The 124,362-nt window shown below is 40.1% G+C and overlaps 1 protein-coding gene across 2 annotated transcripts; it reads left to right on the forward strand.

The window, feature by feature from the left end:
- The first annotated feature begins 31,078 nt into the window (after window positions 1-31,078).
- Window positions 31,079-96,169, forward strand: DUSP22 (dual specificity phosphatase 22). Of its 2 annotated transcripts, XM_039222099.1 has the most exons (8): window positions 31,086-31,416; window positions 42,601-42,634; window positions 51,440-51,522; window positions 80,087-80,136; window positions 90,375-90,449; window positions 93,538-93,709; window positions 94,188-94,260; window positions 96,026-96,169. In XM_039222099.1, exons 1-8 carry the CDS (start codon window positions 31,396-31,398, stop codon window positions 96,070-96,072), a joined length of 555 nt encoding a protein of 184 aa, XP_039078030.1. In that variant the 5' UTR covers window positions 31,086-31,395; the 3' UTR covers window positions 96,073-96,169. The 2 variants fall into 2 exon arrangements, with proteins under 2 accessions (XP_039078029.1, XP_039078030.1); XM_039222098.1 differs by lacking the exon at window positions 96,026-96,169 and having other exon boundaries at window positions 31,079-31,416; window positions 94,188-95,323.
- The last annotated feature ends 28,193 nt before the right edge of the window (window positions 96,170-124,362 follow it).

Consider the following 124,362-nt stretch of genomic DNA (forward strand, 5'->3'; position numbering starts at 1 on the left):
CCATTTCTTCTAAGTTGTCTAGTTTGTTGGCATATAATTTTTCATAGTATTCCTTGATAATTGTTTGTATTTCTGAGAGGTTGGTTGTAATAAGTCCATTTTCATTCATAATTATGTCTATTTGGGTACTCTCTCTTTTCCTTTTGATAAGTCTGGCTAGAGGTTTGTCAATTTTGTGTATTTTTTCAAAAAACCAATTCTTGGGTTCATTGATCTGTTCAATTGTTTCTTTGGTCTCTATGCTGTTTATTTCTGATCTAATTTTTACATTTCTCTTCTTCTACTGGGTTTAGGGCGTTCTAGTTGCTCTTCCTCTAGTTCCTTTAAGTGAGCTGTTAGATTTTGGACTTGTGCTTTTCTAATCTCTTGATATAGGCCTGGAGAGCAATGTACTTTCCTCTTAGGACTGCCTTTGCCGCATCCCATAGATTTTAGGTTGTTGTGTTTTCATTTTCATTTGTTTCCATATATTTTTAAGTTTCATCTCTAATTGCCTGATTGGCCCATTCATTCTTTAGTAGGGTGTTCTTTAACCTCTATGTTTTTAGATTTTTTCCAGGCTTCTTCCTATGATTGATTTCAAGTTTCAAAGCATTATGATCTGACAGTGTGCATGGTATGATCTCAATTCTTTTATGTTTATTGAGGGCTGCTTTATATCCCAGTATGTGATCTATCTTGGAGAATGTGCCATGAGCACTTGAGATGAAAGTAAATTTCCTGGCCTCAGGATGTAAAGTTCTAAATATATCTGTCAGATCCATCTGATCCAATGTGTCTTTCAAGTGCATTATTTCTTTCGTGATTTTCTGTCTGGTTGACCTATCCATTGTTGTAAGCGGAGTATTAAAGTCCCCTGCTATTAGCACATTCTTATCTATAAGCTTGCTTCTGTTTGTGATTAATTGTTTTAGATATTTAGGTGCTCCCATATTCGGTGCATAGACATTTATGATAGTTAGTTCTTCCTGATGGATGAACCCTGTAATTATTATGTAATGCTCTTCTTCATCTCTTGTTATTGTCTTTAATTTAAAGTCCCGTTTGTCTGATATAAGTATAGCTACTCCGGCTTTCTCTTGATTTCCCGTAGCATGATATATATATCTCCATCCCCTTACTTTTAATCTGAAGGTATCTTCCAGTCTAAAATGAGTTTCTTGTAGACAGCACATAGATGGATTTTGGTTTATTTATCCATTCTGCTACCCTATGTCTTTTGATTGGAGCATTCGGCCCATTTACATTCAGTGTTATTATTGAAATATGTGGGTCTAGAGTCTTTGTATCTTTTGTAGGGTTCATGTTTGTGGTGGTGTCTCTGGTTTCTTTGTACCTTGCAACCTTTCCTTCAGAGCGTCCCCCTCAGGATTTCTTGTAGGGATTGGCTTAGTGGTGACAAATTCTTTCAGTTTCTGTTTATTTGGAAAGACTTTTTCTTTCCTTCTATTTTGAATGACAGGCTTGCTGGATAGAGGATTCTTGGCTGCATATTTTTTCTGGTCATCACATTGAAGATCTCCTGTCATTGCTTTCAGGCCTGCCAGGTTTCAGTAGATAGGTCTGTCACCACTATTATAGGTTTCTTTTTGTATGTTAGGACCCTTTTCTCCCTAGCTGCTTTCAAAATTCTCTCTTTGTCCTTGTATTTCGCCATTTTTACTATGATATGCCGTGCAGAAGATAGATTCAAGTTATGTCTGAGGGGAGTCCTCTGTATTTCAACGTTTACTTCCTTCCCCAGGTTGGCAAAGTTCTCTGCTATAATTTGTTCCAGGACTCCTTCAGCACCTTTCCCTCTCTCTTTCTCTGCTGGGATTCCTATGATACGGATATTGTTTCCTTTGACCGTATCGCTGAGCTCTCGAACTCTTCTTTTATGTTCCTGGATCAGTTTGTCTCGTTTTTAGTCAGCTTCTTGTTTTTCTATAATGGTGTCTTCTAAATCACTTATTCTCCTTTCTGCCTCTTCAATCCGTGCATTGGAGGCCTCTAATTTATTATGTATCTCATTTATCGCTTTTTTAAATTCTTCATGCCTATTTTTATTTTCCATTCTGTCTGTAGCCATAGTTTCTTTGATGTCCCCTATGCTTTTTTCAAGCCCAGCTATTAATTTTATGATTATTATTCTAAAATCTTGTTCAGTTATGCTGCTATGTCTGTTTTGAGCTGTTCATTAGCTGTCATTTCTTCTTGGAGTTTCTTTGGAGGAGAGCTCTTTCATTTCATCATTTTAGTTAGCTTTCCGGTTCTTGTTGGTTTTAAAGACTTGTTATGCTCTCTGTACCTATGAGCCCTGCTGTATCCAAGAAGACTCCCTGACTGTCCAGGGCCTATCTTTTCAGAGAGTGTTTTTTGAATGGTATATCTTGGTGTCTCTTGTTTGGACCTTGGTTATTTTATTTTCCTACTTGTAGTGATATTTGGGACTCTCCACCTTGTGTACTCTGGCTTGTTTCTTGAGGTAGCCCTGGAGAAGAAAACAGACAGACAAACACACAGGGAGCAGGAGTACACACGCACAGACTAATTCAACTAACATGCAAACCGAGAAGGAAAATGAAAAAGTAAGAGAAAAGACGGAGAAGGGAGGGCAAATAATATAAAGTATAAAATGCATAAAAGGGTCAAAAAGGAGAAAAGAAAAGGAAAAAAGAAGAAAACCAATGGACAAAGAACGATTTAAAGCATATAACAAGATTTCCCAGCTACAGTTAAATAGAAGTGTGTATGCAGTGCTGGATGAAAAACATAGAAAAAGAGAGAGAAGGCAGGGCGGGATGAGGCAAAATTGGAAATAGAATGAACAGGCAGAAGGGATAGGAAGCTTTTATCAAAGAGGTAAAGGGTGGAATATGGTTGGATAGGTGAGAGAAGGACGCTGGTGTCATCCAGAGAAACTATATATTCTAATTACTCCTGAGAGAAAGAGATGAAAATGTCGGCAGGTGTAGAATTTACATCTATAGAATGGACTAAATGTGATTGTTTAAGCAAGCTGGTGACCAGAGTTAATCAGGTCAGTGTTCTGGGGAAAAAAGAAAGAAAAGAAAAGAAAAGAAAAAAGAAAAAAATAAGGGAGGAGGGCAGTTCTCAAGCAGGTATGGCTGTGGTGTGATCCAATGCGTCAGGGGGGAGTTCTGCCTTGGCCGTTGTGGGGAGGAGAGTGGCAGTGCTCCAGTCCCTTCTTGAACCAAGCGCTGCACCTCGCTATTTTGGGCGTGTAAACTCCCCGTACTGGGGGCGCAGCCAAAATCGGTTGCGCTCTTCATCCCAGGCCAGTCCTAGTCTCCAAATCCCAGTCCGCGCGCCCAGCTGAAATTGCCTTAGACACAACTTCGCAAGCAATCCCTCAGGGCAATTCCAAGCCTCCTGCCTAGCTTTGGGGGTGGAGTCAGAATTGCTGCTTCCTTAGAAGCATGGGCTGACGAGCATGGGTGGGGCTTGCCTGCCGTGTGCTAGGAGCCTCCTGGAGTGAGGAAAACCAGGTCCCTCTGTGTCTCGTCACCCGAAACACGAACTCGCAGGAAATCTCCCAGTTTTTAGCTCTTTGCCTTCCCTCTAGAGTTCCAGCCAGCCAAAAGCCCGGATGCCCAGTGCCGACGTGCGGCTCTTCCAGGGGCCGAAGCCCGCCAGGAGGGCAATGGCGGCAGGCACGCAGCTACTCTAGAAGTCCAGCCAGCCAGGAGCAAGCACAAAGAAGCAGTCCACGAGCTCAGCCTCTCCGGGACGAGTTGGCGTGTGGGGACCTGGCGCGCAGGTATTTGGCGCACATGGTCTTTCTATGTCCCGAGCGGAGGTTTTTCTGTTTCGGACTCTCTTTCTTTCTCCTCTCACTCCCCGTAGAGGGGGATCGCCCCCATCCCTCTGAGTCTCCGATCCCTGCCCGATTTTATCTTCCCCAGTTCGCACTCTCGTTAGAAGTCTTTATCAGTGGATTCTGTGTCCTTTTTTTCCCAATCTCTCGGGTTTCATAAGGTCTCCTATGGCTTCGGATCTTTTCCGTGTGAGGTATGGGCACGAGTGCAAGTATGGAGGTCCCTACTTCTCTTGCCATCTTGCCCCGCCTCTCACAGGCAATTTCTACCAAAAGTTTAAAGAAAATTTGATACCTATTCTTCTCAAACTATTCCAAAAAATATAAAAGGAAGAAAGGCTTCCAAATTCATTGTATGAGGCCAGGATTATCCTCATATCAAAACCATATTTAAAACACACACACACACACACACACACACACACACAGAGAAGAGAACTACAGGCCAATATCTAATACAATGCAAAAACCCTCAACAAAATACTAGCAAGCTGAATCCAATAACACCTTTAAAAAATCATTCATGGGGGATCTGGGTGGCTCAGTTGATTAAGCATCTGACTTCAGCTCAGGTCATGATCTCACGGTTCATGAATTCAAGCCCCGAATTAAGCTCTGTGCTGACAGGTCAGAGCCTGGAGCCTGCTTTGAGTTCTGTGTCTTCCATTCTTTCTGCCCCTCCCCTGCTCGCACTCTATCTCTCGCTCTCAAAAATAAATGAACATTAAAATTTTTTTAAAAAATTATTCACCATTGTCAAGTGGGATTTCTTTATTCCTGGGATGCAAGGGTGTTTCAATATTCACAACACAGTCAACACAATACATCACACCAATAAGAGGATAAAAGCCACATGTTTATTTCAATAGATGCAGAAAAAGCACTTGGCAAAATACAACATCAATTCACAAAGAACTTGGTAAAAAAGATTGTGATTCTCATATTATTTCCAAGGTATTTGAGCAAGGAGAGAAGGTAATCCACCATTTTATCCTTGTGACAGGCTTAATTCTTTTGGGTTTTTTTCTTTTGTTATTAGGAGATGAATTATTTCCCCCTCATTTACGTTAAAAAACAAAAGCTAACAACCAATAACAACAACAACAATAAAAATACCCCTTAAACTTGCATTTAAACTTCATGAGAAAAACTATTTTAACAAAGTTAGCATTTTCCTAGTATTGCCTCATCTCAGGATTTGTGTTTTTCAAAGGCCATGGGCAATACATATCTTTGTAGAGACTTAGTAGCCTTTGCTGAATGTCTTTTTTTTCAACTATATCTCAACCACCTCTGCATTGTGAAATTTTATTTATCAAGCAGTATCCATTTCTAATCTATATTCAGTCTAGAGGATTTGATTGCACAGAAATGATCTAATTTTCTTAACTCAGAATGAATTATCTGAATTCATTCTAAATGCTCCTCACTATTGTATGATTAATAGGACACTAAAGGAAGTCTCTCCACGACCTGGACTCTGGCTTGTGTTTTTACAGTTAACTGTGTACAACCTTGGGATAATTTTAGAAGTCTCTTACATTCTCTTGAAAGCTGTTGTTCTTTTATCTTCATGAAAATAATGCATGATTACTGATGTCTAAGGTTTTGAATGAGCCTTTCAAATTAATTGTCTATCTTGCTCCTTTGGCATTCCAAATTCTATACTAAATTTTGCCTTATTTATTTACTTACAAACTTGTTATTTGGAACAATTTGAGACTTGAAGAAATAGCACAAAAGATCCCATATTTCCTAAACCAGGAGTCTGTACATGTTAATATTTTATTAGATTTATTTATGTTACTGGTTTTAACAAAGAGTGATCTCTAGGCCAATTACGGAACATGGGTTAATCAAGTGACAGGCAATTAGTTAACACTAAAATGTTAAGTGCTAACAAACAGCTTTGTTGCTATTCAAAACTCATTTCGATTTTTCTTTTCTTTTTAATGTCCATTTATTTATTTTGAGAGAGAGAGAGCGAGCGAGAGAGCGAGCGAGCTGTGGAGGGACAGAGAGAGGAGAGGGGATACCAAGCAGGCTTCACAGTGTCACCAATGTGTTCTAAAATTCTTGTGTGTAATTCCAGAGATACGTGAGATGTTTATATACATATAAGCAAATATGTATTATGTGTGGTCTTTACTCTCCATCTTTTTTTTTTTTTTTTTTTTTTACCGAAAGCATACTATACACATTTCTTCACTTTTATTTTCTCACCACCATGAGAGAAAGATGGTGGTGTTATCTAGAGAAACTATCTAGTCTGATTACTCCTGAGAGGCTTTGTTATACCGCCATTAACAGTTCCGCTGGTCCTGCTTCCCTGTTGTCGGGGGTTGAGTGGAGGGTGGGGGAAGTGCCGCAGCCTCAGATCCGCTGGGATCAAGCAGCAATACAACCTGAGTGTGTCTGGGGAACTTAGCAACTTCAGGTCCACAGGTCCGCGTTGCCTCACCCCGCTGCAACCGCCTTACCAGCCGCCGCCACTTCAGCAGGCAACTTTTCGCTCATGCAGCTGCTGCTTCACCCAGAGCCACTTCACCGGGTCGCAGCCACTGCCGCTTTAGTGGGCCGATGTCGCAGGCGCCACTGCCGCTTAACCTGAGCCGAGACCGCCTCCGCAGGCGTTGTTGCCGGTTCACCGGGCCGCCGCCATGGATGGTGCCGGGCGCACAGCAGTTCAGTTTTTCCTGGCGCCTTCTGGGACCAGGGCACCTAGTTTAAAGTCAGCACCCCAGCCAGAGCTAAAAAACACTGTCTTTCCAACCCGAGGTTTTTCTCTTCTCCAGGGACGGTTCTATGAGAAATCTCCGCTTTTCTTTCCTTTTCCCTGAACTTGCTGCGGCTCGCCACAACTCGCCGGTTTATCACTCACCACAGCTGCATGCAAGCCTCCCCTCCCTCCGTGTTTCTGGGTCATGTCCCACTTTTATCTTCCCCAGTTCACACTCACACACCTATGAGGTTTCCTTCCCAGTGTACTCTTGTCTCTTTCTCTTCCCAAACTCCGGTGGCTCAGTGTCCTACGACTTCTGCCTTCTCTGTTTGAGAGATCAGTGCAGGCAAAATGTACGGTGCTTCCTGCCTCTCCGCCATCTTGACTCGAGTCTCCATACCACATCTTCTTGATCCATTTATCCGTTGATGGACACTTAGGTTCTTTCCATGTTTTTGATATTGTTGAGAGTGCCGCTATGAACATTGGGGTACATGTGCTCCTATGCATCAACACTCCTGCGTCCCTTGGGTAAATTCCTAGCAGTGCTATTGCTGGGTCACAGGGGAGTTCTACTGTTAATTTTCTGAGGAACATCCATACTGTTTTCCCGAGGGGTTGCACCAGTTTACATTCCCACCAACAGTGTAGGAGGGTGCCCGTTTCTCCACATCCTCACCAGCATCTAGAGTCTCCTGATTGGTTCATTTTAGTCACTCTGACTGGTGTGAGGTGGTATCTCAGTGTGGTTTTGATTTGTATTTCCCTGATGAGGAGGGATGCTGAGCATTCTTTCATGTGTCGGTTGGCCATCTGGATGTCCTCTTTAGAGAAGTGTCTGTTCATGTCTTCTACCCATTGCTTCATTGGATTATTTGTTTTTCAGGTGTGAAGGTTGGTGAGTTCCTTATAGATTTTGGATGCTAGCCCTTTATCTGATATGTCATTTGCAACTATCTTTTCCCATTCCATCAATTGCCTATTTTATTGATTATTTCCGTTGATGTGCAGAAGTTTTTTATCTTGATGAGATCCCAATAGTTCATTTTTGCTCTTGATTTCCTTGCCTTTGGGGATGTGTCAAGTAAGAAATCGCTGCAGTTGAGGTCAAGGAGTTTGTTTCCTGCTTTCTCCTTTAGGGTTTTAACCATTTCCTGTCTCAAATTCAAGTCTTTATCCATTTTGAGTTTATTTTTGTGTATGGTGTGAGAAAATGATCTAGTTTCATTCTTCTGGATGTTGCTGTGCAGTTCTCCCAGCACCATCTGTTAAAGAGGCTGTCTTTTTTCCATTGGATACTCTTCCCTGCTTTGTCAAAGATTAGTTGGCAATAAAATTATGGGTCCAATTCTGAGTTCTCAATTATATTCCATTGGTCTATGTGTCTGTTTTTGTGCCAATACCATACTGTCTTGATGATGACAGCTTTGTAGTAGAGGCTAAAGTCCGGGATGGTGGTACCTCCCGTTTTGGTTTTCTTCTTCAATATTGCTTTGGCTATTGGGGGTCTTTTGTGGTTCCATACAATTTAGGATAGTTTGTTCTAGCTTTGAGAAGAATGCTGGTGCAATTATGATTGGGATTGCATTGAATGTGTAGATTGCTTTGGGTACTAATGACATTTTAACAATATTTATTCTTCTGATCCATGAGCATGGAATGTTTTTCCATTTCTGTGTGTCTTCCTCAATTTCCTTCATAAGTTTTCTATAGTTTTCATCATACAGATCTTTTACATCTTTGGTTAGGTTTATTTCTAGGTATTTTATGGTTTTTTTATGCAATTGTGAATGGGATCAGTTTCTTGATTTCTCTTTCTGTTCCTTCATTGTTGGTGTATAAAAATGCAACCAATTTCTCTACGTTGATTTTGTATGCTATTTCAGGAAATTAAAAAAAACACAAGTACAAAATCTAACAGCACACCTAAAGGAACTAGAGGGAGAGCAACAAGAGCACCCCAACCTAGTAGGAGAAGAGAAATAATAAAATTCGGGGCAGAAATAAACAATATAGAAACAAAAAGCAAAACAAAACAGTTGAATAGATCAATGAAACCAAGAGTTGACTTTTTGAAAAAATAAAATTGACAAACCTCTAGCCAGGCTTCTCAAAAAGAAAAGAGAGAGCACTCAAATAGACAAAATCATGAATGAAAACGGACTGATTACAACCAACCCCTCAGAAATACAAGCAGTTATCAGGGAATACTATGAAAACTTATATGCCAACAAACTAGACAACTTAGAAGAAATGGACAAATTCCTGAACACATACTCACTATCAAATTTCACATGGGAAGAGATAGAAAATCTGAACAGAACCATAACTAGTGAAGAAATGAAATCAGTTATCAAAAATCTCCCAACAAATAAGAGCCCTGGACCTGATGGCTTCCCTGGGGAATTCTACCAGACATTTAAAACAGAATTAATGCCCACTCTTCTCAAGCTATTCCAAAAAACAGAAATCGAAGGAAAACTTCTGGATTTATTTTATGAAGCCAGCATCACTTTGATTCCCAAGCCAGACAGAGATCCAGCAAAAAAAGAGAACTACAGGTCAATATCCTTGATGAATACGGATGCAAAAATCCTCAATAAGATACTTGCAAAATGAATTCAACAGCATATTAAAAGAATTATCTACCATGATCAAGTGGGATTCATTCCTGGGTTACAGGGCTGGTTCAATATTTACAAATCAATCAATGTGATACATCACATTAACAAAAGAAAAGATAAAAACCATATGATCCTGTCGATAGATGCAGAAAAAGTATTTGACATGATACAGCATCCCTACTTTATAAAGACCCTCGAGAAAGTGGGGATAGAAGGAACCTACTTTAACATCATAAAAGCCATCTATGAGAAGCCCTCAGCTAACATCAACCTCAATGGGGAAAAACTGAGAGCTTTCCCCCTGAGACCAGGAACATGACAGGGATGTCCACTCTCACCACTGTTGTTTAACATAGTGCTGGAAGTCTTAGCATCAGCCATCAGACAACAAAAGGAAATCAAAGGCATCAGAATTGGTAAAGAAGAAGTCAAACTTTCACTTTTTGCAGACGACATCATACTCTACATAAAAAACCCTAGAGACTCCAACAGAAGCCTACTAGAACTGATCCATGAATTTAGCAAAGTTGCAGGGTACAAAGTTGATGTCTTCTGACTTTGATAGCACGATAATGCTGACCTTAAAAGAATGAGTTAGGAAGTGTTCTCTCGCTGCTTTTTTTTTTTTTTTTTTTGAAGAGTTTATGAAAGATTTGCTGTTAATTCATTAAATGCTTGGGAGAACTCAACAGTGAAGCCATCTGGTCCTGGACATTTCTTTGTTAGAAGGGTTTTTATTACTGATTCAATCTCTTTACTTGTTATAGGTCTGTTTATATTTTATATTTATTTTTCTTTCAATTTATGTAATTTTTGTTTTCTTAAGAATTTGTCCATTTCATTAGGTTATTTAATTTGATGGTTATAATTATTCATAGTATTATAATCTTTTTATTTCTGTGAAATCTGTACATTATTGTGCCGTCTTTTTCCTTGTCAGTATAGCTAAAGTTTTGCAAATATTGATATCTTTTCAAAAAACTAACTTTTGGCTTATTGATTTTCTATTTTTCTTTCTTGATTTTACTAATCTCCACTCTAATTTTTATTATTTTCTTCCTTTAATTTTGCCTAAGGAAGTTTAGTTTTCTCTCTTTATAGATCCTTCAGGAGTAAAGTTAAGTTATTAAATATAAATTCTTCTTTTTAAATGTAGCCATTTACAACTACATGTTTCCCTTTTAATATTGTTCTTGGTACATCTCATGCGTTTTGGTATGTTGTATTTTTTTTTTATATACCTCAAAATATTTTGTAATTTTCTTTGTGATTCTTCTTTGACTCATTGCTCAAGAGCATTTTGTTTAATTTCCACATATTTGATTTTTCTCATTTTTTTCTTTCTTATTTTGTTTGTTTGCTTGCTTCTAGTTTATTCCTTTGAGTTGGAGATGGTACTCTGTATTATTTCAATTTTTAAAACTTATTAATAATTATTTTGTAGCCTAATGTATAGTCTGTCCTGGGAATATTCCATGTGCACTTGAGAAGAATGCAAATTCTAATGTTGGGTGGGGTGCTCTATATGTGTGTTAGATCTAGTTGGTTATAATGTTGTTTGAATTACCTATTCATATTCATAATCATATTCTTTCTCTATGTTCTATCCATTATTGAACATGGTATGTTGAAATTCAACTATTTTCATGGAACTAGTTCTCCCTTCAATTCTGTCCATGTTTCTTCATATATTTGGGCTTATTTTGTACATATATTTTTATAAATGTTAGGTCTTTATCATGAATTGACCCCTATGCTTTTGCCAACATAGTGCTAACAAACTATCATCTCTGCCAATGTGATTGAATTTTTCTTATTTGAATTTTTCTTATTATAAATCCAGCTGAGCATCCTTTTTACATGCTGAAAATGTCATTTTTTTCTTTTCTATAAACTCTTTGTTCATATCCTAAGCTCTTTTTTTCCTCCTCTTTTTGTATAATAACCAGGGATTCTTGACTCAAAGTTTGCTTTGAAAGCTCTTTTTTCATTTAAAAATTTTTAGTACTTTCTGGCTTTATATTAAAAAAAAACACACTTATTATTGAATAAGTTCTCTTAGGAATGCATACTGGTAAAAAATGTAAGACAAAAATCCATACTTATTTATATTTCTAGATGGCTCTCCAGTTATCCCAAACTGTATATTTACAAGTCTATCTATTCAACTAGCTTTGATGTGACCCAACTTTAATAATTTGATGTTCTGTCTGATCTGACAGAATTCCATTCACCACAGTATTACCAAATACAAGCTCTCCTGAGAATGTAGCTCTGTCTAATATTTTAGTACCAAGTTGTCCATAGAAGAAGAGACGTCTTGGGATCCCTATGGTAGATAATTTGCCACCAGTCATCATAATCTGCTGTGAGAATACCCCAAGACCAACCATTTATCTGCTTAGTGGTATCTCTGTATGTTGATTTCTCAGGCCTCTTATTGTGAAGCTCCACAGGAAAAAAAATATTTGTAAATCCTGTATTTGATAAAAGACTTGTAAGGAGGGGTCAAGATGGCAGAATAGCATGGAAGTTTTTTTACATCTCTCATTCCTGAAATGCAGGAGATCAACACTAATCCATCTTGCACACCTAGAAAACTGATCTGAGGATTAACACAACAATCTGCACAACCTGAACCACAGAACTCGGCAGGTACACAGTGTGGAGAGATGAACTAGGTGAAAGAGAAGCTACGGAAGGCAGGGAGCTGTTTTTGCTTGCAGAGAGAGGACAGAGATGGGGCAAAGTATGAGAAAAGCACTCCCTCATAAAGCGTCTGGAGAGAAAGTGGAAAAGTGGAAACAGCTATAGGGACTGAGCAAAAAAAGGGAGAAAGGAGAGGGTTTAAATTCCATTAAGACTCAATAGAGAGGGGGAGTGCAGAGTCTGAAACTCCACAGCTTGATAACTGATGGGGCTCTGGTAGGAAGGGCAAATCCCCAGGAGCATAGAGCAAGGTCCTAGGGGTCCAAGGGGTACACAGGGAGTGGTTGATCCCCTGCCGAGAGGACATTTGGTAGGGGCTGTGCCACCTCCTCACAGGTAAAGATCCCAGAGGACCCCAGAGAACAACTTCATTTGCTGGTGTTGGAACAAGGACATTAAGAGGGAAGGCTGACACTAGATGTGTGTTGTGATTTTCCATAAACCCTGAAATGCTGCTGCTACAAGATTGTGCAAACTTTTTCTGGGGTGAGCTACCACCCATCAGCAGTCTCTGGGCATTGGCAGCAGTATGGTCTCGTGAATAATCCTGGGGGCAAGCTGGCACTCAGACATTGCTCAGCAAAACCCTCCACCAGAGGATCTGAGTGGGTCAAAGCGGCAGTCCCTCAGAAGTGAAGGGTTAGAGGGAGGGGCCAACATGGTGGAGAAATAGGGGGATTAGAAGTTCCCTCGTCTCTTAAACAAAGCAGTGTTGAGGCCAAAGGACTTTGAACTCTAAGAATCTGAGAGGCAAAACAAAAACAAAACAAAAACAAAAACAACAAAAAACAAAAAACCTCAAACAAACAAACAAAAGCCCCAAAGGGGCCGAAGGTGTGTTTGACCAAATCATAGCTGAGAACTTCCCCAATTTGGGGAAGAAGAAGACATTGAAGTCAAGGGGGCACAAAGAACTCCCTTCAGACATAACTTGAATCGATCTTCGGCATGACATATAGAGAAACTGGCATAATATAAATATAAAGAGAAAATTCTGAAAGCAGGTAGGGATAAATAGACCTTAACATACAAAGGTAAGCAAATAAGGGTAGGAGCTGACCTATCTACTGAAAGCTGGCAGGCCAGAAAGGAATGGCAGGAAATTTTCAATGTGCTGAATAGGAAAAATATGCAGCCAAGAATCCTTTTATCCAGCAAGCCTGTCATTCAGAATAGAAGGAGAGATAAAGGTTTCCCAAACAAACAAAAAAATGAAGGAATTAATCACCACTAAACCAGCCTTACAAGAGATCCTACAGGGACTCTATGAGGGAAATGTTACAAGGAACACAAAGTACCAGAGACATCATTATAAGCATGAAACCTACAGATAACACAATGAATCTAAACCCATATTTTTCAATAATAACACTGAATGTAAATGGACTAAATGCTCCAATCAAAAGACATAGGGTAGCAGAATAGACCAAAAACAAAACAAAACAAAACAAAACCAAAACCAAGACCCATCTATTTGCTGTCTACAAGAGACTAATTTTAGACTTGAGGACACCTTCAGAATGAAAGTGAGGGAATAGAGAAATAACTATCATGCTCCTGGAAGTCAAAAGAAAGCTGGAGTAGTCATACATATATCAGACAAACTAAACTTTAAAGTAAAGATGATAACAAGAGATGAAGAAAGACATTCTATAACAATTACAGGATCTATCAGGAGGAGATAACAATTATAAGTGTCCATGCACCAAATTTGGAAGTACCTAAATATATAAAATGATTAATCGTAAACATAAGCAATCTTATTGATAAGAATGTGCTGATTGCAGGGGACTTTAACACTCTACTTACAGCAATGGATAGACTAAGTATACAGATAATGACTAAAGAAACAATAGCCTTGAAAGACACATTGGACCAGATGGACTTGATAGATATATTTAGAAGTCTACATTGCAAAGCAATGGAATTCACTTTCTTCTCAAGTGCACGTGGTACATTCTCCAAGATAGGTCACATACTGGGTTACAAAGCAGCCCTCAATAAATATAAAAGAACTGACAGGCGCCTGGGTGGCTCAGTCGGTTAAGCGTCTGGCTTCAACTCAGGTCAGATCTCATGGTTCATGGGTTCGAGCCCTGCATCAGGCTCTGTGCTGACAGCTCAGAGCCTGGAGCCTGTTTTGGATTCTGTGTGTGTGTGTTTCTCTCTCTGCCCCTCCCCTACTCATGCTCTGTCTCTCTCTGTCTCAAAAATAAATAAACTATAAAAAATTATTTTAAAAATAAATAAATATAAAAGAATTGAGATCATACCATGTACGCTTTCAGATCACAATGCTATGAAACTTGAAATCAACCACAGGAAAAAGTCTGGAAAATCCCCGAAAGCATGGAGGTTAAAGAACACCCTACTAAGGAATGAATGGGTCAACCAGGCAATTAGAGAAGAAATTTAAAAATATATGGAAACAAATGAAAATGAAAATACAACAATCTAAACCATTTGAGGTGCAGCAAAGGCAGTCCTAAGAGGAAAATACATTGTAATCCAGGCCTATTTCAGGACACAAGAAAAATCCCAAATACAAAATCTAAGAGCACACCGAAGGAACTAGAAGCAAAAGAGCAAAGCCACGCCAAACCTATCAAAAGAAGAGAAATAATAAAGTTCAGGGCAGAAATAAACAATATAGAATCCAAAAAAACCTCCAAAAAAACAAAAACCCCAACAACAACAGTTGAACAGATCAATGAAACCAAAATTTGTGGTTTTTTGAAAAATTAAACAAAACTGATACCCCCTCCCCAAGCCAGACATCTCAAAAAGAAAAGCGAGAGGACCCAAATAGATAAATCATGAATCAAAATGGATTTATCACAACCAATCCCTCAGAAATACAAGCAACTATCAGAGAATACTATGAAAAATTATATATCAACAAACTGGCCAATGTAGAAGAAATGGACAAATTCCTAAACACTCACACACTACCAAAACTCAAATGGGAAGAAATAGAAAATCTGAACAGACCCATAACTAATGAAGAAATTGAATCAGTTATCAAAACTCTCCCAACAAATAAGAGTCGTAGGCCAGATGGCTTGCCAGGGGAATTCTACCAGCCATTTGAAGCAGAATACTTATCAGTCTCAAGCTGTTTAAAAAAATAGAAATGGGGGCCGCCTGGGTGGCTCAGTCGGTTGAGCGTCCGATTTTGGCTCAGGTCATGATCTCATGGTTCGTGTGTTCGAGCACCACGTAGGGCTCTGTGCTGACAGCTAGCTCAGAGGCTGGAGCTTGCTTCAGATTCTGTGACTCCCTCTCTCTCTGACCCTCTCCTGATGAGGGTCTCTATCACTCTCTCAAAAATAAATAAAACATTAAAAATTAAAAAAAAAAAAGAAATAGAATGAAAAATTCTGGACTCATTCTATGAAGCCAGCATTACCTTGATTCCCAAAACAGACAGAAGCCCCCTCCCCCCAAAAAAGAACTACAGGCCAATATCCCTGATGAACATGGATGCAAAAATTCTCAACAAGATATTAGCAGATCAAATCCAACAGCATATAAAAAGAATTATCCACCATGATCAAATGGGACTCATTCCTGCACTGCAGGGATGGTTCAATATTTGGAAATATATCAATATGATACATAATATTAATAAAATAAAGGCTAAGAACCATATGATCCTGTCAGTAGATGCAGAAAAAGCATTTGACAAAATACAGCATCTTTCTAAATAAAAACAGTCAAGAAAGTCAGGATTGAAGGAACTTGCTTAAACATCATAAAGCCATTTATTAAAAGCCCATAGCTAATATCATCCTCAATGGGGGAAAAATTGAGAGCTTTCCCCTTGAGTTCAGGAACACGACAGGGATGTCCATTCTCACCACCGTTGTATAACAGTGCTGGAGGTCCTAGCATCAGCAATCAGATAACAAAAGGAAATAACAGGCATCAGAATTGGCAAAGATGAAGTTAAACTTTCACTTTTCATAGACGACATGATACTCTACGTGGCAAACCCGACAGACTCCAACAAAAGTCTGCTAGAACTGATACATGAATTCAGCAAAGTCGTAGGTACAAAATCCATGTATAGATATTGGTTTCATTTCTATACACCAATAATGAAGTAATAGAAAGAGAAATCAAGAAACTGATCCCACTCACAATTGCACCAAAAACCATAAAATACCTAGTAATAAACCTAACCAAGATGTAAAAGATCTGTATGATGAAAACTATAGAAAACTTATGAAGGAAATTGAAGAAGACACAAAGAAATGGAAAAACATTCCATGCTCATGGATCGGAAGAATAAATATTGTTAAAATGTTAATACTACCCAAATCAACCTACACATTCAATGCAATACCAATCAAAATTGTACCAGCATTCTTCTCAAAGCTAGAAAAACTATCCTATAATTTGTATGGAACACAAAAGACCCTGAATAGCCAAGTTAATATTGAATAATAAAACCAAAACAGGAGGCATCACGATCCCAGACTTTAGCCTCTATTACAAAGCTGTAATTATCGGGGCGCCTGGGTGGCTTAGTCGGTTAAGCGTCCAACTTTCGCTTAGGTCACGATCTCGCAGTTCGTGGGTTCGAGCCCCGAGTCGGGCTCTGTGCTGACTGCCAGCTCAGAGCCTGGAGCCTGTTTCAGTCTGTGACTCCCTCTCTCTCTGACCCTCCCCTGGTCACGCTGTCTCTCTCTCTCCTAGAAATAAACAAAACATTAAAAAAAAATTAAAAAAAAAACAAAGCTGTAGTTATCAAGACAGTATGGAATTGGCACAAAAACAGACACATAGACCAATGGAATAGAATAGAGAACTCAGAACTGCACCCACAAATGTATGGCCAACTAATATTTGACAAAGCAGGAAAGAGTATCCAATGGAAAAAAGACCAACTCTTTAACAAATGGTGCTGGGAGAACTGGACAGCAACATGCAGAAGAATGAAACTAGACCACTTTCTTACACCACACATAAAAATATACTCACAATGGATGAAGGACTTGAATGTGAGACAGGAAACCATCAAAACCCTAGAGGAGAAAGCAGGCAGCAATCTCTTTGGCCTCAGTTGCAACAATTTCTTACTCGACACATCTCCAAAGGTAAGGGAATCAAGAGCAAAAATGAACTATTGGGACCTCATCAAGATAAAAAGCTTTTGCACTGCAAAGGAAACAGTCAACAAAACTAACAGGCAAATGATGGAATGGGAATAAATAGTTGCAAGTGGCATATCGGATAAAGGGCTAGTATCCAAAATATGTAAGGAACTCACCAAACTCCACATCCAGAAAACAAATAATCCAGTGAAGAAATGGGCAGAAGACAAGAACAGACACTTCTCCAAAGAGGACATCCAGATGGTCAGCAGACACATGAAACGATGCTCAATGTCACTCATCATCAGCAAAATATAAATCAAAACCACACTATGATGTCACCTCACGCTGGTCAGACAGGCTAAAATGAACAAATCATGAGACTATAGATGCTGGCGAGGATGTGGAGAAACAGGCACCCTCTTACACTAGTGGAGGTAATGTAATCTAGTGCAGCCACTCTGGAAAACAGTATGGAGGTTCCTCAAAAATTAACAATATAACTCCCCTATGACCCAGCAATGGCACTGCTAGGAATTTATCCAAGAGATACAGGCGTGCTGATGCACAGGGCACATATACCCCGTTGTTCATAGCAGCACTTTAAACAATTGTCAAATCATGGAAAGAGCCTAAATGTCCATCAGCTGACAAATGGATCAAGAAGATAGGGTTTGTATTTACAATGGAATACTACATGGCAATGAGAAAGAATGAAATCTGGTCATTTGTAGCAATATGGATGGAACTGGAGGGTACTATGCTAAGTGAAACAAATGAGGCAGAGAAAGACAGATACCATATGTTTTCACTCATATGTGGAACAGAAGAAACTTAACAGAAGACCATGGGGGAGGGGAAGGGAAAAATAGTTAAAGAGAAGGAGGGAAACCATAAGAGACTCTTAAATACTGAGAACAAAAAGGGTTGGTGGGGGTGGGGGAGAGGGGAAAAGGGGTGATGAGCATGAAGGACAGCACTTGTTGGGATGAGCCCTGGGTGTTATATGGAAACCAACTTGACAATAAACTATAAAAGAAAAAATAAATTAAAAAGACCCATTCGTTGCAAGAACTCTCAAAATTCAGCCTTTCTCATTTTCCAAGCCCATGGCTTTGGGGAACCATTCTCCTTGTATATTCCCCTGTGTATTCCTATCTCTCTTTCTCTCATTCCCCTCCTCCCCCTTCTCTGCGACCATGTCTCCTTCCCCTCCATAGCACCTGTGATCCATTTCTCCCCTAAATGACATCTCCATACTTCTTACCATCTTCATTGTGGTCTCTTCTCTCCCTTTAGTTGTGGATTTTGTTCTGTTAGTCTTCAGATCTATTCACGTGCTATTTAGGATGATATGATTGTTTTTCAGTTATGTTCATGGGACAAGGTGAGACTAGGGTTCTTCTACTCCACTGCCATCTTCTTCACCCAACCCATTTCCATAACTTTTTATCATCCCCAAACAATAACTCCCCATATCTTCCTGCTCCCAGCTCTGTAACCTCTATTACACTATCTCTATGAATTTGTCTATTCCAAGTACCTCTTATAGGTGGAATCACACAGTATTTATACTTCTGTTCTGGTTTATTTTACTTATAATGTTTTTAAGGTTCGCCCATGTATGAAAATTGCCTTCCTTTTAAGGTTGAATAATATGCCATTGTATGTATATACTACAGTTTGTCTCTATATTCATCTTTGTTTTTGTAACTTTCTTCTAAGTGTTTATTTGAGAGAGAGAGAGAGAGAGGTTGCAAGCTGGGGAGGGGCAGAGAGAGAGGGAAACACCGATCTGAAGCAGGTTACAGGTTCTGAGCTGTCAGCACAGAGCCTGATGTGGGGCTCGAACTCATGAACTGTGAGATCATAACCTGAACTGAAGTTGGATGCTTAACTGACTGAGTCACTCAGGCATCCCAATTCTATTCATCTTTGATGTCATTTGGGTTGTTTCTATGTTTGGGCTGTGGATGTTTGTGAATAATGCTACAATAAACACTGGGGTACAAGCTTGAATGCATACTTTCAATTCTTCTGTATATATACTCAGACATATAGTATCTATCTCTGGAAATGGGATGACTCTTCAAGGGAGTTAATTCAGGAAGTAGAGTCAATCTGGTCAGGAGTTGAGTTGAATTTGGGTTTTGGTTATTTTCAGTACACCACTGGCTTCAAATGCCTCTGGTATTACATTGTGCTTAGGGTGGAATCTCAGGTACTAGAGAATTTTCTTCAATGTTTCTGCTCCATCCTTAGGTTTGGGCCTTCCCTGGGACCCCCACACCACAGACAGATTCTCCATGCTTGCCACTTCCCAGTTTCCTGAGTGTGAAATCTGGCTGTAGTCATTTTTTTTTTCAACTTCTTTGAGCCTAATTTTCTTATCCATAAAAAAAGAACACCATAAAAAAAGAACAAACCTTCCAGTATTGCTAGGAGGAACTAGAAATAGTAAATTTAAAAAAATCTGGTGGTGAAAACAATAACAACAGTAACATACATCTCTTACTATGGGCTGAGTAGTAATTGCTTTATTAATATTAACTCATTTATTATTCCAGACTTAGTTTGAGGCACCTCCATCAGGTCACCTTTCTTGATTTCTCAAGACTTAATTAAATGTCTTTGCTGATTATTTTCTATTTGTCCCTCGAGATCTTACCATTCTCTATCTTACAAGTGCCCTGGGAAACTGTACATATAGAACACATCCCTTGGGCACCTTTTCTGGCTTCCGTGAGGGTTTGGCTTTTATGTGAGATCAAAGAGCAGTTGGAGAACAAGGCCAGGATGCCTCTTCCCCATGGGCTTACTGATTGAGTTATGTTTCTAGTAATGGCTGTTTCCTTCTCTGTAAGTTTGCTAGGGCTGAAGTACCACAGAGTTGGCCAAAAACATCTTTCATTTCTTAAAACAACAGACAACTTATTGTCTCACAGTTCTGGAGGCTGAAAGTCCAAGACCAAGGTGTCAGCAGGTTTGGTTCTTTGTGAGGCCACTCTCCTGGCCTTGTAGATGCCACCTTCTCCCTGTGTCCTTATAAGGTCTTCTGTGTGTCTGTGTCCTAATATTCTCTTCTTATAAGGATACCACTCAGATGAGAGCCACCACAATGAGCTCATTTTACCTTGATTACCTTTGTAAAGATCGTCTCTCCAAGTATAGTCACATTCTAAGGTACTGGAGGGTTAGGGCATCAACATATACATTTTGGAGAACACAATCGAACTCATAACACTTCCCAACTACAGCTCCAGTCAAGTGGCCCACTGCCATGGCTCCAGCTTCTAGTAGGCTCAATCAATCTAGTCTTCCTCTCCCTGATGCAGGCTTAGGGATGACAACAGCTTCCACTGTACTGGTCTCCAGCTACCTCAGCCGTTTTCTTGGGTTCAGCAGTTATCTTGGGTTCAGTTAACCTTGACACACCTTTCACTAAGAAATTCTTCACTGCAGTTACTTGAATAACCTGACTAGATTCCATTTCCTGCTGATATACGATTGTGGTGCCTTCTCTGTGGATCTCCTTATCAACTTCCCTCTCCTGCTCCCAATACCTAACACATTATGTGCCAGTTGTCCAACTCCTTGTCCATGTGCATTATGGAACTGCAAGTTCCTTAGGGGTAAAATCCATGTATTTTCATTTTTGTATATGTAGGGCCTAGTCTGGTATCTGGTGTATACTAGGTGCTAAATGTTTGCTGTACAATTAGTCATTGACTAATGACTCACTTCCCCCCACTCCGACCATCACTCTCTTTCCAGCATTACATTTATAGAACCTTAATACATCATCTCTAGACTATGAAAACAAAACACCTTCCTAGTGGATCTCTGTTCCACCTTCAGAACTAATGACAGATTAATGACAGATTAATCACTAATAAGTGATTCTCAGAGAGATGTACCATTCACTCAAGGCATCCAACTCAACCTTAACCTACCTTCAGTTTCTCATTCTCCTACTATGTGCATAACCACCACCCACTTTTCAGCTGCCAGACTTTGTGTTATAGTTCACATGAAGCAGTTGTTACTCTTTCTTCAGCTGAGATCTCATTAAGCCTTTAAGGGGTGGATGTTCATAATATCCCTATATCATGGTATTGTAAAAATTGCATAAACAGCTTGGAGTAGGAGCAGGGTTTAAAGTCCTAAAGACTCTAAGTTGTGCCATGGGTAAATCTAGTTTCTATGTAGTGGGAAGTTTGAGGAATCCCAGAGGAGGGGACTGGGTAATGAGAGGGCAACCTGGAACAGCAAATAATTTCTGCTACTGCTTATCTGTGTGCGCCTAAGAAAATCATTTAATGTTTTGATACCTTAGTTGCCAAATGTCTTAGACTAGAATCTGATGATATTCAAAGTCTCTTTGAGTTCTACAATTCAATTTTCTTTAATATATACCAAATGTGATTTGTTGATTTAGCTCATTACCAACATCTAGCTCTTGAGGCCAGGTTTTCCTCACAAAGTATAGGAGAAAAGGTTTCCATTCAAAAGGCTGAATATTTCCCAAACCTATGTACCTGTATGTATGTATGTATGTATGTGTATAAAAATATGTATATTTACATAGACACTTATATAGATACACACACACATATATAATTAAGCTGCTTTTATTTATTTGCAAATTCTCTGAAGTTCAAAGTCTTCCCTTAAAGATGTTACCTGTAAGAATGTGATAAAGGACAAGGTGAGAAGGTAGTAACTGGTGAGATGTGGGAAGCCACTATAATCAGTTTGGCTTCTAAGCAAGAGCACATTCTGGCACTGCCCTTATTATGTTTAGACAGAAGGCATATGCATCACTTCCTATAATATCACCTTTTGGAAATGACACTTTATGAACCAAGAGTTTCAGGACGTGGAATTAAGACAGGCCAATCTTATATTACTGGCTGTAAATAACCAAGATCATTGTGCTTGAAATACACATGAATTCATGTATTTGTAAAGGACTTGCATACCAGAAATAAGAAAATACAAGAGCCAACTAAGGCAGTTCCATCAGTGCCTTTCTATAAGGTCCCAAAGCAAAAATTTTACAAACTCAAGTATACCACATTACATGGAAATTATTTATATATAAGACCTTTCCCATGGACTTAATAAATAAATGTGCATTAAGTGTGAGGCAGTTTTGGGGAATCTAGGTGGCTCAGTCAGTTAAGTGTCTGACTTTGGCTCAGGTCATGATCTCACTGCTTGTGAGTTCAAGCCCTGTGGTGGGCTCTCTGCCAACATCTCGGAGCCTGCAGCCTGCTTCTGATTCTGTGTCTCCCTCTCTTTCTGTCTCTTCCCTGATTGTTCTCTGTCTCTCTTTGTCTCAAAATTAAATAAACATTTAAAAAAATGTTTAAGTGTGGGGCAGTTTTGTTTATATTTCTGTATCCTCAGCTTCTGACATAATGCCTAGAATATAAGTTTTCAATAAATGTTGGTTGAATAAATAAATAAGCCACCTCAATTCTTGGAGATTGGGAATGTGAGTGAGGACATCCAAGATCATATCACCTGGAGAGCAGTAACTGGACTCAGCGACAGTAGACAGTGAGGGGACTTAAGCTATGCAAGAGGATTCATTAATGTATTTATGTACCAAAACCCTTCACTTTATGAAAATATAACCACTTTTAGAAGACTGTCCATTTCCTTTGAAATAATTACTCATTCTTTCAAGCATTGTGATATCTTCAATTTAATATCATAAGGAAAATCTATTAGGCTCTCATAGTTATTCTGAAATAGTTTGTAGGAATTATTTTGGGAAACATCAAAATGTATTTTTCTACAGGGAGAAATACTAACATTGGCTTTTCTTCAGCCAACATTTCCCTCTTAAAAGTATCAACTACCCATTACAAACCTTTAGGAGAGCCCAGTTCTTGCCTTTTGTGCAGCTTTCAGAGCTAAAATTAGTCTGGCCCTACCCAGTGATGGGATGCATCTGCTCCTTTTCAACATAAAACATATAGAACTATTTTTAAATAAAGAAGAAGATGCTTAAATGATAATTATGTTATTTATTCTTATTTAAAATTAATTCATATTTCCCCAAAATACACCATAGCTGTGGGATAATTGGATGTCCTGCATTTCCCAGGACTAAAGGGCTTCTGGAGACAAAAGACTTTCAGTCTTTTTTTTTTTTTTTTACACATAGTTTATTGTCAAATTAGTTTCCACATAACACCCAGTGCTCATCCCCACGAGTGCCCTCCTCCATGCCCATCCCTCCTCCCCCCCACATCCATCAGTCCTCAGTTTTTGTCAGCATTCAAGAGTCTCTCATGGTTTGCCTCTCTCCCTTTCCCCCACCATTTCCGCCCTTCTTCTCCCCCTTGGTCCTCTGTTAAGTTCCTCCTAATCCTCCTATACGTGCAAACATATGATATTTGTCCTTCTCTGCCTGACTTATTTCGCTCAGCATAACACCCTCAAGGTCCATCCATGTTGCTACACATGGCCAGATTTCATTGTTTCTCATTGCCGTGTAGTATTCCATGGTATAGATAAACCACATCTTCTTGATCCATTCATCTGTTGATGGACACGTAGGCTCTTTCCATGTTTTAGCTATTGTGGAGAGTGCTGCTATGAACATTGGGGTACATGGGCTCCTATGCCTCAGCATTTCTGTATCCCTTGGGTAAATTCCTAGCAGTGCTATTGCTGGGTCATAGGGGAGTTCTATTGTTAGTTTCCTGAGGAACCTCCACACTGTTTTCCAGAGGGGCTGTACCAGTTTACATTCCCACCAACAGTGCAGGAGGGTGCCCGTTTCTCCACATCCTCGCCAGCATCTAGAGTTCTCTGATTTGCTCATTTTAGCCACTCTGACTGGTGTGAGGTGGTATCTCAGTGTGGTTTTGATTTGTATTTCAAAAGACTTTCAGTCTTAAAACCAGCAAAATCCTGGGAAACTGGGACAAGTTGATCACCTCACATGACAGATGCTTTATACCTACTCAGAGAACTCAACTGTCCCCTCTTTTTATGTGATGACTAAATATATTAGAAATAAGAAATTCTGCAGATTTAAAAAGAACAGAAAGTGACTAATGCAAAAAAAAAAAACCCACCATATATTTCTTAAAGAAACATGTAAAGAGGGCTAAGGGATTATTATCTTAAATCCACAAAACCAGTACACTTAATAACTGGAAGCAAGCATAGTCTGTTTCAAAGTAGTTCTGCAACCACTTGATTAGACATTTTACCTCTGCAGCTCTAAGACAGACAGCTATGTAATTCTGGCAATTAGAATCAACACTTAGACTGATTCTGAAGTTCTAGACTTGCTATTACTCAACCAAAGAAAAACCCACAAACATACTTTTATCCAAAAAGAAGGTTCATACCATGGTTTGAATAAAATAACCACAACACAGAGAGCTTCCTACCCCATATGCTTGGTTGTTACAACTTGAACAAAAATAGTGAAATTTTAGAAGCAAAAGTTCATTTTAAATTGGTCATATCTTAAAAATCATTGCAGTGAGGATATACTGAAAATATCCACATATCACACTGTCTTATATATCAGTTATCTAGCTATCTTTCTACCCATTTACTATACTTGTCCACCTGTTGGGCTGTCCACAAAAACCTTACGAAGCAAGAAGAGGAACTGCCATTTAAAAGTCACAAAGTGGGGATAGATTTCATATCACCTTCGAGATAAACTATGCCTTTGGTAGGGAAAAAGCACCATCATGGATCTTTTTACAAGAGAGGTAAAATAAGTACTCCTTATATTTTGGAGCAGAATAGGAAAGAAACTGTCATTATAAAGCCAAATATAAATGTTTTCAGATTAAGACATTGTTCTAGTCTGTACAGTATGCAAGTTGTGTATCAGTGAAGAGGGGAAGCTTTGCCTTCAACTTTCTTGCCCTTTTTAGGGGTTACTGAGTGTATGAGAGGTCAAAGAGAAATATACCTTAACTTCCTCTGAACTGAATGTACCCATGCTACAACAGCTTGAACCTCTCTGCAGCTGTGGTTCTTGCACAGATCTGAAGCTGAAACCCTGAATAGAAAAGGCACACAGGTGAGACATCAATGGTAAAAAGTACAAGTCCACCAGCACTTGAAGGGTACTAGTCTTTGAATAACACGATGTGGCTCTAGGTGAGATCTTCTTGGCTGGGGGCTGGGGGTATTTTGGCTGGTGAAGAGGAAGGTATAGTCTCCTGCAGAACAAGTTTTCAGTGAGAAAATATCCTCGCTTTGGTGCAGATAAGAAAGAAGATCATCCTGGTCTGTAATCTAGCACAAGCAGCTCTTTATTTACAATGGTTTTCTCATAATTCATAGGGTTTTAATGACGAATGACTAATCAAAATAATAATAAATATTACCAAATGTATAATCCAACAGAATGTTAAATAATGACACCATTATGTCGTATGAAATGGACTTCCCCTCTCACAATTAGTGACATTTCTCTTGGGACATTCCATTCTCTGAGGAAACCCCCTCCTCTCTCCAGCCCCCTACCCAGACATTTTTAAGTATCTTCAGGTATTGTTCAATTTCTGTTTCACACAAAAGGGTAAAAAAACAAACAAAACAAGTCAATGCACAGCTCTTCACTAGAGAAAAACTCTTAAGTAATATTTAGCAGATGGATGTTATGTTTGCTGAAGAGAGCTGTTCTTGCCCAATCGTTCCTCAGAGTTGGGGCTTCCCTTGCCATCTTCCTTTATATCTTCACTTCTGGGCTGCCCCAGGCCCCTACAGGCACATGAAGAAGCAGAAGTGTGCCTTTAAGAGGGTGGCTGGCCATGCAGGTGTCATAAATGTAGACAGATGGGATCCTTTGACCAGGGACATTTAGGGACCATCCCACTTCCCACTAGATATAAGGTCTTGTGGTCACTTTGAATCATGTTTTATGAAGATTTAGAGGCCATGAACACAGTACTACATAGAAGGTAACTGGTCAGAGCACTTGGTATATCATGCCCAGGTGAGTTAGGGTAAGAAAACAAGGCCCAAGCTATATCTTATATCAGTACTGTCAGGCAAATTAAAAAGATGATTATTCTACTGAATCTAAAAAGACATTAGTGATTCAAATTTTAGTAGCTTTGGGCTTGTATCATCAACCATGAAAAAGCCTTTTATTTTAATCATTCAAAGTTTTTAAAAAAATGTTTATTTATTTTGAGAGAGAAAGAGGCAGGGCGTGGGGTGGGGGTGGGGAACAGAGAATTCCAAGTAGGCTCCATGCTGTCAGCACAGAGCTTGATGAAGGGCTTAATCTCATGAATCATGAGGTCATGACCTTAGCTGAAATCAAGAGTTGAGTGCTTAACTGACTGAGCCCTCAGGAGCCCCTAAACCATGGAAGATTTTAAAGAACCTGTTTGTTATCTCAGGTAGACCTTTCTTGGCAGATACAGGGAAGAACATAGGTCAAGGCAAATCATTCCATACAAGGAAAATAACCATAGCCAACCTGAAAGATGGGTGTTCAAAAACCAGGAATAGTTTCTTAACCAAAGCTCATGGTATCAAGAGCAAAACTGTAGAAAGTACTGGGCTCACCAGCTACAGCTATTGGCTGCAACTCAAGCGGCAGAGTACAAGAGTACAACAATGCTGAATGCATTGTATGCAAAGATTCCTCTCTCACACACATACTTTCTCTCTCTCTCTCTCTCACCAGTGTGTACTGCATTATTTCCAAAAACAAAGGACAATAGGACTTTGGTCATCCCTAGAGCAAAGAGCTATCCCACATGGAAACTATTCTAAAAAAGGAAAAACAGGTAGATGAGGTGTTGATAGAATATCTAGCATAGAAAAGAATGAATTATTCTTGAACCTCACATCTGGAAAAATGCAACAACCTCCCAGCTGTGTTTTCTCTCTTTAATTAAAAAACACCCGAAAGTTTCCCCACATACTAGGAACTATTATAGGTACTAGATACAAAGATCGATGACAACAAGTCCCTGCCCTCATGAAGCTTAGAATTTTAGAAGTTAGGTGTACTCACAATTCACATGCATCCACGTTATGACTTGTAGGCTGACAATAGTGTCACCTTCTACCTGATTTTTAGGAACCAGGGCTCTTATTTCCTCCTTTGCCTGATAGTACACTCTATAAACTCCTTGATAATCCCATTCCTCCAACACTAGTCTTACCTCTGCCGGCCCTCCCAGGAACTCTACATGTAGCAGAATTTATTGACTCCCAACTATGTTTGCTAGCATCTCTCCATTGGCCTCTTCCCAGATTCTCCAACCCCATCTCTGTGTCCTGCTTACCTACCTGCGTGCCCATTCCTCTAGCTGTTCTTCCCTGACCTCACCAAATGTCTGTGTTCTGAGGTCTGGGCACTCCAAACCTCATAAGGGGAAGAAGGACACCAAGTTCATAGTCATAATAGTACTTGGAGGGATGGAAATAGGTGGCCTTTTAAAGGTTGAAGTCATTTAGGAGCCTATCCCTATAGCCAGGCTTCTTGGCATGGCCCCAGTCAACTGGGTACCCTCTTTCTGGACAGTTTTGGAGAAACGAAGAAAATGTTTTCTGCTCTTGCTTAGTAATTCTAGATTCCATCTTTCTTCTTTCCCGAATTCATTAGCTTTCTTTTACTTTCAGTAATGCTTTGGTTATATTAGCTCTTCATTTCAACTTCTTGTTCTTAGTTTTTCTTATTTGACAGCATGGCTGAAGAATTCTGTGGAGGACTTATATTATCTAATAGTACAGATTTAACTTGTAATAAAGTGAGAGAGAGAGAGAGAGAGGAAGAGTGACAGAAAGAAAGAGATTTCATCTCTAAAAGATCTTACCCCTGTGGACCCATCATTCAGATAATGGCAGAGAGTGCCATTTGCTCTCCAAGGACTAGAGATATTTCTGATTGTCATGACTGAGGGAATGTTACTGACATATAGTAATAGAGACCATGGATATTCCTAAATACTCCATAATGCAAAGGATGGCCCCACAAGCAAAAAAACAACAACAACAACAACAACAACAACAACAAAAAAAAACAAAACAAAAAACCTAACCCCAAATATCAGCAGTGTTGAGGTTGAGAAAGTCTAGACCAAGAAGGCCAAGGAAGATTACATAATTCCTTTTCACTTGGGCAGAGTTTATTTCAATTCTCTGAAATTATCAGTAACACTCCTAATGATTTGGCTGACTCTAATGACTGAGCTTCTGCTTGTGGGCTTTTGCATATTACTACCTTAACATTGAGTTACTGCTTACTAAATACACCATTAACTGGTTATCCTTCACCACATGTGTACAGACTCAGCTTAATAGACTACTCTCTGTGAAAATGTGAAGGCTTTACTTATTTGGAGTCATTACCAAAATTTGTGGTTTGGGTTGTGTTGAGAGACAGGAAAATGGCAAGACGGAAAGTGGAAGTAAAAATCTTACACGGAATGAAATTCCTCTAGGCTTATGATGACTTAAAAATTTTTATGAGAGAGAATGTACATGAATAGTTTCTATTTTAGATGTGAAACTTGCCAGCTTAATCTAGGAGTCTTCTATCTTTCCTTCTTTCTATAATCTGGAGCTATGAACAATAAAAGAAGGAAGACAGGAAGGCACTTGGAAATGGGCAGATCACCTGTTCAGCATGAAAACTGAACCTGAAAATCTCTGAGGTGTTGCTATGAAAACGAAGAGAGAGAAAACCAGGATGTGTTGTCAAATTGGATAAGACTTTCCCTTTTCCATTTTAGCCCTAAACTTGCAAGATACGATAAACTGTTAATTATTGTGTGCTGATGAAGAAAAGTAGGGTTAGGTTCTGTGACAGGATGGAGAGTGCAGGGAGATAGTCTCTTGTGGAGGAAATTCCCCCTCCCAAACACACAAGAATACATTTTAAAGATCTGATTCTTCTTTTAAAGATCTGATGTTAATAGTCTCCTCTTTCTCATTTAACCAAAAATAAAAGCTTGAAATTTTGAAATGAGTTCTGGGCATGAGGATCTTGTGGGGCCACACTGATTGCAGGCCAGCGCACTCTTTTTGACTGTTAGGAGATAATCACTGCAGGTTCTGAGCCTCGGAGTGGTTTTAAGAAATGAATAAGAGAAAGAAATTTTCCAATTGGATTATAGTCGAATTGGGTATGGATCTGCCATTTATGGGAAAGTACCAGCTTATGAACTGGTTGTGTTCTTGAAAGTTCATCTGACTCCTGGAACAACAGCACCAGTAAAGTAAAGGGAAAAAGCAATAGTTCATTGATTGTTGTATAGTATATTCAAAAATTCACAGTCCAATGCTCTCATTTTAAGGAGAAATAAAATGGTTCAGAAAAGTTGATTATTTTACCCAAGATCATTCTGAGATTTAGGAACAAAGGTTGTTCTTGGGATTGCCCAGGCAGTCCGTTAACCATACTGTGTTACTGATGAGCAGGAAAGCAGTAAAAATAGTAATGGTGAAGAGCAGAGGGCTAGGAATGACTTCCAAGTGACTGGAAAGTGGAGGTGGTAGAGAAGGAAAACTCCAGAAGCAAGGGACAGGAAGGATGATAACTGATCTGGGTTCTATCCCACCTTTGGGAGCCAGTTTGGGTGTACGCTGAGTGGGGGCTTCCTACGTGTGAGGTTCTGGTCCCTGCTATTGCCCAGAAGATATGGAGTACAAGGAGAGAAATGACTTAGATGGAATCTGGGAAGTTCTTTTTAAAGTGTCAGCATCCCTCAGAATATAACTACTGTCTTCTCAGTCCCCTAGAATTCATTAATTTATTCATCAAATATCTACAGAATCCCTACTTTGTGCCAGGTATTGTCCTAGGCCACATGGCTATAGTAATGAATGGCACAGACAAGGGCCTTTTCATCTGGAGGCTGCTTTCTAGTGAGACAGATAAAACATAAGCAAACAAATACGATAATGTCCAATTATGTTAAGTGCTGTGAAGAAAATAATACAAGGTAATATGACTGTGACTTGAAGGATCTACTTTAGATTGGGTGGTCAGGAAAAGCCTCTTTGAGAAGGTGACATTTGGGCTGAGACCAAAGCCAGCTTTACAAAGAGCTAGGTCTGTGTAGGAGGCACAGTTCATATAGGATGCAAGGTCCAGCCTGGCAAGTTGAAGAGGCCCACAGAAGGCCAGTGTAGCTGTAACCTAGTGAGCAAGAAGAAGCAGATGAAATGAGGTCATCAGGGGTGAGGCCGGCCACACTAGATTGGTGCATAGATTGGTTCATTTAACAAACACTTAAGCACATATTGTGTGCAGAGCACTGCTGAAGATATACAAATAAAGCTGAGAAACCCCTAACTCAAGGATTCCATCCCCAGGAAACAAAATAAAGAGTTTAGTAGGGGTGGGTGATAGAGTTCTCAAAACAATTCTGCTACAGATTAGAAAGTGTTCTACTCCAGACAGAATCACGGTGCAGACATTACTACACTGTATCGCAAGGACAGGGGCTCTCCAGAGGCAATTATATCAACACAACCAGTCAGTTTACAATCTGAAGATGGGCACACACTAGACGTCCAAAATCATGGTAAGAAGTCTGAGGTCCCGCCATCTGCTCCCCCAGGGTAGGGAGGTTAAGTCATCCCAAAGATGAGTCACTGAGCCCACCTTTCCCCACCCGGTGAGCCTTCTCGGTCTTCGTGGGTGGGGCAAGGCCATAGGAATCCCCCAACCCGGGCCTAAATCTGTCGCACTCAGAAAACCCAGGCAGGGGAGCCGCGAAGACCAAGGTTAGCACCTGATTCACCGAGGGAGTCGAGGCAGGGTGGTGACTACTGGTAAAAGGCCCTCCGAGTCTCCCCAGGGGAAAAGATCTGCGGCAGTTTTGGTGACCCCATCCCAGGGGACCCGGCCCAGTGACGCGCTGCGGCCGGGTAGGGGCGGTGCTGCGAGACCACCAGACTCCGCCCCCGCCCGTCAGTTCATCTACCGGAACGCGCACGGCCGCGCCTCCCGAGGCTCGCACTGCGCGTGCGCCTTGGGTTTCGGCTCTGGCCGCGGAGGAACCGTGGGCCGCGAGGGGCGGGGCGAGCGGTTGCAGCTGCCGGGAGCCAGACTACAAGTCCCAGGGAGCCGACCAGGGAGGGGCCCTGGGGCGCACCAGGGAGGTGCACTGGCAAAGCAAGACCATTTCCCGGCAAGGGCGCCAGTTCCTCAACTCTGCTCGTCCGGAAGTCCGGGGCGGACGAGCAGAAAGCCCTAGCGTCCAGCCCGGCTCCCTGGAGCAAACCCAGTGGCCTGGACTTCCCTGATTATTATTGTTGTTGTTTATACAGCGAGCACGAAATTCTTCCCCAGGGCCTCCTCCCCCACCCTCCCTACCTGCTCCTCCCTCCTGTTGTAACATGTCTTTAGTGAGCCTGCGACCTCATTACCAAGGGTGCTAGAGTTCGCATTCAGCCACCATGGGGAATGGGATGAACAAGGTAACGTGTCTTTCTTTCATTTGTGCTGGTTTTGCTTACACTTTTCAGCCTTCCCCGAGGCTGGTGTTTGCTGGGCAAAGAGAGCCTTCGATGAGCGTCCCGCTCTCGCTCTTTGACCTTTCTGACCAGGTTGAGTTCCATAGCGAGTTTGACACTTGGTGCGCTTTCCTCTTGTGGCAGCGGGAGGGAGGGGCGGCGCGCCTGGCGTGGTGCTCGTGATGTTTTTGTTTTTGAGGTGCCCCCCATTTCCAGGCCTCCTACCGGCTTCTGAGTAAGAAATCCCCCGCACCTACCCTGCCGGCCAGTGTGCTCTGCGACTGAGAGCAAGTGGTGCCCGTTAAAAGCGTTGACATTTGTTCTGCGGAGACCTCAGCTGAGCTCAGAGGGGTTGTCTTTCATTTTCTCCCCTCCGCTCCACTCCCAAAGTCGGCTCTTGAAGCATCACCACCCACATTATTGTAAACTAGAGTAGATAGATGTCTTCTGTTATTTAATTTCCTGTTTCTCCCTTCTTCTTCTTCTTTTTCTTCTTCTTCTTCTTCTTCTTCTTCTTCTTCTTCTTCTTCTTCTTCTCTTTCCTTCTTTCCTTTTTTTTTTTTTTCCATGCGAACAAAGAAGTTGACAGAGACCTAAGTCCTGAGGTGTTACCGGGCAGGGGTGGGAGTTGTTGAGAAAACTGACTCAGATCTGATTTATCCTGGATTATATGGCTTCTGAAACAAGGGGAACCTGCTGGCTGGCTGCTTGTGCTGATTTTGCCTTACGGAAAATCCGTTTCAGTCTCTTCTTTTCGTCTTTGTTTTGGCCCCACCCTCTACTCTCCAGTTTCCCCAGAACCCTCTCCCCAGGTTGTGGGATAGTCTGTGTCTTTGCTGACAGTGGAACATAGCAGATTTTAGCCCTTGCAGTTGAGAGTTGCCTGGGGTTCATGTCACCCACAAGGTTAAGGATTTTGTGATCTGATACTGCTAATCTAAAGGAGAGACTTAAAAAACTTTTAAAAAGCCCTCACCAAGGAGAAGTACCTCTTCATAGGCCTTTAATGGTCTGCCTCCATTGTATTCCACAAACCCACATCTCCACACAGACTCAGCTTTCATATTTGGTGGATAACAGTGTCTTTCTTTTCTTTCCTTTTTTTTTTTTTTTTCTTTGTGCACTGGGGTCAGCAGTGGTTTGGTTCTTTCAGCTAGAGTGTGAAGAGGGATGGGGAGTGTTAGAAGTCAAGGTTGGGAAGAAAAGTTCAGTCAGAGGTAATCCTGTGTATGCAGTTTTTTCAACTGCCTATTTCATATTTATTGTGTTCTGCAGACACAGTTTATGGAAGAACTACTGTGTGATTTAGGCTTGCATATCTGAGGCTTTTTGGTAACCAGAACTGTATTCCTCGTGTGTATGTGTTTTTTCTTGGGGATAGAGGAGGGGGGTGGACAGTGATCAAGATTGGAAACAGACTATTTCTCTCTTGGATAAATATTTGCATTATGTCCCCATTAGCACTGAAATCCATCAGCACCATGAGCCTTCTGCTTGTTAAATAAAAACAACAATAAAGGTGCTTCCATAAATTTGTGGGCTCTTTTTGCCTTCCCACTAATTGTAGTCATACCTTAGCTTTCCTTTAATTCCTTATAGTTTTTTTCCACTTATGTTCTTCACTCTCCACCTTCTTCAACATTTAATTAGTAGTATGTTAATATTATAACTCAAAGAACATACTTAATACCCAAGGGTTCAAGATTAATTTAAGGCTGTTCAGCTAAAACAGTCATATTCATGATTTTTAACTTTCAAAGAAAGTAATACATTTCTTTTTGTTGTTATATTAACCATGTCGTGTTGTAAATAAAGCCACTATATCTAATGTGCTGTGCTGTGGTAGTTGTGAGGGCAGAGGGAGAGTATAATGGTAAATGACACAAAGGTTCTTCATAGACCCATTGGTATAGACCAGCGATTGAACCAACTGATGTATTTGTCTCCATTGCTACAAGCGAGTTTCCCATGAAATCCAGGGATAGCTTCATTTCCACTAGGCAGGATGCTTTTGGAGGACACAGAGCACTGAGGAAAGAAGAGACAATCAGCTTGGGCAGCTGGGTTATGAATAAAGTAAATCAACCTTGACAGACAGTGGGGGGTTAAGACATCAGAACCAGAGGGTCCTCACGTCCTGCCTATAATGGTAGTGCTTTCTTCATCCCAAATTTAGGTCAGTAATTCAGGTTGACCAAGATAAAAACATGCACATGGAGAAGCATTTAGAGTGGATTTCTCTGACACACTGCTCGGTTAGAGAGACGGGATTTTTGTTTTTAATGGGTTATAATAGAACTCTAAATTAATAAGACAGGATAGGAATTTCCATTATAGGTCCTCACCCAAAAGAGTAAGGGATTCAGACCCTTGATAGAGCTTTGTGTCAACTGGGAGTTTTCAGAGACTCCACAGAAACATGACATTTTCATGCAACAGGCTGTTTAGTTTAACCCTAATCCCACTAGAGATGTTTAGTAGATTGATCTTTAGCAGCATAGTGAGGCAGTCTGCATTGTGGCTATGAACCAGACATCTGGCTTTGAGTCCAGGCTCTGCCACTTACCAGTTGAGTGACTTTGGGCAGATGATTTATCCCTTGTGTAACTCATCTGTAAAACAGGGATGAAAACAACAGCACTTGACTTCATGGAGTTATGGTGAAGATCAGATGAGTTACTCTGTATGGTAAAGTCTCAAAATAGGGCCTGACACATCAGAAACTCATTAGTGATTACAGTTTTGGCCAATTCAGAGGATCTGTTTGGGTATTGTTTTAGTTGCCTGCCTTTCTCTCCTTTTTATGAATATCAAACATGAAGGAAGAGAAAAGGTGGCTTTTCCTATTTTGCAATTAACTTGGAGCTCTGGGGAGCTTTATCAGGTTATTTTTCAGAGTCTTTAGAATTCACTTAGGATAAACTGCCATCCTAGCACAAAAGAAAGACTTCCACTACCTTCACAATCAATGGAAACTAGGTTCCAAACCTATCATTAGGAATTTAGTCATGTTACTTAATATCTCTGAGGGTCCATTTCCCAATCTGCATAAAGAGAAAAGACAAACCTCCCAGGGTTATAGTCAGGCTTAGATTTTATATGCTATAGGCACATGATAGGAGGCTCAAAACTAATAGATCACAAATGCTATGTTCTCTTTATGTCCTCACATCTTTAACTGGCCAGAATACAGAAGCCTCATTCCCTTATATTGCCTGTGTAATATGCTGTGTCCACCTGAGACATGACATTTACCACACAAGAGACAGGAATGTATTGATGATAACATCTTCCATGAGGACATGGAATGTAAATAAAAACTGCTATACTTGAAGCAGTCAGAAGAAAATCTACATTGTTTAGTTCCTAAGTTTTCTTTTGCTCTGCTGTCAGCACAGAGCCCACTTGGATCCTCTGTCTCTCTGTCTCTCTCTGTCCCTCTCCCAGCTTGTATGCATGCACTCTCTCTCTCTCTCAAAATAAATAAATAATAAATATTAAAGAAAATAAAATGTGGCTAATTGCAAATGAGATGTGATTTAAGTTTAAAATACACACCAGACTTTAAAGAGTTAGTACCTAAATTGTAAACCATTTTATGAACAATTTTACATATTGGTTACAGAAATACATTTATGTGTTGGTTGTATATTATAAATATTCTAAATATATTTCAGTTAAATAAAGTATATTATTAAAATTGATTTCATCTGCTTCTTTTTACTTTTTATGTAGCTACTAGAAGATTTTAAATAATATATGTGGCTCACACTGTATTTCCATTGGGCCACCACTGTGGTAAAAGACAGAGGGGCAGAGGTATCACAAAGCCTGATATGGGGTATCTCTACCACTCTACTGCTTCATGGGTGTGATCTTGAACAAGTCACTTAATGTTTCTGAGCTTCAATTTCTTTACCTCCTTTGATTCATAGAGATGGTGGTTAGCTTATCTAGTCTCCTGATTTGCTTTAAAACAAATATGATGATACCTCCCCCAGTTACAACTGAAATTCTTGAGAGAAGCAAATGAGAATTCATTAGAAGACATTCCTGCAAACTGTAAAGTATAAATATGTACTGCTATCAGTATTCTTATATTTGTCCCATTAATAGTTATAATGATAACACTGATTTAGGAAAGCTCTGTTCTCCTAAAGATAAGGGAGTATAGTTGAGAATTTAGTTCAAGGGGAAAAGATCATAGACATGAATATGTCTCCCTAGGCATATGGCACGGTTCCTCAACTTCTACACTATTAACATTTGGACAGAGTCAATTTTTGTTGTGGGGGCTGTCTTATGCATTGCAGGAGGTTTAGCAACATTCCAGGCCTCTACCCGCTAGATGCCAGTTGTACCTTTCCCCAGTGTGACAATCAAAAATGTCTTCAGGTATTCCCAAGTGTCTCCTGGAGGGCAAAATCTCCCCCATTGAGAGCCACTGGCCTAGGCTTCTCCACTCAGAGGAGGTGTGTGTGATCTAGAACTAGATTGTTATCAAAAGGTATAATAGAGCCTTAAAAGTTAAGCTCTTTTTGTACAGTAAGGGTCTGGAAGGCTAGACACCCTTGTGCCATTAATGCTGCTGTTACCATGTGACAGCATCTGACTTGGCCACCTTCATAATTTGTTTATCTATCTATCCCCCTGCTTATAAAATTATATTATCGAACACCTGCTATTGTCAAGGCACTGTGCTAGAGTCTGTACTGGGAAGTGAATGTCAAAGACAAGAAGACCCTGCCACCCTGGCCCCAGGCAGCTTTACAGAGGACTACCTGTGTAGTGAATATAGCATGTACACAGCTGTACAGATAAAAACTATGCTGGTAATCTCTGTCTTTGGTCCTCTGTACTACCTTCTGGATATTTTTTCTTTTCAACGTTAAATTTTTATTTTGTATTGAAGGAAAGATGCTTAAGCCAATGTTCTAAGTGCATACAAGAGTATTCTCAGTTTCATCCTTTTGTAAATGCCAACTGGTTAAGTCCATGGCCAAATGGCATTAAGAAAGTCTGTGAAATTTAACCCTTCAGAGAATCCACCAAAGCTCTCCCACTTTGAAACCCAGAAAGTTCTTTCTGACTTAGGAAGAATTAAGATTCTCCTACCCCCCACCACCTTGTACTGCTGCCTGATCGGGAATTTTATCTCTTAAATCTGTTCAGGTGGTGTTCTTAGACTCCAATGGTATCCTGAAGCACTAAGAGAAATGTTTAAAAAATAAACTCAAAAATATGTACTGCCTTAGAAGTAATAAATATTGTTCATAAGTGCTTTTTTGTGGCTAAGGATTTGGTTTTATGTATTTCTGTATGGCTAGTGTTACTATAGTGTAGGCGTGAATGATATTGATCAAGAGGAGCCATTAACCATGGAGAATCTTTAGCATAGTCTCAAAGTATTTTCTGCAGGAGTCTGCTTTCATTTTATATTTGCAGTCTTTTATCAGAAAACAAGAATCTTTTTTGACTAGGGTAGTGCAGACAGCATTTTCCATTGCAGTTCATGCTGTGCTCCATCACCGTTTATTATCTCTTCATGTGCCAGACTCTGTCATAGGCTTTTGAGACAGAGGAGGGAACACAACAGAGACCTTCTTCAAGGTCAGTCAAAAAAGCAAGCAAATAATAAAACAATTTTAAGTACTGATAAATAAATTGAAGAAAATGACAGAGGGGTGTGATGGAGGGCGTCAGAGAGTTTAGTGGTCAGGAAAGACTTCCCTTAGGAGCTGTCATCTCATGGAAGACCTAAATGACAAGGAGCCACCCAGGTGAACAATGGGGGAAGACCATTCTCAGCAGAGGGAGAGAAAAATTATTTTCTAGGAGGCCCAAAGATGATTAGGACCAAACTGGTTCTTATTATTTTAGAGTCATAGAACATTCCCAAACTGTATATACACACTTCTTTCCTTGATCTCTGCTTTTCTTTCCTCCCAGTTGGTAATGATTTTCATGTCTCTGTGTTCTTGCTCCTGGCTTCAGCTCAGACTTCATGAATTAACTGACTAGTCAGCCACTTTGTCCCAGATGAACATTGTGCTCTTCCACGGTCTCCTCTACAAGCCATTTTTATGCTGGAAAATGATTGCATTTCATTGTTCTCTTTCTCTGTACTTAAGGATTACCAGCAACAATCATATCAGGGAAGTGGATGAGTCAAATGTTTTAAGTTTCAAGTTTGAATTATGAAGCTGACTGGAGTAAAATTTTAAATATTGATGGGGTTTTTATTCTTCTTGAAAACAAAAATGTAATTTCTCTCTCTGCCAATGGCCAGTTCTGCAGCCTTCCTTTATCTTGTTTTGTAATTCTATATGGAAGAAACTACAGAAATGGATTGAGCTATTCACTTTCTATTTCGAGCCCTTGAAACATTAGTTTACTCTCCTGGTCTTGAAAATGGAGTTAAAAGTTTACTGACTTATCTCTGTCACCTCTTTGCATATGTGGAATTTAAGAAACAAAACAGATGAACATGGAGGGGGATAGGAAGAGAGGCAGATCAGCAAACAGACTCTTAACTCTAGTGAACTAACTGAGGGTTGCTGGAGGGGAGGTGGGCAGGGGGATGGGTATTAAGGACAGCACTTATTGTGATGAGCACCAGGAGTTGTATGTAAGTGATGAATCACTAAATTCTATACCTGAAACTAGTATTACACTGTATGTTAACTGAAATTTAAGTAAAAACTTGAAAAATGGAATAAAAAGTTTAAATGCTTGCAAAAATGTGCATCTTAAATTATTTTTAGTAAGTTAGCTGTTTGATTTTAGTAACTTTAAGCCTTTGTCTGCCAGCTAAGCCTTGGCATCCCAAAGGCCTCCAACACTGGCCCCTATGCTACTGGTGTGGTCACCACAATCTCTGTGGAAACCTGTCCAGGACAGAAAGGTATAAAGTTTGATTTCTCAGGCTTTACTCACCATTGTTTTTCATCTCTCACCTTTTCTTGATTTGCCTTCTCCCACTCTATTCACGTTGTCTTTTTGTTCATTTATTCATGGAAGAAACATTTTCTTGAGTACCTACCAGTTAAGAGAGAATCGTTGAAGTTTAGAGAAAACATATTCACAAATATGATGCAGGCCACAGATAGAGGTCATCAACTAGATGTTCATGGGCTATATGCGTTTTATTTCTTCCTCACAATATTTAAGGTGTTGTTGTTGTTTTTTTTTAATGTAGTTGATAGCAGTTGAAAATTGGGCTTTTTTCCTTAAAGCCTGGATGCTGGAATTGGGGGTTCTGCTCTGCATCTTTGTGTGGTCACCTCTTCAGCTATGGGGAAGTTTGGGTAAAGAGCAGGCATGAGGCTGTGGCTGAAGGCATAGCAACCTCAGTCCTTGAAGGTCTCTTTTGATGAAGTGCCAGATTTAGATTTCATGGTGATAGCTACTTGGAACCCTGAGAAGGTTTTAATCTGAAGAGTTTCATACTCAACTTTGTGCCTTGGAGGGAGGTTGAGGATTCCTTTGGAGGGATAAGTCCAGAGGTAGGGAGATCTTTAGGTGGCTGTTACAATAAGTTAAAGGGGAGGCGCTAGGAAGCTGAAAAAATGTACTAACCAGAAGTTTCAAGAGTAGCAAATAAATTGGGGAGCTATTGAGGAGTAGAAGTAAATCTTAATGAGGTGCTAATAGAGTCCAGAGGAGGGAGGAATCTCCTGTCAGAGTGACCTCTAACTGATTGTGGGAGTGCCAATGGTGCTGCTATTTACAGGGTGGGTAGAACTTTGCTAGTCTGTGACTTGCCTAAAGGTCTGTGCAGCTCATTTGCATTTATGCATTTTGTCTGGATTGAAAGGCCTACATCAGGGGCTGTGATTGTAAGCAACAAAGACACATGTGGTTGCTTTGGGTATAATAGGTAGGATGGCCAGGAAGACCGGAGAACCAAATTGAGGCTACCCTACCAGAAGCAGATCCTAAAACTTGTCTGGGGAGAGCATTTCTGAGGCTACCCCAACATACTGCTGCTGCTATTGTTGGGCTCCAGATGCGGTACCAGCCTTGTTGCCCCTGTTGTAGGAGAGAATGCCCTGGATTATCTCTGGTTTCCAGTCTGGAGCAGCTGTGGAGACCTCTTGCACTTAGCTCACATTTCCATGTCATAGCAGCAAAGGCAAATACAAGCAGATATCTGGTATTTGCAGTTTCTGTAGTAAAAGCTAGGCTGTGCTTCCCACCACTCTAAAGTGTGGGTGGGGGGGGGTGGATTCCTCAAACATAAGAAAAGGCTTCCATGGCTAAGAAACCAATAAAATAAAATAATCGTCCATTACAGTGTTTATAGTTTTTTACTATAGCGAAAGGGAATGAGGGACCCGAAATAGGGACTATTTCTCTGTTTAAAGAGAATATTGAGAACAAAGAAATGTGATATTGCGGGGTAGGACCAGTAAGGCATAATAGGAAAATGGGGGTTACTTGACTTGGCTACATATTACTGAGAAATAGGGAAAATCCTTCAGGGGTAAGTTGGAACCATCCTGTGGAAGCCAAGTTGAAATTTTCAGTTTAAATTCAGTTTTGGCTTTCTTTTTCTAGAAAAGAAATGTTTTGCTACTAAACGTTATCTAGAAAATGACCCAGTGGGAATATGACATTTAAAAATTAATTTGATGGGACAGAGAAGTTAGTTCAATGGATACTGCTCTAGCCTATTTATGAACTGAGGCTCTGGTCTGGGGTGGGGTCTTTGGGCCAAGGAGCCAAGACTCTTCTGGGACTTTGTAAGTCACTGGGGAGAGAGAGGCACTAAGGAAGGGAAAGGGAGGTACTGTAGTGGGAATAGCCTCTAGGTTTTCACTCTTGGTGACTAGGAAAAGGTGACATCATCAAGAGACTTGAATTGATCATGTGGGCAGGAAGATAATGTTCAGTTTTAGATAGGCTTGCAGGGGGAGTGGAAACCAGACTGGAGCTGGCTTCAAAGGGACGGATTTAGGAATCATAACATGGGGGCACTTGGGTGACCCAGTCGGTTAAGCATCCGACTCTTGATTTTGGCTGGCTCAGGGCATGATCTTGCAGTTTGTGGTTTCAATCCCCACATTGGGTTCTGCGCTGACAGTGCAGAGCCAGCTTGGGATTCTTTCTTTGCCTCTCTCTTTCTCTCTGCACTCTTCTACTTGTGCTCTCTTTCTCAAAATAAATAAACTAAAAAAAAAAAAAAAAAAAGCAATCATAAAACCATGGCTCTTAGAGCAAGGAAGAGAGGTGATCTCATGTCCTTGCTTTATTTTATTTAAAAAATAATATGAAATGTATTAGTTTATTTTAGTAGAGAAAATAGTAGAAGTACAGAAAAAAAAGAAAAAGAAAAACTGGGCCATAAGCTTTTACCCAAATAACCCCTCTTGACTTGAAAAGAAAAAAAGTTGGGGCACTGGGTGGTTCAGTCAGTTAAGTGTCCAACTCTTGATTTCGGCTCAGGTCATGATCTCATGGTTCATGGGATGGAGACCCATACTTGGGATTCTCTATCTCCCCCTCTCTCTGATCCTCCTCTACACATGTGCACATGTGCTCTCATTCTCTCTAAAAATAAACAAAAAAAGAAAAGTAAATTGAAATTATTCTTTCATGCAGTTAGACCATCCAAACCATATAGAAAAGTGCAAACAGAAATACAAGTATCCCTATTTGGTAGCTATGTTCTGTGGTTCCTCAGCTTGGCAACTTCTCTACCCCAGCACAGAAGCTAACCCTAGACCTGTATTGTTGTGTTCCAGCAGGCTGCCTTGACAGTGCCACAGTACCTTCCCCCTGCAGTGACTTGCACAGATGCCATCAATTTTTAGCAAGGCAGCTGGTTGTCAGGAAAATGCTCAAAGAAGCCTATGCATGTGAAGAATGTTACTACATGCTGCTTTCAGCTTTCTTGATGGGAGTGGATAAAAATAGGGAGTGTGAAGCAAATGGGGCTGAGCAGGGTATGGGGTGGTAGTAGTACTGACAGGAGAGTGTCACCAGGGCACCAAGGGTCTGCAGTGGCCAGTATTCTGTATGCACTTGAAAATCATGTCAGCATCCAAAAGCAGTGTCTATATTTGGATTTCAGCCTCTTCATACAAAGTAATTCCAGACAAGAATTAGCTTTGTATTTTACAAAGTGGGGATTTGCATGTGAAAATCCCTGTCCCTGGTTCATATCTCAGATTTACTGAATTATTCTATATGGAGGCTGGGGCTAGGGCTTATTCATAAATCTGAATTTTTAACAGCTTCTGTTGATTCTGATGGATTGTCTTGTTTGAGAACCACTGCCTTAGGAGAAGTAGATATTTTGGAGCAAATGTAGGTTCTTATTAACGTGTACATTTGAACAGTTGATTCATACATTTAGTAATTCTTTGTTGAATAGAAACCATTGACCGAGCCCTGGGTCAGGAGCTGGATATACAGCAGCGAGTGAGAGGATGTTTGCTGTCCAAATAGCTTTTTAGCCTAGCAGAGGAGACAGACCTTCACCTAACACTACCCCTGTGACATCATCACTACAAGAGAAGTACTGAGGAAGGACTATGGGTGCTGAAACTGGGGCCTATGCCAGACTCTGGGCTCAGGACAGGCCTCCCCAGGGTATGAATCAGCGCTGAGACCTGAAGGATGAAGAGAGTAGGAGTATAGCTTCTAGATTTGGAAAGAGCATGCACCAAGACCTCAGCAAAGGGAGGTTTGCTGGAACTATGCAGGGGATGTTTACGGTGTTATGAGAAAAGGAAGAGTAGAGGGGGAAGGGTAGGGAGGAGTGGTAGAGGGCTGGGGGCCCTTGGGTTTGAGGCTGGACTCTCAGAATGCCAAGGAGAACTGAAGGGCTTAAGTGAGCAAAAACACATGGCTATCTGTGAGGATCTGTAGTGCGATTCTGGTCTTTAAAGTCCCATGAGCTGATGAGCACCAACATGTGGGCAGTCATAAGCTATTTGTGAATGCTTCCTAGTGACTGTGGGCAGGGCCAGAGCCCTGGAAACAAGGATACAGGGTCATTTGTGCTGTCCATCTAGGAAGGTGCCGGGAAGTGGATATGGCAGGCAACAGGCCTGGGCTGTGCTCCCATTGCTATGGTGAGGGCCCAGCCTCTGTGTACTTCAAGTCTGTAACACTCACATTTGATCTATGTCTCCCCGCTAGATCCTGCCTGGCCTATACATCGGCAACTTCAAAGGTGAGTTATCTTTTCTTATTGTGATAACATATGCATAATATAAAATGTGCCATTTATGCCATTAAAATTTTTTAAAATATTTTATTTATTTCTGAGAGAGAGAGAGAGACAGCATGAGCAGGGGAGGGTCGGAGAGAGAGGGAGATACAGAATCTGAAGCAGGCTCCAGGCTCTGAGCTAGCTGTCAGCACAGAGCCCAATGTGGAGCTCGAGCCCACAAACTGTGAGATCATGACCTGAGCCGAAGTCGGATGCTTCACCAACTGAACCACCCAGGTGCCCCATTTATACCATTTTTAAGTGTAGACTTCAGGTGGCATTAAATACATTCACATTGCTCTGCAACCAACCATCTCCAGAACTCTTTTCATCTTCCCAAACTGAAACTCTGCCCATTAAGCACTATTTTTCCTGCCCTCAACCCCTAGAAAACCATTCTACTTTCTGTCTATGTGAATTCGACTGCATTAGGTACCTCAGTGAGTGGAGTCTTGCATGCAGTGTTTGTCCTTTTCTGTCTGGCTTATTTCACTGATCATAATGTTGATTCATGTGGTAATATGTGTCAGAATTTTTTTCCTCTTTAAGGCTATATATATATATACACACACACACATACATATATGTGTGTGTGTGTGTATATGGTACATACATATGTGTGTGTGTATATATATGTATGTATGTATGTGTATATATATTGTTTTACTTTTCATCTGTTGATGGACATTTTGGGCTGTTTTCACCAAAGGTGAGTTTATTTCCTAAAAGATCAACTTGAGTCTTCTCAAGCATGATTGAGTCCAGGTGTCGACTCAGTTTATACAAAATGTGATCTGGACATAGCCACCACTTTTGTTCAGGGTCCTTGCTGGGCCCTCATACTTGTGCTCAACCCCTTAACCAATGACTGATAGAGTGGTATGGGGCCACATAGTTTCCAACTTACCTCTGATCTTCATTTTAATTCTGCATGCTTGCTGGAATATTATTATTATCAAAAGAATATGGCTAAAAGTCACATTTAGCAGCCATGTAACTTATCTATAATCTTTTATCATTTTTATTTTCTAGTTATTGTTAATAAATGTTCAGAAACCTGAGAAAAATAAGTGATAATTTTATCTCTGGTAGATTATTCCCTTCTTGTGTTGACTTTCTTCTTACACATATCTCTGCAGCTTGTTCAATATGTATTGATTCACTGTTAGCTACTGACTTTATTTTTAGTTCATCTGTCTCAAAATGGTCTTTAGTGGTAGAAGGGTGAACAGGCTATTGGCTTCCAGAGAGGGGCCTTGTTCCGCTTCCATGTGATGTTCTCAGTGTGTTTAAGTGAAAACACTGGTTCCTTAGCATTGGAGATACATATACTTAATAGGATGGAGTAGACCTAGGAACCTTGCAAAAACAAGCCTGCCTGTTGGAGAGAGCCAAACCTCCCCATAGGCATCCGAAGTTCCTCCCTCCTGGAACAAGCCAGAACACATTTCTGTCTGTTTTGAGGTTGTTGCTTAAGTGTGATTTCAAGTTCAAAATTGACTGTAAAAACAGTCTTTTTCCCCCCAATATATTTTAAATTACTTTCATGTCATAGGAAATTAACCATTAAGATAATTACTAAAAAATGCATAAAAGGACACCTACCTTTCATAGTCAGATGATGACTATGTCCACAACTCATTTAACTGTGAGATCTCATTACTGTATATCTATTTCCCTGTGAATCTGTATCAGGTTTTCTCTCCGCAAACAATTCTGCACTAGTAAAAAAAAAATGCTATAGCATGTTATATTTACTCATCAAAACTGTCAAAAAAGAGTTACCTTTGTAAAGTAAGTATTGGTAAAATAGTATATGAGAAACCAATAAAACACACATAGGAACAACCCAGAAAATTTTAAGTTCTGTACCCCTTGATTAATAAAAATGCCTCAGGAGAATCCACATTGAATGAGAAAATGCATAATGCTGATCTTTTCTTTCCTGCATAATGTTTATTATATTCTCTTCTCCCCCCAACCACCCCATTTGGCTCCTAGTGATGTTAAGTGGTCTCAAAGAAAATTGAGCAGAGGGAGCTCACAGCTGCTAATTGCTACTAGAACATTTTAAAAATAGTACTGGAGTTCCTAAATTAGTAAGCTTTGTAGTTCCGAAAAAGCAGCAAGGGCTTTGTGGTAGGTAGATGGTAGTACTGGAATACACTAAGGAGTAACTATTTTTTTGGGTTATTAGGGAGTTATCAGCTACTTTCATGAAGAGAGGGGAATGACTTTGTGTTTGAGAAGAGAGTGTAGGATAAATTCTTAGAAGTAGAATTGCTACGTGGAAGTGTTTACAAATTACAAATTGTAATGAATACCAACCAAATTCAGTACTTCTGCCAACAGTTTATGAGGTTTTTATCCTTATTCATAGTAGGTTACTTTCTTCTAGATGATCAAGGGTGCATAATTATAAGGAGCATTCAAAACTCTTTGTACTAAAATCTATACCTATTTTCTAAGTATTCAGTGACATGGGAATCCCTCACAGTTCCTGGATTCTTACTGTGGGTTTTACCAATTAGAGATGTCTACACCAGCCCATACCTCTCCTATTCAGATGGTTGATATTTTTTCATTGTCCTCAGTTATTCTGATATTAATATGTGGTCATTTTTTATTCACTCATTAATTCACCAAACATTTATTTCACACTTATAAGTGTAAGGCTTATCTTAAACAAAGGAATAATGATATAGTGAGGGACAAGAAGCTAAAAGGAAGTGTTCCTCTTCATATAGTTGTTTGTGAATTAACTCATTCATTTCATAAACATTTTGCAAGTGCCTGATGTGTGAGGCACTGTGCTGAGAATCTGATGTGAATATACATTTTGGTCCTCAGTGGTTCAGAGTCAGGAGGAGCAGGGACAGAACAGGGGAGAAGGTCCTACCAATGAGAGAAGCTGTGATGCATTCTGCCTTGGAATCTGGTTACCCCCCACCACACACAAGCCAGATGTTACCCTAAGACACGTTACAAAGCCTGGACACCAGGGGGGCTGTGATGAGGATGAACCAGACAGTGAAGTTGATACACTCCATTCAGTGTCTGGCACATAACTGGTCAGCAAGTGTCGGGCCCTCCTTGCCCTCTCTATCTGTGGAATAGAAACCACACACTTATTTCAGGCAGTTGTGGAAAGGAGATAGAACTCATACAGTACCCATGCCTTGTTAGGTGCACAGTAGGCATTGATCATCTTTAGCTACTAAGGTGGAAGACCAAGGTGGAAAGGATCATGACTGCCCCCTAGAAAGCAAATCCAGCTGGCATATGTGCTTTAGCATGATGTCTCATTTGTCATTTTCTTCGTTTTTTAAATTGCAAGTAACACAACCATCAATACAAAAATGTATAGTGAAAAATTAATGGAATTTTTTTTTTTTTACCTCTCTGAGAGATCTTCATTGTTTTACAACATGGACTGGCACTGTTACCCAGGCCTTGGTTTTAGTGGCTGTGGTCTCCTTAGTCCAATCATTGAATGGTCTCCTGTCCTGGCTCCTTCCTCCCCTCCCTCACTCCCCCTTCTCTTTTGCCTCTCTTTCCATCTTTCCTTCCTTCCTTCCTTCCTTCCTTCCTTCCTTCCTTCCTTCCTTCCTTCCTTCCTTCCTTCCTTCCTTCCCTCCTTCCTTCCTTCCTTCCAGTGTGATCCTTTATATGCTACTCAGCAACTTCCTCTTCCTCCCCCCCCTCCCCTCCTCCTCCTCCTTCTTCTTTTTTAACTTTGCAATGAATCACAAATGGTTTTCCAACACCTGGTTATTCTTCTTCCTAGAGAAAAACCCACAAACCCACCCAGCTTCTGGAGTCTGGTTTTTGATGAGGGTCTCTCATTTGAGGTGCTGTAGCTGAAAGCTGGCTCTGCCCAGAAACCAGGAGAAAAGTAGGAGTGGAAGCTTGAAGATTAGCTCCAGGCCAAGAGGGTAGGGTTATCTGCTGCCTCACTATTTGGTAGATCTCAAAGTGGATCTGAACTGACAGAGGACACCCTCCTTGTTTGAAGATGTCCACAGACTTCTAGAAATGTGGAGAAAAAGCTCACACCCTATGTGTGTGCTGGTGATGTACATAGAGACATGTTCGAGGTCTCAGAGCCTTTGTTCTGTGTCTGCCAGTGAGAATGGCCATGATTCCCAGTGGTGGTTCCCCAGTTGTTCAGATAAGGCTGACCTGGTGAACACTGATATTTAGTAATCTGCTATTAACTTAGCCTAAGAGAGTCAGATGGTGAGTGATGAGCAAGACCTGGAATTTAGATGTCTTTGAAATAAGCATGTATTTGGAAACATTCAGTGGTAATAGAGATTGAAGCCCATACTGCAACCTTGAAACTTAATCTGGTCCCAATGATAATAATAATAATGATGGCAATGATGACATTTACTGTATGTCAGCCAAACACTCTTCTAAGCATATCACTTAGTATTTCCAGAAGCCCTTTGAGGTGGTACTCTTATCATTTTCCCACTTTAAAGGTGACAAAAGTGAGGCATAGAGAAACTTGCCCAAGGTCAGCACCAATAAATGTTGCAACCCACATTTGGTAAAGAAGGGAACAGGTAGGAACTGCCCTATTTTGGCCCCCAGCCCAGATTGGAAATGTATCCACTTAAAGTTGAATGTTGAACTCACTAACAGCTAATTTATAACTCTAGAAGTTATTGTGACATATAATAATTTATAACTCTAAAATTCATTAAATTTCACAGTGGGAAGTAGAACTACAAAACAGATCAGAATCACTTACCCACTACTGAGCAGATTCTCAACTTGGAAGGCAAAAGTTGTTTGGGATATGGCTCAAAACATGGTTTGGGGATCAAGGTCAGAGCAGAGGGAATTGGGCCCTTTTAAAACAGAGACCTTTGTTCTCCTCTTCCCTCACTCATCCTGCATGGCCATGCCTTTGAGTCCACAAATCAGTGTAGCCTGTACTCTGAGTATTGCAAAGCTTTACCAAAGAAGTTCTTTCCTGACAAAAATCTGTTTTTCTAGAGTGTTATGATGATGATGTTATTTTCTAGTGCTTATTCCAATCTATAAATCAAAGGCAGTTAGAGACAAGTCTGCCTGACTTTGATGGACTAGCTTATTTCCCATGCCACTCTGACATTTTTCATATCTTAGGATTAGTTACCCCTGTTCATCTTCTGTATCAGTATAAGATCTGAGAGCACTAGTTTCCCTTTCTAAGGAAGCATGTGGCTACCACTTTGCCTTTTGAAGACATCATCTTCCAAGAATCCACTTGTTCCCTTAGCAAGGTCTTACCAGTGATAGATGTGGTCTTCTGCTGAGGAAATGTGCAACAGCAAAAGAGAAAGATCAGGTAGGTGTTTCTACTTCAGTGCTCCCACTATGTAAAAATGACATTTGCTTCTCTGAAGGCCATATGAAGCCTCAGGAGGTAGTAAACAGAGGCAGGTAGCAAGAGTGGGCAAGAGTCCAGGGGTTAGGGAAGATGTTGGCAGAGAGAGGAAAAGAACATAACTATTTTACCAATGAAGCATTGACTATTTGTTTTACTTATGAATTTAATTTATGTTGAATTTTGTGAATAGTGTTTTTTTTTAAGTTTTCCTGATTATAAAAGTAATGTAGGCTCATCAGTCAAACTAAAATAAAAATTTTAAAAATCCAAATGTGATAGAAATATGTTAAATAGAGTGAAAACTTCCCCAAAGATAACCATGGTCAGTGTATATTCTTCTATATTTTTTCCATGTGAATTCTAACTTGTAATCATCCTTGTTGGCATTATTAATAATGTTGCCTTTGTGATCACAAGTGGCTGTGAGTTGTTTTCTGGGTTAGAAATGGTATTAAAATACTATAGTGGGGAAGGGACATCATTGGCACCAAGTCGGATCTCACTCCCTGGAGGCCCTGCAGAGCTCCATATGTACATGGCACATAGTCTTCTGGGGTTCTTATTTAGATGCAGTTAGGTAGTGGGCCTGGGAGTCTGCATCTCCAGCAGGCTCTCAGGTGATGCTATGCTTCTGCTTGGCAGATTCTGGTTTGAGCAGCAAAGGACTAAGTTACACTCCTTCAATTTTGTGCCCAATGAGAGCTGGGGTATGAAGCTTCACATGCATATGAGGAGGCTGATAACCCCATGATCGTGCCTTACAGTTGTATTCACAGCTTGTTACCACAGTGCCTGTGGTTGTAAATAGTCATCCAGAACCATCAATAATTTGTAGTCCTAAAGAATAAGAAGTCTAATGTCATCATCCAAAAGTATTGATTAGGTGTTTTATACACTCTCCAATAGTTAGAGCTTGTGCTTATGGAATAAGGTAATCCCAGAGTGGTGTATCAGTACAGACAACACTATAATAAAACAGAAAGGAGCACAGAACAAAAGGAGCATTATTGTCTAAGAGTTGCTTCTCTTTTCTTTAGGGACCAACAATCTATTGTCTCATCTGTGGTGTCAAGTGGTTCTCTGTATTCAAAAAGGCATACTTTTATTACCAAACCACATTTTTTGTTTATTTTAATCTATGTTATAAAGGTATATTTATGAGGCAATGAAAATGCTTTAAAGTTAGACTGCAGAGGCACCTGGATAGCTCAGATGGTTAAGTGTCCGTCTCTTGGTTTGGGCTCAGGTCATGACCTCGCAGTTTATGAATTCCAGCCCTGCATCAGGTTCTGCATTGACAATGCTTGGGATTCTCTTTCTCCATCTTTGCCCCTCCCCCACTCTTGCTTTCTCTCTATCTCTCTCAAAATAAAGAAATAAACTTTAAAAAATCTAAAAAAAGTTAGATGGCAACGATGGTTCAAAAACTCTGAATATACTAAAAACCATTGAATCATATACTTTAAAAGGGTAAATTTATAGTATGTGAATTATCTCCACTTGATCTTAGCCAAAAGGCCGAGAAGCGATAGTATGTGAATTATCTCAAGGAAAGTTGTTTAAGAAAAAAAGGAAAGAGTATATTTAAACAAATCTTTAAAATCCAAATCCTGGGCAGAATCATAATCCAGAAGGTCCTTCCCTAAAGTGTCAGGAGCCTGCTTTGGAGCATTCTACCAGCTGCTATGCCTCTTCCCACCCAGTGTTGCCCCACCTTGTCTGGACTCTTCTGTGAGCACCCAAATCTCCAGGCTGATCTTGCTATACCACTGGGCTAAAACATACATACTAGTGGTGATTGGAAAAATTCCATGTTGGTGAGAATGTGGAAGCTGGCTGCCAGTGAGATCCTAAATGATTCTAGTTCCTATTTAATTCAAATTCACTGATGCCAAAACTTGTGATAGTTGGGGGCAAAGTGGGAGATGGTGATTGGAATTGAATCCCCATATATGTGGTGTATATGGCTGCTGTGCACGTCTGAATTTGAAACTGGAGATGGTTGGAATGATGAAAAGAATCTTAAAGCCAACATTTTAATATTACTTTTAAAGATTTTTTTCTGACTTTAAAGTGGTACGTATTTATGAAAGTGCAAAATATTTAGGAAAGTGTTGCAGTCTCTACATAATCATCAAAGCTTATTAAAACTGCAGATTCCTCAGTCTTGCCTTAAACTAAATTGGAGCCCCAAACAAGTCCCCCGCCAGATAGTTCATAGACATATTAGGTTATTCATACTAAGCTTTCAAAACCAGCTATGTTGAATATATCAAAAAAAAACTATAAAAAAGAAAAATATTAAAACATGTAATTCCATCTTTTCAAGATTATCATTATTAGAGCTAATTCCTTATAGCATTTTTCCATATATATGTTTGTCTTATAATGCTTTTATAAATTGAGCTCATATTCTACTTATTGTTTGGTACCTGCATTTACACTCTGCTTAACATTATATCCTAAGAATTTTCCTATATCATTAATATTTTCCAGAAACATAAACATTTGACTTTCAGTCTATTTTAACCTTCTATCATTTTACCCTATATCATTTAAAATTTGTCTCAGGTCAGGACATGGGCATAGGGGGAATTGTATCTTGCTGAACCCCTGTTTTGTAGATTAGCAGAACGGTTCCAACTCAAGGACTGAATTCAGTCTTTCTTCTACTTAAGTAGGAGCATTAGAAGAGAGTGTAATTTTGGTGTTTCCTTAGTTTTGTATGCACATAATTTAATAACCAACTGATAACTTGTGGAAAATTCTGTTTGGGATTTCCAGAAAATGTTCCATTTTTACTTTTGCCCTGAAGTGAATTGTTGATTCTAAAACACAGTCTTACCTGCATTTAAACCCATCCCTGCCTTTAACATAAGGGTAAAGTCATCCCTAGCAGGTTCCTATATGTTACATAGTGAGTGAGTCTTTTGTATTTTATTTTAACTTAGATTATTACTTATTAAGAGGTAATTTTTAATATTAATACATATTAAACAGCTTTATAGTTAATGTTTCATATAAGACTAACTTAAAGGTCTACAAGTTACCAAATGGCAACTATAAAATGATCTTAGTTTCACTTCCTTTAAACAGCAACAATCATGATTACAATGTTTATTAATCCAAATATATGTCAAGTTTTAGGTGACCATTTTGTATCAAAAAAATCTGCCAATCAGAAATAAATTTAGTTATCTGCAAAATACATTAAAGCAATAGTCCTAAATTTCCCTAGATCTAGATTATTGTAGATTGAGTATGACCAATTATGAAGTTTCAAGAAAGAAATATGCAGGTCATTTTGTATTTTTTCTGGCTAAACTTTAGGACTAAGTCATTTTCAGAGAAGCATAATGCTCGTGTTCTTTCTTCTATGACAGATGCCAGAGATGCAGAGCAACTGAGCAAGAACAAGGTGACACATATTCTGTCTGTCCACGATAGTGCCAGGCCTATGTTGGAGGTAAGGGAGAGCTACATGCATTTATCTTTATTTGTGTTTCCTGGGAGTGCATAGGACAATAGTGAAGACAACCACCTTCTTTCTGATCCAATGTGCCCCTATTCAAGTTGTGCACCTGTGGCTGTATTAATTTTGTTGCCAGGCCATACTGGTGTCCATGCGCTGTCTATGGCATGGCAGAAGAATGTATTCTTTTTCTGATTATACTCCTGCTACATTCATAGCTTGGCTTTCTTAGCTAAATACCAATGAATAAGCTGATGCTGCATTTACCTCTAGATGTTAAGGACATTTAAATATTTGCAATCTTTTAAAAAAAATTTTAATGTTTATTTTTGAGACAGAGAGCATGCGAGCGAGCAGGGGAAGGGCAGAGAGAGAGCGAGAGAGACAGAGTCTGAAGCAGGCTCCAGACTCTGAGCTGTCAGCACAGAGCCCAATGTGGGACTCGAACTCATGAACTGTGAGATTATGACCTGAGGTGAAGTCAGATGCTCAATTGACTGAGCCACCCAGGTGCCCCCATTTGCATTCTTTTCAATATTATCCTTAGTTTTAGAATCCAAAAGAATTCAGGCTGCTCATATCCTGATTTTTTTTCCATTTGAGCTCAATTATCCACCATGTACATTTAAGGACAAAAGACAATGGAAGATAAATTGTCACTGGGGATTTTCCAGGGCTTTTGGTACAGAGACTATCAGTGTAGAAGCTATTGTTATGGCTTAGGTTTTCAAGTAAATGGGGTGTGTCTGCCTGTACACTAATTCCAAAAATATCTTCACATCTTCAATTTTACCCTCATGGATGCTTTGAGCTGTTGGCCAGGAGTAAAATCTATTTCTGTTTTTTACCCTTGGCAGAGCCCAAGTTACCTTTTTTTAAAATAGAAAATAATACATATGTAGTTGTGTTGCATAGGTGTTCTTCTATTTCAGAAAGGGGTATTGGTTGTGGGGATGAGCACTGGGTGTTATATGGAAACCAACTTGACAATAAACTATTTAAAAAAAGAAAAAGGGGGGTATTGGAAGGGGAGAGTTACTTGTTCTGGAAGAAATGGTCCTAGTTCAAGCTATTTTCATTTAATTCATCTTATGCAAGAGCAGGTCATACACCTTTTATTTTAAATTTATTTTCCTTATCCATTAGAGCTTCCGGATTTCAGTTAGTGTAAAAGACATAAGAACATGGCACAGCAATTCTATTACTCTGATTCTATTAAATGTTATAGTACCAGAGAACCACGGGTGGTGAACAAACATCTCTTCACTTCTCCAGATCTATGAGTTCATACTTCCTTCTGTTGTTTTGGCTCTGTTTTTTTGTTAAGGTGTTATAGTTTGTATTGCAGCATGATTTTATTGAAAACAGTAACAACAGTACATCATTTTTGGGAGATTAACAATTCCTTTGGAAAGAGCTACTCTGTTTCTTCATCTGTCAACATTAGTTTTATATTTAAAATATAGCCAAGAATTAAGTTAAATGCAAACTGGTCATGATTGACTTCCTCTTAAATCACAAGATGAGGCTTGAGGTTTCCTTTATTTTAATAAATAACATAGATGTTCTTTCCACTCTCATCCTCCAGGCCTGCCTCACTACTTTATACTCCATTTACTGGAACACACTGCTATGCATGAACATAGCCCTTAAGTCTGTTCACATTGTAACTTCTGTCCAGAACCCAAACCTTCACATGTTAGAAATAAAAGCCCTAGTCCTTATTTGTCCAATCTCCCCCACATTACATTTAGGAAACAAAGAGCTAGAAAGTAAAACAGGTGGGATTATAACCCAATATAAAGAGACACTCTTTGTGTAAAAACCTCAGAGCTGTGGGAAAACTGTGTTTTTCCATCAGTATTCCTTTTTCATTCCCTTACCTCAGTCTATAAGGACTGCCTTGGGGACAAAAAAAAAAAAAAAGAGAGAGAGAGAGAGGGAAATTCTGTGCCTTTTCTTCAGAGGTGGCTTGTATTTAGTGACATCCTGTTGTGGTCTTTGAATGCAATTATTTACCTCAGCTTGATAACAAGTATTTTCCTGTGATTTCATATTCATTAAGAGTTAGACCATCATTTTATAGCATAACATACTTTAATGTTTCTCCTCTTATTTTGTTCAGTTTTAACTTCAAAAGTGATTAATAAATACATTCTTATAAAAAAATTAAAACAGTAGTCTCTCTGTGCAAGTGGGAAAACTCAGGCACCAAAAGTTATTTTAACTCATGTGCTTATGTTAAGTTACTGGGATACAGGAGACTCGCTAGGGTTCCAGAAGTTTCAGAACTTTGTTTAGCCCTCTGCCTGATGTATAAAGGGACACTTCTGTCTTAAATTTTAAACTCAGTTCTGGAAGCCACCATCTTACCCACCTGAGATGAATCAGGGAAATTGTTTGGAGTTGGTAAAGGAACTGAGGGATGGATTTTATTCTTCACCAGCTCTGTGTTATGCTAGCCTTGATCGTAGGGAAGTAGAGCAGGGATGAAAGTGAGTGGGCATGGGGTGCCTGGGTGGCTCAATAGGTTAAGCGTCCGACTTCAGCTCAGGGCATGATCTCACGGTTCGTGGGTTCGAGCCCTGCATCGGGCTCTGTGCTGACAGCTAGCTCAGAGCCTGGAGCCTGCTTCAGATTGTGTCTCCCTCTCTCTCTGACCCTCCCCTTCTCACGCTGTCTCTCTCTCTCTCTCTCAGAAATAAATAAAATGTTAAAAAAAAACAAACAACAGAAAGTGAGAGGGCAGGTTGTATGCAGAGCCAAACAACTGCAATAAGCTGAACCCAAACTGTTAAGGAGCCCTAATATAAGGAAAGACTAAGGTATGGGAGAGGAGAGAGCTGGGACCTTCTTTGTGATCTGAAATCTTTTTTTTTTTTTTTTTAACATTTATTTCTGAGAGAGAGAGACAGCGTGAGCAGGGGAGGGTCAGAGAGAGAGGGAGACACAGAATCCCAAACAGGCTCCAGGCTCTGAGCTAACTGTCAGCACAGAGCCCGACGTGGGGCTTGAACCCACAAACCGTGAGATCATGACCTGAGCCGAAGTCAGACGCTTAACCGACTGAGCCACCCAGGCGCCCCGTTATCTGAAATCTTCAAAGCCATGCCTGTTTATTGAATGGCCCCTAACTTACTCTGGGCAACATAGTCTGGGGCTGGTCTGGGAGTGGCAAGGTTGTTATCGAAAATTGAAAGGTTTCAATGCTACTAATTCCATGCAGGAGTTTCCAAGCCCTGCTGCCATGTAGCCACTACACTGTAATACTTCTTTTGTTCATTTCCAACAAATATTTGAATGAGTTTAAAAGCAATAGGTGCTTAGCATGAAGTATCAAAGACTTTTGTAATCTTTAGGTATGTTCTTATTGTAATGGAAGCTAGGCGAAAGAGGGTAGTCATATTGTGCAATATGGTTTCTAGAACAGAGGTCATAGGTCAAGGGCTTTGTGAAGATTCTAAAAGGGTAGATTGTTGAACAATAGGCCTGGGATGTGATACTTTGCAAAAAAAATAAAGAAGTTTAGGGAATTTAGCACACCATAGGCTCATCTGGAAGATCTATATATTTATTAAAAGTTCTCAAGTTCTACATTGAAGACACACACTTACCAATCTTTCTACACAAGGAACCACTTTGTGTGTGTGCCTGCTTATGTAATACACTATCTAATAACATTCCATAGCACTATATTCTGCTGAATAGAGTCATGGACATTTTAATAGAGGAGGACTCAGGAAAGGGGTCTGCTGGCCATTAGAGTCCAGGGTGAGCCTGCTGGGTGAGCACTTGTTCAGAGGGATGCTTACAGAACTAGTAAGCTAAGGTGACTGTGATCAAGGAAAGGTGCCAAATCCAATCTTATTACCAAATGGGGCCTTAATATAGATTGTTGTGAGAACCTAATATTGGTAGTATGGGAGATTGCATAGTTTTTGTGCCTGTTGCATCCTCCGTGGTCACAATGATTTGTAACCTGTTGTAACACCTGACCAATGACCATTCTAGTGAACTTGCCATGAAAAGCCTCATGAATATGCTAAAGACATATTTAGTTATGCATTTATTGATTTTACTTTAGGAAGGACTTTTCTTTTAAAAATAGTTTATTGTCAAGTTGGTTTCCATATAACACCCAGTGCTCATCCCTACAAGTGATGCATTTGGATTTTACCTTAGGAAGGACTTTTAAGGTACTTGTGACTTGGTTGATTTCAGTTAAATTAGATGTAATTCTCTATTATTTAGATACTTTTAGAAGAATTTTCCAATACCATGCACACTGTCAGATCACAATGCTTTGAAACTTGAAATCAATTACAGGAAGAAGTCTGGAAAACCTCCAAAAACATGGAGGTTAAAGAACACCCTTCTAAAGAAGGAATGGGACAATCAGGCAATTAGAGATGAAATTAAAAAATATATGGAAACAAATGAAAATGAAAACACAACAATTCAAAATCTATGGGATGCGGCCAAGGCAGTCCTAAGAGGAAAGTACATTGCTCTCCAGGCCTATTTCAAGAGATTAGAAAAAGCGCAAGTCCAAAATCTAACAGCTCACCTAAAGGAACTAGAGGCAGAGCAACAAGAACGCCCTAAACCCAGTAGAAGAAAAGAAATAGTAAAAATTAGAGCAGAAATAAACAACATAGAGACCAAAGAAACGATTGAACAGATCAATGAAACCAAGAGTTGGTTTTTTGAAAAAGTAAACAAAATTGACAAACCTCTAGCCAGACTTATCAAAAAGAAAAGAGAGAGCACCGATATAGACAAAATTATGAATGAAAATGAACTTATTACAACCAACCCCTCAAAAATACAAGCAATTATCAGGGAATACTATGAAAAATTATATGCCAACAAATTGGACAACTTAGAAGAAATGGACAAATTCCTAAACACACACTCACTACTAACATTCACACGGGAAGAAATAGAAAACCTGAACAGACCATAACGAGTGAAGAAATTGAATCAGTGATCAAAAATCTCCCAACAAATAAGAGCCCTGGACCTGATGGCTTCCCTGGGGAATTCTACCAGACATTTAAAACAGAATTAATCCCAATTCTTCTCAAGCTATTCCAAAAAATAGAAATCGAAGGAAAACTCCCGGACTCATTTTATGAAGCCAGCATCACTCTGATTCCCAAGCCAGACAGAGATCCAGCAAAAAAAGAGAACTACAGGCCAATATCCTTGATGAATACGGATGCAAAAATTCTCAACAAGATCCTTGCAAATCGAATCCAGCAGCATATCAAAAGAATCATCCACCAAGATCAAGTGGGATTCATTCCTGGGTTACAGGGCTGGTTCAACATTCGCAAATCAATCAATGTGATACATCATATCAATAAAAGAAAAGATAAAAACCATATGATCCTGTCAATAGATGCAGAAAAAGCATTTGACAAAATACAGCATCGCTTCTTAATAAAGACTCTAGAGAAAGTTGGGATAGAAGGAACCTACTTAAACATCATCAAAACCATCTATGAGAAGACTTCAGCTAACATCCCGAAAAACTGAGAGCTTTCCCCCTGAGATCAGGAACACGACAGGGATGTCCACTCTCACCACTGTTGTTTAACATAGTGCTGGAAGTCCTAGCATCAGCCATCAGACAACAAAAGGAAATCAAAGGCATCAGAATTGGCAAAGAGGAAGTCAAACTTTCCCTCTTCGCAGATGACATGATACTCTACATAGAAAACCCGACAGACTCCACCAGAAGCCTACTAGAACTGATCCAAGAATTCAGCCAAGTTGCAGGGTACAAAATCAACGTACAGAAATTGGTTGCATTTTTATACACCAACAATGAAGCAACAGAAAGAGAAATCAAGAAACTGATCCCATTCACAATTGCACAAAAAACCATAAAATACCTCGGAATCAACCTAACCAAGGATACAAGAGATCTGTATGATGAAAACTATAGAAAACTTATGAAGGAAATTGAAGAAGACACAAAGAAATGGAAAAACATTCCATGCTCATGGATAGGAAGAATAAATATAGTTAAGATGTCATTACTACTCAAAGCAATCTACACATTCAATGCAATTCCAATCAAAATTGCACCAGCATACTTCTCAAAACTAGAACAAACTATCCTAAAATTTGTATGGAACCACAAAAGACCCCGAATAGCCAAAGTAATACTGAAAAATAAAACCAAAAAGGGAGGTATCACCATCCCAGACTTTAGCCTCTACTACAAAGCTGTCATCCTCAAGACAGTATGGTATTGGCACAAAAACAGACACATAGACCAATGGAACAGAATTGAGAACTCAGAAGTGGACCCAAAAGTATACAGCCAACTGATCTTTGACAAAGCAGGAAAGAATATCCAATGGAAAAAAGACAGCCTTTTAACAGATGGTGTTGGGAGAAATGGACAGCAACATGCAGAAGAATGAAACTAGATCATTTTCTCACACCATGCACAAAAATAAACTCAAAATGGATAAAGAACCTGAACGTGAGACAGGAAACTATCAACACCCTAGAGGAGAAAGCAGGAAACAACCTCCTTGACCTCCACCGGAGCAACTTCTTACTTGACACATCCCCAAAAGCAAGGGAATCAAGAGCAAAAATAAATGATTGGGACCTCATCAAGATTAAAAGCTTCTGCACAGCCAAGGAAACAACCCAGAAAATTAATAGGCAACCAACGGAATGGGAAAAGATAGTTGCAAATGACATATCAGATAAAGGGTTAATATCCAGAATCTATAAGGAACTCACCAAACTACACGCCCGAGAAACAGTGAAGAAATGGGCAGAAGATATGAACAGACACTTCTCCAAAGAGGACATCCAGATGGCCAACAGACACATGAAACGATGCTCAGCGTCCCTCCTCATCAGGGAAATACAAATCAAAACCACACTGAGATACCACCTCACGCCAGTCAGAGTGGCTAAAATGAGCAAATCAGAGAACTGTAGATGGTGGCGAGGATGTGGAGAAACAGGCACCCTCCTCCACTGTTGGTGGGAATGTAAACTGGTACAGCCCCTCTGGAAAACAGGGTGGAGGTTCCTCAGGAAACTAACAATAGAACTCCCCTATGACCCAGCAATAGCACTGCTAGGAATTTACCCAAGGGATACAGAAATGCTGAGGCATAGGAGCCCATGTACCCCAATGTTCATAGCAGGACTCTCCACAATAGCTAAAACATGGAAAGAGCCTAAGTGTCCATCAACAGATGAATGGATTAAGAAGATGTGGTTTATCTATACCATGGAATACTACATGGCAATGAGAAACAATGAAATCTGGCCATGTGTAGCAACATGGATGGACCTTGAGGGTGTTATGCTGAGCGAAATAAGTCAGGCAGAGAAGGACAAATATCATATGTTTGCACGTATAGGAGGATTAGGAGGAACTTGACGGAGGAACAAGGGGGAGAAGAAGGGTGGAAACGGTGGGGGAAAGGGAGAGAGGCAAACCATGAGAGACTCTTGAATGCTGACAAAAACTGAGGACTCATGGATGTGGGGGGGAGGAGGGATGGGCATGGAGGAGGACACTTGTGGGGATGAGCACTGAGTGTTATGTGGAAACTAATTTGACAATAAACTATTTGTAAAAAAAAAAAAAAAAAAAAAGAATTTTCCAACATAGTGTTAGCAAGGTTTTGTACTCTTTCTACCAACCCTATAGGCAGAAAAGAAATGGAAGAATAAAAGGTGCTGTTCTTAGGCTGGAGTGGCTGGGCCTCACCTCACCTCTGGTCATCTAGTAAACCCAGGTGGTCTTTGGTGCTTCCTGGTGGATGATACAAGATTTATTTATCTTTTGAACCATGGGGGAAGGTGGTCAGCCAAGAGAAAGAGGTCCAAAGCCCTAATTCCTGTTTCTCCAGAAGAGTATTTGAGGAGTAGATTTTCTGGGATGATGATTTTTAGAAACAGTAGAAACTTGGGGGCATATATATTCACTTGAGTCAGCCCTAATGATTCTGAAGAGCTCTGACTCCATTTCTCTGCCTACTGCTCCGTGTTTGACATAGGAATCCCAGCTGAATAGGGTCCCAGAGATCACTTACCTTGATTCTATTACTGTGTAGACAAAGAAGCTGAAGTTCAGAGACATGTGGGACTTGCCCACAATCCCATAGTTGGTCAATGTAGTTTAATAGGAACGTGGATTTTCTTTCCCAAGCCAGAGATTTCCCCAAGGTGTCTTACTGCCTGGTCCTCTCCTTGCAGGACTGATGCTTCTGAATCCGCAAGCAGTATTAGTAGATATTGCCACACCAGCTTTGAAAAGGATTATACCACTTGTGCCCTTACTGACAATGTATGAAAGTTCCTGTTTTACCATACTATCACCAACACTGAGTTTTATTCTTCATTACTTTTAATTAGCAATATCTTTTTTGTTTTATTTGCTGTGAATGCTGTCCTCACACTGTTGAGTCTCTTTTCTAGACAATTCTTCTGTTTGAAGGCAGGGAGTGATTGATTGATTAATTGATTGAACTCCTGGTACATGCCAGGCCCTGGGACAGATGCTGGAGATAACAGAAGGAATTAATTCCAATATCTTCCCACAATGAAGCCCTTAGAGTATAAACAAGATATATATTATGGATATTTTATAAATACCAGTAATAATTAAGTCCAGTGGAGGAAGAGCTCTGGCTCAGGGTAGGCCCTCAGTGCTAGGAATTAAGTAGAAACAGAGGCCATGGAAGATCAGAGAACAAGGTTCTTCCTCTGCCCCATGAATCTGGAGACATTTTCAGTGACCAGGCATTTGACTAGGTTTTTGGAGATGATGGGAATTTGAAAAATCTGGTCAGTTTCATCCCAGCCAGGAGGAAGCTTGTAGGGTCAAGACATGACCTCTGGGAGAGCTCTGATTCCATGACAGTCACACTAATCTCTTCAATACTCCCAGAAGTCTGAGAGCCCAGAAAGGCAGATGGCATTGTCCTAGTTCCTTCATAGCATAATCAGACCTGGTGATTTGCTCATATTACCTGCTAGCAAGTGGCAGCACCAGGGGAAAAATATCATTGCCATATTCATTAATTTCAAACAGAAATTAAGTCTAGACCTGTAATTTAAATATTTAAATGAGGGAAACCCCTTTGTCTATTTCTGTGTTTAAGACTTGGTTGGGGAGTTGATTACTTTTGCTGGAGGTATTTCCTTATCAGTGAGCTATGTCTTCAGTGTCTACTGATTGCTCCAGATTTGAGGGGTGGTAAAAACTCCTGTCACAAAGATGATTCTTTTTCATCTTAGGAACCCCATATTGTTTGTAGGTGCTAAGGAAGTAATATTGAGCAATGAAAGATTTCTCCCTTCCCCTGAAAAAAGAAACAGAACTCTATCTAATGTAAAAATTTCAGAGGTTGTTTCATTTTTCATTCTGTGTATTTAACCAGAGCACCTGCAGGAAACAAAACTATTTTTTGCTATTAACAAAAATGCTTTAAAAAGTATTCTCATTCTTCACTGAACTAATCCTCTAAATAATTTTAATTTTTAAATGATGTATATTTTAGGATTAACTAGAAGAAAAATAGTAGTTTATATGCATATATTCAAACCAGAGTATTTTACATATATCAGGTAGGCTTTTTGAGCTTGAGTTCTTTGGCTTTTATACTTTGAACCACTCAAGGTTTTTTTTCCCCCCAAAATAAAATGTTTTCATAGAAGACATTTATTCTTGGTGTTTCTGTGTTATATATTTTCTTTAACACTAAAGACATTTTTTGAGGTTTCCAGGCTCACAATTTCATTTTGTTAACTTTTTAGTTTAGTTGGCCACATCTTCTGATTCTGATACTTATTGTTATCTATATGTCTGTACTTCTGTCTTCACTACCCACTTATTTTGAGGACACACTCACTAAGGTGAGACATTCAGTCTACTTGGACAGGTGGTGGCAGACTGAGGGGCTCCTTGATGTACTTCAGTTGTCTGCTACATGTCTGTCTGGTGACCTACCTCATTTCACTACTCAAAAGTTTAGTTGGTTTCCCAAATGTAAATCAAACCAGAAACAAGGTGTTAAGTGGCATTTAAAGTTTAAGAAACTGTGCTTCTATACGCTCTTCTTTCTTCTACCCTCTTGCCTGCTCAAGCCTGACTCTTCCTCACAGCTCAGCCCTAGCTCTCCTTCTTCTGAGAAGGACACTCCCAGTATCCTCCAACCTCAGGACTTCTTCCCTTTTTTCTATAATATTTGTAGTTTGTGCTCTTAGCTGGGTTGTGAGTTGTATACATTCTGTGACAACCTCCGTAGTCTATCAAATGGCTATTTAATCTCTGTTTGATATCTAACTCTTTACTGCCTATGTCCAGGCTGCCCAGCTGGCCTCAAGCCCACTGCAGGCAGGTATTACACTGGGATTTTTTGGTCTCTCCAGCACTCAACCTGGGTCTGGCACACAGGGATCCCTTTGCAGACACTTACTGATGAACTGAGAGCCACATGCATTTTCAACTCCATTCCAAAGTGGGAAATCATGTCTTGATCATTTGTAGTTCATTGAGAGGTGTGAAAGAAGAGCTGTGCCAAGAATGATTTAATAACCATGAGTGATAAGTGAAGCCAGAGGATCTGGTTAATGTATTGCAGCCTCATTTATGTGGTTTGATCATTGTGTTCCTCACTTGTCAGTAAGTGATAGCAAAAATAGATGTACTGTTTTATGGAGCTCTTCCAGACTGTAGTTCAGAATTCTCTTTTGAAAATTGGTATTATAACCAAGAATTCCCTGCGATACTTCTATGATGCTCTGATTGATCTCTTATGGATCCTTCAACCACCTTGGTTTGCATTAGAAGCTTTGTGCTACAGGGAAGAAAGTACATCTTAAGACACAGACAATGAATGGACAATTAGAAGATTTTCTATGCTTGAAGCACAGACAGAGTTGGCTGAGGCATTGTCTCAGACTTCAAGGACTTACAGCCAGATCATGAAAAGCTGAGGCAAAGATCCTCGTTGCCTGTGGTCTTCCTTCAGCAGCCACATAAGCAGACTCAAAGGTTGTCACCCCCAGCTCTGCCTTTCTACCTGGTACCCATGTCACTCCTCAGCTCTCAGGACCCAAGAGCCCACCCTGCCCATGAGCTTCAAGTCACAGGAGCTATAGGCCACATTTCCCCTAGCATATTTCCCCTAGGAGGATAGGTAATTGATGAAAGCCACACATTTTATTTTGTACCCACAAAAGTATGGGCAACGATGTTCACTGCAGTTCTGTTTGTAATAGCAAAAAATTGGAGTCAACCCACACACTCAGCAGAAGGGTAGTAGTCAGTTATGATACATCAATATTGAGAAATACTCTGCAGCAATTCAAAAAGATGAGAAAGGTTTATATGTATGCACAAGAAAGGGCTAATTGTTAAAAGAAGCAAGCTGTAGAATAATATCCACAATATAATCCCATTTGCATAAAATTAAATATCAATTATATATATCCATGTGTACATTTATATGCACATAAATGCACAGGTAAGGGTTTGGAAGGACCATGCTAGATTCTTCAGAATGGTAAGTGAAGTGTAGGATGGGAGAAGAGGGTAGGAAGGATGAATTTCACTTTTGTGTCTAGTTTTCTCTCCCCCCCCAACACACAATGGGAGTCTCTTCATAGTTTCTCTTTGAATGAAGAAAGATATGGAAGGGAGGTAGGCAGGTGGGTGGCCATACTCTTAGTGTCTGTAGTAGTGAAAAGTAGATTGCATTTGGATGTTCAGGCTTGGCCAGAATGAGTTCTGTAGTAACAGTGTTCCCTATGGATTCATGTGTGCATTTTGGACATCAGACACACTATATCCTTGTTTTCTATGATCAGGGGATATAAACCATTCATATCAGTCATCTTAATCTTCAAAGGCAGAAGTTAGCCCCCCCAAAAAAACTTTCAACTGTCCAGATTTTATTTTCAGTATCAGTTAATTCTATTTGATTGTTTCAGTTAAATGAATTTATGTCCTTTCTTAAGATTCATGGATCCCCTAGTGCAGCTTGAAGCATTGGGTGAGATTTCTTATTGTATCCAATGCGGATGATTTTAGTTTATTGGCATTGCAAAAACTTTACACCATCAAATTGTTAATGAGGTCCAGAGCCTTTGAAAACAAATCATTTTTTGACCATGGTTTTCAGATTGACAATTGTTTCCAGTGAACCCCCATTGTTTTCACCTCTCTAGGAAAGTCTTTGATGCCACCCAAGTATCAGTGGCACCTACCATACCAAAGGCTTGCAGCAGCTTTCATGTGTTGAGGTAAATTTGTTTGAAGCCAACCCAGACTTAAATAGAAATGACTCAAATAGAAATGATTATGGTAGGTATCGAAAACTGTCTAGTAATCGCTCTTTCTTGAATCAAGCTGTATCTGAGTTCCGTGTGTGTGGGCAGTCAGGTGCATAAGAAAGTTCCATCTGGCTGCTGACCCTTATGTGACAAACTCACTTGCAAATGGAGTTATAAAACTAGAATTCCAGCATGAATGGACTAAAAGGGGCTTGAAATCTTCTAGTACTTCATTGATTCTAGAGAGGAAACAGTGCTTTTTTATCTCTAAATGAAAGAGATCTATGTTAACCTTTCTTTTCTCTGGATTTCTAGAGCACCCTGCATTTCAGATGTGGACCTTTCCTTTAGTACTCACACTTACTGACCAGCCTCTCCACGTGGCTGAAGACTATTGCAAAACACTCTACCAAAATTTTTCTCTAAATCAAGTCTCAGTTTTTTTAGTATTTCCTGCTGAGTACCCTTTCTTGTCCTTCTTTCCCTAACTCCCCTGTGTGATCAAGTCCTGAGAACACTGTGTGCTGAGTGTTTCTGAAGTAGGCTTGTCTTGTTTGCATCCCTTCTTTTCCTGAATGGGTAATATACCAGTGACAAGATTTGTCAATATCTCCAAACCATGGTCTCAAGGAGAAGTATATAACTTGTGGTCTCCCCTGTGTGCTTCAGCTGGAATGATAGTATGCATTGATACAACTACATAAATTGCTTATAAATGTTGAAGCACATGGTAGAAACTGTCTATTCATGCAAGATCTTCAGCCTCATGGGCTAGGGAGTTTGGGGAAGACTTTATAAAGAGGGTTGTTGAGGCAGCCTTGTAGAACCAGTATGGTTTGGTTCAGTGGGGAGGTATGTCTCGACTAGGAGCAGCCCTTCCGGGCTGGTCAGGAAGGGGGAAATAAGCCCTGGAGCCATAAGAGATGTGTGGAGATTGGCTGATTATAGAGTGGAGAAGGTGGTCAGCATGGTGGGGTAAGGGTGGGGCCATACTCAGTTCTCCTTTTGGCTAAATTAGGAGTTATTCCTTCAGATTCAGCAGATGTTTGCTTTCCTTGTAGCAAGGATTGGGGATAAAATACCAAGAGAAGTAAAATGGGACCCAGCATTAAGAAGAGACAGATACAGAAATCCTTATAACAGTGCAAAGCTGTGGGGGCGCCTGGGTGGCTTAGTCGGTTAAGCGTCCGACTTTCGCTTGGGTCATGATCTCGCGGTTCGTGGGTTCGAGCCCCGCGTCGGGCTCTGTGCTGACTGCCAGCTCGGAGCCTGGAGCCTGTTTCAGTCTGTGACTCCCTCTCTCTCAGACCCTCCCCTGCTCACGCTGTCTCTCTCTCTCCTAGAAATAAATAAAACATTTAAAAAAAAAAAAAACAGTGCAAAGCTGTGAATGCATTACAGAGGTGAGAGTCTCTGGGGGCACTTGAGAAAATGGCTAACATAGCCAGGTCAGCCACACTTTGCCAAGGAGTTGACACTTTGGTGTGGTCTCAAGAGATAACAAAGGTTTGTTAGGTACTGATGGTGAATACAGACAGTTGGAGTAGGGGAGTAGGATTCTTCTAGGCATGCAGAGGCACCAGATATGCAAAGGCAAGGCATGTTCTGTAACTTGTGAAAGGCTCATAGAGCAGAGTGGCCAGGCTGCTCTCAGGCTTAGAGCAGATTGGAAAGTTTTTATTAGTCAAGTTGAGCTTTATCTGTGAAGCAGAGACTCAGCAAAGATTTATGAACCAAGTCAGGTGACACATCCAGGTTTCTTTTCCAGGGTATTGATTAGGGAATGGGATGAATTAGGGTGAAGGATATCAAGGAAACTTTAGGATGCTGTTAAAGTAATCCTGGTCAGAAATGATGACGGTTTGAGCTGGGATGCTGAGAGTGTATTTTTCTGTAGAAGTAGAAGAGTCATTTCCACAATGTAACATAGCAAGGTTAAAAATCAAAGGACAAGAAAAGATTTTACAACATAAATGAACCAAAAGAAATGTGGCATAGCAGCACTCTCCACAATAGCTAAAACATGGAAAGAGCCTAAGTGTCCATCAACGGATGAATGGATCAAGAAGATGTGGTTTATCTATACCATGGAATACTACATGGCAATGAGAAACAATGAAATCTGGCCATGTGTAGCAACATGGATGGACCTTGAGGGTGTTATGCTGAGCGAAATAAGTCAGGCAGAGAAGGACAAATATCATATGTGTGCACATATAGGAGGATTAGGAGGAACTTAACAGAGGAACAAGGGGGAGAAGAAGGAAGGAAATGGTGGGGGAAAGGGAGAGAGGCAAACCATGAGAGACTCTTGAATGCTGACAAAAACTGAGGACTCATGGATGTGGGGGGAGGGGGACGGGCATGGAGGAGGGCATTTGTGGGGATGAGCACTGGGTGTTATGTGGAAACTATTTGTAAAAAAAATAAAATTAAATAAAATTAAAATTAAAAAATAAATGTGGCATAGCAATATTTTTATCAGACAAAATAGAATTGAAAGCAAAAGAACAAAATTGGATGAGGAGGAACTATATAAGTGAAATAAAGGAACAAACTTTCAAGAAATTTTAATGGCCATAAACTTGTAGGTACTTCATAAAACAGTTTCAAAATATATAAAGCCATTTATCAAGTGGAATGAATAAGAATTGTTTATAATTAGATGTGGGGAGTGAAGCAGGGGAGAAGTTAGGGGTGTCTGAGGCCACAGCATGATGGGCTAAAAGGACAGATGGACCACCAATGGATGTATGTGAGGATTTAGGGAGGCAAGCTGGAATTGAAGAAGCAGCAAGATAAGTTCTGGGTGAGATGCTCATGTGATATTTCTATGTGAATAGAAATACATGTCCAAGGCTCAAGAGAGAGACCCAAGCTGGAGATGAAGGTTTCAGCATCATCATTATAGATTTATAGCTAAACCATTGGGATTGAATAAAACCATGCAAGAAAATACTTCAACAGCATGAGTAGGAGGCTAGAAAATGAACAGAATCTTGGGATCATGGAAGCATCTGACTTTTATATGGTGTTAATAACACTGAAAGCATATAAACACATGCTCCCATCAGTCATCACATGTCAGGTGAGGTGGATACATCTAGATTATTATTCCTAAATTCACACCACTTGATGGGTGCTAGTCTCAACTCTTTTGAGTACAGTTCTTGGGGTTCTCTTTTAGGGGCACCCCAGAGCACAGAGGGCTGAGAGAAAGGAGGTCTGGTATGGGTATAATGTAGTTCTGCAGTTCTTTGGCTATCAACCCTTAACAAGAAACTCTTGTGCATGGCTGTGCTACATGCTATAAGCACTAGAAGGTGGGAGAATAAGTGACATAGGAGAAAAATCTGGAAAGCTTTAATAGGGGCCCAATTTTGCTAAGGAGTTTAAAAGGGAAGAGCAACTTAGTTTGGAAGAAACAACCAAAGTAAGTATCCTCAGAAGAAATAAGTTACTGGCTCCAGATTAGGACAGCATAGTATGTGGCTGGCAGACCTTTAGGAAACTGAACATCATGGTAATAGCAGAGGATGTGTAATCTCAAGGGAATTGGACAAGTTGCAGGCTCCTTAGGTGAAGGGCCTTTGAGTCTGCAGTCAGAAGTTGGAATGAGAAGTTAAAGGTTATATTGGTTGGTTGGTTGGTTGGTTAGTTAGATTAAGACCTAAAGCAGGGTATAATGGCTCTGTAGGCACTATTCTTTTTAGCTATCAGATAAAGAATATTTAAATGTAGTCTGGTTTACTGAAGACTGGTTTAAGCAAATTTGCCATTTTTAGGTGCTCCTAGTAATTCATTGCTGGTAGGCACTGCAGGTGGACTTTGTGCCTGCCACAGCTGCAGGGGAAGTGATCCAAACTGACTTTGAAAGCCCAAGAGTAAAGCAATGACACCTAGCTAAGTGTCATCATCTCAGTGGAGGTTAAGTGGACAGGTCATGCCCCTACTACTCTTTGAAATGTTCCCCCTCTCTGTGGTCTGACTCCTGAGATGTTTTACAGAGTTTTATGTGTATGCTGGGGCAGAGAATTGTGTCAAACCTTGGGTTTGAATTGAGAAATTATTTCTCCTTTCAGTTATCACCACAACTAGTACAGATGTTGAGTTTCAACATTCATTGCTGAGAAGCATCTTCAACTAGCTCTTATCTCCTTTTCTAATGGGAAAGCAAATGAAATACATGGTGAAAGTTTGAGCTAGTCAAGCCATACCTGCTTATAGCACTGGTGAGGGAGAAGAAGTAGATGTATCTAAAATCTGAACTAGAGCCTCCTTCTCTTGAGGGCCAATATGGACATGCTTATTTGCTTCTCAGGTTTTTCCCCAACTAAAGGGAAATGATCTATAAGATTCTTTGGTGAGAACCATAGCCAGCTGCCAGAGAATAGAAGGACATGTGGGAAAGTTGACACCAGGTTATGCCTTTTATTTTAAATGGCTGCAAAGAGACAGCTTTTCTGATATTGTGTGATCATGGGGTAAGGCATCCCAGACAAAAAGAGCTGATCCCAGACCTAGACTTGAGCCATTGAAACTATTCCTAAGCAGAGTAGATTAGAGATCATTTCAGAGTGTACAGATCTTTAAAGCAGATGGGGCTTCAACATGGCAGAACTTGTCCAACTTGACTTTACCTGTTTAATGAAATACCTTGTCAAGGAGACCAACCCCACAGCTACCCAAGCGGAAGGTAATTTCAAAGCTACTACAAATGAATAATTTAAGCTGCATCATAGAATGTTCTGATACTATGCCCTAAAGAACAAAAAGTATCAGGGCACCTCGGTGGCTCAGTCAGTGAAGTGTCTGACTCTTGATTTCAGCTCAGGTCATGATCTCATGGTAATGAGATGGAGCCCCATGTCTCTCTTTCCCTCTCTCTGCTCCAACCCTGCTCCTATGTGCATGCACACACATGTGCTCTTTCTCTCAAAATAAATAAATAAACTTCTTTTAAAAAGAACAAAAATTATGTCAATGGTAACAAAGAATAACATTTCTTTTTTTAAAAATTTTAAATGTTTTATTTATTTCTGAGAGAGAGAGAGAGAGAGGCAGTGTGAGCAGGAAAGGGTCAGAAAGAGAGGGAGACACAGAATTGGAAGTAGGCTCCAAGCTCTGAGCTAGCTGTCAGCACAGAGCCCAACACAGGGCTCGAACCCATGAACCGTGAGATCATGACTTAAGCCAAAGTTGCACGCTTAGCTGAGTGAGCCATCCAGGTGCCCCAAAGAATAACATTTCTAACTACCTGGCTTTTTAAATGTTCCTTTACACTGAGGCTAGTCAACTTTTCTAATGGAAACCTCTCTTGCTTTTGCTCCTGCATATGTGGTGGCATTGTGGTTGAATAGTCCCAACCCAGTCATCTTGAGGTCCTGCTGACCCCAGTGAGAGAGGGACACCTGGCCTCCTTAGTGGCCAGTGCTAGATATCTCCTTGTGAGTCCTACATGGGCTTTAACAAAAGTAGCCTGGACTTCCTTCTGTGCCTAGTGCAAAAGGATGCAGCTGTCAAAATAAAAATAGCCCCTCAGATTGCTTTCAATGGCAGCAGTGGGGGAGGGAAGATTTGGTAAAATGCTGCTCTTTCAAAGAAAGGCCATAGAACGTTGACCAGCCAATCCTTAAAACAGAGCAAGGAAAATGCACCCTGCCATTATGTTTAGGTAATAGGACACCTCACACCTGTTGTACATGAATGTACCATAAAACAGAAATTTAATGCAATCTCTAATCCACATTAGCCTGCATTGTAGATGGATACTCTTCCTTATATTCAGGAGAAATGGGAGAGGTTCTGTTCTCTGCCCTGCTCCTCTCTACCCTTCCATCCCATAGCTCTTTCTCACTACTCTGAGCTCCATGGTCCTTCTTGTGTGGCTCACACACTGGCCTTTACCACCTATAGCCTTTGCATGTCATAAACATTAGCCCTACCCATGTATGACTGGCCACTTCTCAGGGTCAGTTTTGTTTCAAGAATGAAACGTGCTTCATGTACCCCAATGTTCATAGCAGCACTCTCCACAATAGCTAAAACATGGAAAGAGCCTAAGTGTCCATCAATGGATGAATGGATCAAGAAGATGTGGTTTATCTGTACCATGGCAATGAGAAACAATGAAATCTGGCCATGTGTAGCAACATGGATGGACCTTGAGGGTGTTAATGCTGAGCGAAATAAGTCAGGCAGAGAAGGACAAATATCATATGTTTGCACATATAGGAGGATTAGGAGGAACTTGACGGAGGAACAAGGGGGAGAAGAAGGGGGAAATGGTGGGGGAAAGGGAGAGAGGCAAACCATGAGAGACTCTTGAATGCTGACAAAAACTGAGGACTCATGGATGTGGGGGGGAGGAGGGATGGGCATGGAGGAGGGCACTTGTGGGGATGAGCACTGGGTGTTATGTGGAAACCAACTTGACAATAAACTATTTGTAAAAAATAAATAAATAAATAAATAAAATTTAAAAAAAAGAATGAAACGTGCTTGATTAGGAGGAACCTAATTGAGGACCGTGGGGGAGAAGAAGGGGGGGAAATAGTGGGGGAGAGGGAGGGAGGCAAACCATGAGAGACTCTTGAATGCTGAGAACAAACTGAGGACTGACGGGGCTGGGGGGGGAGGATAAGGGGGGTGATGGGCATGGAGGGGGGCACTTGTGGGCATGAGCACTGGGTATTATATGGAAACCAACTTGACAATAAACCATTAAAAAAATAAAATAAAACAAAGAAAAAAATGAAACGTGCTTGTTTTCATTCTTAAACCACTTTGAGGTCTGATCCCACATAAAGGATGTCATGTTAGGCCCAAGAGATTATGAGTGCTCTTTAGAAAAAGCTTCTTAGGGGGCGCCTGGGTGGCTTAGTCGGTTAAGCGTCCGACTTTCGCTTAGGTCATGATCTCGCGGTTCGTGGGTTCAAGCCCTGCATCGGGCTCTGTGCTGACTGCCAGCTCAGAGCCTGGAGCCTGTTTCGGAGTCTGTGACTCCCTCTCTCTCTGACCCTCCCCTGCTCACACTGTCTCTCTCTCTCCTAAAAATAAATAAAACATTTTAAAAAAAAGAAAAAAAAAAAAGAAAAAGCTTCTTAGCGTTTTCAAAGCTGCAGATTGTGTCCAAGACTGAAGACAAGTGGCAATCTACAAAGTCAGTAACTTACCCTTCAGCAAATTTGTTATTCTATCATAAGCGAAAGAGTCTGAGAACTCATTTGCTTAGTAATCTGCAAAAGAGGACACAAATAATGTTCGAAACAATGCTATGTTCCTCCCTGAGTAGAGAGATGTATTTAAGAAGGGAAACAGTCACCTTCATGCTGAAAAGGTGAGGATGACTCAGGCAGGCGTGCTCATCCAGGCCTAGTAGACAAACAAGAGTGAGCACCGCTCTTCCTACTGGTTCTTGTGAGCTGTTTGCTGACAGCATTCTGCAGTCTGGTCTGTGTGACACTAAATTTGCTGGCAACCTGGGGCTGCCATCAATATAGAGATGATTGACAACAAACCTGCCTTTTTCAATTATTGAATACCTACCAGAAGCACTTAGTGTGTTTCATGTATTGTATCTAATTTCTTTGTTAAAAATGTCCTATCTTAGAGGAAAATTCCTCTGTCCCTCTCTTTTGCAGAGAAAGGAAGAGAACTGAGCACAACTAATGATTTAGAATATTGCAATTCTAAGAAGGTGCTGTCCTGTATCAGGAGCACCTGGGTGGCTCAGTTGGTTAAGCACCCAACTTCAGCTCAGGTCATGATCTCACAGTTCATGAATTCAAACCTACATTGGGCTCTCTTCTGTCAGTGTAAGCCTGCTTTGGATCCTCTGTCTCCCTCTCTCTGCCCCTGCCACATTTGCTGCCCCCTCTCAGAATTAAATAAACATTTTTTTAAAAAAGGGTGCTAGTCTGTATCAGATATCATTTAAATATAGAAGAAAAATTTGACATGCAAAATGAACTTGAAGCCATCAAAATGACTGTGAAATGTCACTGTCTAGACCAGTGTCGGCACACATTTTAATTAAGGGCCAGATAGTAAATATTTTGAACTTCATGTGCCCTAAGTTTCCTGTGACAGTACAGCACTAGTGGTCCCCTATAGCATGAAAGGAGCTATTGACAATGCATAGATGAATAGGCATTACTGTGTCCCAATAAACAGGAGCCTGTTTGCAACTTCTGCCAGCATCTTCCAGGAGCCTGTGTTGGGTCTAAAGCGTAGGGACATTTAGTCCCCAATTTAATGCAGTCCTGAAAATATCTGAGCATTTTGCCTGTCCTCACCTTCGTTACTATATTCCATTGTTAGTGAGACTGGTCACAACATTCTGCTGAGACCATTTAGAGCATGTAGTAAACTAAAGATGGAGACCTAGACCTTAAAGACCACTTGTGTCTGGCCTGTCTGCACTGGGCCATGACTTTGGAGCCAACTACAAGTGCCTCTTGTCAGCCTAGGGCAGGGCTCAAGGGCATACATGGGCCATTCTAACAATTTTTTAAATATAATTTATTGTCAATTGGCTTACATACAACACCCAGTGCTCATCCCAGCAAGTGCCCTCCTCAATGCCCATCACCCAGTTTCCCTTCTCCCCCACCATTCATCAACCCTCAGATTATTCTCTGTATTTAAGAGTCTCTTATGGTTTGCCTCCCTCCCTCTCTGTTCATAACTATTTTTCCCCTTTCCCTTCCCCCATGGTCTTCTGTTAAGTTTCTCAAGATCCATATATGAGTGAAAACATAAGATATCTGTCTTTCTATGACTGACTTATTTTAGAATTAAAATTGTAAAAATAGATCTTCTTTCCCATGCATTTCTTCCTTTACTTAGCAACCATTTATTGATAATCTTTGAAGAGAAGAGTACTGGGATACTGAAGGAGAGATGACTAAGATAGGATTTAGGCATTTAAAGAATTTGAGAGAGACCATCATAAGACAATTATACTACTCTGTGCTGTGGCCTTGATGCCTGTGTGCCAGCCATGCTGTGTGTTGTTGGGGCATTTAGAAAAGGGAGGTAGAGTCAGCCTAAGGTGGAGGGAGATGATGTCAGGGAAGGCTCTGTGCATGTGGCTAGTGGGTTACATCAGGGGAGGTTCCACTAAGGAAGTGCCCCTGGGAGGAGTCCTGAAAAAGACGGGTATTCCAGATATGAAAAAAAAATACTGGGGATAAGAAGGAACCCTGGGGAAAATGGGCAGGAAAGTACAGAACATTTGGAGAGACTCTCAAGCAGCCCAAGTACCTGAGGTTTGGTGGGCTGGGGGAGGTATGCTTAGGAGGTAAGCTGTAGAGAAGTACTGAAGGATTTTGAAGAGGATCTTGTTTACTTTGCATATAGTAAGGAGCCACTGAATACATTTTAGAAGCTGAGGCATATGATCGGATAAAAATTTATCTTTCTATCTTTTACAAGTGGTATTGAAGAATGCTCCTAAAATATCTACTGCTGATTTCTAACCATCCATTTTCAGTCATGGTAATTTTTTGGATATGGTCATTTGTCATTAATATTCATTAAGTAATACTGCAGAATTACTTGGTTTGGAGAGATTACTAAAACTGGCCCTGTTTTCATGAGTCACACTATGTACATCAGCAATGCTCAGATACAACTGAAATCACAGAAGAGGGCTTTCAGTGGTGGATTAGAGCTGGCATGAATCTTCCTCACTACCTTCCCATAACCCACCCATGTTGGCTCACTATGTGTGATGTGCTATGCCCACTTTAGCCTTCATTGAAATAGCCTGAGCAAAAATAAGCATTTGGGTCCTCATCGGTTGATCTGACAAGTCAGATGTATGTCATTTTTTGACTAACCTGAAAGAAGCCAACAGGTGTTGGAGGTTTCTCATTTGCATTTTTTCTCACAAAATCAAACCAAGGGCTAAATCTTGTTTCTCCACTCTGACCTTCCCACCCCTCCCCACCCTATCAAGTACCACAGAGTTCTTGGAAGTTGTTATTTGTAGTAGTGTTTCCTAAATTTAGCTGGTGCAGGAAGAATCAGTGGCAAGTGGGTGCCTTAAGAAAATGCATCTTCAGTTTAGAATCTAGACTCAAAACACTTATTATATAGCACAATGAAAGGATTGTATTTATTTTCTGTGGTGATTTTCTATAGTAATTCCTATGAGATTTTGGCTATGGTATAAACAAAAAGAGAGATGGCCAAGAATCTCACCCCCTGGACCTTATATGTTCTTGTTTATTAATGCCGACTTCCAGTTCTTAGTCCACAGACATACATAAGTTTTTCCATATGTGATCTTTCTGTGGATATAATTTTGTATTATACTTTTTGCCTTTAAAAATGTTATTGGTTTTGTGAAAATTCTTAAATTGAGAAGAAATAATATTCAAAATGTGTGTGCCAGTTACTGGGTTTGACATCCATGCACACAAACTAGGTGGAAATCTTCATATGCTTTCTCTGGAGTGAGACACTCTGTGAAGGAGATGCCTTTATAAAAGAGAATAAGGTTGTTACACCTACCATGTACATCTGAAAATAATTTCAAGTCAGCAATTGCTGTCTCTTGGGTCTGAGACCTTCTCAGTGTGGCTAGGCTAATTTTTTCAGAGTTTACTTTAGGTTTATATGAAAGCACAGAAGTAGTCCAATTCATAGAGACAGGAAGAGAGTGGGGCTTACCAAGCACTGGGGGAAGGGTTAATGGGGAGTTAGTGCTTAATAGGCATAGAGTTTCCATTTGGGAAGAGGAAAAAGTTCTCGAGATGTATGGTAGTGATTAGAATGAGAATATACATGATGCCACTGAGCTGTATACTTAAAATGGTTACAATGGCAAATTTTAGTTATGTATATTTTATGACAATCAAAAAACTGCAGAGGGTGACTGTCTCGAGTGGGAGAGACCTTTGCTTTTTGCAGTGGTATATAAGCTGTGCTCTTCTGATCAAGTGTGGGACAGTCAAACTTAAATCTTTTTAAATTTTGTGGGTTTTTTTGGAGTCAGATTCTTTGGTATTGGGTAAATTAGGTCTTAATAGGGCCCCCAACTTATTTTGCTCAATTTATTCATGGGTGTTAGATGATCAGTGTTAATGGAGTTCTGTGTGTAGGAATTACAGAGTCCCATATCAGCGTGCCACCCTGATATCTTGTAAATGTGATTGTCAAGGAAAAAAAAATGTCATCTCCCTCAGAGGACAATTCCATATTGCTACTGGTATTTGGATGGGATAAGATAAGAAACCCAGGTTTCTAATCAGGTCATTTTTATTAGCAGCTAAAGTAACTTTTCCATCACATAGATTTCCTGATTCTGGCCCCTTAGTGAACTTCATCTTCTATTATGTTTCCTCTTAGGTTGTGAATAAGTCCTTACAGAAAATAGTTATATTCTATAACTGGTTTTTGTTAGTTTTCCTTGGAGAAAGAAAACAGCTTCTGAAGGGCTTGATCTTTCTTTAGAAAAGTAGAATGTCAGCTAGGCTCTTCAGAAGCCTCTTACGTTTCAGAAAGAAAAGAACAGTGAATTTTAGAAATTGTACTTGAAACAAGCGAGAGTTTGATCTCTTTTACTAGTCCTGAAATCAGAATCTTTGCCCTGCTTTTCAAGTACTTGTCTATGTATCGTTTTAAGTGTAATCTTTAGTTTCAGCCCCAAAGAAAGGCAAAAACCTTACTTTTGGTGGTTACTATGCTTGTTGAAACAGAAAACAGAAAAATATTAGAACTTTTGAGAATATGGACTTAGCTTTAAACTTTGTTCAAGAAGAATATTTTGGAATACTTTCTAAACTTTCTTCTCACTCAATTGATGTCTATCGTGTCTTTCAAAACCTAACACAAAGCTTTACCCAAAAAGCTTTTTGGATGATCCCATTGAAGTCTAACCTCTTTCCTGTATTTTCTTAATGTTTTTTCCATACTGTGTAATATTAATTGATGTATTGCTTGTTATTATGAATATTCAGTATGTTTGTGGTCAGTGTAAATATGAGGATTTTTCTTAATTCTTTGCATTTTTCCTCCCTCTGGATCCCATATTATCAGTATTAATAGCATTCTCAGGATGTGTTAAGCCATTCAAAAATGCCATGTAGTCAAGAGAAATTATCTGCTCTTTCTTTGTACCTCGTAGAAATCATGACAGTCTTAAAGCATAGACTGAGCCCCTTTCCTTTAACGGAACTGTTTTTGTATTCTTGGGACAGCAGCCTGAATTGAAAATCTCAAACTTGATGCTTACTAGCTCCATAAAAATTTAATGGTAGTTGGCTTTCCACCAATCACTTTTTAAAACATTATGGAATTATTTTAATAATAATTTTATTTCAAAGAAGATAATAAACTTTAGTTTTATTTATTTTTTTAGCTTTAGAGATAATATGTAGGAGTAAATATCACATAGTAAATGCTATACTAATGAAAACATTTCTGTTAATTTTTTTTAATTCCAGTATAGTCAACATAGTGTCATATTAGTTTCAGGTATACAATATAGTGATTCAAGAATTCTATACATCTTACTCAGTGCTCATCATTGATAAATGTATTGTTAATCCACTTCATCTATTTCACCCATCCCCCCCACCTCCCCTCTGTAATATTTTTATTACTTATGATTTTTTCAAATTGTTCTAGAGTTTTTTTGCAGAATGAGTTGTTTGTTACTTTTATTTTGTTTGCTATGCTTTCCATAATTTATCTAAATGCATTGTGCCCTTTATCTCTGTCTCTACAAACCTCAACATTAGAAAATGGTTTTTTTGACGGGTTCTATTAATACTAGGATAATTTTAAGTCTATCCAGCTTTCTTGTAACACTGAGGTACTTAATAGTGTCAGCACTCTTGCTGCTTTCTGAATTACTAATTAACTGTCATGAATTGTACACATGTGCAGGCATCTGAAGGCTTTTTTCAGGTACTTTATGTTCTGCAGTCTGTGGCCTCCAAGAGAGATACTTTTCGTGCTTTGTTAATGACTAAGCCAAGATAAATAGATGTTCTTGGGTGGTGAGCAGCTGAACACTTTTGACAGTTTTGACTCCTTTCTTTATAGTATTTGCATAGTTTGTTCCCTATGTGGACAGGCAGGAGACTGATGTCTGGAGCTTGTACAGGGAGTGTGCCCTTCCATGGCATGGCTAAAAGTTCAGTTCCCTTGTTTTAGTGGTCATCAGGTTAAGGCATGGTAACTTTACAATATTTTTATTCTCTTGTAGTATTCTTATAGTATGACCTTCATGTTAATTGATTTTCATCTTGTTCAACAGATATTTAGGGAGTGTTTACTATGTGCCAGAATGGGTTATTGTTGTTCTGTTTTTGAGAGAACATGATTTTGTGTTTTATATTTTCTCTGTCCTTCCTTAAGAGTAGGGGATCCCCAAACTTGTGGCTGAGAGCTACTTTGTTCCTCCTTAGAAGCTTCACAGATGGGAAGCTGTAGCTGCCACATGCCCATCCCAGTTAGTGAGGGTGAGGAGCCCAGCATGGCTGAAAGTCACCTCCTCATCATCTGTGGGCACGGAGGGAAGGATACCCTTTGCCATCTAGCTGCAATTTTCTCCTGCTTTATAGGGCCAGCATCTTTTTCTTTTTTGCATTAGGCACCAAAAAGGGGAATATGACGCCACTCACAGAATACCTAAAGGAAGTGAAATACTTTCCAGTCACACTGCTGTTGGCATTTATAGTTTAAGACCTGTTTAGCCTCCTCTTCTGTCCATTCTCTTTCTTTTCTTTATTTTTTTCTTTCTTCCCATCATATGGACTGGGCTGATTTTGGATTCTGTTAGAATTAGGTGGCTGTCAGTCAGCATGTGTAACAGGCAGCCATTTTTATATCCTATGTTAGAAGGAATCCACCTCAGCATCCTTGATTGATTGAAGTTACTCAGACTAGGACAGGTACAGAGGAAGGGAGCATGGAAACCTGAGAATCCTTCACATCCCTCTGGAAGTATTAGACTGAAAGAGATTGGAGGAAGTATGTGGGAGGAAAGAATTTAATAAGCTTCCTTGGGCCCAGTCCATGGACAACTCTCACTTAAGAGTAAAAGAAAAAAGTAAATGATGAGTCATCTCAATGACAGGTGTATGAAATGATCAGCATGTGTATCTATATCAATAAGCTTGTTAGGCCTTGATGGAGGGAAGGAGTTAAATTATTTTTTTTTACAGTATCATTTCCTTTTCCATTTTAAATCACTTATTTAATATGTCTTTGGGTTTGGAGGTGGTTTAGAACTTCAGACAACTGCCTTAATATTTACAGCAGAGCACAGTGCCCAGAGTCCAGGGAAAAGTGAGGATAGAGACAAAAGGAGACAATTAGGAATGGCAAAATGAAAGTTAAATGAGGGAGAAATTGCTGCTTCACCATCTTCTTCTAGCAGCTGATTCTTAAACTTTACTCTTGACATGTTAATGCATGTTTGGTCTCATGCTGAAGTGTTCTCATATGGATTAGCAGTGGTAAAACTCATCTTTTTTAAGAGCTTTTGTTGGAAGATGTAATGATTGACTCAAAGGTGGAAAAAATAATGACTGTGTATAAGAATTAAACAGGGAAAAAAATTTTTCTGACCTCTCATAATAGTGGGAGACAGCGAGGGGAATTTTAGCTCTCAGATCTTAGTTACAGACAGCTGATTCTACTCTGAGCCAGTTTAAGCAGGAAGGGGTTTATTAAGAGATAGTTGAGAGCTTTATGGTCTCCTCAGAAGAGCTAGAGAAACAGGCTTTCAGCTGAAGTTAAAGGAACAATACTCAGACCACATCACACAACTGGCCCAGTGAGATCTGCTGCCACATCTCCCCGCCTACCCCCAGTACCACCTGCCTCTGCTACCACCTGCACCTGCCACGCAGGTGCTTTTTACCCATCTGACTCTTCCCATGTCCTGTTTCCAAATCCACCTCAGGTAGGTGTGTCAGGTGATGCAATCAGGTCCTGAGTCTACACCCTAATAGCAAAGGAGGTTGAGAAACAGTTTACATGGATTCTGTATTGGAATAGTGGGATTCACAATGTCGGGAATTATTGAAATGTGGAAGTCTGGAAGGGTTGGGGCAGCCACAATGTTCCTTATAAGACTACATTAGCAAATACAACATAGAAATGCCTCACAATATGAGTTAACAGTAAAATTTTCATCAACTGCAAAAATATTCCAACTCTAGAAGACAAGTTCCTTTATGGCTTTATTTGTTGAGGGTCTTGTGGTAGTCTGTACCATGATTCTACATATTTCTCCTTCATTTAGTCTCTTAGGTTGGTTATTTTTCTAGTGTTTGCTGTGTTTCTTCCCCTACTTATTATCCTTGACATGGTGGAAGGATCCCATCAAATTAGACTATCAAAGAAGGAAGGTTTTAAAAATCATTCATTTAAGTCCTCATAGAGCCATATTCTTTTGAAGAAGTTGCTGAGATTTCTAGATTTTGTACTTTTACTTAACTTTGAAGACCTTTGGAACTATACTTTAAACCCCTCTGAAGAAGAAACAGCTAGGTTTTAAATAAAACAAATTTAGCATGAGTTTTTATACCACAAATTTACACAGACTTTTTAAAATAGATTTTTATGGAGACCTATGCGAAGTTCATTTTTCTTTCAAGTTGGGCCATTCTTTTTAAAAAATATATTAGTTTAGTACACAAACTTTTACTCTTTTGAAAAGCAAGCCAAATATATCAAAATATTTTACATGTGTAAAGTTCCTACTAATGCATCAGTGAAATTGTAACTCTAATTATTAAAATATGATAGAGAAAACTGTAACATAACATTTTATGTAATATAACATAACAGTTTTTAGTTAGCTTGTTAAAGTTTTTACTCACAAGTACTTCATTTTTTGGCCAGTCAGGATTCTAAATGAAATAGATTTTTTAAATGCTGAATATGCCAATAAGCATCTGAAATGATAGTTTTGAAACTTGTTGACACTTACTGGAAAGCATTCAATTATTTCACTTGTTTGATAAACCTTGTCTAAATCTACAAGCTGTTTGCAAACTAGAGCATAAATATTTGTAGGTATGGTCACGGAGAATAACTAGGAACCTTAATTAAATAGTTTTTCCCTGGTTCCTTGGCAACAAAAGATGAGTGAAAAACTTCTCCTTTTTACTTTTTATTTTTTGGCTGGAGTAAATAGTTCCCTTAAATATTTTTCTCCACTAAGTATCGTCTTTTTATTTAATTTTTTTATATCATTCTACAGGGAGTTAAATACCTGTGCATTCCAGCAGCGGATTCACCGTCTCAAAACCTGTAAGTTGCTTTTTTTCCAATATTTTTTGGAGATATTAAAAATGAATAAGGGACAGTAAAGTAAAGGACTGTGAAATCATTGGAACCAATGGGATGCTTGATGCCATGCGCAGCTGCTGCCCCACAGGGGAAGTAACAAGGCCCATAAGAGGTCTGTGATGCCAAGTTATGCAGAACTGTAGCTGGAGGCACGCTTCTTGTTTGCCATTCCTTCAACTATATAACACTGACTGATGGGATGTCTATAAAAGCCTAATGTCTAAAAAGGATGCCTCAAACTGAAATTTTAGCATGTTCATCTTTTCTCCAGAAGCAAACCCTTAAAGAAACTTTTGGGTTTTGTCAAAGAAGCACTGTCCAATAGAAATAGAATATAGACCACAAATGTAAGCCATGCAGGTAATGTTAAATTTTCTAGGAACCACATTAAAAAGAGTAAAAAAGAGGGGCACCTGGGTGGCTCAGTCAATTAAGCATCCAACTCTTGGTTTCATCTCAGGTCATGATGCAACGGTTCGTGGGTTCGAGCCTACTGTTGGGCTCTGTGCTAACAGTGCAGAGCCTGCTTGAACTCTGTCTCTCCCTCTCTCTCTGACCCTCCCCCGCACACATTAAATAAATAAATAAACTTTTAAAAGCGTAAAAAAGGAAACAGGTGACAATTTTAATAATGTTTTATTAAACTAGCATATCCAAAATACTGTCATTTCAACATGTGACTGATATAAAACAAAAGTGAGAGTTTTTTTACATCCTTTTTTTCCATACTATGTCTTCAAAATCTGGTTGCTTTTTTATACTTACAACACATCTCAGTTTGGACCAGCTTCCTTTTAAATGTTCAACAGCTGCATGTGGCTAGTGGCCACGAAATGGGACAGCATACCTCTAAAGGCTGTCTGAGTTGAATGAATAGGTCTTTCTGGTTTAGGAAAGTTCGGTCCTCTATTTCATCACAGCTGAATACATCTTTGATATCCTTATAAAGAGAAATTCATAATTGCTGTCCTTTCCAGATCACAGTTGTATGGAGGCCCATGGGGTCAGGCTTTGGTAAAATGGGGGGCAGGGCTTTGAAGACCCACAGCAGCCAGGCTTTAACATTCACACTCTTTGGTGTCCTCAAGTGGCCTAGAAAGACCATGATGTTGGGGGGAAGGAGGGATTGGTGCCTGGGTGACTTAGTCAGTTAAGTGTCTGACTCTTGGTTTTGGCTCAGGTCATGGTCTCATGGTTTATGAGACTGAGTCCCAAACAAAGCCTGCTTGGGATTCTCACACTCCCTCTCTCTATACCCCCTCTCTTTGTCTCTGTCTTTGTCTCTGCCTTTCTCTACCTCTCTCTCAAAATAAATAGATAAACTTAAAAAAAAAAAAAAGACCACAATGTGGAGTAAAATTTTACTGAAGCATGAATTTGAACCTTGCAGGCTAAGACACTGGGGATAAATAAAGTACTTAGCCATTCAGTGCCTACAGTAGATACCAGCCTCTGCTTCTCAGGCTGGCCTTGTGCTTACATTGCAGGTCAAACATAACAACCCTGCTAGAATTATATGTTACTGCATTTTATCTGGAAAGTTATAAGCTATGGTGATGTTTGCAAATTTGGGAGCCCACATTCTTGTCAGGATTCGTCCTTAATGATTCTTAAACCCTATTGCCTACAAATTTTACATATTGGAATTACAGACCATATAATCTTATGTTTAGTATCTCAATTGTCCATCTTCTCAAAAACTATCAAATACTGGAACATTAGCCAATCTTGATTTTTCATTGCTGGAGAGCAATGAAATCACAGGTTACATAATTATTTTGTGAAATCTACCTGTTTGAAGAAAAAAAAAAGGGGGGCTAGAGTCAGATGGGTTGATATAGGGAAGGGTGGGGATGGTATAGGACAGGGGACAGATGGTATAGGATTAGATGAGAAAAGGGCAGGGGTAGATTTGAAGCAGGGACAAATATGTTCTACATAGGCCTTTTTTAATACTAACTGTCCATATTTCACAGAAAAAGTCCATTTTTAAGACTGAGGATGATGGAGGAAAGATTTTACTAGGGTCACTAGGAAAACAGTAGTAGCTTAGGTCTAGGAGGAGAAGACGCACCAGAGAACTTCCTTGGTTACTAGTCGTGTCAAGAAACAGAAGTGGTTGGAAGGGCATGGTGTATACGGAAGGAAGTGAGCCACTGCCTTTCTCTGGAGACCACAGCAATCTTCTGCCCATGTTTTGGTGGCTATTTTTAGAATGGTTGCTTTGCTCTTATCTCAAACTGAGATTCTAACATACTGTTGAACTTGTCAATACCTGATTGGCAATATGACTTTCTGGGGGAATCAGATTATAACACATCCTGGGCATTTGTTGTGAAGGAAGGTAGCCACATGTACTTGATTGCCCCCAGGACATTTTAGCTTTGCTAGGAGCCAAGCACTGTGTTTGATGTCCACTGACTGACTTACCAAATGAAGATTGAGCATTGAGTGGTCTTGCACTATATAGACAAGTAGTAGACCTTTATGTTAGATATCTTAAATTTAAAGCTAGTAGCATCTACCTTGAGCAAGTCTTTTAAACCCATCTGAACTTGTTACCTCGTGTGAAAAATATGCCTTGAGGATTTTTGGAGATCAGATCACATGTGTGAAAGAGTTCTTTAGGAACTCTAAGCACTTTTGAAAATAAGAATATATGTTTACTCTCTTAAAAGTGTATTCATATATCTTGAGAGTTACAAAATAAGATAGTTGAAATAATAAAGTTTTGGTGCTCAGGAGGCCCACTTCAGTGGGAGATTTGGATGATTTGCTTACATGAAAAGACCAGATTGACAGAAAAGACTACATTGACAGAAAATGTAGCAGCAGCTTCTCTGAGGTCCAAGGTCTCATGGGTCAGTTCAGGTCTTCTGGCAAACCAGCTCAAACACAGTCACCTCGAGTCCAGAGGACTAGCCTGTAAGATTTGAATTTGTTCTCTTCTGTCCCAAATATGTGTGGAGGTCTTGTTAAGAAGTGTGATTTGCCTTTTTAACCATATCCTTATATCTTGGGGAAACTGTAGGGTGGGATATCGGGTTTCAATAGGTAGTTACTGTAGCACCCATGTTTGGGGCTAATGACAGAAAGAACTTGAGGAGAACGTGCCACTGCTGCTATGTTAAGGGAAGTCCTACAGCTATACAATCTCTGTTTCAATTGGAAAATAAAGTTAAGGCCATAACTCATTGAAAGGCATAAAAGCCAGCACTCACCCATTGAGAGTTATGGTCATAGGCACGCATGTGATTCTTTGGGACAACTTTTATTTTTAATCCATTAGTAATAGCAAATCTTATGCATAAGTAAGACTTTGGGCACATCAATGCCCATGAGTTTATAAATATTTCTTGCTCTATTAAAATTACATGGAATTGTGGAGTTAAGTTTAGAATTTGAGTGTACTGTGTATGTTAAGAGACAGCCTATGAAATAGCTTGAGTTTCTCTTTGCCTGTTACAAATGTTTCATTGGAAGTGTAATATACCTTTTAACAGCAAGCATGCTTTCAGGATATAATTAGACTATTAGCCATTGGCAAATAATCACTTCAGGTAGCCTGTGGTCATTACTCACAAAATATTAGGAACATATAGCTGACAGTGAACCTTCACTTTCTGTACCCTCAACCAATGTAGATAGTCAGGAGATAAACACTCTGGTAAAAAAAAAAGCAAGAGAAATCATGTCCATCACTTGGAAAATATGTTCTGGGTAACTCAAACAATTAGAACTAGTAGTTCTTTAGTCTAGATGCCTGACTATTTTAATTACTGATGCCTGAAAATTCTTATATTTAATGACAGTAAATTCTAGAAAATTGTATCGCTTGCCATTTTAAACAGATTTTTTAAATTATTTCAACTTTATATGTAATTTAAAGTTTTATATACTAAATCTTACCCCACAAACCCCTATACCAACAGGAATTCTTCTTGCTAATTATGCTTAGTAAGAGGTTTGTGACCTTTTGAAACTAACTGCTTTCACTTGGCATTCAGTGCTTGTAAACTGCCAAGAAAGGTCAATTTGCTGTCTTGGCTTTAATCCTCACAAACTCCCCCTCTGATCTTCCAGGAACTTAAAATGCAGAAACCTGGTTGAGATAACATTAACACATTAAAATTTTAGCTCAGTTCCCCAACCACCTTGCCTTTCAAACTCAGGAAATGTGAAAGTTCAAGTTCTCATAGTTGTAATAACCCCACAGACCCAGGCTGGGGTGTTTTGCATGATTTGTCACAATTAGAGGCATCCTAGAGTTTGTATCAAATGCATAAGCTACATGATCTCTGATCGGCTGGTGTGGGGGGGGGGTGTGAATTGAGGCTTTTAGAAATACTTGCTTTTGGTTTCTCTCTGTACTTTCTTATGCAAGTCACTTTAACCTCACTTCTCATCTTTAAAATACCTATCTCACACAATTCTTGTAGTATTAGGTTAGATAAGTGAAAGTATTTTTATGAACTGTAAGCAATTCCAGAAATAAGATTATATTTGCTAGTCAGTAAGGAGTATTAATGTATTTTGAGAGTGAATTATTGGATATATAGTAAATCATTTATTAATTCTTATTTTAATATTTATTAAGTTGGTGTTTTGTATTTACATATTGTTAAGGGAATAATTACCCTTTTTAAAATCTTCTAATGTCAAGTACAGGAGAGTTTGGTCTGTGCTGTAGAGTTGGTGGCATTGCATCATTGCTGTAGAACCTTTGTGACATTCAGTGGTTTGGGTATCGAGCAGGTCTCTAAATTTCTTGAGGTTTTGTGGGGAGAAGAGGTAATTAGCACTACAGAAAGCTTATATTTAGAGTACCGGTAAAACTTCCTTGCCTTATTCCACCTCTCTATCTTTTTGTGTATGTTTTCTTTAGTTTAACTGATGTCTTCTGTATATCCAACTCTCTCTCTCACTTACAGTTTTTCTTTGTTTTAATTATTACAAAGAAGTTTTGCAAAATCAAAGCTAGATGGGCCCTTGAAGTGCTGAGGTCCTATTTCCAGACAGATGCATACACACTTGAGCATACACATGCACACACACACACGCACACACACACTCACATACGACTCCTGAGGACTTTGTAGCCCACAGGAATGAGAAATACACAGAGTACTCAGGATATTGAGTTTTTTATAAGACTTCATTTATTGAATTTAACTATATTTTAGTCTTAAACTTTGTTTTCCTAGTTTTTCTAGTGTTCAATTATTCTTTGTGAAATGATGTTATAGTAGATGGTAGAGAGGTTTTTATTTTGTTTTTAAAATGACCTTATGTGGCAAAATGAAAAGCATGATAAAATAAAAATACCCTTCAATTAAAAAATGTTTAAATGCAGGAAATATAAAAGTTGGGGATCATTGATATAAATACGAGTTGGTTGTATGTGTTAAATGCTGTGCACTGATGGAGCTGCTCTGCCAGTGTCTGTACTGGTGGAGAATGTTCCTTCCTGCTTGCTTCTGGGTTGGGTGAGAGTGTTCTGGCTGAGGGGGCCTACATGGATTCTGCCCCAGAAGGAAACAGCTCTGTGATCTGAGTTCACCTTCCAGAGCCCAGGCTCACTCAGGTAGTACATTCCACCCATTTACTTTTTGCTTTATCTTTTTAAGTATTCCTTTTTCAGGAAAAGAAGAAAATATAAGAGTGCTTGCCTTTCCTGTTTTTTCCTGCTTTGCTTTCATACACAATACATGTGCACAGACATGTACACGTGTATACAAATGAACACATGTATACATATGTGGGAAGGAGAAGTGTCCTCAGTCTCATGGCTTTGCTGTCAGTATAGCCTGGTCTGATACTGCTGGCTTTGGAGTAAGCCCAGTTCCCTGAGCTCCTGCTCATATAAGCAGAGTCCTCAGCAGGACAGAGCTACCTCAGATTCCACAGTGGGGAATCACAGCTTCCAAATCTAGCAGTGTTGGAGTGAACACTCACTGTTCAGCCTCAAAAGATGGTCATGATGTAGTGTAGTTTTGCTAGATCCCACCCACTAATGTTTTTGTGCACTCTCTGAAGGTCAGGAAAACCTGGCTGGTCCTGGCTCTTGGCCTCTGGACAGAGAGAGAGAGAGGAGGCTGCTCAAGAAGTACAGTAAGCATAGACTGAGGAAGAGGAGGAAGGGCAACAGTGGCAGCTGCAGGTCTGTTTGCTGAGCCCTCATGGGGGACATGTCTCCTCTGAAGTGCCCCTCTGCTCTACCCAAGGTGTCTTCTTCAGATTGTTGGCAGCAGCAACCACTGTTAGGTGAGTTTGTGACACACATGTAGGTCAATGAGCCCCCCAGCTTTCCTCCAACTGAACTTACTCTGTATGTGTGTGGAAGTGAAGGTACAAAATGAAGAGCAGGAATAGGGAACATGTGTTCATTGAAACAGTCTGTGGTGGGATGATGCTTGAGATATGTGCTTCTGCTTCACATCAGAGAATTGGGCAACAAGGGCCAGAGTCGCGGGTATTTCCCGCTGTGGAGGAGGGAGTTTAATGACCAGTGCTAGAGCTTATGTCATCAGCTTCCCTGGAAATAACCCCCACTCCCTGCAACACACCAAAGCAGTAGTGAATGCGCCTGCCTCCTGGCTTTACTTGGAAAAGGCATTTCTAGGAATGCCTGCTTGGTGTGGCCTCCTGCCTAATAGTGTTTATGAGTCAAGTTTTGTGGTGGGACTTTAAGTCATCCCTTCGCTAGCATCATTACATTCCTGGGCTGGGCTGTGAGCCACCCTCTCACAGATGTCTGCCGTGAGGTTCCTCAGCCCTTGCCTCAACACAGTGATAGACAGGTACCATTTGTAGGTTTGTCTTAGACTTAAGGGTGATGCAGTTAGAACTAAAACAGGAAAGGGTTGGCAGGGAGCAGAGTGGGGGTACCTCCTCATGAATTTCTTGGCCCCTCGGCCCTTTCATGTACTCTCTCTGGGCTCTTGCAGGTCTGCATGTTACTCTGCTGACCGTACTCCACTCTACACTGTTTATTCTGAGAAGAAGCAAACTGACTTTTGAACCCAGATACACCCTACAATATTTAAGACCCAGGTTTCATCATGCATGTGGTTTTTGACATGCAGGTATAAAAGCCAAATATAAGCAGTTGTTCCCACTCTCAGGTTTCAGTAAAGGGATTCATTTGTTGTCATTTTGCAAGTTCTTGGTGAGCTCCACAGCACTGCCCATGTTTCCCTAAAACAGTAAGTCCTACCCACTTAGAATGACACTGTTAACTTTCATGGCACTCAGGCTTTGCAGTGTGTTCTGGGGCAGTCTGTGGCTTCTTCACTAAACTGGCAACTGTCATTCATATCTAGATTTATTTTTCCTTTTCTGGTTACTGTGTTCTTCTGTGCTTCTCTTGTCTCAGATGCAACTCTGCTTGACTAGAAGAAGACCCATAAACAGGCATGAGCATGGGCTGCAGGCATGGAGAGGACTTTCAGTACCCTTGGATACCCCAGTATGGCCGACCTAGTGGACAAACATGTGCTCCCTCTAGCCATGCCCCTCAGCTGCCAGGCTTCAGTCAGGGGTGAGCCTTGGGTTCTGGGAAGCCTGCCCTGGTCCTGGGATCTATAGTCAGACCCACCCCACCCTCTGGAATGTCTGCCATATGCAGTGACCTACAGAAGAGGACAGGCTGTACTGTGTAAACCATGAAGCAAATGGCAGAAGGGCAGCTTATATCCACTCTGAGGCCAGATGAATTGGCTCAATGTTGTTAAAACTGTTGAATTGGCTGCTGATACCAGGTCGATTGTATTTGACCATAAGTAGCAGAGTGTCTGATTGATAATGTTTTAAGTTATAAAGAGATTTAGTCTAAGCCTTGACCAGAAAACTTGGTAATGCTTGCTCCCAGGGCTGGGCATCAGTCCCCTGAGGTCTCTCTTTGTATCCTTGCTGCCTTTCCACACCAGGGACTTATCACCAGTGGTTACAGAGCAGCTGATATAGCTGTAAGCATGACACTAACTTCCAGTTTCCTAACAGAAATCTGAAGCAGAGATAGATAGCTTCCCTTTCATCAGGAAGGGAAAACTTTTCCAGAAGTCCCCACCCCACAACCTTTTCTTTAGTTCTCCATGGCTGGAATTAGAGGTAGGATGGACTATTCTGACAAACTACTGCCCCAAACAAAATCAGTGCAACTCAAGATGTCTGCTACAGTTTTCCTACTTCAAAATCAGAAAACTTCACTGCAGACTGTTTTTGCTTGAGAGATGGGAAGCTCTAACAGCACTGAGCCTTCACTCTTGCCTACAGTGCCTTGCCCTTGGGCCAGGCTTCTGCCAGTCGTATCACCGTGCCCGCATTTCTTCATCCTTCTGTGTACTCAGCTTCACTGCCTGGCTTCTATGAGCTTCTGCTTTACAATTCTGTCTGAGGTCTTCTTCAGTATTGACAGTTCAAATTTCAGGAATTACAGCAGAAATCTTTTCTTGCCTGCTTAATACCAAGCCAGTGTTTGCGAGTAGAGTTGCAATGTCTTGAGTTATTTTATAAGTTTATGTATGGGAGCATTTGTGCCTGGGAAGGTTAGCAAAGGCATGTCTTTCAATATGCTGATAGTTAGAAATTTTAGGTAAGAATCTGGATTCCTTGGGTTAGACACCAAAAACTTTCCATGTTTAGTGACATCATGCCTTATGGGTAGGATGTGGAATATGTATATGTATGCATGAGCATTGACACTTTCCTGTATTGCCTCTTTGTCTTAATCTAGCTGGGCACCTACACTTAAGTTGCTAAGCTTCTTCTGCTTTCAATACCTGGCTGAATTTGTTACCTGGCCACACCTGAATTTCTGCATTCAATACCTGGCCACACCTGAATTTCCCAACTTCATTGCATTCATTTGTCTTGTCATCCTTCATGAAACAGTAGACCTAGCTTGTGTGGTTAGAAACTATATCTAATTCTTCTCTGAATCTTCTGCAGCAGAGTTCCTGGTAAATAGTCAGCACTCAGTTGGTGTTTAAAAGAAGATGAATTTATTCCATGGGTAACTTTAGGTGTTTTACTGCTTTACAAGTCAATCAAAGGTAGAAGACCTCAAAAAGCATGTACTCTATAGGTCCCCTTGGAATATTTATAGTTAACCCACCAGGCAGTCCAGAATGTGCTCTAAATGGTTGGTGCTGGTGCACATATGCAGAAGAAAGGGTATTAAAAAATGGGGTCAGAAGAAATAAGGATCATGGTTTCATCATTATACAGGACTTTATAGTTTACAAAGCATATTGGCTTATATTACCTCATCCGACCCTGTAAGGCATTATTTCCACTTTATAAGTGAGATTAAGGGAAACTAAGTGAGTCTCTCAGGGTCACACAGCCAGTAGGTCACTGAGCAGGGATTGAAGCTGCACGTACCATTTCCCCACAGCTCTCTGGTGACATGCTGACAGGACCTACCAAAGTCAAGGAAGACCAATATGGGAGAATATTATTCTTTTTTTTTTTTTTTTAATCATTAGAAGTAAACTTCCTTTTTTAAAAAAATTTATTTTTTTTTTTTGGAAACAGAGACAGAAAATGAGTGAGGGAGGGGCAGAGAGAGAGGGAGACACAGAATCCAAAGCAGGCTCCAGGCTCTGAGCTGTCAGCACAGAGCCCAACATGGGGCTTGAACTCATGAACTGTAAGATCATGACCTGAACCAAAGTCAGATGCTGAACTGACTGAGCCATCTAGGCGCCCCAGAAGTAAACTACTTTTTAAAACTGGGGTGCTTGCATGATATGGGTATCTTCTTCACCTGAACGTCTGTGAATGTGCACAACTGGTGTGCAGATCATCAGTGTGGTGTCACTGGTATGGTCCTGAGCATTCAGGAGCCCCAAATGACCACTGGGCTAGGCAGAAACCACCCTTCTACACACACACACACACACACACACACACACACACACACACACACACTGGTCAGCAACAACTATGTGTTTCAGGGATTCCTTGCAGAGAAATTCTGAAAATCCCAGAAGAAGGGCAGTCCTTCCCAGGCCTCAGTATTGTGTATGACAGATTCTAAGTCTGAGGGCAGCTCCAGACCCAGACAGTATGACCACGGTTTTAAAGCTGTGGGACTCTGAGACCTTTTCAAGAAACCCCAGGCGGATTTTTTCTTTTCATCATATGTTGAGTAAAGTAGAGAGATGTCACTTCTCTCTTTTTTTCTCCCCCTACAGGACAAGACATTTCAAAGAAAGTATTAAATTCATTCACGAGTGCCGACTCAGGGGTGAGGGCTGTCTTGTACACTGGTATGTATGCCTCTACCTAATAATAGCTTAGCATTTCTGCTCAGCCTGATTTCTGTCAAGTGTTTTTCTGTGTGTGATTAATTATTTCAGTACCTAATAGTTCTGTCTACCCTCTGAATCTTGAACATACACCCCATCTGACCCCTGCCATTTGTTAGTCATCATTTGTTTTTGATGAAAGAGAACCCTATGATTTTTTTTTCATTTTCACTTAGGATTTTCATTTTCACAGTAGGATTCATGTAGGGACTGTCAAGGTTCCTAGACAACATAAAACTCTTTTCTAGCCTGTGTCTATCATTCTCTCAAAACAGCCTCCTGTGGAGGGTACAGATTTTGTTAGCTCATCCCTGAAACTTCAGTGATGATCTTCCAAAACACCATTCTTTCTGGAGAGTTTTGATCACATATGTGGATATTTATTAGTGTAACACCAAAATAACCATTTCTTCTACATTTATATATTGGTGCTTTTATGTGTGCTTAGCTTAGCACTTTGCTTTGAAAAGTTCTGAATAGATTCTTAGAAATAGTTTATATATAGCTCTCTACCACATTCAGCTATATTTTGTGTGGATATGTATATACATACATGAGTACATACACATTGGAAAGAAAGCTGTTATAACACACATAACCCAAGGATAATACACATAAAGTTCTTAGCACTGTGCCTGGCACATGGTAAGCTCTCAGTGAATGTTGGCTCTCGTATTTAATTTTTTAATTTTTAATTTAAATATAGTTGACATTACTTTCAGTAGTACAATGTAGTGATTTGACAATTATATACATTATGAAATGGTCGTTACCACTAGTATTCATACTAATCACATAACTACTATGTCAAAGGAACCAGTAGCCAACATCCTGGTACTGGAACTCTGCTGTTCATTAAAGTGCAGGCTGAGCATTTCCCTCTCTATTTTGAATGAGACTCTATATTGAATACTGACACACACACACACACAAAGATAAGACCTTGCTATTTATAGCAACATGTATAGATCTAGAGGGTATTATGCTAAGTGAAATACATCAGAGGAAGCAAATACCATATGATTCCACTTATATGTGGAATCTAAAAAACAAAACAGATGAATAAACAAACAAAAGGCAGGACCAGATCTATAAATACAGAGAACAAACTGATGGTTGCTAGAGGGGAGAAGGTAGGAGGATGGGCAAAATGGGTAAAAGAGAATAGAGATACAGGTTTCCAGTTATTGAATGATTAAGTCATGAGTATAAAAGGTACAGCATAGGGAATACAGTCAATGGTATTAGCATTGAATGGTGACAGATAGGAGCTACACTTGTGATGAGCACTGCATAATATAAAACTTGTAGAATCACCATATTGTACACCTGGAATTAACATTGTGTGTCAACTATACACAGTTTTTTTTCCAAAAGAGACAATGTTATGTTGTAAAATGTATATATTTTTAAAAAGCTTAACAATCTTTTGAGTTTCCCCAAAGAAGTTGCTATTGCAGTGAAAGTTCTTTGGGAATGTAAAGTGATGTCTCCTGGGCTGTGTTGCTGCTGAGGCTGGTGATAAATCTGTCTTTACCAAGGAGATCCATTGCATGATATCCAGAAGAGCTATCCACAAAAACTAATCTGTTCTAAGGACCTGTAACCCATAATAGGAGAGCAGGGACAGTAGATCATTTGACTGCTTTAGGAAAAAATAGTGTTCTCCAGTTTTATGCAGTTCTTGAAATAATGTGATTTACTTTTTTTTTTTTTTTACTTTTAAAAAGAGTAGGGGCGCCTGGGTGGCTCAGTCATTTAGGGTTCTGACTTTGGCTCAGGTCATGATCTCATGATTTGAGAGTTCGAGCCCCGTGTCAGGCTCTGTGCTGACAGCTCAGAGCCTGGAGCCCACTTCGGATTCTGTGTCTCCCTCTCTCTCTGCCCTTCCCCATTCACATTCTCTTTCTCTCTCAAAAAAATAAATAAACATTAAAATTTTCAAAAAAAAAAAAGACATATAGCACATTGTGGGTTTTGTAATGCTAATCTACATTTGCTTAAAACCACTTTGGGGAGTGCAGTTGGGGCCATATAAGGGGAGTTCTGAAATCTTGTGCCTGTGTTTCTATGGCTCCTGATGAATTAGAATCTCTAGGTTTGTAGCCCAAGAGGATGTATTTTTTAAAAGCTCTCAGTATTTCTGAAATAAAACCCTAAGAAAGAGCCACTACTTGATAGTGGTTATTATTGTTGTTGTTATTATTATTATTATTATATCATCATCATTATCATCATCATCATTTGAAAATGTATAGGCCTCATATTCTAGGAATTTGTATTTCATACGGTTGCATAAATCTGAAGATAGGCTTTTCTTAAAATGAGAAATTTTCTGAACTTCCCCATATTAAACCGTTGCTAGAACATTCTAAATCTGATGCAGCACAGCCTTCTGTGACCACCTTAGTTTGCATATGCATTTAAAATTGGTCCCTTACTCAGCCTGCCTGATATAATTAACCATTCTTGACCCGTACATCCCAGAGCACATGGAATGTGCCCTCTCTTGTACTCTACTTAGTTATGTCAAGAAGAACAAATGTTTCATAAGAGCTTCTGTATTTAATGGGGTTTTCAGTTATAGATTTAGTTTTCATTTATCTAAAAAACCAGACTTAAAAGAAATGAAGTCTTCCAAAATATTGCAGTTTATAAATAGATATATTGCATAGATCCAAGACCCTTCAAGTTGCTTTGATATGCTTTAGTTAGTTATTTTTTCTGCTCTGGGAAATGGGGAATATCTGAAGAGAGGCTAAGGAACATAGAGAATCATAAAATTAAAGTGTCCAAAGCCATAGCCAGTAGGAAATCTATTTTAAAAAATGAGGCTAACACAGATACTGAATCCCTGAGATTCTAGTATATAATAAAGTAGAAGCTTATATGTTTCTGAATAATTTCATACTGGCTTGATGTCCACTCATAATCCAAGGCAGGAAGACTTTCTAAAATGGGATCCACAGAATCTCCTACTTTCAGTGAATCATAAGATAGACTTGTGGGCTGAAACCCTTTGCCCATGTGGGTTCTTTTGGCCCTGCAGCCTGGCTGGTGTCTCCAGGAGTGTGACTCTGGTGATCGCATACATCATGACCGTCACTGATTTTGGCTGGGAGGACGCTCTGCACACTGTGCGTGCAGGGAGGTCCTGTGCCAACCCCAACTTGGGCTTCCAGAGACAGCTCCAGGAGTTTGAGAAGCATGAAGTCCACCAGGTAACCATGCTCAGTAGACTTTGGTGATGTAAACAGAAGCCCCTGGGAAGATGCCACAGTCTTTCTGTACGTGCCTAGCATCATGGAGGTTGGAGTTAGAGGGGCCCACAGAGGACATCTCATCCAAGAATGCCTCCCACCCCCGCAAAAGTCATCAGCTCAGAACATTATTTTTTACCATCTTCAGACCCCATATTAGCTTCTGTTTATCTCCCTTTGGATCAAGTAACATTTTCTTGGTTTGGCTTGCTTTCATGTCCTCAGGGCAAAACCTGGAAGAAGCAGTTATTTCTCTTGCTGGACACTGGCTGGCCAACCATAGACCTATGATTGCCCAATGCCCATTTATTCCTTGTTTATATGTGGCAAAATCTGTACCATTAAGTAATAGGTAAAATCTATGTGAATGCAGGTGTGTGTGTGTGTGTGTGTGTGTGTGTGTGTGTGTGTGACATTTTCGTTTTTTCAACTTCTCCAGTACCGACAGTGGCTGAAGGAAGAATATGGAGAGAGCCCTTTGCGGGATGCTGAAGAAGCCAAAAACATTCTGGGTAAATATAAAGAGCAAGGGCGTGTGGAGTCCCAGCCTGGTACGAGGCGGTGGAGCAGCTTTCAGACCCTGCCTCCTCTGGCCTACAGCAACTATACAACGGAGACCTAATAACAGAGTGATCTGGTGCCTGCCTTTCCATCCCTTTTCTTCAGTGCATTTCTGCCGGGTGCCCTGGAGTGCTGACTGCCCCCATGGAAGACAGGAGAGGGAGGGTGGCGAAGTGGATCCAGGCTCCTTCTCCATGAACCCTCCAGCCCTGCCCCAGGCCCTTTCACTATCCCAACACCTGCCCTACCTGAGCTTGGGGAATCTGCTTGGCTGCCCTATACCAACTCATGTGTTCACCTGTGTGCAGGCAAGTGTGCATGTGTGCCCATGCACGTGAATGTTCATATTGCAGCAACAGTCACAAAATCCATGCTGCCAGCCTTGGTATCACCACCCTTCCTTTTTCCAAGACTCCAAACAGAAGTCATCTGAAGTTAACATTTTAAGAGCTGCTCAGCCAGAGGCAGTCTGTGGCTTTGAGCAGACAGAATCCAGGTTGGTCATGGTGAGGGCAGCAGAAGGCCAGACTCCCTCCTGAGTGTTGTTCCACGGGCCCTGGAAGGCAGAAGAGGGGTGCTCTGAGCATTGCCTCAATCTTAGTGAAAGTGCCCCAGGATGTGGCTCCTACCACTTGAAGTCAAGACCTCCTTCTCAGCCCATCATATCCCTGAGTTCTACTTGGTGTTTGTTCTTGGTGGCCCTGACAATATTTCGGTTCCATGGGGAGCACAACCACTTCAGCCCAGGCTGTATGCCCAGAGGGCTCTTCCTTTCTATTTCTGTCCAGCTTCACTTGTTCTCACCTCTTGTTCTCTTGCTGTTACAACTCTGCAAGGGCCTCTTTACAACATTTGCATGCATCTTCAGGAATTGGAAAGAGCGTTTATTAGGCACTGTAGCAAGTTTGCATTTAAAAATACATTTTAAAATGCCTGAGCACTAATTAAGCACTTTTGTGTATGCTGTGGATTTGATATTTGATCTCAGCTACCTCATTAAATGTTTTTTGAGAAGGTGTTTTCATTATTGTAATCAACTCAATGTTGAAAATGTTTGGTCATGATTGCTTTTAAAGCCAAAGTGCAAGAGCATCAGTATCATTGGGCTTTAAAATTTTTGACTGGAGCTCCAATTATGCTTTCTTGTGGGTAAAATTTCACATTGAGGCCAAGGCCGGCAGGCCTGGAGAGCATCTGCAGTTTGTAGTGTGGGGCAGCAGGAATCCTAGAATGCTGTGAGCAATCTCGTGGTCCAGTCTTTTATACCACCTCAATTGTTTAAAGCACACAAAGCCACAGAATGAAAAAGTATACTTGGCCTCTCCCAAAAAGGATGTTGCAACCTAGTTTCTCCAAATTCTACCAACAGAGCCCCTGAATAAGAGCAGTTTTCCTGTGCATATGGAAGGTATGTCACAGGTGAGCTCTTTGGAGGCCAGAGGAAAAAACTCTACATACCCACATAAGCCCCAGATATACACTGGGAAAGGGAAGAGTGGCCACAGAGTTTTCCATCTACTGCTGAAACAATTTGTCTATAAGGCACATTCTTTTCTTAAACCAAAAAGAAATGTAAATATGTTCACAGAAATAATATTTAGGTTATCAGCTGGAATCCTTAAATATGTGTGTACATTTACGAACATCTAAATATATTTCTGTAGGTCTTAAAATGTTGCTTTAATATTTGTTGCCAGTAATATTCTTTCTCCACAGCCACTCCAAGAATTCTGAAGTACTGGGCCTTTCTCAGAAGACTGTAATGTACCTGAAGTTTCTGAAATATTTCAAAGCCACAGAGGTTAAGGCTGGTGCTGCCAAAAAGAAAAGTAACCTAGAGTTTATTTTTAAGTATCCTGAGTGATTTGTAAACTTGTTTTTCATTTTAAATTGACTACATGTGTGATGGTGTTGTTATATGTTGAGATCTAAGGATACTCTTTAGCAAGAGAAAATATTTTTACCTTAATTCCACTGCTACATCAATTTCTTTAACCTTAACTTTGATGTTTAAGCAATTTTAAGAGCCCTGATGCACTGCTTTGGTTACTGTTTAGTAATCATGATTGCTTCTCATGAGAATTGTGCTATGTAAACTCTGCCCATGTGTTCTTCAATTCTCCAGCTTGGGAAATATCTCTTAGTGTGTGTTTCACCCATGGTTTGCATTCTCTGTGGTGGAATTTACCAAAAGCTACACAGTTTTGTTAACAAAGGGCAACCTAGCATTTAACTTCATGGGGAATGCATTCTTCCTGAGATGAGGAGTGGACGCTGTATGTGTTCCTGCTTTTGAGAGTCATGACATAGGATTGGAGCCTGCTCTCATAGCAGTAATGCTGGTTTAATTTCAGAGGCAATGGTTTTCCTCTAGAAGGTAGTACAGAGACAGAAAAAGTGAATTAATTTCATCATGAGAGAAAAATTGACCCTCAATGTGAATAGAAAGAAATTCAGAAATTGGATTTATAGTTTACTTGCACACATATGAGATCTGATCATATGAAATCATATGAGATCAGTGAGAACTAATTATTAGGCACCACTGGAATTATTACACTTATTTCAGGGGTGCAGCCCAGGTACTCCATGATCATTTGCTGCACATTGTTCAATGCAGTTTATTCTGATTCAACATTCAGCTTTTAATCTGAAGAAACAAAGACTGGCCTAAAGAGCAATTTAAGTCAATTTCCTAAATTTCCCATGCCTAAATCCAGGAGAGAAAGAAGGAAATTTGACTTTTCAGTCTAAGGATAGAGTTGGCTTGAACTAAGGGCAGGTGAACACAGGAGCTAATATACATGGGCCCTTTAACTGTAGGTGGCAGGCTTGACCTGTGTTCTGAGTTTCTGCTTCAACCAGAGGTTCAGGGAAGGGGCTGGGAGCTGTGTGTTGGGATGAAGAGGATCCTTTGTACTGGCAACAGCCCCTGATGGGTGTGAAATGATACACACTGATCAGTTTGGGTCATTAAAATGCTTATTCTGACTCAGCAGGCCTGTCTGAATGTAGCACAGGTAATCTAGTTGTAGGAACCTCTGGATACTCCCATGTGTCAGACCTAAAAGCCCTGGGATGTCTCCACTTCCCACTTGTGAGGATGTGCCAGAGCCTTGTCTCTGTGGAAAACTCAAGACAAAGGGCCAAGACTGAGCACAGAGCCTCAAGAAGACTTCTGTTTTGTGTGTAGTACATGAGGCAGCAGAATTAGGAAAACCCGTTTTCTCGGGATGGCTCCAGTCCAGTAGGGTCACCCACCTCTTGCAGCCTGACATCCTTTCCTGTTCACCTCTTTTTGCATAAGACCAAATCTGGCACCATTAATAATCATCTAATAATTATCTGGTGTCCTGTGGGTTACAAACTATCACTATAAAGCTATATAAACCCAAAGAGAGGGTATTATTCATTTGAATCTCAAAGAAGCCAAAAAATACACTGAAAACTGAAAATGTTAGCACAGCTTTGCCTGAATCTGGATCTTTTGATCCCAAATCAGTGGGTAAAGTGAGAGAGAGGAGCTGAGCTACCTCTGGGCTTTGCACCTTGAGGTTTGTGAGGCCCTAACGAGGGCTAAGGGAGAATGAGCACCCCTGCAGCAAAGCTGTATGGCTGCTGAAGTCAGAACCTCAGTTTGTTTGCTTCTTCCCCTTTCTCCTTGGGGAGTTTGTTTTGTGCCCCACCAATGGGGTCGGCAGTTAGAAAAATTGACAATTACAGAGTAAGTCCTAAGGACTAGTATAGGTGACATGTGTGGGGAAGGAGAGGAGAAACACTATTCCAGTTTTGGGGTAAGTAAGGCAGTATTCAGGGAAGACATCTTGGAAAAAGTGATACCTAATTTGAGACTTGAAGCTTAAGTGCTAGAATTAGCCAGACATAGTAGAGGAAGGGGAGTCCTCCACTATGGAGGAAGGGGAGTCCAGGCCCAGGCCCAGCATGCATGTTAAGTTGGTGGTATAAGGAAACACAGTGCTCCGGGGTGACCCCAAGTCATTCTGTGTGACTAAAGTAAGAACCAAAGGGTGGGCATTGATGGTAAGTAGTACAGACAGAGCTGAGTATATAAGCAAAGACTTGGTTAGCCAGGTTGATACCATTGCTTAGTGCCTGGTGTATAATAACTGGTGTACTTCTTATACCAGCCCTTGGAGCTGATCAAGCTCAGTGGTCAGGTGTCCTGCAAGCTTCCCACAGGCTGATTCTTGACTTGGAGCCTCATAAGCAGCATGAGTGCCATTATACAGATGTAATGGGTGCAGGTAGGGACTTCCTGGATGTGCTGCAGCAAGCAGGTACCATGGTTGGTGTGTAGATGGAGAATTAAGAGGGGTGACAGTCAGAGGGGCAGCTGTTACGGTCATCCAGGTGATTGAAGCTGGTGCCCTGAACAGGGTCATGGTGGTAGAGATGAAAAGGGGCAAAGGAGGCAAATAGATTTGGGATTGAGGGAGGTGGGGGAGGGAGAAACAAATGCTTTTAGTATTGGAATGAACGTGGGGTCTACGGGATTTGTGACCTTGCCACTCTAGAATCTTGCTTCCAACACAATGGTTCTTTCTCCCAGTATCCTCCTTTCCCGTGATGATGGTTTGTGGGCTCTGAAATGTCAAGGTTAGATTTTTTAAAAAATATTTTTAAAGTTTTATTAATTTCTGAGAAAGAAAGAGAGAGAGAGAGAGAGAGAGCATGAGCAGGGGAGGGTCAGAGGAGAGGGAAACACAGAATCCGAAGCAGGCTCCAGGCTCTGAGCTAGTTGTCAACACAGAGCCCGATGCAGGGCTCGAACCCACAAGCCTTGAGATCATGACCTGAGCCAAAGTTGGATGCTTAACCGACTGAGCCACCCAGGTGTCCCAGTCAAGGTTAGATTTAAGGAGGCTGCCAGACCTAGGGCCTCCAAAGGTAGTCATATCACTTTTCTAGATTAGGGCCTCAAGTTTATCTCTGTACCTAGGACAGACTCCCCAGAATAGACTCATGACAATTAATGTGGAATTCAAATGTCCAGTTTCATAATTTATCATGAAAGATAAGAGAAAGTAGCTTTATGAAAACCAATTTTATTCACTAGACTGTCTTTCATTATCAACGTTTGTGGCAGAAGCCAAATTAGTCATTAGGCATTGTCCTGTGAGACGAACATGGAGCTAAGAGCCTTGGTGGTGTGTGGGGAGTAATCCTGATCTGGTATCCCCCATGATTGGAGTGCTATTCCCGTAACATGTTTTAGTGGTGTTTCAGCCAGGCTCCCACTTTGCTCCCTAAAGTCACTTATCCAGGGCCTAACAGACCACCCTGTTTATATACTCTTTCCTCCCAAGGTGATCTTTGGCTTAAGTCATGTTTTTTAGAGCATCTTCATTAATCTTGAGTATCCTCATGTGTCTTCAAAAGCATTTATGCTTTTCCATGAAGATGAGTTTCCACTAGTGGATTTTTTTATTTATTAGGTGCTTGTTCTTTCTAGTTTCTGTCTCAGCAGGGAACCCCATTTCCAACTTTTAGAGCTGTTTCGTATTACTCATTCATAGAGACAGCCTGTAAATTCTGGTGATTTGTGTGCATATGTGTGTGTGCATATACACCTGTGGTTTATTGGTTTTTAGTTTTATTTTAGATAGATCCTTAGCTTTCAGGAGAGTCATGTGTACAACATCAAAGGTACCTTGAACTCAGGCACCCTAGATGGCAGGTACCTGGAACACCCAGGGAAATGTCAGAGCTCATGTTGCACAACCAGAGCTGGTCACAAAGGGCTGCTCTGCACACCAGTATCTAGTCATAAAAATAGGGAACACACTAAAATTCAAAACCCTGTGATCCCACACTAGATGACTCCTCCCATCCTGGCCCTAAGTTATTAATAATTTTATTAAGAATGTGCTTTCAACATGCTTATATTTATATATGTACTTAACAAGAAATCACCAAGACTTCAGAGAGAAGTTCCTCTTCCCTTTCCTTTTTATTGCCCAGAGAAAGGGAGAAACCGAGAAGTAAAAAAATAAATAAATAAATAAAGCTGCCTTTGATTTGTCACTGGAAGCTTGAGCATGTCAATCATTCTCTTAGGATTTAGTAGGGTCTCCTTAAGCCTTGGGCTCATCAAGACTGTTATGGACATGGGTTCATATAATACAATGGCCACATTTTATGCAGAGAGATCTTGACACTTTGCTCTTGTTTTCCTACCCCTGCTATAGATCTTGAGACCTGTCACTGCAATAACAGGACATAATTAGTTCAGCCAGTACCAAAATTAGTAATCAAAATTAGTATCTATTTTGCAGTTTAGGCTTAACCACCTAATAAGCATCTGACTAAAGGTTGCAAGTGCTGTGTCTGTGTCTCTTTCCATCTGGGGAAAGAATTGCCAGTACATTTTTGAACATCTGCAAGTTTGGGTTTATTTTGGCTCTGGATATCTATGCAAACTGTTGATCAAGAGTTAGTAATTTGCAATTAATTTTCCTGAAGCTTCTAGTTTAGTTATTAGAGTCTAGTGTCAAAAGAGCTATTTTAGCAGGTGACTGAAATTACTAGGCAGATCAACATTCTGAGTGTGGTGTTGACTATTTAGAAGTAGGGTTAAGAGAAGATGTTTTGGATAGGATTGTACCTGATCACAGCCTTTACACAAAGGCCTACTTAAGAAAACTAGATGATAGGGGAAAAAAATAAAACTGATTTTTACGGGGTTAACAATCCCTTCTAGGGATATAATGTCCCTTGCAACAATTTTGGGAAACAGCACTGATCATGCCATTTGCTCATTTGTCCAACTTGACCCAAGTTGGACGCCTTTCCACTTAGCTACTCAGTCCTCCAAGGCACACATCAATGACAAGTGAATATATGAATGGAAAGTTGCCATTGGCATGGTGTTGGCCCCTCTCTCCCCTCAGAGTCCATTTATCATTGAGTGTTTTGCCCTCAGCCTCTTGTCCCCTTCCCAGAAGTGGCCAAACCAGCATAAACAGGAACCATACATTCTGGTGAGCAGGTTTGCCTTTTGTTGGTTGGGTATGGGATTCCCCAAGACACTGATATGTAGCCTTTTGGAAAAATAAAAATCAAAAGGCCTCTGCATTGTGCACTAAGGAAATGTCACCTTCTGCTTTGCAAAGGGTGTGCCCTTCAAAGGCAAGAGACCTAAGTGGCACCGAGCTTCCTCAGTATGGGAGTCCCTAAAGAAACTTGTCATGTGCCAGGAGTCAGATGTTTGGATGATCCTTGGTTTGTGTTAAGCCACACTGATGTGGTGACAGACAGAAAGCCAAGAAGGTGGGAGAGGAGGGGCGCCTGGGTGGTTCAGTCGGTTAAGCATCTGACTTTAGCTCAGGTCATGATCTCACCATTTGTGTGTTCGAGCCCCACATCAGGCTTTGTGCTGACAGCTAGCTCAGAGCCTGGAGCCTGCTTCGATTCTAGGTCTCTCCCCTCTCTGCTCCTCCCCTACTCATGTGCACATGCATACTTTCTCTGTCTCTCAAAAATAAATAAACATTTAAAAAAGGAGAGGACCGTTTCTTGATTGTTTGTAGAAGCCTTCATGGATCTCCCAATATCAGGTGCATCCCAGAGGTGTATTGCAGGTGTGGGCTAAAGCCCACATTTCATGCCCTGATATTCACTGCCCCACAGCACACAGCCCTGTTCTCTGCTTTTCCAGAGAGTTCCTTCCTGTCATCTTCCACCTTCCAAGGGGCAGGAAGGCACAGGTCTTCATAAAGCAGGTTGGGGGATAGAGATGGTACTTAGTAGATGAGAGGCCAAGGTCTTGGACTGGTGACCAGGCAGCCAGGATAGTCACATGTCAGGCAGGCCTGACTAAGGTCCAGTTTCATCCTGGTTCTCTGGAATACCTTGGGGAAGTCCCAGAGGAGGCAACCCACTCATGTGAGGAACTTCTTCTAAGACTGGAGTAAAGGAAGCTCCCTAGGAAGGATGAGCAGCAGTACTACAGGGTACCCTGTGTCATGACACAGTGATGTGGCCAGAGGCAGCCTCACAGCCTTCCTGGGTGGCATTTAATGGGTCTAGAAAGGCCCTTCTAATTCTGAAGACTTCCCATCTAGAAAACAAGACAATCTCCTGATAGTCAACAGTTATTGAGTACTTAATGTTGGAGACAAGCTAGCATTGAGATTTTTTCTTCAAATCATTTCTGGCAACAATCCTATGGAATAGATTTTACTATTATCATCATTTTTCAGATGAAGAAACCAAGTCCTAGAGAACTTGATCATTGCCCAATCTCAGGGACAGAAAGTGGCCAGGTGAGAATTAGAATCCAAGCAATTTGACTGGTATGGGCCTAAACATCACCAATCCTTTCAAAATGCCACCACCTCTGGGGGACTAGGCTAATGAAATGCTAACAGTCATGTGCTTTCGTGTTCAAGTTTTTTTTTTTTCTGAAGGTGGGTTTACATTAGATTACAGGAATAGTGGGGAGATTAAGGTGGAAGATAGGTAGATATATGTAAGCAAGCACATGAGAAAAGAGTTTCTTTTTTCTTTCCATCAAAGCCTCCATTGTGCATATATTATGGCTACCACATGCACTTCTGACTGGGCATTTCTGACTTAGCTCAGAGTAGCAGACAGAGTACTGAGATGTCCTGGGGCCCCAGGAAGTGCTTTGCAAGTATACAGAATGGCTCATGTATGTATGGGAAGGGGGATGGGGCTAGCGCCTGGTACTTTAAGCAGATGTTATTTTGTCCTTGATGTACCATTATTACATAAATGTAGGAACTTCTGTGAGGTCTTTGCAAGAAGCTCAGGGATTTGCTGTCATTCAAGTCAAATAACTCAAATGAAGACACTCATTGAAGACAGGGACGTGGGAAGCAACAGTGGATGTCAAAGCAACCAGAAACTGACAGGACCTCCTTCCAACCCCTGGGGGTGAGAGCTGGGGCTGAGTGCCAGGGCTGAGAGATGGAGTTACTAGAGCCAAGTAAGAAGGGGGCCATGCAGGCCTGCCCAACAGGACCTGGGCAAAGCAGGTCTTTAAGAAGTATAGGAGGTTGAGAGGGAGCAGAGTAGAAATTTCCCATCTGATGTCCTATCCTATCTCCCTGAACCTAATGGGAAGCTGGACAGCAGGGAATTCTGTATGCTGTGGTCTTGGGGGACAGAACAGGATGATTGTCATACAACAGGCAGACCTGGCACTCAGCCTTGGGTAGGGCGGAGACTCAGTGATAGGATGGAGGAAGTGCCACAAGCTTCCAAGAAGTATCTGAGTAGCTGATACTAAAAGTGGGTCTGAGTGGGGAGCCTGGTTCTCCTACACACTTTGTCCTGAAGAGTGCTATCTGGAGGTTGGCCTGTGACTCACTGCTTTCATCTTTAGAGAGCATTTAGAAGCATCCATGTCTGCCAATGTGCACCCACAGATCTGTACTTTCCTATGGCCTAGCTGAGAAATGGTACCCCTGAGGGAAGACCACCAGGGTTAGGTGGCATCTGAGCATCTGCTACAAACTGTGCCCTTGTGAAAAATCATCCTTCTGGACGACAGTGCATGAAGAGCAGGGAAGGATAGTCTGCAGTGGCTCAATCATGCTACAGTGCCCATGGCTCACCAGGAGAACCACTTCATGAGAAGTTTATAGTGCTAGCACTGTGATGACTGCCATGAGGGAAAGGAAAAATTAGTCAGGGCAGCCTTGTCCTCATATTTTGAGTTGGGGATAGAAGAGAATCACTCCTGAATGTTCTGTGAACAACTGTTGAACATAGAAGCATAAATGCAGGCCAAGTGGACCACGGATGCTTCATGGAAAGTGTCCTGCTGGGAAAACTTGGAAAGAAGAATAAAGAGCATCCAGGGAAGAGGGTGACATGCAAGTCAAGGCACAGGCAGGAGTGAACCTGGTGTCCATGGTAGTCCAAGACCTTAGAGAAGGTGCTTGTGAGGGAGGTGAGGGTTGGAAAGTAGAATGGTTAGTCCTGTCCTGTCGTGTAAACTGTGGGCAGCCATGGGAGGGCCTTGGAATGATTTGGGCCCATCAGGATGGGCTAGAGGCAGGAAGGTCAAGCAGTTAGGAGAGGGAGAGGCTCACAGCCTGGACTGGATGCCCCATTGTACCTCTCCAGTGACAAATCTACCAAGCGAAGCAACATATATAATCACCACCTTGAAGTAGTTACAGGCAGTGCTTGTTTTCTTTCTCCAGAAGCAGAAACAGAGTTAGGGGTACAAAATATTATTGGCAGATAGCACCTGTGACAGGAAGGCAGTGGGGCTGTCACACTGGAAGAAAGTCCCATTTCCTCTCCACAAGAGGAGCCTAGGAGCAGGGATGGCTGGTTGTCTCAGAATGATGGTCTGAACTGCCAGACAAGGCATCCCTGAGAGGCCAGCGCTCTCACAGTAGAACAGCCTGATGCTCTCCAGGGACACCTGGTGCTAAAGTGCAGCCTTGCCCAGATTTGTCTCCACAGTGTCTCACACAGCAGGGCTACCCAAAATGCTTCACCCAAACTCCTGTGCTGGAATGTCCAATGTGGTTTGGTCATATGGGTGCCTCTGGCACCTGGAAGCTCTCCTCCCTCTTCTCCTCTCTTTCTCTCTTCTCTGCTTCTCCCCTTGTCCTCCTCTCTGTCCTCCTCCCTCTCTCTCTCCTCCCCCCGCTTGCCCTCTCCCTCAGTTCTTAGTTTAGAGCTGGATGTAGAGAAGCTTGAAAGCAACACCAGGGGGTAGGGGATTCCAACTGTCCTCCTCACAATAATTGCAGCCACCAGGGATGCAGCAGGACCACTCCACTCCTGAGGCAGGAGATGTAGAGACACATTGGTTATATAGCATTTATTAAAAATAAATTTTAGCAACAAATAAGTAAAAGATCTTCTGTTTTTTGTTACCTGCCAGAGCCACAATCCTAAACCATTCCAGTGTTAAAAATATATCTCCCCACAAGAATTACTTTGTTGATCTAAGTTCTAAGTCGAAACAATGGCTGTCTGCTATAGAGTTTTAATAATTTATACATAAGCTTAAAATGTACATGTTTTTATTATATCCTTTAACTAACAATGTGTTCTATATAGAAGTGAGTGTGTAGAACTCCCAGTTAATGGGCATGACTGGGACATAGGAAATCAGCTGGTTAGTTGGTTGTTTTGTTTTTCTTTTCTTTTCCAGTAAATTCAGAATGATTTGGAATCCAAGCTCCATGGGAGAAGTTTGGTATCCAGTCTCAGTGATATTACATTTCTGCACTTGCAGAGTAGATTTGAAATAACCGAGGATTTTATACTCAGTTTCTTTAATCTGGCATTCTGAGTGACCACTTGAATGTTTACTTGTGTAAATAATTTTGGCTGCAGAAATATTTTAAAACCACAAGAATTGGTCCCAAAGACCAAAAACACAGACACACTATTTATGGAATTTGATGTGAGATGGGATTTTTATGCATCTCGCCCAATCTTAGCTTTTTATTTAACACTTTTCCTAAGTACTTATGTATCTATTATTCCACATGAAATAAATTTTTCAAAATAAAGTAAGTGTTCTATAACCAATGATGAGTGAATATCGATTGACAAATCTCATATAAAGACAAGTTCAGTTTTGACAAAATCATTGACAAATTTGTAGAAGTTAAGGCTTAAAAATTTTAATTATTCATTAATGTGGCAGACCAACATCTAGGTATATGTTGCCCCCATTTTTCAACATATGCATTATTGTAATTAAAAAGTATTCATACATGACTTTTTCCTTTTTACGATGATAGTTTTGTTTTTATTTATTGATATGATAATACAAAATTCAATAAAAAGATTTTTACAGCATGTGTAAAATGTCTCCTATTCTTTGTTTTATTTCATGGCCGTTACTGATAGTCACAGAGAGGAACTAGGTGTCAAATGCACAGGTGTGATTCTGTGTTCACAAGGTCCTTCAGTGAAAAACAAAACTTTTTATGTGCTTCACTTTCTTCTTTCTGTATCAGTCCTCTTTCCTTAGTCAATATTGGAGGGCTATCTGATTTCACTATAGCCTGTGTTAGTGGATGCCCTGTTCAAATTTGGTTTTATCACATTTGCTAACACCTTAGACTTGGCTAACTGTTTCCATTTTATTTTCTCTGTAGAGACAACAGTGAAAAGATAATGAAAATTCTCCAGCTTTTCACATGTTTCTTTCATTATTTTTTCTGGTTCTTTCTTCAAAGATAATTAAAGATTACTTTGGTTATTTTTGAGGACAGTGAGTGGGAAAGCTGCTTTATTTTCCCTGTGCTGTGTTCTCCTGTGGGTATTCCTTCTATTAAGAGGCTCATTATAAGAGAGGCACCTAGGTGGCTCAGTTAGTTGAATGTCTGACTTGATTTCAGCTCAAGTCATGATCCAAGGTCATGTCAGGCTCTGTGCTGAGTATGGAGCCTGCTTAAAGACTCTCTTTCTCTCCTTCTGCTACTCTCACACTCTCTTTGTCTCTAAAAATTAAAAAAAAAAGTAAAGAAAAAGTGTAAAAAAGTAACATTTAAATAAAAGAGGCTTATTATAGGAAATTCTACATTTCACAAGAAGTCAATGGAGGCTGAAGTTTCCCCTTTTCTCTTTGTCAAAGAATTCCCATTGGTGTGTCTTTAAGTTATCATCTCCCTTAATATATTTCATAGAGTCAGATATAAAATAACTCCATGTATATATAACTTATTAAGACTACTCCTTCTATTGCAAACATCACAGTACACCTCTGGTACTAATTAAAATACTTGTGAGGTTTTGATGACTCCCAGTCATAAAACATATCCTTCCTCTGTGCCAAAAGTCACCAAGTCCATTTCTCTAACATAGAAGTATAAGCCTCTGCCAGTGGACTTTTAGCTTCTTGAGGGCAGGACCTGGTCCACTGTAGGTGCTCACATTCTTTTCTACCATGAACTCTTCTGTGTTTTTTTTTTTTTTTTTTTGCTCCTGCCAGCATTTCCTGCTGTCAAAGTCTCTTATGGTCTTGTTCTATTTAGGTGGTCACTGGACCCTTTGGCCAGCAAGCACGGATGCAGGACCCCTTATAATCCCCTGGTTCCCCTCTGTGTCCTCCAGCCCCAAACTCCAGGGCACAAAATCTATGCTTTTACTACTACAACTTCTCTCCTGTTTCTTTACCAATGTGCGTGCTTGGAGCCACATGTTTTATATCTCTTGTGTGCTGGCCAAACATTTTACCAATGAACAAAAAGCCCCTCTTGTTCACTGAGTCCTTCCTGCCCACTAACCCAATTTTTAGAAATACACTTGAGACCTACTTTGCCTACATACCGTTAGCACTTTGGGAATTGTAGAAACATGAGCACACTGTGGAATGGGTAGGACCTTGTTTAGCACCCAGAACTTCATTATCTTCCTTACATGTTGACATCATTTGTTTCTGAGACTTTCTTTAAAGAAATAAATAGTCAAATGTTTGAGAATTCAGTCTTAGCCTCTTAAACTTTCTTATCAAGGCCTTCCCACTAGCATCCTAATCTTGTTTTCTTTTGCTTTTTAAGCAAATAAGAGGTTAACATGTTCATTTCCTTTTTCTATGATTAAGACCATCAATCCAAATTATTGGCAACCCCACCATGTATTAAGCAATGGGTTAGACCCCTGCCCAGCTGAGTCCACATGTCTACTCAAGAGCATTGAGGACTGCCTTTGAGTGCAGAGGAAAGACCTACACCAGAGTCTCCTTCTGTGAATTGCTTCTGCAGCCCCAACCAGAGCCCATCCACCCTCTTCTGGCTTCACATATCTTCTTGTGGCGTTGATTTTTAAAATACTATATATTTCTAAATTTTTTTAATGTTTTATTTATTTCTAGAAGAGAGAGAGACAGCGTGAGCAGGGGAGGGTGAGAGAGAGCGTGAGCAGGGGAGGGTCAGAGAGAGAGGGAGTCACAGACTCTGAAACAGGCTCCAGGCTCTGAGCTGGCAGTCAGCCCAGAGCCCGTCGCGGGGCTCGAACCCACGAACCGCGAGATCATGACCTAAGCGAAAGTCGGACGCTTAACCGACTAAGCCACCCAGGCGTCCCATAAAATACTATATATTTCTTACAATATCATTGACCTTGTCACCTTTCACTCAAATCCATGCAGTTAGTTACTATCTGATAGCCTTGTTCTGTTTCCTGGATTTCTTCATTCACTGCCTTTCTCACAATTTACACTCATTTCTCAGAAGAGTTTGATGCTGATTGTTTGCTATGAAATTACCTCTGAACAAAGTTCACAGTACAAGTTGAAACAGCGGTTTAAAGCAACTTCTCTTTTAGAGATACACAGTGTCTGTTACTGGAATCCCACACCTCTTTAGAAAAGAACTGAGCTAACATCAAGTAACATGAACAATGAGCCCTAAGCCAACATGCATGAAGACTCTTGATTCAGGTCTGAAGTGTCTTTGGTATACTACCATACACAAATAGTATCCAAGTATATAACTGTTTTAATTTACAACATATTATCTTCAGGTTGCTTTGGGGGAAGATTAGACTGTCTAGACTTTCTGTCCAACAGCTTCTTTCTGAGATTATGAAAATTTTCCCAACCCCCCTCCACCTAAATAAAAGTAGTCTACAATAAAATTCTGAAAATTACTTTTATTTGGCCAATTTTGTAATGCTTTATGTTTTCCGCTTTCGCAGATATGAATTCATTTTACCCACAAACCTATGCATACATATTTAGGGGCTAACTAGAAGGACCAGATCTAGATAGTTCTGACTCTTACTCCAGTGCTCCTTGCACTACTCTGTGTTGGAGCCAATAGACAACAAGCTCTTCATCTGAGCAAAACACAAAGATAACCTGCCAAAATAATTTATAAACAAAGATTGAGGCAACTTTATCACATGACATGGTTCTCAATGGATTGATTTATGAATTAATGAAAAAGAAATGCATAGCAAAAGAGGCCACTGTTAACTAGACTATGAGGGAGTGTTGTCTGTACAAAATACATTTATGCTAGAAAATTCCTTTCTTCAAGAATAACTTTAATATGATATTGTCTTTGAGGCTTATGGACTTGAATTGGTTGTATCTGGGATCAACTGAAGAAATCTGAATGACCAGTGGGTGGAATCTGGATTAGGAGAGGCAGCAGACAGAGATGGGGTCTTTCTGGAAGGGACACTGCTGGAAGAGCCAATAAAAACCAAGATAGAGGAACTAAGAAAGACAAAGGTGCAGAAAAGAAGCAAGGGGCAAGGCAGAAGCTGTACAGGAGAGGGAGTAGGGGGTGGGGACCAAGAACTGAGCAAACAGCAGGGAATTTGATCTAGGTTAGGAAGAGTCATGCAGGGGCAGGTGCTCACACAGAAGGAGTACCCATGTGCTCCTGGGGATCTGTGAGGATGAGTGAAAGGATGTTCACCATCTATAGTTGGACAGGTTAAGTGCGTAGTTACACTTTTTAAGAAATATAATTCTGGACCAATGACATATTCAGTCTAATATAAATCATCAGATGTAAGTTAATAATCCTTTAAGACCATAGAGTCAATCTCCCTTTGCCCAGAGGTAAGAATTATTTTGCACTAACTCCCCACCCCCCCCAAAAAAAATGCCACACAGCTCTCAAGTTCATAGAAAAGAATCAACTTTTTCCTAAGAAAAGTTTGAGTAGAAAAAGAAGCAATGGGACAACTGAAAACTAGTTATGACAACCATTTTAGAAAGACAATGAGTAAATATCTAAAAGAATAATAATTAAGTATCGTAGTGACTATCTCTCTGACTTTCTTAGCTAGAGTAAACCTAGTCAATGTGTTGAATCAATATCCCCCACACTTTGGTTTCTATAAGTTTAAAACCTTAAGTTGGAAAAGCAGAAAACCATGATGTTATTGGGAAGTAAAACACAACTTAGTATTTCAGGAAATAGCTTAACTTACACCACTTAGGTAGTAAGGATTTTATTTTGTCCAAATCATTTGCTTTTCAACCTGATTATGGAGCATGACAACTGTCAATACAGGGAAAGAAAAATTTCAAAGTTACTTTTGATGCTTATATGCACTTATTGACAAAAAGGAGGTAGGTAACATTTAAGGTAAAAAAAAAATTTTGGATCTTCTCCAGCAATGTCACCTTTTTCTTATTTCTATATTTTAGGAGATGCTTATTTTTAAAATGTGTTTGTTTCCTGAATCCTGCTCAGCAAAATGGTTGGTAAGTTTCACAAAATATGCATGGGACAAAAATTGTTGTCTTGATAATCTTTCAGTGCCTGTTGTCCTAGTTCATCAGCAAAAATCAAAGAGAATATTCTATGTGACATTTTCTAGGAAATTGGTGGGATTTAATCAGGTAGGTCAGCATCCTTCCTGCTCTCATCCTCCAGTTTGCAAACTGGGCCTAATTAGAATTATTTATTGTTTCAAATATTTTTCTTGTAATGTTGGCAGGCATCTTTGTTGGGCATATTGCCTTCCTAGCTCAAGTTGAATATGATTTCTCTGGTCCTTAGTTTACTAGTCCTGAAAATAAAATAAGAGGCAGAGTTTCTCAGAATTATCAAATGTAGACTTGTTTAAAAAAAAGTATCTTTTGTATGTGTGGCCTTTGGGGGAATCTTAAATTATTGAAATGATCTCATCTCTTTCACACAGTTTGCAGTGAATGGGGGTGGGGAGGGGTGCAGAGGATGACTTTACTATCAATACCTTCCTTTACCCAAAACTGCCAGATTAATGTCTTGGGATAACTTACCCAAAAGGCCCCATTTCTAACCCATTTATCTCTTTTCCTGGCTCCATCAGAGCTGAAGATTCTAGAAATTTCAAGTGCTGCCTCACTTAGGGTTGTGTATTCAGTCAAGTTAGTGTTAATAACTTGACCAGGGAAGGCTCCTCCACGCACTTTGCTAACACCTCAGACAGGCCATGAACCCCCTGAAATGTGTAGACCTCCAAGCAGAGAGTACATATTTTGTACAGTAAATAGTTTAAACAGCAGCTGGGCGTTCTCCAAGAAGACATGTGCTGTCCCATTTGCCCCCAGAATTTCTTTGAAGAGCAACAACAGCTGTCATTTAGTGCACACCAAAGAAGAGCCTTTTTTCTTTTCTTATCATGACAGAGGTTTGAGTAGGTAACAGGGGGATTCTGGGTGATTTCAGATATTTTTCCTCTTCACGTATCATGTCACACTAGCATGTTTCAAATTAATGGGAATTATTTTATATGCTAACAGAAAACATAGAATGTCTTACAAGACAAACCTCTGGTAATCACCCTGTCTTCTTTGCCATGTTGAACATGGGTGACCATGCATACACATTATTTTCCATAGAAAGATACACACCAGAACTAATTAAACAGCCCGTTGAGTTGCATCAGGTGCTAACAGACGTTGCAGCTGTCTGGCCAGCAAAAATATTGTGGCCTGCCCTAACGGTCATTTGGGTTGATAGAATGTGTGAAATCTGATCTCTCTGTTTTTTAGGAGAGTACTTCCCATAGTTAGGGGAAATCTATGGGATTGCATTTACTTTATGTTTCCTCTGCAACACATTTTATCCTCCTTTTTTTTTTCATGTTTTTAAAAAACAGCTTTACTAAGGTCAAATTTACATGCCATAAATTCATCCATCTAAAGTGTGCAATTCAATGATTTTTAGTACACCTACTGAGTTGTGCAGCCGTCACCATAATCCAGATTCAAAACATTTTCATCATCCCAGTAAGATCCTTCATAATCTCATTCTCACCCCAAACATGGACAGATATTAATCTACATTCTGTCTCTGTAGATTTGCCTTTGCAAGATATTTCATGTAAATGGGATCATACACTATGTAGTCTTTTGTGACTGACTTCCTTCAACTAGCATAAAGGTTTTGAGATTCACCCATAGAGTAGCATGTACTGGTGTTTCTTTCCCTTTTATTGAAAAGCCTGGTTTATTTTTCATTGGAGTTAATGGCTGATCGCTGGTGGATTGGACTAGTGGTTCTTCACTGGGGCTGATTGGGGGATATCTGGCAGCTTTTTGATTGTCACAATAGAGACAGAGGCTGCAATGCACAGGACAGCCCCCCTGATGAAGAATTACCAAAATGTCAATGATGCTAAAATTGAGAATTCTGATGTTAGACTTTAATCATCGGTGTACATATTTAAATCCCAATATTGCATGATAGAAACCCTTCTTTTGATTATACTACGTGTTTTTGCATTAGGGTTCTGTTTGTCCTATTTTTATGTCTGTTTAAAATATGAACTCATTTGTGAAACAGATAATATTTTTTATCATTTGGGAAAACTGAAATCTCCTAAAATATTATTCAGTAGGTTGAACTGTCTACCAGATATAGAGACAAGAAAAAAAGAGTACAGGGGCGCCTGGGTGGCTCAGTCGGTTAAGCGTCCGACTTTCGCTTAGGTCATGATCTCGCGGTTCGTGGGTTCGAGCCCCGCGTCGGGCTCTGTGCTGGCTGCCAGCTCAGAGCCTGGAGCCTGTTTCACTCTGTGACTCCCTCTCTCTCTGACCCTCCCCTGCTCACGCTGTCTCTCTCTCTCCTAGAAATAAATAAAACATTAAAAAAAAATTTAAAAAAAAAAAAAAGAAAAAAAGAGTACAAAATTCTGGTTTCCTGGTTGATATCTCAATACAATCTGGCTATGAAAACTTAGCAACAGAAAAGAAGCAAATGATGTTCGTTTATACAGCGTAAGTTCCTAACAGGCTGCAGGAACTGTTGGAAGCCTCATAATAAAGGCCTTAAATAAAGTACAGTGTCTACTTAACAACAAATTGCACCATCATTTTGGTGGCATGACCACCAATATTACACACTCCAGTTATATTTTGCCAATTCAGCTCCAGAATTTTGTGTCTACTATGTTATTCTTAACATCAGTAGACAGTTTTCATGGAGGCACAGATTAAAGGAAAACAGATCTAAAAAAAAAAAAAAAAAAGCTGAAGAGTTCTTATCACCCAGCATTTGATACATAAAACTCCTCTTGGGAATAAGAAGAAATTAGCCAGAATTAAAATATTTTGTTTTATCTGAGACCAGGGACTTGCTGGCTGCTTGATTTTTTTCTCTGGTGTAGTTGAGATACCAAGAGGTAGAATTCTGTCTCTCAGGTTCTTTGAGTTTTGCGTGATGATGAATTAGAAACAAAGTACTCTATTTGGAGCTTAACAACATAAAAGAAGACTGATATGATGTGAGGCAGAGGGTACCTTTGGGAATTTGACAAATAAACAGTGGGGTCTCAGCTGCCCCAGACAACTTCTTGCTCTGACCTCTCTTTTGTTACAGTGAGCAGTTCTGCTTCAGCCCCACCAGATACAGGCAGGGACTGAGAAGGGTGAGAAGGCGGACAAGTGGGGGTAGGTGTACTGGCTGGGAGTAGAGAGGGAGCAGAATTGGGTCTTTTGGCAGCTTTTCTGCATTTTAATGTCCTTTATCATCGCTGAGTGTCATTAGCACCTCTTGTTTATGCTAATAGTAAATCACATCAGAAATATATGATGGAAGTAAACTGAGGGCAAAATACATGCCTACACATAAATGTGTGCACAAATACAACATGCATACATAATACTTAGGTACATATACACATACACACCTGTACACACACTATATGCCTGTACAGACATGTGCAAATGTCTGAACATACACAGATACAGATATATGAACATATAAAACATACAATCCATGCATACATATATGTGTGTGCACAGACACACACATATAAATACACATACCTAAGAATTACCATAAGCACTATCAGATAGATTTTATGTGTCTGTGTTATGTTTGGGGATACTTACACTCTGAGAAGTTAAGAAATTTGCTCAGACCCATACAGCTGATAGTAGAGACAGGATTGAAACCCAAATTTTCTCTAAATCCAAATTCCAAAGAGAGAAATAGTACAAAAGAAAATTTTGACTTTAAAAAGTTGTAACTCTGACAATAAAAAGATTGGTGGTTGCAGGGTTAGGGGGAGATGAGAACATAGGCAGTGAAGATGCTCTATATGATATTATGATGAAGGATACATGTCTTTAGACATTTGTCCAAACCCATAAAATGTATAACACCAAAAGTGAACTCTACTGTGAACTATGGACTCAGGCTTTGGGTAGCCATGATGTATCAATTGATTGTAACATATATACCATTCTGCTGTGAGATGTTGATGGTGAGGTAGGAGAGAGGCCTATGGGAAATATCTGTATTTCCTCTCAATTTTGTTGTGGATTTTAAATGCCCTTCACTTGTTGGGATGAGCCCTGGGCGTTCTATGGAAACCAACTTGATGATAAACTGTATTATAAAAAATTAAAATTAAAATTAAAAAGTAAATAAAATTGCCCTTAAAAATTAAGTCTGTTGAAAAAAAGTATATAACTCCACACATAAGTGTTCTAGGTCAGTCATTCTAAGACTGTTCACAGATGATTCAACTGAGTGATCAAATAAACTACCTGAATTTGAAGTTCAAGAATATTATAAACCTTATTCTGTCTGTGTGTGCATGTGTATGTGTGTGTGTGTGTCTTAAAATAATAGAATAGAGTTTTTTCTGAAAATAAAATTGACATGTCCTAACTACTTAAATAGTGCATATGTATATGAAAATGTAAAGAAAAAGTGAAAATTTTCTCCATTTCTTCACCTACAGAAAAGCTATCTTAACATCTTTTGAACATTCCTCTTGCTATCTTTCTATGGTAGACAGAGTTTTATATAAATGAAACTATAGTATAGATACTGTCTTACATCAAAATTTTTTACTCAACAATGTAGATTGACATTTCTTGTTACTATATCTAAATTTCTTTAATCACTATAAAGGCCACACTGATTCATAATTATAACCTACCTGACTTCTACTCTCTTTTTTTAAGCCCTATTGTGAGGTTGGAACAAGACAGGTAGCCCTCACAAGCCCAACAATGGGGCAAGGATGCCTATGAGAAAGGTATCAAGCCAACACTATCTGCATTAACTTGACTTTAGCAAGTCAAAACTTCTTGATTTCTTTTTACTTAAAATTCTAGAGCTATCTTCAACCTAAGCTCTTGAAGCCCAGCTGAGCCTTCTAGAGACTGGATTTGTATTAATGCAAAAGTTTGACTCCAAAACTAATACAATGGATACCTATGACCTTAAGGGTCCACACTATCCCACGAGCATGCTTTCTATTCTACAGAAAGGCTCAGTCACCTCTTTGAGCTGCTCTCCTTTATTCTACATTGACTCAATGATACTATGCTTGACTCCCTTGTTTACATCAATGGATTCCTGGTCTGTGCTAAATGCTAGAAAATAGATTCTCTTTTTTTGAACATTGAGATTGCAGCCATTCCCCCCCCGCCCCCACCCCGGTGTTATTCATTTCATTCAACAAGTGTTAACTGAACACCTATTGTATGCCATTAAGTCTTCCAGGTCCAGGGATACATCAGCACACAAGACAAACATGAATGCTAGTGGGAGTGGAAAGAAAGTCAATTTCCACAAAAGGGGGTTAGTGAGTACAGGAGGCTGGTAACTACAGCACTCGCCTGCACACACTCATGTACACAGTTTCACAAAATTAAGTGATTTTCTCCTCAAGATTGTTTTCCAGAATTGCTATCATGGGTCAATGGATCTATCTACATATTTAAATATTCTCCAGAAAATTTAAATATTCTCCAGAAATACTAGATCAAATTGTACTTCATACAACAGAACAGAACACTGGATTGTGGCTTTCTGTTTACTTCTCTCTCTCTCTCTCTCTCTCTCTCCTCTCTCTCTCTGGGATAGGTAATTAAAATAAGGAAATGAAAGGGCACCTGGGTGGCTCAGTCAAACATCTGACTCTTGATTTCAGCTCAGGTTATGGTCTTGTGCTTCCTGAGTTTGAGCCACACACTGGGCTTTGTGCTGACAGAGTGGAGACTGATTGGAATTCTCTCTCTCTGCCCCACCCCCCCAAATAAATAAACCTAAAAAAAGGAAGAAAATGTAAGTGAAGGCCTCCTCCCCAATCCCCCAAATTTTTAATTAAAAATTTAAAAACTATTCCAGGGATAAGTATTTTGATTTTCAATGATGAGACAAGGGAATGTTCTTAGAATTATTTGTGTTCATCTCTTTCCAGAACTGATTAATGGATGAAGCTCTCAGAATATCAGAGAGAAGCAGTTGTTGTTTGTTGTTCTTACTATACCCATTAAGAATTCTTAGGAGGAACTTGACGGAGGAACAAGGGGGAGAAGAAGGGCGGAAATGGTGGGGGAAAGGGAGAGAGGCAAACCATGAGAGACTCTTGAATGCTGACAAAAACTGAGGACTGATGGATGTGGGGGGGGGGGGGGGGGGGCATGGAGGAGGGCACTTTGGGGATGAGCACTGAGTGTTATGTAGAAACTAATTTGACAATAAACTATTTGTAAAAAAAAAAAAAAAAAAAGAATGTATCTGTTCTTCCATTAGGGTGCTACTCTGTGCTTCTGGGAAATGTTTGCCTCCAACAGAAAATAAAAATCTCTGGGAGTCAGAAACTCTCGGTTTATAAGGAAGCTGTTACCTTTACCCCTAAACCTGCATTCCCTGGATGCAGCTTAGCTCTACTTTGTCAATAGTTTCTCTTCCCCTAGTACCTCCCTCCTCTTTTCAAGCCTGCCTTCTGTGATCTTTTTTTAATTCTTAAGTCCTCTTTAGAAACATTTTATTTTTTAAATAAGATTTCAATTACTATTATCTTTAAAATGGTACTCAGGAAATGTTTATCCCAACTTTGGAGACCTGAAGTGCAACAAGGAGGGAGAAGTGATGTCAGTACTAGATGGTGAAATATTGTCGACTCATACAGTGCTTGGCATACTCTGGCTTCCTGCACCTCAAAATAAGAAAACATGCTCTTTTGTATTTATATGCTATCTCTTCTACCAAAAAAACACTAAACATTCTGACAAGAGTTTTTTACTTTTTACCCTCATAATACTGTCATTAGGAAGAAGAGTTACTTTTATTGGTCCTGAAGGGAAAGTAAGTCTGTTTCATTTTTACTCTATCACAGAGAACAGGATGATCACTAGAGGAAGATGGTATCATCAACTTGTAAAGGATTTTATAAGCCTCATGTCATTCAGAATCAGATTAGTACCAATATTTCCATTCACAGTCTATTGGAAAACTTTATCAAGATCACAGAATTAGAAGTTATGCAGCCATGACTCAAACTAAATATGATTAGATCCGTAGTCATGTTCTAGACCTTGCCACATAGGAGTAGAAGTGCTATGGTAATCTGAGGCAAAAATGCCCCACGAGTTCATGCTTTGCCCTGGGGCCAAGATGAGGCCAACAGGAATCCAGAGTACAGATCCTAAATGTGCAGGTTCCCATGGTCTCCTGAAACATGGGCTCTGTAAGCAGGACCATACAGGTAGCTTCAGACAGAGCACATGCCCCACTGTTGGCGAGCTCTCATGTAAATGTTTCAGAGGAGTTGATAAAGAGTTCTAGATTCTGAATCTTGAATGGAATGGGGCTGAGTAGCAGGGCTCTCAGCCACTTAAGGTCCTAAGCTTTAGTGTTTTTTTTTTTTTTAAAGAAATTCAAAATATATAAAGTACAATATGACAAATAGCCAGGTTCCCACTATTAAGAATTGGTAATTTAATATTTTATCATATTTATTTTTTCTATAAAAAAGATGTTACAAATACAATTTCTAAAGCCTTTAAAAACAAGCAAAAATATTATTTACTCTTCACAGATGGGCATATAAAGGCTAGAAATAGGTAGGAGGCTTAGGGGCCCAAATCACAGTTGTGATGGCCTTTGAGGAAGTTCTGGGGGTAAGACTAGGGTGAAAGAACTGCAACTTAGGTGGCTCTCCATGAAGCACAGCATGTTCATACAGACATGTGGCATTCTCCTTCCCAGGGCAATGGGATTCACTTGGAAACCACAGGGTCTATAGGCAATTTCTGGAAGGTTCATCTCACATTTTTTACAGTCCTTCAGCTCCCTGGGAGATGCTGTTGGACCATGGGCAATGGGATATGTGAGGGACAATTTAACAGTCTGGTAGCCATAGACATGTGCCCATCGTGATAACCTTCACGTTGCCAGGTTCTTTCCTGAGGCATTTTTCTGTCCCTTCAGTATGCTGCACATCCTAGAGCTTCCTCACCTCTGAGTGAGCTGGTCCCTCAGTAAGGGCTGCTTCTGTCTCTAGGAGAAGCCTGTCTCAGAGGGAGGCTGCTGCTGAGCCCCCTCTTCTCTAGGACTTAACTCCTCAACCCCTGAACTCTCCTTGCTTCTTCACCACATCCTTTGTTGCACCCACAGAACTTCATTCTGCAGGAGCCTTCTTGTATACCATTTGTCACACTATATTATGCAGCCCCTTGAGGCTGGAGATGGGTGTCTTATTCATCTCAGCACCCCTAAATTCCAACATGCTGCCTGGTGTAAGTGTTATAGAATGAATCATACATTCAGTGAATGTAGGGTTGGGATGATTCTAAGCCTGTACTTTTACATAATACATCTCTGTGGAGTGGTAAAAACTTAAGCTCACATTTTCCATCTCCTGTGATAAGGTTGATGTCAGTTGCTAATACCTTAGAGTAAAACATATATCTAGTATGAGGTTCAGTGTTAATTATTAGAGGGTGGAAATCCATTATATTCATTTATTTGAGCTTCTGTAGCAAACTGGCACAGTTTGGTGGCTTAAACCATAAATATTTATCATGTGTTTCAGCATGTTGGGAAGTCCAAGATCAAGGTGCCAGCAGATCTGGTATCTGATGAGAATCCTATTCTTGGTTCACTATGTTCTCACAAGATAAAAGAGGCTAAGTTCTCTTATATAAGGTAGGGGTATCTGAGGTCTCTTTTATAAGATACTAATCCCATTCATGAAGGCTCCACCCTATGATCTGATCACTTCCTAAAGGCCTCACCTTTAGTAATGCTAATACCATCACTTTGGGCATTGGAGTTTCAATGCATGCATTTTGTGAGGATACAACCATTCAGTCTACAGCAACTATATTTTAAATAGCCATTTTGAGAATCTCAAATGTAGGGCGTTGAATTCTTGTCAGGTTTTGTCATATTAACACCAAATGTTTTTAATCTGGGCAGGCAGCTAACAAAAAGCTTGTATTCAGGAGAAAAACAGACTTTGTCATTTACAATTTGCTTGCTTTTTATTACTATTATCTTTCATTTATAGTTTCTTTGCTAATAGTTCTTTTGGGATTGTTTACTTAACACAAGAAGATTTTACTTTTGCAAATCCACTTAAAGAGGTCCCTGCAGTGTACTGTGGCAGTTTCCATGAAAGTCACCATTGCCAGCCTCTGCCTCAGGGAGGACCACCTCCTGTTAGGATCTCCTTGTGTGGATCATGGGGCATGATGGCTACCTGGGATGGCCAAAGTGGGGCCATTGTCACTCTAGCTAAGGATGAGTTCAGCTTATTGTTTAAATTTTAGATAAAACAAATTGAAACAGATATTCTAATATATTCTTTTGAGATCCTTTTAATGCTCTGCATACTAAGGATGTAAGATCTGAGGGGGCCAGGAGTTGTCCTGTACCTACTGTATCCCAGCCTCTAGAATAATGCTCGACACATGATGTATATTCAACACATGCTTACTTAAGGAGCAAAGGTATTTGGATTGAAATCAACTTTTTGTGAACCAAAGACTGACTTCATGGCAGGTAATAAATATTCAGGTGGAGTTCTGACTTCATGTCTAAATCAGTCTTCTCTGGACTGGAGTCCCCTCTAGTCTGGAAGGCCATCAGACAAACTTCCCAGACTCTCACTTACTGCACCCATTGAGTCTGAACAAGTTCCCTAAATAAAAGGGTTGTGGAGTAACCAGTATACAATTTGGGGGCCTTCAGATATGAAAAGAGTTCACTAAAAAGGAAACTTTGGTTATAGCTTCCCAAATAGGGATAAACCTGTAAAAGTAATAATAGTCACAGCAGTAGCAGTAGAAGAAGCAATAATAGTAACAAAATGGCAATGGTAGTAGCATCAGCAGTAAAAGCAGTAGCAGTAGTAGAAGGAGCCGTGGTGGTTAGTAGTAGTAGTAATCGCAGCAGCAATAGTTGTAGTAGCGACAGTGTCAGTAGATGTACTAGTAGTAGCAGCAGTACCAGTAGACATGGCAGCAGAATGACAGCAGTAGCCACCCTTTATTGAATACCTCTTCTGTGCAAATCACTGTCCTAGATGTCATCTAATTGAATCCTGAAAATGGCCCTGTTGAAAACTTTTAGTAGCTTCAATTGCCCTTAAAATAATGTCTGAGCTCCTTAACTTGACTGATAATACCCTTTGCAGCATCTAGCCTCACTTAACATCCTTTAGCCATATGCCTCACCAGCACTCAGCCTGCATTCTTCTTTCAGTTCTGCACATTCTATCCTCTTCCTTGTTCAGGTTCTATGGGAACAGGCACCAGTCCTTAACATTCCCAGGCCCCTAGTCCACAGCCTTCCGCCCCCAGTCTTAGCTTTTAAGCAGTCCTATTCGGTAAAAGCACCTCGTGCATGGTAGTTCTATGTTATTGTAATTGCTTGTTTAACACTTTATCTGCTCCTACAGGGTCAGAAAAGAAAGAAGCACTCAAAAAAGGATGGGGACATATCAAAAGGGCACAAAAGCCAACTTGTTGGGCTCCTAATGGCAAAAGCAAAAAGAGTTGAGCAAAAGAAAAAAAAAATAATGTTAAAATGGGATTCTAATCCATAGAATAAAATAAATTCCATGGGTCTATAATAATATAAAAAATGCAGACCCAGTAAGAGGAGGAATTCACTTGTCTTGCCCACTACTTATTATTGATCTCTCTAGGATCTAGCATACAACATGACACATAGTAGATACTTAATGAATAAGACTTAAATGAAGGAATTGTGTTATCACCATTTCACAGATGGTTGAAAAGTTAAAGGATTGCCTAAGGAAGTGCAGTTAGTAAGGGGCAGAGCCAGGATTTGATCTCAAGGATTTCTCTTTAAACTCTGCTTTTAAAAAAACTCCTACCTTCCAAAGGTGAGGCCCAAACTCAATTAGCTTCCTAGTTGTTATCTTGCCATATGAGTCAGGAGCCGGGATTGACACTTAGCAATTTTGTAAGATACTGAAACCTTTGGCTCCTCATTGTAAGGTGTATAGAACTATTATTTACACTGTAATATGCCACAACTTACCCAAGCAGTGATGGAATCCTTTGTAATTCCAAGCGGTGAATCTCCTTGGTTTAACAATGCAATAATGACAAATGGAAATATTGTTCTGGCATATCTTATGCCATTCAGACTTTATTTTTGAAAAGTTACTTAGAATGTTTTGCAAATGATAAAGATAATTGATAAATTTTAAAGTACTTTTTTAAGATGAGTTTAACAGCATTTAGCAGAAGTCTAATGCTTCATACCTTGTTATTTGGAGTCATCCTTATTCCAAATGTTTTTGTACAACTTTGACTACCTGATTGAGCAGCTCATTGGCTGACTCTCAATTTTTGGCTTATAAATTTGGCATGTGTGTGCCAATGAATTGTTTGGAATTTATGTCAGTATTACATAATACATTATAAACCAAGCAATGGTTATTGACATGTCCTATGACATATCCCTGTTTCATTGCTGCTTGAAGCAGCATTCAAATATGTGGTGTGACTTATGCTCTCCTAGATTCTGTTGTATTTAAATACTACATTTAGAAAAATGAAGACAGAGATTTGATTCCTAGTTTCAGGCTTCCCAGGCTGGCAAAAACTATAATTACTTCAAAGCCAGTCACCAGAACTCTCTGTTGAGTAGAGAAGTCCCCAAAGGATTTGGGAGTAAGCCAACCTGTATGCATAAAACTAGGAACATTCCATGGGGTTCTATACTATGTCAGGGGCTGTTTCTGGTGGTATGGAAATAGCCAAGACCAGAAAAATAAGGTCCCCACTCTTCTGAGGCCAAAGTCTCCATGAGAATTTGGTGACTGGAATGCAACTATGATTTTAAAATGTGAGGATGGATTTTGTGGAGAAGTGGTTGATTCCAATATACAATGGAATATTATTCAACTGTAGAATAAATTGTAGAATAAATTTATATAAGAATAAATCTTGCTATCTGCAGTGACATGGATAGAGCTAGAGAGTATATGCTAAGTGAAATAAGTCATTAGAGAAAAACAAATACCATATAATTTCACTCATGTGTGGAATTTAAGAAACAAAACAAACAAGCAAAGGAAAGAGGGAGAGAAAGACAGAGACAGAGAAACCAAGAAACAGACCGTTAACTACAGAGAACAATCTGATGGTTACCAGAGGTGATAGGGGGATGGGGGAAGAAGGTGATGTGGATTAAGGAATTCACTTGTCGGGATGAGCTCTGAGTAATGTGTAGAATTGTTGAGTCACTATATTATACACCTGAAACTAATATGACACTATATTTTAACTCTACTATAATTAAACTAAAAAAAGGAAAAAAGAAGTGGTTGATTCCAAAATTGGAGCAGGGAAAATACCAGATAAACCTGAGACTTGTGGGGCCAGAAAATAGGAGTGTTTGAAAAAGAAAGTGAAAGCACAATATAAAATTTGAATGAGCTCCCATTGGCCAAAATTGGAATAATTTGAGCAGCACAATACGTAATGGATTCTAATCTGTAAATAAGAAGTAATTTATTCTAATCTACAGGAAAAAATATTCATGAATCTATAATGATATAGATAGATGGTAGATGATAGATAGATAGATAGATGATAGATAGATAGATAGATAGATAGATAGATAGATGATATAGATAAATGACAGAGAAGGAGCAGATCTTCCTTATATATGAATCCAAGTTAGTAAGTGTGGAAAGAATGAGGAAAATATACAATCATCGATAGACAAAGATGATCATAATAATCATTGCAAGCAAGATTCTCTGATAGATACAAAATTACTGGTCTAAGACTAAGAAGAAAAATATTTTCAGTCTCATTTTCCCCAAGTGACTGACCAATTAGAAAGGAAAAGATAGTAACTTTGCAGCAGAGAAACTCTGTAGCCGCCTTAACAAAGTGCTTAAGGAAATATCACCAGGAAGACCTTACCAAGTCACATACTCCTGATATGATGCACCAAAGGATGGTGCAGCATCATTTCCATGGGACTTCCGCCAAAAATGTGTTACCTCAATATTACCTCAATATATAATCAATAATGAGATAACATCAGACAAATCCAAATTTTGAGACATTCTACAAGCTAGGACTATCAACAGTGTCAAGGACATGAAAAATAAGGAATGACTAAGGAAATGTCAAAAAAAATTTTTGGTGATATGCCCTCCTAAAAACAAAAAGGGAAGAGTTGGATAAAGAGAGTCTCTTAAACTCTGGCAGGAGTTGGGTATTATCTGGAAAGCTTGAGATGTAAAATGTACAGTAAAATGTATCTCTGAAGTTTCTATAATGATAAAATGAAGTATCAGAGAAAAAAGCATCTGAATTTGGCCAGTGTAGATGAACAGTTAGGATAATGCAAACCCAAATATCTTATTTGTCTCAGTAGCAAGTTGAAAAAATAACCTTTATTTGAAAAATTGCCTAAATTCTCATTTGCCTGTCAGGTAGCTTACTTTGTACACAGCATTATTTTAATTCCTGTGGAAAATAATAAAGATATAGAGAGTGTAACTCTTACCTTTAAAACTTATTAGGAGGAAGGAGGATATTACAAGAGAAAAACATAAATTATAGATTAAAAACATGCCTGTACTGAACGGATAAAGAATATATGGTATATAATTACAATGGAATATTAGTCAGTCTTTAAAAAAGAAGGAGGGGCGCCTGGGTGGCTTAGTCGGTTAAGCGTCCGACTTTGGCTTAGGTCATGATCTCGCGGTTCGTGGGTTCGAGCCCCGCGTCGGGCTCTGTGCTGACTGCCACCTCAGAGCCTGGAGCCTGTTTCAGTCTGTGACTCCCTCTCTCTCTGACCCTCCCCTGCTCACGCTGTCTCTCTCTCTCT

Source organism: Hyaena hyaena, unplaced genomic scaffold (genome assembly GCF_003009895.1).
Source record: "Hyaena hyaena isolate Hyena2069 unplaced genomic scaffold, ASM300989v1 scaffold_1063, whole genome shotgun sequence".
NCBI lineage: Eukaryota > Metazoa > Chordata > Mammalia > Carnivora > Hyaenidae > Hyaena > Hyaena hyaena.

Bases quoted from the DNA above. Each gene is read 5' to 3' on its own strand.
- DUSP22 (XM_039222098.1), top strand. From the start codon at position 31,396: ATGGGGAATGGGATGAACAAG. The intron at 80,137-90,374 runs GTAAGTTGCTTT...CTCCCCCTACAG, and splicing joins GATTCACCGTCTCAAAACCT to GACAAGACATTTCAAAGAAA. The intron at 93,710-94,187 runs GTAACCATGCTC...CAACTTCTCCAG, and splicing joins AGAAGCATGAAGTCCACCAG to TACCGACAGTGGCTGAAGGA.